The sequence below is a fragment of the Abrus precatorius genome, unplaced genomic scaffold (genome assembly GCF_003935025.1).
Source record: "Abrus precatorius isolate BTA unplaced genomic scaffold, Abrus_2018 Scaffold10, whole genome shotgun sequence".
Classification (NCBI taxonomy): domain Eukaryota; kingdom Viridiplantae; phylum Streptophyta; class Magnoliopsida; order Fabales; family Fabaceae; genus Abrus; species Abrus precatorius.
Window position 1 is genome coordinate 31,618,356 of NW_020874292.1, and position 144,179 is coordinate 31,762,534.

Genomic DNA, 144,179 nt, shown 5'->3' on the forward strand with positions numbered 1-144,179 from the left:
TGAACAATATTTTTTAACAAGACAACTGAACATTAAATTAAGGAGAGGTATAAGGGACATTTAAATCCAAATAATGTTCCAATAATTTCTGTATCCCCTTTTCTTTACCATTCACGAATGCATAAATGGATGCTCCCTGCAAGAATTTTGTAGAGCCACCTCAGCCAGGAATAACATTTGTGCCAGTAATATGAGCAATAACTGACTACTACTTTTATTAGAATGAAATAATACGCATACCGTTATAAGAATAATATCGAATAAATTACAACTTTAGTTTCTAATTTTGTAAACTATCTTTAGTTTAATTCTTAACTTATTATAAGTGTTATTTTAATTTTTAACTTATTTAAATATATTTCATGTTAATTTTTATAGTCAAGAAAAATTAATAACAAGTAACAAAATTGCTTATCAAACATGTTTATTTGAATAAAATTAAAGTAGTAATTTATTTGAATAATAATCAATCATTAAAAATGTGTAAATACCAAAAATTGAGTTATTTTGTCATGCTTAGCGTGATCTTTGAATCTTCGTAAACGATAGAGGAACTATAAATACATTAATTGGATCCTTGCTAGGTATCAGGCCTAAATGTGATCACCCAATCCATAAGATTTGAAACTTTGTTTGAATGACTTATTTTGGCACATGAAATCAGCAGGAGATACGTTGAATTTCGTCTAATTGTCAATTTTTATCATCGACGTATTTAATCTTGTCAGAGAATAGGGAAGAAAATAGATTGTATTACGTCAGATTTTCTAAAGCCTCCGTTTAATATATTTATATTAAAAATAATATAAAAAATAAAAAATATTTATATTGTTTTTACTTTTTTAAAAAGTATTTATTCATAAACTTACCTAAACAGGAGGCAAAGGCAACTTAAATCCTATTTTATAGTAAGAGTTTTTAAATTAATTTATATGTCTAAATTTATATAGGTTACTAAACTTAAACCCATGAATAAGTTAGTGAATAAAAATATAAGTTCAAATATTATTGTAAAAGTTTAATAATAATAATAATAATAATGTTATTATAAGATTATTTGTATTATTTAAAAAAAGTTAAATATGTTGAGCTTAAGAAAGAGTTTTAAATGAGTTAAAGTTATTTTTAATTGAATAAATTTGTATTGTCTAATATAGGTTGGGTTGTTATCCCTGATAAGAAGTTTGACTTACTTTGATTCATAAAAAAGAGCGAGAAAGAATTCATACAAGTGTTGCTTATTTTGCTTGAATTCCAGTGCAGTAACGTATTGACCAGAAAAATAAATAGTAATTTTTGTCATTTTGCGGTAAGTTTGGGCATAGCCAATGGATATGAATTTGGCAGTTTAAGAGACATAATTGAAAAAAGAACGTAGATTCAGTTAAAGAAATATTATTAGCTGCATTATTTTCGCTGGCGCCAACAAGTTCATGTCCTTTGGACATTGACGATGACTTAGAAGGCGACTGAATATTTATAGGTGATCAGTATTTCTGTCTATAAAAGTTACGTTGATTGAACTCTGAATCTTCTTAGGTTGGGTTGCTTCCTTCGGATATGTCACTATGCTCATTAAGTGGCTGCAGGGCTGATTCTATAGCTTGTACCATGTCCTCCTTTTTCTGAATTTTAGATTATATTAATTTCTAAATATTTTACACATTTATTATAAATAAAATAAAAATAAACAAATAAGCAGGCAAATAAAAAGAAAGGAAAGTAATAATATTAGTTACTCTCACTGGTTCAATGAATTTGATCTAGCTAGCTAGCTAGATATATGTTTAAGTCGTCATGAATAAATTTGGTTTACTACAATGTTAAACAAGGCAAGTAGATATGGTATTTTATTCAAATGATGTACATAACTCCTTGAACTATTTTTTATGCAAACTATGTACCAATTGTTTAATAGTTTTCTAAATGTTTCAGGTTCTTCGTAATCGTACATTTGTAGATGCATGCATTGAGTAATTCTGGCTGCAAGTTGCATCTTCCCAAATTGGAGTTCTTTTTTTTCCCCATTTAACTCTTGTTGATAAACTACAATGAGTCAGTGCTAAATTTATCAGACGAGTAAATAAATCATTTATTTTATCAGAACAAGGAGCATAACCAATTTGTTTGGAATGATTTAAATTTACTTTATGTTGCTTCACTGTTATGCTTCTGTAAACGCTTTTAAAACAAATGGTGCTATTCTGTTTAAAGAGGTGATCCTTTTGCAAAGAAAATTCATTTAATTTTGATGATATAATTTTTATATAAATTCTCTTCTATGGGAATTGGGATCTTATAAAAAGCAAACATATACACGCTTTTGATAAGTTAGTGTCACGTTTAGATCAATATATGTCATATTAGTTTGCAATGTACGTATTAAAGTTTTATAATCATTTTTAAAAAATAAATTACAATTTAATCTATTTTATATTTTTATTAAAATACTTTTTTTAATAAAATTTTACACTTTTTTTTATCAATATTTTAAGAACTCAAACTCAATATATTTTTTATAAAATAATAAATATTTATTGTTTTAAAAATTTCGAAGACTTATCAATAAAAAATAGTTATAGTTATTATATATTCAGAAACAAGTCATCGATGAAATATAAAGTAAAAGGAAATCAGAAAAAACGAAAAGAAAATTGTAAGAAATGAATATTTTTGTGTTCTTAGAAAATGAAGAATCGTAAATGTCAGATTGTGAGATATTAAGACGAAAAAAAAATGGCTCCATTAAAAAAGAGTCCTTTTCCATCTATTGGTGTGACAGAGATATGTTGGTCTGAATGGGTCATTGTAGTTAAGCATCCGACAAAGTTGTAATATTTATTATTATTTTTAAGTAAATAATTAAAGAGACTTAAGTGGTTGAAAATATCCCTTTCATCAGTCTATACTATTTAAGTATTTTAATTATCCGTCAAGTTTCTCAGAGGATCCGAATCTTTTATAGCAGAGGGGATGCACTTTAAATAAAGAATTTTTAGATTCACTGATTAAAACTTTATGATTGAAAATTATCATAAATTTAAGTATATATTTAATAAATTCTGAAATTAATTATATTTTTAATAATTATTATTTGTATACTTTATTTACTAAAATGTATATTTTTATTTTAGAAGAAGGAAACCTATTCCAAATATATGATAGTTAAAATGTTCTAAAATAATTAGATTCAATTTTATATTTTTATATTAAAATTAGTATTTTAATTTTAATTTTTAGCTTAAACTATAAGTACTTTTTATTAGAGGGAATTTTGTTCAAATCAGATAAAATTATTATAAATAATAAAATTCTTCATTGAATATTTAATATACATAAAAGTATTTATTAGAACTCAAACTGAATACTACATGTTAAGCAAGAATAAATTTTTATTAATTAATCTTTTGTGTTTAATAATTTTATTTTAATCTTTTAATTATTTTTAAGTTTGGTTCTCGAATTTATTTTATTATATTTTGACCATTAAATAATTAAAAAAAACAACCTTCTCGCACTCCTATACTCTAACTTATGAATAATTTTATTCTTTTTAATTTTAATTATTTATATTTAGTTTTTTTTATTTTTTCAATTATTTAAATTAAGTCTAAGACATCAAATTTTATTTAATAAAATGAGTAAAAATAAAACAAAGATATAATACATCATTACTTTATGTAAATTGCAAAGAAAATAGTGTATAATTTATTAATTAAATTAAATAAAAAATAAAAAAATAATTATATTTTATAAACTTTATTTACTAATTTTTATATAAATAATGTATAAATTAACATTTTATCTCATCTCTATTATATTTTTCTAACTATTAAATAAATTTCAAAGTAAAACATATTAAATCATTGAAAAAAAAATTTGAATAATATAAACAATTAAAAATATTAACAAAAATTCACACAAAATCACAGTTACCTTGACAACCAATATAGTGACCACAGTCCAACTTTTATTATTGTGTCTTTGTCTAAATTAATGGGACTTAATTGGCGTCATTGAAGAATCATCATGTCGTTGATGCGAAGCAAATAGAAACACACTCTAAAAAGAGATAGAGGAAGAAGAAAAGAAAAATGTTTATTGGATAAAAAGATTTAAATGAAAAAACAAACTAAGAAAATAAAAAAAATCAAAATATTAATTTTATCTTAAAATAAAGTTGATCTTTAAAATATATAACTACCTTTAAACTTAACTAATTGGAACTCGGATCCCAACGATTAAACTCCCTTTAAAATATGTTTGTTAATTTATTATTTAATTTTTGGGTGCAAATAAAAAATTTCAAAGGAGGAAATGGAAAAAAGTTATTAAGGAGATGATGTTGAATCTCAAAATTGGCTAATATCATAGGAAAATGTTGAATGCAGCATTAAAGCTATGGAAATTAAAGTAGAGGAAGCGAAGATAGATTGTAAGTAGATATTATGAGTTGATAATTTGAATAGAGAAATTAAGAGTTAATTAGTGTAGCAGTTGGTGACGCTATTTATGTGTCATATCGCCAAATAATATATAAATTGTTGGGTGCGGGAAATTGCGGGGAAGGTTGTGACGACGCCTCTACAAGTTTTGGTTTCCTTAATTAAATCATTCCCATGTCAAACTTTAATTAATAGAAAATTATTCCTCATCATATTATGCTCTTCACATCTTGTACATTTGCAAATTTCGTGTTAAGTTACATTAAATTTTAATATTAATATATTAGGCTATTTTTTCATTATTAATTAATTAAAAATCATCTTAAATATTTATATTTAAAGACAATATTTTAATTAAATTCCTTAAATTAAAGGGGTATCAAATTGTGATATTCATATGATTTACGGTCTGTTTATTTTAGTTTTAAAGCAAGTCTACGATCCTGTTTTTATCTACAGTTTCTTCAGAATCTTTTTAGTTTATGAAAACAAATGAAATAAAATAGTTTGCTTTTCGATACTTGTATATTTAGTACAAATTTTTGTAGACGTTCTTATTAGTTTTTTTCTTTAAATTAAATAAACGGGCCCTGTTTATATATGGCATAAAAATTCAACTAATTAATATGAATAGTTTAACACAAAATAAATGAAATTTATTAATCAATAATCTTAATCACAAGTAAACAGAGGATGTATGATTGGAAACAATAATGAAAATTAATCGATCGAGCAGCATATTCCTTCCCTTATTTTTCTTTTGACACTTTAACAATTTTATCTTGTTCATTTTTTATTATCATTTTTAAAAATAATTAACATTTTTATAATTTTACATGTAATTAATATTTTTTTAGTGAAAGATAATAAATAAGTAAAATATAATTAACACAATAGATGAAAGATACAATGCAAAGTTAAATAATAACAATTTATAAAATTTAAAATATCCATCAATATTTTTGTTTCTTGTGCAAAACTTTTACCGTCAAAAAGAAAATAAAATGAGCAATACAATTCAGGTAAAATTAGTCAAAATGGATTGATTTTGATATTTTTAAAGGTTTTACTAATCACTGCTTTAAAAATTAATAAAGTTACATTAACAAATATTAAAAATTTTGAGAAAAATAATATGAATACCATATTTCAGTAAAAATAATTTATTTTATTTCTTCAACAATTATGAGTACTTGGTTAACCTTTGTCATGTCTTAAAAGACAAAATAATCATTTAACACTGCAAATCCATTGATCTAAGCCAAATTGAATTAGGTTGTTCTTCCTGATTTGGTACAAAATAGTCTAGTAACCGATACGCGCTTTAAGTTATCGCCACCCCACATTCACCTAATCGGACAATGTGCTCTGAATGTTCCATGTTAATGTTAAAAGTCAATAATACACATCATGTGACAAAATCTGTGTTCATTTTACCCGCCATGTCCACGTATTGTTTTCCAGTTAATATAAGCCGACTCGATGAATCGAATTTTTACACTTCCACGCGAAATTAAGTTTCTAAGAGTCAATCCAATAAACCCGAACAGAAAACTAAAATCGCTTAAAGTAGTGACATGACACAATTTTCACATAAAGGTTGTCTATATATACATACACGTATGAAAGGCATAGAAATAACTGACCCTACCCAGTTAAAAAGTGTAAAAAAGAAAGATCAAAGTTAATTTTAATCACCAAACAGGACGTAACATGGAGGATGCACGTAAGGATCAAGACAAAGAAGTGAAGTACCGTGGTGTGAGGAGCAGGCCATGGGGTAAGTTTGGGGCAGAAATTAGAGACCCAACAAAACCTACGGGAAGACAATGGTTAGGGACATTTGATACCGCAGAAGAAGCTGCTAGAGCTTATGATCGTGCAGCTATTGGTTTGAGGGGTGCTCTTGCAATCCTTAATTTTCCCGATGAATACTATTCTCATCTTCCTCATGTATCCTCGTCGTCTTCTACTAATGTTGTTGGAACTTCTTCTTCTTCTTCTGCTCCCCAGAGGGAAGTTATTGAGTTTGAGTATTTGGATGACAAGGTGTTGGAAGACCTTCTTCAGTCAGAAGAAGAGAGGAGAAAGAATAAAGACTAAGAACTGGACTGTTTGTTTTCGTTTTCCTCTCACAACTATTTTTCTTATAACATGATTTTAAATTTTCTTCACTTCATTATATCCATTGATTTAATAATAGAAAACAAATGGATGAGATTTGACTTGTAGACACTTACAAGAGAAATTGTTAGATAGTTCGAGATCATTACGTGTTCATAGCTCTAATCAATCATCCTGTAATATGTGTAAGAGTACTGATGTTTTTTTTTGTTAATTCGGCAATATGATCACATGTTATGGTTCTAAACTACTCAATAATTTTTCCACTAATAGAAGGTAAACATGCAATATTATTTGAAATTTACAGTGTAGTCCATGGGAAAGTGAGAGTTGCTTGTTCTTCTTATCTCGAACCGGTTCTCCTTTCGGATTTCATCTACTCTTTGAAAGTGAGAGTGGTGCCCATGGACCTGCTTGTTCATCTTCTCAGATTAAGTGCAACACCCATGTTAAAAAAGTATATAAACTGAATACCTTTACTATAAAAAGAGAAAAGCTACATCTGTCATGCCAATTGCAGTATCACATGCATAATTATGGATAAAGGGATTCATGTCCATTTCAGCAATCATAATCTTATCATCCATTGCACGAGAGCCATTTAATGCTCCGAATTGGGTAAAACATCACATTATCGCTAAAAATAGAAATAAAAATGATAATTAACTAAATAATATATATAACTAAATCTCTTTCCTTATTTTTAAATTTTTAATCTCTTCCACCGAAAAATTCATATGCCATTTTATCGATTTTTTAATTTTAAAAATATTTTAATTTATTACATTATTTATTTTTGTTGACTTCATTTATTTCACTTTTATGTTTTTAACCTTTTATATTCGTAACTTCTAAAATTTTCTCTTATTATGTATATTTTAATAATTAAATTGATATCAAGTGTATTTTTAACGCTAAATAAATAGTTTAATATTTCTTTCTTTAAGTAAATTTTATTTAGAAATGATCTATAATAATTTAATAACCTTTTTTCTTTTCGGTCATGAATTACTTCGTAAACTTAGTTACAGCAAGTTAACAAAGAAAACCATATTTGTTTTCGAAAGTAAAGAAAGCTTTGGTTTGTTTTGGTCAATAAGAAAGCTTTATAATTTTTGGTCGAATCAGAAAGCCTTGCTAAACTTTTATTTTTATTGACAGCACTGTTTTTATTTGGGTCAAATGGACAACCTTTGTTACACTACTAAACTTCAACACTGAATGGATAATATTTGGTCAACACAACATCCAATGATATTAAATTTAAAACGCGAGAGCCCATCGGTGCATCTAAAATATAGGGGGGCACTCATGAAAGTTGCGATGAAGAGGTTCCTCTTTTTGGTCGTGGCCCAGAACAGGTTTTGAATTGGCATCCAAGTCCAATCTTCAACCTTGTTGGGTTCTTTCTCATGTGGGCCTGGATCGGTTATTTTCAGAGAAGTTGCTTTTTGCACTTTTATTTTATTTTATTTTATTTTCATATCTATTAATTTAAAAAAAATATTATTTATGATGAATTTCTGGAAGTTTGAAAACTAAAATTTTGAAATTTATTTGACCTCAAAAAAATATTTCCAGAACTATAATTTTATAAATTAATTTTTGGAAGTGTAGAACTCTAATTTTAAAAATTTATTTATAAAAATATTAATAATTTTACAAATTAATTTATAAAGTATAAAATCATAATTTTAAAAAATTATTCCCAAAAAGATGTAAGATCGACAATAGTCAACAAAGATATTATCTTTAACAATAAATCAAGTTTTTTTTTTTTTATACAATTGAAATATCTAAAGAATGGCAGGATTAAAATACACTTAAAAAATGGTGACGAAGAAACAACAAAGCTTAGAGAAATAAAAAGGAAGAACAAAGTGTAATAAAAACCAAGAGTGAAAGTAATAATAATAAAAAACTATTCCAAAATATGAAACAAAAATAGAGAAATTTAGAGGTTGTTTAATTTCAGAAAATATTTTTTATTTTTATTCTTATTTAATTATTTAAATTTTTGTTTGAGAAATTTTGAGAAAAAATTATTGTAGTGTAAAAAAAAAAAAAAAAAAAACAGAAAAGAGGTGCCAAAAGTATACATTGCATAAAACCATAAAAAAACACGAAAGGGAAGAGAATGAACCAGAAGCCACATTCCACTGGTTTTGTATACATAAATTAATAATTTTTCTCTACTTTGCACGACAATAGTCTTTTTAAAATAGATAATTTAAATATATTGCATTATTTTTTTCAAAATTTAATAAATTAAAATGGTAAATATTATAATTATTAATAATCAATATTTTATTATATTAAATTATATATATAACAGATAAGCATCATCTTCTAGGGTTCAACCGGAATGGAAAATCAACACCTTCAGTTTCCACAAGTGACAAACTTGTGGATCGGAGCACCTTAATTCAGAAGGAAGTTGTAGAATTCTAGTTTATTAAGGTTAGGTGACAAGTCTCTTTCTCAGACCAAAGCTTAAGGAAAAAGGACGACAATTTTCTCTGTCAAAGATCAAACAAGCATAGTCCCTTCTTTAATGAAATGGCTGACCAAGTAAATGCTGTTTCCAACTGGAAAATTTTGTTCACAATAGAACATTCGATTTTTACCCCAAAAGAAAAATAAATCAAAAGTTGCTTCCATTGACCATATAACTCACTCGTAGAGGTGGAAATTGACGAAGTTAAACTTTACAAAACTTAAGTCTGACTCATTTTTTGATTAAAATCCTAAACTAATTTGCTTATTTGATATAGATTTTGTTTAAAGTTTGACTTGAAATTTTTAAAAGTTTTAATTTAATTTGAATGCTTATTAAATAACGTTACAAATATATATTTGAACAAACAAATAAAATTACACTTATAGGTTAGCAAACAAATATATAATATCAAAATATTATAATAAGCATTTAATACAATGATAATATTATTATCAGTATATAATTTGTATTTGTGTAAATATACCAACTTAATAAACTTAAAAAGTTTTTTGAATTGTCCGAAATTTAACCTTTTCTCAATTAGTCAAGTATTTTAGAAAGACTTAACATGGCTTGTTTTGCAAATAATTTTAGCCCGAACATAAGATAATTATTATGAAGAACCTGACCTATTTTATTATTATTACTCCAGCTTTCCTCTAAGATAATTAAAGGCTCATTAAACTAATTAATGATCAGAAGAAAGACACAATTTGAATGAGAAATGGCATTTTGGACATGCAAAGTTGTTGTTACTGAACTTTTAAATTAAAGCATATGTGAATATCAGAACCTCCGGCATAACCTAATTAACGAGAGTTTCCATTTTGATGAATGCCATTTATGCTAACCCTTGTGATCTTTCACACTTGATTAATTAAAGACTCTTGGTCAACTTTATAACTAAGGTACAAGAATACTAGTGACGTATTTGACTATTAAGTAATATCTAGCTCGATCAATATATATATTTTTTCTTATGGTTGTTAAGACTGTTGTTCATATTACAAAAATTTAAGAGCAGTATAAGTACGATATGGGTTGTTTTCCAGATCCATTTCTACAATTATTGTTAGAACAATGGTTAATTTAGAAATTTAAAGTAATAAAAATATAACATTTAAAATTATTAATTTATTTTCATCATGACCAACTGAAATAAATAATTGATAATCTATTATTTTTAAAAATATTAAAAATTATATAACATCCTCTCCCAAAACTTTACAATGGATAACAATTTAATACATTTTAAGTTTTTTGCTAAAATATTCTCAAACACTTGTTTGATATTTTTTTTTACTTAAATACTTATTTTTAATAAATTTTACACATTCATTGTCAATATTTCAAGAAGCTGAGTAACGTCCATGTATTTTCTCTTTAATGATAATGGACAAGATATAAATAACTTTCAACTTTAATACATAAAAAAAAGTAGAGCGTGGAAAAATTTTAAAAATTAGGACATATATACAAATAAAAATTAGATTATAGATTTTTTTATATATAAAAATCAGATTATGGTTTTGTTTCTAACAATTCTTTAATAGAAAACTTAAAATAGATTAAACTGATGCATTTTATTTTTTAAAAGAAAAAAAAATTTAAAATAGAATAGAGGGTAGTGTATTATATGCATATTTTTTGATTAAAAAAAAACAAAAAAATTAACTCAATAAAAAGCTTTAGTGGAATAAAACTAAATTTTGTCATATTTATAAAAATTTTAAATATATTTTACATATTTCTTAACCACTACAATTAAGATATCGTCAATGCTCTTATTTCAATTTTTAATTCGTTCGCTCTCTTAATTTTATTTTCACAATTTTTGTTTGTAAAAGTAGTATCAAGAATAATGACTCCCAGAAGTGCCAGTCACGCAGCAAATAATGTCTAAAATTGCTTGTGAACTACGTTTTCAAATTCGTGATTGTTAATTTAATTGATTTAAAGTTGAGAATAAAAATTCTAATAAAGTTATTTTTGAATTATTAAATGTTATTAAAAAAATATACTTAATTGATTTGAATTACATATTTTTATTGAAACATGTTTTTATTAAATTGCACAAGAATTAATTTTATAAATGTAAAGTGAACAAGACCGTAATCTCAATGATAATTACGTAATATTAGTTCACGTAATTACTTGCCGATGTATATAAAGCTAAAGTCTTTTTTTTTTCTCTCGTAAAATTCGTTTTCGTATAATAAACTTATTCTATAAGTAATAGAGGTAACAAACCATTTAATTGTTAGGGTTAATATAAGCTTTGACCTGATTTTAACTCATAAGAATTTGTTTGGATAAACTTTAACTTAGGTATTCTGATTTACATTATTTTTTTTTGTTTTGACTTCAGGATTTTTTTTTAAAATAACAGTGTATTTATTTTAATATTTAGATAGTTTTAATTAACAGCGAAATAAAAACAAACGGTAATGAAATTTCCAAAATTTTCAATTCAGATACAGAACCGCAGAGTTTGCCTTTATTGTCCACGAAAAGTCTTAGAAAACGTTCATTGATTCAACAGTCAAATGCAGCTACTCACCCTTCAACATTAAACAAAGTCGTGTGACGATACGTTGGAAATGATTTTTCCACGAAAATTTCAGTGATTTGCAATATACAACCTAAAGAGAATAAGCACACGGCATGAATGAAGTATATCTGTTGCTTTCCCATTTAAACCCCTTTGCTTTTTTTCTCTTAATAAGTTCTCTGGCTTATAGAAAAACAAATATATTGCCTCCCAATTCACTGTCAATTTCATTTGAGTTTGTTTTCAATTACGTTGTGTGTGTCGACAATGGATGAATGGAAAACATCGTTTCCCTGTTAATTGCCATAAAAAATACTTGGAAAGTTCCTTCCTTGAATGTGGGTACTGGTTAGTCTTCAATTTTTTTATTATATACGTCAAGAGACCTTGGATGCAGTTAGATAAATAACTTAATTAAATATTTGTTAATAAATTATTATCACATAAGAATATAATATAGTTTTGTTCATAAAATTTATTAAAATAAATTAAAAATTTCTTTTAATAAATTATACTAACAATTTATTAATTATGTAAAAAAAATGAGAAAATTATGTTACTTTTATAAATTCTTTATAAACTATTCTAAACATCTTTATAATATAAAGTTACTTTAACCTTTTGAAATAATTAATTAATGACAAAGTATCAAGATTTTTTATGACCAAGTGATTTAGAGTTTGACTTTTACTGCTCCATCCTTTAGAAAAAAATAAAAGTCTAAATTGTAGTAAAAGGTATATATCTCTATGCATTCCTTTTGTTTCAAGATCAAAAGATTATTGAAATATAATTAGTTTATGACAATTAATAAATATAATTAGTGGTAATGGAAAAATATAGTTTCCTTTTTATGCTATCAAATTACTTGGTAAGTTACTTCTTCGAATGGCAATTAATAAATATAACTAGTAGTAATGGAAAAATGTAGTTTCTTTTTTATGCTATCAAATTACTTGGTAAGTTACTTCTTCGAATGTGCCCAAGGAGGCTTCAAATTTTCATTATAAATACCTTGGCATGGTATTGAAATTGTAGTATATATGCAAATTACACAACTGTAAAACAAATCGTTGCTTAGCAAACTTTAATTTTTTTTTTTCCAAATCCCCTTTGTAATCATAATGAACTCCAACTCTACCAACACTCAGACGACTCTTTGTCCTACGAGGCCTCCACCTCAGGGCAATAGCTCTTCAAACTCCGCCGGTAAGAAGGCACCAACTGCGAAGAATATATTTGGTCCCAAGAAAAATTGATTTCCAACAAAAGGTACTGTATCGGATAATCAAGAATAACGCCTTTTTTATTTGCTTTAATTCAAAATATACAAGCCATATAAATTGGTTCATGTACATATTTTTAAAGGGTCTTGCTTATTTTGTTTTGATCGATCTTCGCATGCAGGTTTAGAAAGAAGGGACCAATAATACTGGAAGCATTGATACTGAAGAGGAAGGAAGCATGGTGCTAGCCAGTTTAACGTAGTTTCTTTTTGTTACTTTATTTTATTATAATTGTTCCTTGCTCTTGTACTTAGAGGGTTCCCTTATTCATCTGCTTCCAATAATGGAGATTAAATGGCGTGAGTCATTTTTCTTTGGTTTGTGTTCTTTGTAATCATCAAATTAAAGTTCAAAACTAGTAATAAAGTTAACGAGTAGTTCTTTAATCCCTTGACCTTGTGCTATGGTGATTATTACAAGCTAAAACTCAACGTCATGGTTATACGTTGGATTCAAATATTTAATTAAAGTTCATCTTGTGAAGCATGATTTCTTGTAGTGAGTTCATAATCTTAATATATAAGTGATAAGTAAAAATACACATCCTCTTATATTTACTAATAATCTCTAGATCTTAGATATTTTAGAAGTCCTATCTGTTGTTGAATGAGATATCAGAATTGCGAAAAATATTTCAGACGAAAAACATAACCGATATGGAAGTGAAGAGAAGGGTTATGTCTTTCTTTATTTATAGTCGGTGAAAAGGATGGAAGATCATAATCCTCGAATCTGGGCAATTAAAATCCAAAAGCTAAGCTATTAGTACGAATGACAACGATGCATGCAGACTGTGACAGTCTCAAACACAGTTGCCTTCAGTTAATCCTGCGTATGGTATTGGAGTACATTAATGCATGTTAACCGTTAAATAAATAGAAAGAGATAGAGTAATTAACGTATTCTTTGAAAATAAATACCACCCGATAAAAGCTATAGTTTGATTAATACTCTTTGCATTTAATAGTTTCGATTGAATTTTTAATAACCATCGTATATAATATTATATATTAATATTAATTTAAATATAACTTGACATGTGATAATATTTAAACTAATCACCTCCTGATTAAAATAAACAAGAACTAAAATCAACATATGATATATTTTAACGAAATAGAAATAGATATTTAAAAATTATTAAGAAAAAAAGTGTTGATATTATATTCGAATATTTTTCTTAATTTTTCTTACCATTAAAATCTACTTTTGGTATTAAATTTTAGTTGAAATAAAAATAATTATAAGAACTTAAAATTTATTATATAAAATGAGTAAATTATCTTTTTATAACAAATATATTTTTAAATATTATTTGTATTCAAAATATATTTTCAAAATTATATCTTTTAAATGATTAACTTTTTTTATAACATATTGAAAATGGTACTAGGAATGAGGTAAAATAAAAAGAAAAAAAAAAATTCTATCCCATTAATTTCTAACTTATTTTCAGTTTTTAAATAAAAATTTAAACTATGAAAATATAATATGATACCAAAGAAGTTAGTTCAAGTAGCAAGTGACTTGATATCGCTCAAATAAAGTTTTAAATTTGAATATTTGTATATGAAAAAAGTTTTCAGTGATAGATTCACCTATCACATCTAGATGCACGATTTAGGTCAGATCTAGATTAAAGCAGATGAAAAAAAAAATGATAATTCATCAAAAACTAAAATGTAATAAATAGAATAATTTACCATATTTTTTTTCTTTTATTTTGACCTAAATAAGTCTGAAGAGTTATATTTATAATATAGATAGAAGTTGATTTTATAATACATAAGAAAATTTTGTAAAATCCATCTTACAAATATAAATTTATTTAATAAAGTAATATGAATTTGACTGACGAAATTTCCAATTAATTTAGGTTTTGACTTGACCGTAATCAGATCATAATGAATCTCCCGAATCAAATTATTACAAAGAGGGGTTTCTCCTCAATCGTCCACGAAAAAGAGTTAGCACGTAAAATAATAAATGTCTTTTTTTTGTTAAAAAAAAATTAGGTGAAAACAATAAATATCTGTTTAACATTGAAACCGTTTAGAGAATTCAAACATTAACTACCCTCCTCTTAACACAAATCAACGCCGCGTAAGGATACATTTGCAAGCGATGTTCCTCGAAAAATTGGGTATATTGCATTCTAAAACCCAAATGCACGACACCACGATCTATACTTATACCCTTTCAATATTTCATATTTATCTTACATTCCAATTACATAGGAAATTTTATTTGGTTTTTCGGAAAATATACTAATGAAAAATGAAATTTCCTATTCATTACCATCCAAGTGCATAGTAAGATCCTTTAAATTAATTTGAATGTGCCATGCACTTGTTGTTTGTTTTGAATCAATCAATATAAATAACTCTCTTGTTTAGAGCACTTAGTATCCAAGACACAACAATTCCTTAGCAAAATTTCTCTTTGAGTTGCCAAAAGTCCTTGTGTAAAATGAGCTCGAGCAACCCCAATGTTCAAAATGTTCTTCTTCCTACTAAGCCTCCACCTCAGGGAAGCACCTCATCTCCTTCAACATGGGGGGGGGGGGGTAAGAAGGCACCAACTGCAAAGGAGATTTTTTATCCCAAGAATAGACGTTCGTAAAAGGTACTTATGGTAATATTGAATCATCCGTAAATTAATTTCACCCTTTTATTTTCTTAGTTGGAAATAATTAATGAGGATCATGCCTAGGCTATATATAAATTGACTCGAATTTTTTTTCAATACAGGTTTACTTATATTGAAGGGACCAAGATTTGAAGCTTATATGAATGGGATATAGAAGCATGAATGTTGTCAGCAAGTCAAGTTTACCATGGTCTAGTTTGGTTATTTAATTTGTTTTTTGTTTAACCCGTATTTATTGTTCCACGTACTGTGTTGCTTTCCAGTAATGGAGATTATTAATTCATGTAAAGATTAAGAAGTCTTTGTTTTTGTTACAAGATTTTCTATTTATTAGCACGTTGTGATCGTATCTAACGTTCATCAGTGACTAATGAAGTTTACTGGTCAATGATTTGCTTCCAGCAACTGTGCTGCACGTAGAAGGCATTTCGTCTCTTAGATAACTCCATCAAACCATCAACAATTAAGACATTACGACTTCATTGAAATATTTACAATTAATAATGTTTACTACAACACGAGAGAGATCGTGTGTGTGGATAAATTTATGTATGACAAGGTTTTAGTCACTAATTTGAAAATGTTATTAAAAAATAAATTTATAAAACAGAAAGAAACATTCCCAAAGAAAATATATTAATGTATTTTGGTATACAAATTACTGTAAGAAGAAAATTTGTATGAACTAATCATTCATTCCTAACATTGTAGGGGTGATTATTGTTCGCTAAAGCCACACGTTCGTTGCCAACACAAGCATACGTTCGCGTATGCACAGTTTGAATTAAGTTGAAAGACAAAATAAAAAATAAAATAAAATAAAATATTTATAAATTAAAATTATATATATTTTATTTATCTATAAGTAAAAATTAATTTATACTTATTATATTTTTAAAAAGTTTTTAATAGTTTTTTTAACATATGATATATATAAATTAATCTTTATTTATGAGAAGAATTTCAATTATTTTATTTTGTTTTTAATTATAAGTACTTTTGATTAAACTTACAGAAACTAAGCTAAAAATGTTTTCTTCAATTCAACATGCTAGCGTTTAAAATGAAAAATATAAAAGGCAACAAATAATTGAAATCATTTAAATTTTAGATGTTAATTAATGTATTGAGAGATTATCACGAACTCAATTATATTATCTTTATATAATTTATTCCTAATCGTTAAAAGAAAAATTCATTGAAGCTCATACATAATTTTGACTTAAATAATTTATCCTCAAGTATTTAAGCATTCTCCTTTATTTGTCTCCATTTATTTATATGATAAACGCTTATGTGTTTCTTATTATTAGAATCATAAAATATTCATTTACAAGCATATCAAATCAATTAAATAGTTTAAAAATAAAAATAAATTAACTATATTTATAGAGAATAATATCCGAGTTCTTTTAAAAGGACGATGCATCAAAGGGTAAGAGTGGCAATAAAAAGCTCGAGCCTAACAAAGAAACATATGGGAGATAAGCGACGCCGTTTCACGCCATGCTGGACTTAGCCGTGTGAGAAGCGCGGATCTTAAATTTGTTGACGGTTTCTCTGATTCAACATACTAGCCGATCTGCGAAACGAGTCTACTTGTTGCTCAAGTTAACTTAATTAACAACCGTCAACGCTGTGTTTTCACAATGAAACGTTGTTGTAAATCACCATGCTTTGCTTCGAAACTCCCTTAATGTCTTCATGCTTTCTCTCATCACTCATTTCAGAAAGATGTTTTTCTAAGTCGCATCCCATATCCTATAGAATAAATCGTCTCATTTTAAGTATATTAATGAAATTTTATCAATTAAAATTTGTATAAATTTTAATATAATTACTTAATTTTATTAGACTAACCTTTTTACAAGAGCTAGATCGGATGTTTCTCTCGTAAAACAAGATTGTCAATATGTCAAAACTTAAACATTAAAAACCACTAGACATTATTCTTGGCAATTCCATGTTTAATAATTAGATCACCCTTCTATTGCCGAGTTTAAATGCTGATTGGAATTTTCTCATTTGATCATTTTCATTCACTAGCAGGCAAGCCAGTGAGACCATTATGGAAGACGTTATTTGTTAAAGGGTGAAGAAAACACGTTTGAATATACATAGGTCATATATATACCTATATAAGTTTATTCATTTTATTGATTTATTTTGTACACAATAAGAAATTTTTAAAGCTATATAGTTATAGTATTTTAATTTCAATAAGTTATTATTTTTTAACTAATGAGGAATTCCTTTTGAACAATGAGTTGGTGTTATTAGTTGGATGGAACGGTTACCCTTTTTCCATGTACACCTCAATTTTTTAAAATATGCATTATGAGCTGCAGAATGCTTGACGCTAGAGCATTGAATACAAAATATTATGTTTATTCATCCAAACGTTAAGGTATCAGCGAATAGTCTTTATTTATTTGGAAGCAGCTTTGAATCACTTAATTTGATGTACGTTGTTTGATTTTCTGTTAAAAAGATGGATCAATCATTGATTTGATAACATTTTTTTCCTAGCGAAATCAATTTTTTTTTTTTTTGTCTCTGTTTGTTAATTTACTTTGTAAATTATGAGCAGAAAAAAGAGAGAGGAAAAACTAGTACTATTTTTATGTCTATTTATTGTATTTATTAAGAAACGTGTAAAACAAATTGAAGACATTAAGCTCATCGTGTGCATATGTAAGAATTTTCCGAAGTGTCTGTGTTCGGGCTCCTCTCCTGTACATACATTTCGTTTTAAATATACAGAGAAACGAAAAATAAGCTTGTGAAAAAAATAAAAATTGACTAGCTCACTCATCGCACAACTCGATAATTAATTATAATTAAATGAAGCAACAATCAAGCTTTTTCAACAACAGAAATTGAAAAAGGTGCCCTAAATTTTATAACCACTTAATAAAACAATAATCAAGCTTTTTACAACAAGAGAAATTGAAAACCATGCCCTAAATTTTATAATCACTTAATAAATAAATAAATAAATAAAATGATAAGTAGATAAACATATCAGGGTAATGCAGGGAATATATCGTTTATGAAGATTGTTTCTCTGAAGTATTTTTCTCATACTTCCTTGAAAAGACTTTCTGAATGGTTGGCAATGTAGTCTTAGAGAATGAAGAGTTGGAACTACTGCTCCGAGGAGCAGGCCTTGTAGTATAGCAAAGATTATTTTGAATGGTAATGCTTTTAGTACTCATGGTGCTTGCTAGCTGCTCCGAAATGTGAGATCGACCTTCGAACAAATGTCGTATATGGAGAGAGTTTATGTGACTTGATGGTTGAGGACGCCAACGTATAGATGCTTGTTTAAAAATGAACTCTTCAAGATGTTATAACAATGCTTGGTTTTGTGCATCGAACTTGATATATGGCCATATTTATAGACAGAGAGAACGTAAAGATGTGTATTTTACAAGGAACATGCCATGCAATTGATATATGAAATTGCTTCCGGGGCAAGCTTATTTCCGCGGTTTCATTACCAACGTAGCAGAGGGTTACCTATGAGCCTTCGTGGCTTCTTTTAATTCGTGTTCATGTTTTGGTTTGAAATTTTCAAAGTTTTGAAAGAAAATAAAAGACTCGTAGGTTTTTCTTTTATTTCATAAGAGTGGTCGGTTCACGACCGTGTTTTGCATTCAAACCGCACCGAACATCTATTTAATATTAAATGCATTAATCTACGCATTTTCGCTAATCTCTACGCAGTCATTGGTTGGAAAAAAAAATTCATAAACTTATTACATGTAAATTAGGTGCACTAAATAATTTTAAAAATATACTTCTTATAATTTAAAATATTTAAAGTTAGAGGATAAAAATATGCATCTTTGCCTTTACAATGCTAAGAACTATGTAGTAAACAGTAGAAATCTTATATTAGTAAAATTGAAATTTCACCCCTGACAACAGTAATTGAATCAATAATTATTTTATTACTAATATGTAAAACTCTATAAACTGATTTTCCTAAAAAAACTTATTTAAATACAATTTAATATTACATTATCCTTTATTATTATAAATTTTTAAACATAAATTAAAAGTATTTTAAACTTATTCTAATAATATGATATATTATATCAACAAATTATTAAATTTATTAATAAAATATTAATACATCAAATATTAGAATAATGCATTATTTATTAATATAAATCTTCATAGTGTATATTAAGAATTTATTTTTTATGAGACAAAAATTACATTAACGAAATCTTTTCTAACACCGATATTTTGTGACTATTAAGAAAATGTCCAAAAACACACGAGTAGTTTGTGCATCCAATTTACTTCTTTTAGGATGTATAATTTCTACATATGCTGATTAACTCCAAACTTTAAAATAAATCAAATTCGGTTTGTGGCCTCTTCATCATTCATATATATATGAGGTTTTGTTAGAACTTCTATAGAATATTTTAAATACATCATTAGTTGATGAAATAGCTTCACTCTAAAATTAAAAAGCCACATTGAATAAGAATAGAATTAGTCAAAATAATTAAGATGAATAAGGTAGAATAATACTGTTTGGAAGGCAAGCGTACCCATGGATAAGTAATAAAAAATTCTAAAATAAATTTATGAGATATCGTTTATAAAGATTAATTTCTAATTACTAAAATTTTTTTAATTTAATTGTTTGAACTTAAAAGATGTGAAATTAAGTAAGAACTAGAAACACACTTTTTGGTTGAACTTATAGAAGAAGAACTTAGGGCATATAAATTTTCTCATTCGATCTTTTATGTTATTTTTTTGTTTAACTTTAAATTTGATTTCCTTGTGATTACCAATCATTCATACAAATATTATTAATATCCAATGATCATACAATACTAATATTCTTTTCTCTAAATCAATATCCTCAATAATCATGCAAAACATCAATTAAAGAAAGCATATAACACCTGTGAACTTGTTAATTTAATAACGATTGGGAAAAAAAGATTGGTTTAGTTCACCTAATCATTTGTCTCATTTTATCCTATAGATATATTAATTAATTGAGGTACGGTTACCTGATGATATAATTAATTAAGATTATAATTATGTGCAATAGAATAAAAGCTAATCACAAACGGAAATCAAATACAAATTCAAACTTCAAAATTTCATAAATTCATGAATAATAGTTTTCATAGTGCTAGCTATAAACTTAGTTACCTATATTAAAGAGAAAAACTAAAATAATTGTAAGGTCGCTTGAAGCTCTAAGTCCTACTAAAAGTATACCAATAATCCTGTGCAAGAGAGACAAGATGTAAGATGTATCAAAGAATGAAAGACAAAATGTCAAACTTGGTGTTTGAGGTCTCTATTTAATAGGGTTTAAAAACTCTAAAAATTCTTCATTAATTAGGCTTGAAATATTCTTGTGCTTGCTGAAAAAGCCTTGAAACCCTAATTTTCCATTAGTTTGGGCTCAAAACACACCCAAAATCTACTTGTGATATTTTTATACTAAACTGCATAATTAATATATAAATTAATATAAAATTCAAATAAAATAAAGACTAAACATAAATATATGAATCATAAAAAAGAATCTAATTACAAACTTATCAAACACCCTATCTTCTTATCTATTAAAATTTGTCCCTTCAAAATGCTGATATGGTTAATTAAGCCATTGATATTCTCACTCTTTGCTTAAACAATGAAATTATCCAATTTTTAGGGTTGAATAAATACCTTAAAATTATCATTCCAATTACAATAAGTAATAAAAAATATTTAAATATAAAAATAAATAAGAAATTATAATAAGCATAAAATAACAAATGACGCATTTATTAATTTCAAAGTGATTCGTGTCACACGACCTTCCTCTAACCATACAACAATCTTAGTTCATGGATTGTAAAGGTTCCTTTTGATGAATACGAATAAGATTGATAGTATGAGAATTATAATGCATTTAGAAGAGTTTATAAAAATATCATGTACTTTTTTTTTTCAGTTTATATATATAACTTATATAAACAAGCTTTACGACCAAATTTATGGTATAAAAGTCTTAAACAAAGAAATAAATTATATTAAAATGCTAAAATTTATTATTTTATCAAAATTTTATAATTTGTTTCTAATTTTATTTTTTAATTTTTTTATTAAATATGTATAAATATTAAAAATATAAAAAATTATAAAAATTTCAAATTATATTTTATAACATGAGTAAAATATTTTTTTTGTCAAAAATATACTTTTCAAAAATGTTCTTTATTAAAAATAATATTCATGTAATATTTTTTTATAAATAGTATTAAAATTATGTTTGGTAAATAATGTTCATATGATATATACTCCTTCCACAATGTGCTTTGAAGGCCAAACAAGTTATAGTTAGGTCCATGATTAGCTATGGATCTCGAGATAGCACTAAGGTGCTGCATGATCTTCTATTCTAAGTTGAGTAGGCTCGAGGGAATGCTGAAGATCCTGGATAGTATTATTCCAATAGCCAGCAGGTTTTCAGTGTCTTTGTACTATAAAAGTGGAAAGGGCATCTCCTGTTGATGTAGTCACAGTAGAAAAGGGTTGTAATAACTTTAGTGATAAATAATTTAATTTTCTTAAACTAAAGTTTTTTTGGTAATTTAAATGATTCCATTGACTATCAATCTTAAAGTCACTCTCAGACATAAAAGTTTCAAATAGGGAGAGAAAAAAAAGTGCTTGCAAAAATAAATCCTATACGAAATTAATGTTAAAAATAATGATTTGTAAAATTTTGAAGTCTACAATAAAATAATAAAAATTTATTATCTAACCACAGAAATGAAGGTTATATAAGTTTTTATACTGAGTGATGACAAAATTCTGATAAAATAATTAAACGTTAATAATCAAAATAACAAAAAAGTTATTTAAAAAATAATGAGTGCGTAACATTACACGACATAACGACGCCGTTTTGACTCCTCAGATTGCTCGCTCGGGTAAGGCACGAGTAGCGAGGTCGGTGGTGATGTTGCTGTTTGGTTCTTTCTGAGAAAATGGAGGGAAGCATGCATACCCCATTTGAAACCTTAACTCAAATTCTTGGTGTAGGGCCAACAATTCATGTGTCCTCACACATTAATTTTGTAGCAAATCACCATTCATCATTGCTTGGAAACACCCTGGTGTCAACTTCTATTACAAATAACACCACCGTATGTATAATATCTTCACATATATATGCTTCCTCATCACCCCCAGACTCATTCCAAATCTTTGACTAAGCTCAGCTCACACCCATAAAAATGGTCTTTACAAAGAGAAAGTAATTCGCCGTTAATTACCATGAAGGTATGTTTAATTATTTTCATTTATCGCCATTTTTAATAATTATCATGACACCCTTTTATTTATTACTGGTTTTACATACCTGTTGGATTTTGTTCATTTCATCGTTTTAATTTCGTTCTTTTGCAGAATTGCGTGGAACCGATGGGATCGTTATTGAATCCATTGTTAACTAAAGGGAGAAAGAAGACATGATTTATATATAGGCCAAACCTTTAAACTGAATCAACTCTATGCTTATTAGCTTTAATTACGACATTCGACTATTATAACAAACCATTAAATATAAGAACAAACTTACAGATAAATTTAGAATAATTAACATGTACTCCATAGAGTACCTACAGTATCTTATTTTTAAACCCTATAAGTCTAAACAAGATAGAAACAATCAAACAAACATTGAATCTTTAACCAAATAATTGTAGAATTTGCTGCTGTAATTTTCCTGCTGCGTAAGTTCAACTTGCGAATAAACCTACAAAAGAAAAAAGAAATGATAAATAGGAGAGGTTATTGGTCTAATTCAGCCTACCAAACCCAACATACAAAGCAAAAAATCTGGATTTTTTAAATTCAAAAGTGGTATTAAAAATAAAATATATTCTTTTATTCTTTTAAATAATTATTTTGCCTTTTTGTAAATTTTCATTTTAAAAAGTAGATTCACTCACAAATTTGATGTAAAATTCTTATCGTTTTAACTTAAACAAAAATTAATAAAATATTAGTTCATATTAATAATGTTTTCATAAAAATTCAAAAAATTGACTTTATTAATTAAAAGAATATGAAGTCTAATAATAACAAATTACTATGTAATCATGCAATTTGCAAAGTCTAAAAGAAAACTTGAAATAAAATTACAATAAATTTAATAAATTAGTTTATCTTTTAAGAAGGCTTTTATTTTAAAAATCACTTTTTTTTTATAATGGAGAGGGCTTAACGCCCAATTTTAAAAATCACTTTAAATCTATATATACGTTAGAATAAATATATTATTTTCTCTTTTCATTATCAATAGTATGTAATATTTTTCTCTCTCCCGTTTTTAACAGTGTGAAATGACCACTTTTGAAATTCGACACAACATGTTTTTTTTCTCTAGTGTTGAATTTTCTTTTCCTGCATTTATTTCTCAAATGACGAGTAGATACTAGGATATATATATATATATATGCATATGCTTGTGAGTATTTGCTATGTGATATTATCTAATTACTCTTACCAATTTAAATAAAATATAATTATTTAATCGTTAATACACAAATTTTATTTAATTTTTAATAATTTAAGAGCTATCACCAAAAGTATACATATATTCATCAATGTAGATGTATAGTTGATGTACCAATCCAAAAATCTATTTAGCATAAAAAATGGGGAAAACATTACAGTTATTAAATTAAACAAGCTTAAAATATCACGTTGTAAGACATTTTAGAATAGTTATATATTTATTAAATAATTTTTAATTTTGACTATTTATATATAATTATATAATCAACATTTAATCTTCCTCTTTCGTATAAAAAAAAAGTTATCACATAATATATATATATATATATATATATATATATATATATATATATATATATATATATCCATGCCAATATAAGGTGGGATTCCATTTTCCGGACCGAATAACTTTACATCCACTGCTGCTGCCATCTTGTGAACGAGGCTTTGTATGTTTAAGCTTCTAAAAAAATAATTTTAATGATGTATGATAAAAAAAAAAGTTGAAGATTTTTATTTTAGAAAGTAATTATAATTTAAGTTTCTTCCAAAAGCTGTCAAAAATAACTTGTAAAAAATAAATGGTTAAAATCAAACTATTTTTAATTAGTACCTAAGACTGACAATCTTACCTTTTTGTGATAAGGTTGTATTATGGGAAGATTGAGATGTTAATTTCTGCCTTGGCTTTTCTTAGAACCTTTTTTGTTTTCAGAATTTTGTTTGTCACCCAAATAATCGCTTGCGGGAGACTGCTTGCTCTGAACATTGCCTTGGCTTTTCTTAGAACCTTTTTTATCCTTTGAATCTTCCTTACCCCCCAAAGAATCGCTTGCGGAAGCATAAATTTTATGATTCCCAGATCTTGAACTCATTTTTTTCGACCAATAAAAATACTGAAAATGAGAGCAACAAATACAATGTGCTATTGTTACAAGAGTGTTTTTCTATGTGCTTTGGAGAGTTATGAACTAGGCGATTTATAGATGCTGGGTGCATGCACAGAACGCGTAACATGTAATTCATTTGTAAACTAAGCCTCATGCACAATGGTATTTCGTGATCACACGACTACAAACTAGCTAGTCCAGTTTGAAATCTTGAATGCTTGAGTTGTCTTCATTAATTCATGTGAAATTGCGAATGCTTTCCATTCTTTATTCATTTGTATAACCCACGCTAAATTTATTGTATATACGCAAGCAATTCTCTTATCTGTTGATTGGGAAACAGAAAATGAATCCATAATTTTAAATCCTTATATAAACTATAATCACTTGTCCAATTTCGAACTCGGAAGATTAAATAAACCCTAGCGAATTTATTGTGAAAAGCTGAATATATTAACTGTTGTGAAAAAGCTGAATTTATCTCCTTGTTTCAATTACTTTGTATTTTCAGTTATGAAATAAAACTGGTGAGTTTAATCTTAACCAGTGAACGCGTAGCGGATTCCATGTTCTGTGACTGATATGCTGGGAAATGAAGGGGCATTTTCGGTGTTTGAAGAAGCGAGTCAGAAGTTGTTAACGCGTCGCGCATTCATGTGTTGGTTTACGAATTCAAAGATCAAAGATAATAATATTTGGTTCTCTGATATATGATCCTTCTTATGCAAGGATACAGTAAATTGATGCTTTATTTCCCAGATGTGAAGACCGTAAATGCAACCGGCCTTCAGCTTCATTGCCTCCTGAGTCTACCGGTTCGTTATTCTGCGTTTCCATTTAAGAAATTTCTGAAAAAAATACTCTTATAAAAAATTAGTATTTACAATTTATATACGAAGGTTGATTGACAGTGAAAAAAGGGTTGCCATTAATTTTTTTATTCAAATAAAAAATAATTAGAAAAATTATTTAACAATAATATTAAGCTTTAAAATTTTCATTATGCATAGAAAATAGGGAAATTTGAAACTCTGTTGTATAACAAATATGGCCATTTAAAAAATAGTTAAGTTATAGTTTGTGGTGAAATTAATAATAACTATTAAAATTTTTATTTTGCCCCTAAAACAAAAAATAATATGATATAACTGAAGTTATTTTTAAAAAATATTTCCACAGAATTTTTCTACTTTAATATGTACCAGAGCAATAAATAACTCAAAAATATAATTCACTTTTAGTTAATCTAATTTAAGTTAATTTTAAGATGATTCAACAATTAAATCAATTAATTATAGATTTTTTTGAAAATTATTAAATTAATTATATAGCATTAAAGTTTGACATTTGATGTTAACAAACACTCTGACTTTTATTAACTAAATTAACTCTTTAAATTAAATTGAGAAGAAAATGTAAGACTGATATTATTGAAAAAAAAGGTCTATCAAGTTATCCCAATTAAAGTATTTCTTCTTCTTCTTCTAGGTTAAACAAGTTTTCTTAACTGAATTAACCTTATAATTTAAATTGAAAAGAAAATATAACAATGCATAAAAGTATATGAGAACATGGTCTATCAAACATCTCAACTAAAATATTACGTTTTTTCTTTTAAGGAAAGAGTTAACAAGTTCTCCAAATAATCAATTTCTTAATTTAAGACAAGTTACAAATAAAATGATAAGGAATGGTTCATCAACTTGTCTAAGGCAAAAATTTCCCTTTTAAAAAGGAGAATTTACGAACAATTTCAACCAAATCAAGGCCTTTATTTAAATTAAAAAATAAGTAGAAAAATTAATTTTATTTTATGAAAAATGTTACATCAAATTGTTCTAATTAAACTGAACCTTTTCAAAATGTGAGGGTTAACAAGTTGTCTAAACTAACTTCTCATTTTAAATTTAAAAATAGATATAAAATAGTAAATGAAAATCAATAAACCGAGGTTGACGGAGATGACAATAAACATTATGTAAAATATTCACACAATATTGTTTCCAAGCAAAAGAGAAAAAGAAAATATTGTTTTTTGGCGAAAAAAGTTCAAACTCTTACACATAGTTATATAATAAGTAAATAAAAAAAGACATGCTATTTAAAAAATTAAAAATCAATGATTATTATTTCTTATATTTAATATTTATTTTGGTATATTATATTTCATATTTTATTATGTATTTTAACAAGCCCAAATCATTAATGAAAGCTAAACTATAGAATCGAATACAAGTACCCAGAAGAAAACCCATCAAACTATATTCAGAACCTCGCTGGCCCAGACTGGCAGTGAATCAGCACAAATATTTACTTATAAATATTCCCGAAAATTAAACCCTCTAAAATTGTCGCTTTTAATTTATTACTTTTCTTTAGCTATTGAGTTGTCTCGATCCAAATGACATGTAAACCTTATCCCATTACGTGAAAGTGACAATTTTCTTAGATATGCATCCAATTCAGACTACGGTCTCTATGATGGTTTAGAATCTTGTCCTAATTCACTGCGATGGTGTAGGATTCACCCCAGACCAAGTGGAAACTTTAACAAAAAGAGAGAAAATTTTAATCCAAATAAAGGAATGCTTTGGTTGTTTTTTTTGTTTATAAAAAATAGAAAAAGAAAAAAGTTAAATGAAAATAAAAACATAAAAAATCAAGTGCATAAAAATAAATGAGTTATTTGTCAGAGTAATAAAATATAGAAGAAAATTGTAAGAGAAATTGCGTGCTTCAAAGTGAATCTTGCATGAACTTAAGGTTTGATTCCTATATATCATTATATTCCTTAAATTGAGCCATTCTCATTCTTTTTCTTAAATTGAAGTTTTTTCATTTTCAAAATTTTCCATTGCAGGAAAGACTCTTGTGCCTTGAAAGGATTGTATTCAATTCGGAGATGTGAGTATAATTTTTCTATTTTGACTCGTGTACATAACACAGTTGATTGATTGTTTGTTTGAGGATAGATTGTGTTTTAATTAGTTGTTACATTAAACTACATAAAAATAAAGAGGTTCTTTTTCGTAAGAAAAAGAAAAAAAATGAAGGAAAAGAGTAAGAGAATTTGCGAATTTCAAAGTGAATTTTGCATGGGCTTGAGGTTTAACTGCTGTATATTCTTTTATTCCATGACATTTTTACAATTTTCTTCCTCCCCTCAGCTTGTCCCCATTCCAACATAAATAAATTCCTTTGTGTTTTATGCTTTTATGCTTTTATGTGAATGATGTGATGCATTTTTTAAATTTTGGCAGGTATGGTACCGTGGTTCCATTTGGTGATGCTTGGTAATGTGGACAATTTTTAGACACTTGAGTTTGAGTGTAAACAACGATTTTTTTCGGAAAAGTTGATAATTTGGTTCATACTTTCTCATTTGCAATGACTGTAATCCGAGTCTTGAGGTTGGAAATAGGTATTTATGACTCTTGCAATGTTCACGTTTAGAAATTTTCCTAACTTCAAATTTGTCGTCTTGGAATTTCACCATTGCAAGAAAAAACACTCATGACTTGGAAGTATTGCATTTTGGAGCTCTCGAGATGTGATTATCATCATTTTCCTATTTTTACTCACATAGCTCGTTGATTAAATTTTCTTTTTTTAAATAGTTTGTGTTTGAAGTTTAATCGTTGTATTTTATTTAAGGACGGACACAGTTAAAGTTTGGGTGTGTGATAATTTTGAAATTTGATTATTATTTTACACTAAAAGAAGGAAAATTTCTTTAACTCTGCTCGAAACTTACCCTTCCTCGTACACTTTGTTACATTTTATAGTTCCACCAAAATAGAAAAATAATAGAAACACAAGAAAGGGATTTAAATTTGATTTTTCTTTATTAAATTTAAAAGGAAATTATGCTACTTCACTGAAAAACCCCCTTAGCAATATTTACTACCAACCATATTTCACAAAAAAATGTTTCACATTTTTTTATTACAACTTTAACTAATCATGATTAGGTTTTTAACCAAACGTTGTCGCCACATTTCCATCCACGTATAGCATTTTCTTACGAGGCTTAAATAGGGTCCTACGATAGCAGGTTGCTTTGATGATATCAAACCATAGAGAAAACTTCAGAACTATAAAGATGAGTATGGGTAAACACGCAAGTACTGAAATGGAACTAGGAATCCACTTGAAACCGTAGTTGTACGTTATGAAGAAGGCACTACCAAATGCCACCATCATGCTTGTTATGGAGATGAACAGCGTGAACAGTCCAAATATTAGCTTCAAGGGTAGTGACCTGTGAAAATCATACTCGGCATAGCGTGAGATGAGAATAGACAAGAATATTAATATTGCAGTTGCAGATGAGATGAGTGCCATTGCATCTGATATTGCAAACACTAGGAATGATGCTTTGTTCAAGTAGTTTGGTTTTTTTGTTTCATCGTCCATGCCACCTGGTACGCTAATCGCAGCAGAGAAAACTCCAGTAGCAATGACGGTTGAAATAAGCATACATGACTCTGCAGTGCGTTTCATCCAAGCTTCTGCTTCTCTAAGTAATTCTTTATGCTCCCTTGTGAATAATTCTTGAGCTGTTAAGCCTTCAGAATTTTTCATCCTTATGAATGATAGCGGTATTATGTGCTTCACCTCCTGTGATATGAAATGTTTCAGATGTTATATCGAGTAAGGGACTCTATTGTTTCTGAAAATATTTTTTATTATAATAAAACTTTCACGATTTTGTTTTCATTCTGTTTTGTGTTTTAAGTATTTTTATAAAAATAAAATATATTAAAATAATTTTTTACAAATATTTAAAAATAAGAAATAAAATGAAAGTATGATGAAAATTTTATAATTAATGTGAAATTAAAAAATAAAAATAGAAATTTTTTCTTAAAACTAAAAGACTCTTGATTTATTCACGGTTTACAACTACGTGCAAGAAAAAAATCCGTCGATACAAATAGCTGGAACATTTGTGATTTGTCATACATATATGATTATGTAATATGGCCGATTGCCATACACAAACGGAAATTCATGATACCCAACTCCCTATGTTTGGTATGACAATAAAGGAATTTTCAAAATATACATGATAAATATACGATTGGAATGTGTGAAAATGCAAACCTATAAAATTAATGGATCGTACCTCAAACCATGATATCTCAAGGCTCATTTGGAAAGCTGCTCCAGAAACTAATTCAAGTTGACTAGGTGGCGCTAATTTTGCAGCCAAATGCAGTAAAAGGTTCTTGTCTTCGTTTCCTTCATATGTCACTATAATATCTTTTACGAACCCTATTTCGTGTATGAGATTGTAGATGCTAGCATGGCGATGCAAAACAGCTGTGTGAATTATACTTCGATTCTTGCTGTCCACTTCCCATATCAAGCTTGGATAAGCGCTAATAAGCTCTGACAAGAACCCAAAATTACCAACTTGTGCAGCATCAAATAGTAGTTGAGAAGGTCTACTTATGATGTCAATTATCTTCCTTTTGGAGTCTGTGTTACTGATAATCGTCTTCCAGAGACAATTAACCAATTGAAAAAACACATGTTGCTTCATGGCTGCAACACAAAACAATCGGGGCATCTGTCACCTTCTTATAACAATAATTATAACATTAACATTAACCAATATTTTATTAATACTAATTAAAGAATTATATGTAAATTTTTATTAAAAATAATATATTTACACTTTATTTTGTAATTTTTAATATATCTTAACATGATTTTTAATTAAAAAAATGTGCTTTTTATTCTCTAGACAGTACTTACAAGTCCTAAATAAGAATAATAATAATTCAATCACCTCGTCTTAGTTTTCCAAATAAACGAAGTACAAGAAGGATTTACCAGGGTTGATCCTGATGAGCATTGGAGGTTCTGAACAATGGCAACAAGAATCCAAAGGCTTCTCATTTTGAGCCAGAAGATGCAAAGCTGTGAAGCCGTTGTACTCCGGATCCTCATCACGCGCAAAAGCTAGCATTTTATTATCTCTTACCATTTTCAAGGCCAAGCCTGCAATTCAATATATATTTCATGTACATTTTCATCAGGACAACAAAAATAATTAACATTTACAACTATCTCTAATAATAAGTTGAGGAGGCGTAAAAACCTTAGTAATACGTACGATAGTTGCAAGTTTTGATACAAGTGAAAAACAACAAATTCTGATTCTTATCAGCATCATCATTCTTGAACATATGTTTGGTCATGGGGTACAGCTTGCATGCCATTGGGCATCTTCCTTGCAAAGCAGCAAATTGAACTGGGTACATTCCCTCTCCACCAGGGATTGTTGGCAAGTTCGGATTTCTTGTGAGCATTAACTCAGCAATGCGCCAGTTGCCAGCTGCAGCAACAAAGCAGAAGGCAGTGTTGCTCTTTTGGTCTTGCAATGCTATTTCATCGTTGTCCAGCAATTTGAGGAGCTCCACCACAAAGGGATGATGATTAGTGCTTGCAGCAACATGTAACACTGTTGGCCACCCGCCTGCTATTGCAGCTCTCTTCAGTCTTGGGTTCTCATCTAGAATGGGCTTCGCTGCTTGCCAGTTACCATCTAATGCATGCTTGTAAAGTGGCACACATTCGGTGAAGAAAGTTCGCATACCCTCCTCTAAATTAAACCAACTCAATTTAACTTTAGAATTTCAGTAATATATATATATTGAGCAACTTCTTTACTTCTGAGATCTATGCGTATGTACATATATAAAATAAAAATAATTATATCTGATATTATATTAAGCGTCAACTTTTATTTCTTTAGGCAGAATTGTTTTCTAATTAATTTTTAGGAAGTTTTAAGGACTTATTGGTTTCAAAATATGATTTTATTATTATTTTTAATTAAAAAATTGTATAAAAAATAATAATTTTTTTTTCACTGCTTTTATATATAAATATTTAAAAACAAAAAATAGAACATAAACAATGCAATAATTTGTAATTAAAAGTAAAAAATAGAACATAGTTAAAATTTAAATTATTACTACAGTGATTTTATCCAATTCGAACAAGAGAATATTTATGTTATAAACAAATTAAAACTAACTGGCTTCTCGGATAGAGTTAGATTGATGTTGTGTATATGTTTTTCTTGTTAAACCTTTGTCCATATGAGTTGAGTTAGATTGATATCTTATAAAAAGAGAGAAAGAATAATAGAATAGAATACCTGTATCTTCTAGAAAATCTAAATCAGGACGACAATATCGAGCTGTGGCGATCCTTTGTAGCCGTGAGTTGGTAGTTGTTGGATCCCCATTGTGAACTGCTGTGAGCTGCACTGCACCATTTGCTTCTGTTGAGTCGTCAACGACTAATACAACCACTGGGGGCTCACCTGTTGCTGAGTCCATACTTTGTACCGCTCTAGATTCAATCTCAATTTCATTCATCTCTGTTTTCAACAAAATTTAAATAAAGGAAAACAAATTCCAAGTTAACATTTCACAAGATTAAAATTTTAATCTACATGCACAAAATGTAATTAAGTTTGACAACTTCAAATAATCAATTAACTTCGTCTTTATGACATAAATGTTATAATGATATTATACATCACTTCACACCTATAAATTTCCAATCCAGATTAATTCTATAATGGGAAAGGAATACGTTGGAATTGGTTGGAATCAAATATAATCACTTAAATTTGTAAAGAAAAAGATATGTTAAAACTATATATTAATTTAATTTTTTTAAATTGGACTAATTAAAAATACTTTAAGTTTATATTTTTTTTACTTTTTCTTTTATATTCAAAAAAATAATTGTTTTATAATTTTTTTAATAAAGTGTTACTCTCTGGTTGTAATTAGACAATAACATATTGATAATTTTTTTTATCAGCTTTTATAGTTTTCACATTAATTTTATATTTTAATAGTATTCTTGATATTTTTTATTTAAAAAAGTTTCTCAAGAAAAAAAAATGACATTATTTTACAATGAGATTAAAGCACCTTTGATTGAATGAGATATTACATTCTTTATATGTGGTGAGGTAACAACATTGTTTCATCTTTCACATCACAAAAAAGTGTAATAATGTGAAAGTACTATTTTAAAAATATTCTAACTAGGGAAAACTTTATTTTCTATTTTTTTTTCTTAAGAATGTCGTAATATAATTAAAATTAAACATTATATTGATACAAAATATATAATGATAACACATGATATTGGTTAATATTGATGTAAAATTAATAATAACTGTACATAAATATTAATTGAAATTATATAAGATATGTGATAATTCTCTTTTATATGAAGTATAATAGTTCTTTTAAACTATAATTGTAAGGGTAAAAAATAAAAGTGAAAATTATGTCTAATTTAGGTAAGGTGAAAATTATTAAAATTGGTTAAAGAAAAATATTGAAGGAGATCAATACTAATATTATTTTAAGTTATGTGTTTCAAGCAGTATTAGTTGAAAACACTTTAAACTTATGTATGATTTTTTTAATTTAATTTAATTTTATTTTATTTTATATTATATGTCTTAAAAAGTATTGTGAGGTGAGGATTAAAAATTTAATGTAAGTGGATATATTAATTTATTGATTTAATAGTGTTAATATTTTTAAAATAAAATATAAATATATGATATATAATTATTTTTATTGATTTTAATAAATTAAATATTTATCTTTTTCTAAATAAGACTAGAAATAGTATTATCTATCTTACCAAACATACTCAAACTATTTTATTTAATATCTAAACTATTTATTGATAGACAAAGTATGTGTTGATATTGACTGTGATTTGAGAAAGAAAGAAAACAAGATAAAAAATGCACCCTGATGTCTCCTTTGAAACTGGTGATGAGATATAATACCACGAAAGCGGACACGTGTGAGACTCACATACGATTAATATTCACATTTGCCCTTTATCCGTTATTTTCACAAATTCATCAAAATAAAAATAATGTGAATATATATATATACACACACTACACACACACAGAATTATCTTCTACGCTAAGTTCTATATATATATAAGAGTCAATCATATATATACAAATTTCTTTCTCTAAATTATTGAAGTTTTATGAGGTTTAAATTAAAGTCTTATTTTAGAAAGAGATGTACATATGTGTATCAAAATAATTCATCAAGCTTTAAATTGTGAATTTTATTATAAAAATTTGCAAATTTAACTAAATGTAATCAGTAATTAATAAATATATCAAACAGTGATTGATTACAATAAAATGAACTGTGATCTCAAGTCTTTATTTACCATATTAAAAGCTCTAATCATAATCTCATCGTTTTAGAAAAGGTCTTACTTAACCCTCAACTTAATGATTAATCTCATAGATTTATTCAGAAGGATTCCGAATAACAAGTAACACATATTTAGAGCTTGTGCAATTCAGCGGTCAAACTTTTGCTTGATGAAATTAGAATTTTTTAATATTTTAAAATTGTGTTACCTTTATTTTATAAATAAAACATCATCCACGCAACCTAGTTGTAAACGAACCCAAACAAACCATTAATTATTAATTAGTGACATTGTCTTAGTATCCTTAAAAAAGAAAAGAAAATAATACTTTGATACAACATTAATCTCCTTTGTTTTGGTCAAGTTTGGTGTTTTTGCAATTGATCATGAGCTAAGTACAGGTCAATTTTGGTTTCCTGCTAATAGGCTATTTTTGTGATTACACCAAGACTTCTTCTATTCTTATATTTTAGTACATTAGGATTCTTGATAACTTTTGTAAAGACAAAATAAAGAAGATATGCTTGGAATTTTTTATTAATTTAACTAGAGTTTTTTTTTTTTTTCTCATTTGACTTGTGCGCGTCTTTTTCCTTAATTCATTTTTCATGTTATTTTCATTTTTATGCATGTCGCGTAGTTCTTTTGGATCTTTGAAAAGGGTAGTAGCCCATTCGGCCATAAGTATTCTCCATTTTGTTTAATTTATCTAGTTGAATTGCATATACAAATGCTTATGATATAAATTTGATTACTAAATTTGTTGATGCAAATTTTAAAAAATTGATGTTATATTACAAATTTATTAAAATAAGATACAAAATTATTAAAATCATAAATTAATTTCATAAATTCTTTCAAATACTCTTTTTATGATTTTGTACTTTCTTTAGGTCAACATGACTCTCGTTACTTGCCTTGAAACTCAAGTCTTTTCATTTATATTTATTCCACTTGATTCACCTGTAAGTTAAATAAAATAAATAAATAATTGAACTAGCAAGTCAAAATGATAGTCGTTGAAGACTGACATGATTCAATTTGAGTTGACCCGAGGGTTTTTAAAACGATTAATATATAGCGTGCATGTTTTACAAGTTGGACGCAATTTCATCACTCACTTTATATTTAAATTACCTTTTTTTTTTTTTTCAAAATACCTTAGACCTTAGTTTTTTAACATATCGGAAAAGAAAGTCGTATGAGAATTATCAGTATGATGATCACGAATCATAGGGCCATGACGATTCTCTCCTGGGCAGGGTACGAAGAAAATAAGTGGAATTCAGAAATGGTAGTACTGAACCGAGTGAAACTTTGGAAATTAAATTAAAAACATGTTAGAAAAAATAATAAATTAAATTTAAGGTAAATTTTATAATTTATAATATTAAAAGAAATATAAATATATAATTATTTAAATATGAATATAAAGAGGCAATAAAAAGGGGAAGGACTTGGCGTTGACTTATGGGTGGCGACCATTTTGAGTATAAAAATCTCAGCACGAGCAAGGAAGTGTTAAGCCGTACCTGAAAAATACACGTAAATTTGAACGGAGATTTGATTCTGAATTTCCTCCTACAGTTAACACTTGCCTGCACAAAGATACGGAGGTAAATTCAAAGGGAGTTCATAACTGAAGAACGAAAGAAGAAAAGGAAATTGTTGAATCAAAGTGTAGGTTATAAAATTTAACGCCGCAGTTAAGAGCAGCTACGCATGAAGAAGAATACCGAAGCAGGAGTATATATATATAGCCATGGATAAAATAAAAATAAAAACAAAAATGTGATCAACTGAATATATTTAATGATTAATTTAAATTTAAAGTACTTATTTATAAAATAAAATAAAATATTAAGATTAAGACAGTTTTGTACTCTTGTCTCATGTATTTATTCAACTAAAAACGATTCCATTAGCTGAATAAAGAAAAAGATATATTTGTTAATATATATTTAATTATTATAATGTATTTACGATTGGATGACGATAGAGAAGGATTCCTCAACGCATGTCAATAGAAGAAATGGTGGGGAAAGTTCCTTTACATTGCTTCGTCTGTGGTTTCGCTATAATTTGGGATCCAAAGCCAAAGAGAGCTCAAACCCTAACACACGCCTCTCCAATCTCCACACTCATGCCTTTCACTGATGTATATCGTCAACGTGAAGCAATAACAGTAAAAGAGAATATTCTTTAATTTTAAATAACGACTGATGTCACAGATTTTAAATAAGTAATTAGTCCTTAAAAAAATATTTTTTAAAATTTAGTCCTATTAAATTTTTATTTTGATTTTAGTTTTGTAAAAAAAAAATTAAATAAATCTTACTGTTACCGCTTAAATTAACATTCATGATTAGATAACATCGTGTATCTCATCCATTTCTTAGGAATAATTGACGAATTAATATTATCTAAAATTAAAATATTATTTTTTGAGAAGAATTTTTAAAATGATTAGAAGCAGTTATATTATAAGTTAAAAAGACTTACTTTAAATTTATAATTCTATTTTTAAATAATGTAAAAGTTCTTTATTATGTGAGGTAAGAAAATTTACTTTAATTATTTTAAGTTTTATTTTAAATAATAGAAATACATACTCTTTTTTCATAATAAAAAAAAGTAACTAACAAACTTTGAAACGTTGTATGTTGAATATAATGATGAAAATTTATCTTATTTAAGGTTTATAAGACTAAAAAAAATAAAATCAAAAGGGACTAATTTCAGAAAGTATATTTTGGCAAAACTAAAATAAAACAATAATAGGAATTAATTCTAAAAAAATATTTTTTTATAGATTAATTACTTATTTAAGTTTTATTTTGTCTAAAGCTAACATTTCACATAGTTATGACGTGTAACATGTTTGCTTAGTCATCATTTGACAGCTCCAAGTGATAAAGACTATTTAAAAATAAAATTGCAAGATTAACTCTAACAAATTTTTTTTATAAGGACTAATTATAAAATAAGGTATATTTGTAGAGACTATTTATTTGTTTAAGTTTTTTTTTTTTTCTTTCCTCTTCTTCTTTCTTCTCTTAGACAATTTTTCTCCTCCTTTTTAAGTTTTGAATTTAGCATAATGACTCCACTAAATAAAACTAATGTGAGGGTAAAGTTCATGGAGACACAAATGAGGAATAAGGGAAAAGAAAATACAAGGATGATGAGTAAATAGAAGAAAAAAAAGAGGAAAGATAAGGAGAGGAAGAGGAGAAAAAGAAGGAAAAGCAAAGGGTGAAAAAAAGACAAAAAAGAGGAAAGAAGTCACGAGAGACAAAAAAAAGTCATAAGAAATAAGATGAATAATAATTTTTACGAAATTAATATTTTTTATAAAAAATGATATATTTAATATATTTTTAAAAATTATAAAATTAAATAAAAAAAATTAAAAAGTTAAGGGAGTAAAATCATAAAAAGTATATATATAGAAATTAGAGAATCAACCAAATATATAGTTTTACCAATAACTTGGTTATAGTGGTGGAGAAGAACAATCACATGATGATGGGGCTACAGGTGAAGCATATTAGCTTCTTCACGGTGTTCTAGGTCAGAGTTATGTGGAGGTCGCCAACCACTTTGCTGAACCATTTCACAATGCAAATTGAAGACGAAAAAGAGAGAGAGGAGAGAAAGACACAAATCTAAAGAGAGAAAAACTTAAGCAACGACAGTATTAAAAAAAAAAGTAAAAAAGTTAGGGTTTAGGAGAGTAATGAGATGTAGAAAGCAATTATCTGGCTCGGTAGGTATTGCTCTAAAAGGCACTATTGCCAAATCTCTATAGTGGCATAACAATTTGAAATAAGTTAATTAACGATTGGAAAAAGATAAATTTTATTTACTATATAAATTACTTGACGACTAAATCAGTGAACAAACAAAGGTGGCTGCTAATCAGTATAGTGACCACAATTTTGATCGGTTGCTAATTTAATTGTTCAATGGTAAGAAAATATTGGGGACAAATTGGTAAACTTTTGGTTGTAAATGATGGGTGCAAAAACCTGTTTGTCAATCGACTTTGTAACCGATTTTGTGTTCACAAGTTCATTAATTGAGGTTTCATTTAAATAAGCTCAAAACTTGTAACTAGTCTTAGTTTTTGGTTACAAGTTTTGTATTAAATCATTATGCTCAAAGATTGTCATATATATGTTTCACTTCAATATCAGAAACTACATGAAAATGTATATCATAGAACTCATTATGACTACTGATCTACATTTTCTTCGGGTTCAAGTCAGTAAACTCAAAAGATGATAAAATCGTATATTAGAATTGGGACAAGTTGTGATAAGCTAGCCATATATATATTGAATGACTGTACTTGATGATTTTTTTTTTCATTTCTATTATATTTTTAAATAAATAAAATATGTTCCAATTTTTTTTAGTATATTCTTTGTTTCCAAATGAGTAAAATGGTTAAGTAATCCACAGTGATATGCAAAAATTATTGTTCATTCTTTGTGGTTGAAATAAGTAAAACGAGAAAAAGACTTGGTTGCCCAATTTGAACCTCAGGTTGGGGATCTTTTTAAAGATATTTTGCAAACTATTGTACGTACGAAGTTGTCCACGATGACAGATATGGACGATTATCGAAAAATAATAATAATAAAATATTAAAGTAATTTGAATATATGTCCAAAAAAAAAAATACTTGAGTTACTAATAGAAAAATATTGATTGTATGATCCTTAACTATGTAAAAGTAGATAAAAAAAACTTTAAAAAATATGTTTAAAAAAGCACGATAAACAATATTGTTTTAAAATTTATTTTAAAAGCCCTGTAATATCTTGTAATCTATATAGTGAATCTAAAATAAGATTTTATTATCGACATTGTAAATTACATCGATTACACATAAACCAAACTTTTCTAGTGGAAGATTCTTAAATAAACGTGGTGTATAAGAAATATTTAATATTATCTAGTAGCATGTAAAATAAAATAATTATAATATTTTTTTTAATTTTGAAAAATTTTAAACTATTAAATAATAATTAAGTGCTAAAACCAAGCCTTTGTTGACGAAACTAGCTACCGAAGAAGTGACCCAACTCAAAAAGTAGGGGTCATTGTAGGGTGAACCAGGAAAGTTTTGGACCACCTCTGATCCACCTTATTTTAACATTTGCATCTTCCACTTTTTTAGATACGTGACACCCACAATTCATAATTGATTTGCATTTTAACCTCTACACATATTTTACTTGGAAGTGATTGTATACCTACATGCACTGTTCATAGAAATTCTGAGACCCAAATTAACTCTGAAAACAATATCTCCAACTGGAAGAGCCGAATCACTTGGTAGAAGAAGTAACCATTGAACCTAGCAGCAGCCACTGAACAAGTAACTATCAAAAGAGATCATGGGGTGGTGGAGTTGATGGGATCAAGTCTCATTCATGGTTGTAGGTAGTTTCTGACAAAAAGCATGACTATGGTGTCAAGTGCCGGCAAGAGGTCGTTCATGGTATATAGCTGGGTGTTTGAAGAAGATAATGTCTTTTACTGCAAATAAAATTCATTAATTGTTAAATTTTGAAAGCATCTTTTTAAGTCAATCCCAACCATTCATGTTTTAAAATGCCAAATAAAATGGATGAAATTTGATTGACCCCGATGGACCAATATTAGTTGGACCACCAAAGTCGATCCCAAAAAGTAGAACCATTAGCATTCTCCCAACTTCATTGGATCCAGCAATGCAGTTAAGTCATGTTTGTTCCGACATCAGGAAGTAATTGACGTGTGCTTTAAAAAGTAATTAGGAATAATATCCAAAACGGGCCTGCATGCTATTTTTACTGCCATCCAAACACGCACTTAGTCATGGACCCATATGTTTTGTTTGCACGTGAACAAAATGAGAAAGGAAAAGAAGACAAAAATAGAAATATGAAATATTATTTTAAAAGTTAATATTTAAATTATCTAATTTTATTAATTTAGTTTAATCTTTTATTTTTTTATTTTATTTCATATTAAGGACTTATTTGTTTTTCCATTTGAAACGAAGCTACGAAGAAGCAAATATTTTTGGCTTTATTGAAAAGCTGGACGTTATCGGAACTTTAGTGCACATGAAACCGAAACAAGCTCCGACTTCATAGTGCTATCTCAGGTGGAGCCAACGTCCGTAACTTCAACATCGACAATGCGAGTTGAAATGATGTTATTCTGTTGGTTGTCTGGAGTTGTCTCTTGGTAGCTTGCATCTTCTTTTTTCTCTCTCGGCGAGTTTCTTCTCTAAAAATAAGATGAAAAACATTTCGACAAATGAACCAAAAACTCAAGAATCGTCGAAGAGCCAAAAAGAAGATCCAGCAGTCCAAATTAAAAAGCCGATCACGTAGATCCTTAATCTATCTGACATTGTTAAATAAGAAATTAGACCACTAGTATTTTGTAAAGCATTTTCTACTATAATGTGTTATTCTACCTCCAATATGACATTGGGTCAGACTCGTGTATATCATGTCGATTAGTTGAGGGTGGTGGTGGTAGAGTTGCAAGCTTTATGAAGAGGGAAAGATTTTTAGGAGACACCTTGTTTGCGAACAAAACTTTATGGGAACTCATTTGTAAAATCAATCAAAAGGATCAAATAAAAATATGTGAAACTTGCTGTTATAGGTTTTTGATGCTTTGTGAAGGCACCTATTAACTGTCGAATGCAGATGATTTATGAGACATGAAAATTAATTGTTGTTTGTCTCTTCCAAGATCCTAGAACACACTGCCTCACACTCAAGATGGGAGAATTTGTGGGGCCAGCCATATATTTTTTTTAGTTCTAATAAGGTGAGGATTACTTTAACTTTTATAAGTTTTTATTTAGCTAGCCATATCTATATAGTTGGGACTTCAACAATTCACATATAAGAAGTAAATACACTCAGAAGAGAGGACTTAATGTGGTCACACATTTGTAAGGAAATCAAGAAAGAGGTTCTGCAAGACCTTAGAGAGTAGGTTGAACTGCCCTGCCTCTAAGAGGAGGCATTATGCAAGAGCTGCAAATTTAATAGAGCGGTTAAGAACCTTCCTCTACAGCGGTACTAGATCGCACTTGATCTTCAATATTATTTGTTAAGATGAAGTAATACATTACAAGTTACAACTTCAACAAATCAAAACCTTACTCTTGATTACCTCACCTCTCCTTCTCTTCTAAGTAAATCATGCTTTTACTTGGCTTAAATAGATTCCTACAATAGTAGGTTGAGTAGATGATATCTGACCATAGTGAAGATTGCAGTGCTACAAACAGAAGTATTGGCAAACCTGCAAGTACTGAAATCAAAATAGGAATCCACCTCGGACCATTGTTGTACATTATGAAGAAGGCACTGCCAAATGCCACCATCATGCTCGTTATGGAGATGAATAAAGTTATCATTCCAAATATTAACTTCAAGGGCAGTGACTTGTAAAAGTCATACTCCGCATAACGTGAGATGAGAATAGACAAGAATATTAATATAGCAGTTGCGGATGAGATGAGTGCCATTGCATCAGATATTGCAAATACTAGGAATGATGTTTGGTCCAAGTAGTTTGGTTTTTTTGTTTGATCATCAATGCCACCTGGTATGTTAATTGCAGCAGAGAAAACTCCTGTAGCAATAACGGTTGAAATGAGCATGCAGAACTCACCAGTGCGTTTCATCCATGCCTCTCCTTTTTGACGCAATCCTTCATGCTCCCTTGTGAATAATTCTTCAGCAGTTAAGCCTTCAGAATTTTTCAACTTTATGTACGATGGTGGCATTATCTTCTTCACCTCCTGTCACGTGAATTATTCATGTAATATTATTTTTATCTCTTACTTACCTTTTATTATTTTTCGTGTACACGTATTCAAAAAATACATTTAAAATATAAAAAAACGTCTACAGATGTCTACTTTTAGCGGTACAAAAAATATTTTCTTTTACCGTTTATGCTTTTTTGTTGTATCACTATAATCTCTATATATACTGTGTCACAAAACCTTCTTTATCCCCTATTTTTGCTTGATTTATGTATAATTTTAGGCTTATTAATAACCCTGGTTTTGACTTGATTTAGATTTTTTTTTTTTACTTCAAACTATATTTTGTGGAGGGTGTTGATAAAAAAATATAGGAGGTAACTTGAGAAAATGTAAAACTAGAAGTAAATAAAATGATGTCATGTTATGTTATAAGCAGGGGAGGGGAATTCATGGTTCCTATCTATGTTTGGAATGATTGTAGAATGCCGTGGGAGCATACAAGGAGTAGTACAATGGGAAAATGCAAAGCCAATAATATAAAGGAGTTACCTCAAACCATATTAACTCAAGGCACATTTGGAGGGCTGCTCCAGAAACTAATTCAAGTTGACTTGTTGGGGCCATTTGGGCAGCCAAATGTAATAAAGTGTTCCTATCTTCCACAAAATATGTCACAATAATTTCCTTTGTAGGCCCTATTTCGTGTATGATATTGAAGATGTTAGCATGGCGTTCTGAAACAGCTGTGTGAATTATGCTTCTGTCTCTGTTGTCAACTTCCCATATCAAGGTAGGATAAGCACTAATAAGCTCTGACAAAAACCAAATATTACCAACATCTGCAGCATCGAACAACACTGGAGATGGTTCCCTTATGATTCCCATTATCTCTTCTTTGGAGTTTTTTTTGCGGAGAATGGTAGTCCAGAGAAACTTAACCATTTGAAAAACCACATGTTGTTTCGCGCCTGCACTAACAAATTTTGTTACTTGCAATGAAACAAGGGTAAAATAACAGAGGAGTTTATTAGCTTCACCATCAATAAAATTTCAAGCCTGATGTATCAATTTTCCTAATAAATAGTGAATGAAAGAACTTACCAGGGTTGATCATAATGGGATCTTGATGCTCTGGGCAATGACAACAAGAGTCCAAAGGCTTATGAATTAGAGCCAAGAGATGCAAAGCTGTGTCCTCGTTCTCATCACGTGCATAAGCTAGCTCTTCCGTCTCTCTTGCCATTTTTAAGGCCAAGTCTATATCAATATTTTGTCCACTTCAATTAAAATAAATAAATAACCTTAAAAATGTTTTAAATCCCTATTTTTTAAAATTTATTTTATCCTCTCAATGTATTTATTTAATATGTTTTTAAATTTCGTACTACTTTTACTCTTTAATGATGGCATGGTAACATACAAAATTGACGTCAATTTCTTAGTCATGTTATCATTTAGGATTAAAAAAGTGTTAAATTTACAAAAAATAGATATTAGAATAAAATAAATAGAATGATCAAAATGAAAAGCTAGTAAAAAAATTAGGACTCTAAAGTTAAGCATATATAAATATATAAACATGCATGCTCATTTCTTGGGTTAAAACATATATTCAATATCTATGATTGACATTTGACACATTACACTTTAACCTTTGTCGTTTTAATGTTGTTAGAAAAATGTTGATGGGATAATTTAACCAGTAGTAACTACTTCTAACAATATTTAAACAATGAAGGTCAAAGTGTAACAAAATATAAATGTAGGAACTAAAATAAAATGTAGGTCTATGAGTATAGCTAGTAATTTATAAATGAATGCCAATTATTATAGCCATATATATACTGTGCTAATGTTATTTTAGTGATACGCACGGTAGTTGCCTGTTTTGATACAAGTGAAGAACAATAATTCCCGGTCTTCCACTTCGAATTTATGTTTGGTCAAGTCATATAGAAACCAAGTCATTTCGCATTTTCCTTGTAACGCAGCAAGCTGAATAGGGGTACGTCCATTTCTGCCCCTAATTACTGGCAAGAACGGATTTCTACCCAACAATAAACGAGCAATATCGAGGTTTCCAGATGCAGCAGCGAAGCAAAAGGCAGTGTTTCCCTTGTAATCTTGCAATGCAACGTGAGAGTCAGCGAGTCTTTGTAGTAGTTCCTTCACAAAGTGGAAATGGTTTGCACCTGTAGCAATATGAAGCACCGTGGACCAACCACTTGCTATTGCCGCGTGCCATAGTCTATCGTCTTTCTCCAAGATCAGTTTTGCTTCAAGCCAATTACCCATTACTGCAAGCTTGTGAAGAGGCACACAATACTCAAGAAAATTATCCATCGCTTCCCCTAAAACGAAGCAATGTTACATTTACATGGTATTCACTATCGATTATATATGCTTTAATAATAAAATGAATGAGTATTATTTTACTTACACACACTACGAAAAGTAGAAGGGTTGATTTTGTAACTTTAAAACAAAGAGTCCTACTTCTATTTTTTTTTTTAAGTAAATTATCATATTAGTTTTATTATTTCAAGGACTTACCAAAATAGTTTCTAAATTAAAAAAAAAAAAAATCCTACTAATCTCTAATATATAAAGATCAAGTGAATTTGTGCACACGTAGCTTGATGTTGGATGACATGGAATAATTGTTTATAAAATCTGTTAATTTAGTCCTTCAAATTCAAAATTCAAAAAATCCGGTATTTTAGTTCATATCGTCTTCATCCTTTTCCATTAACCTTCTTCCTCTTTCTTCATAGCTTCTCTCTTTCGGCGATCGTTTCGTCACCCTCCTATGATCCTACATCACCCTTGCTTGCAATACCAATCTTCATCAGCAGCGATCTTAATGTGGGTCTTCCGATCTACCGACCTCTCTTTATCATCGCTATCTCGCTCTTCTCCACCATGAACACCGTCGAGTTTCCCAACACGTTCCTCAGCGTCTCTGTACCCTAAATATCAACCCTAAACACCACATTGCAACTTTTCACCATGATCTCATGGATTTGTTGCTTTTGCACTTCTTGTCTAGACCATACATGTTGAATACTTCTCAGAGCTCTCTGTGTTTTAGATAGGGACTAAATTGACAGGTTTTAGAAATAATTACCCAACATTAAGCTAAGTGTACAAGTTCACCTGATATTTAATAATGTGTTACATTAGCCTTTTTGTTAGTCTAACAAACAGTTAGTAGTCCTAGAGGCCAACATAACTGATCTTGTATGAGTATTTCTTTTAACTTGGGGGGTCTTTAAAATGAGGGAGACTAACATATAATTTCCTTTTTATTTCCCGCAATTCTTTTGCACATCAGATTTTACATTTATAATGGAGATATGTATACAGTAAGAGGAGACAAAAAAAAGTGAAAAAATAAATTATGTAAGTTGGAAAGAGAAGGATAAAAAAAAAAAATTCCAAACAGTAAAAAATTAATGTTAGAATAATGTTACTCTTAACAAAAGCTTGAGAGGAGCGAGGGATAGAGTTGTACTTGTATCTGCTAGAAAGTCAAGGTTAGGAGAATTATCTTGATTCGATGCCACTGCTGTTAGGCTTCCTCGCGGAGTTGTAAAATTGACAATTACCCTTTCCCTGTCGAAGTTGGTGAATACTGTACAAATTTAGTTTGCTCATAATTTAATTTTATTAATTCATATTGTTGTCAATAATTTAATTGTTTTATTATGTTTCAATAATGTAAATATGTTTTGAAATCAACAAACACTACATGCACTAATTAAAAAGATAAAAAAGAATCATGCTTAGCATTCATATATCAAATTAAATTTCAAAATTTTAAATCTACGAAAAGACAATACCTGTCAAACTCCATGTCAAGCTCATCCCACATTTGTTTGGCTGTTTGGCACTCTGAAAGTTTTTCAAATGCATTTGGATCTATGGCACAGTATAAAATATTTTTTGCTTTTGCCTCCAATTTCATATTCTTCATGTCATCATCGTCGAATTCATCTTCGCATTTCTCTATTTCTTCATCATTTATTTGCTTTTTTGGAATTTTCGGTCCATTCTTTATCACAAGCCAAAGTTTGAAGTCTACAGATTGTATGAATACTTTGATATGCTCCTTCCAATGAATGTAATTTGTGCCATCAAAATATGGTGGCCTCAAAATAGATTTTCCTTCAGTGATAGTTGTGTTCATTGAGTTTTTCAACTGTTGAACCTACAAGAATATTTTTTTTTAAACTGGTCCGCTTAGGAATGTTAAATATGTGAATTGCATCGGTGCAAGAATTGTTCCCCTCGCTCACATTGTCACAAGTCATAACAACACACAGTAAAATTATTTAAATAGTTATATAATTAGCATTGAAATTGACCAACATAAAAGAAAATCATGGCTAAACTATTGGTAATTTTAACGACTCTTCTGTAGATAAACAGACGACGATTATGTCATTAATAATTTCTCAACAGTTTATTCATTGATACATTTACCAACAATTTGTTTTTAATAATGCATGTAACCTTACCCAATATTTTTTTATAATTTTTGTTAATTTAATTGACCATAATTTTCAACAATCATTGGATTATGATAAGATAAAGTATTTCAAAATTATTACCGTTCATATATTTAGATAGTATGAAAAAGTAATTTTAAAATAATAAAATACTACAGAATTTTAACTAGGTAATTTTACATCAAACAAAAAAATTTCAAATAACTTATTTTAAAGAGAATTTAAAAATATCTTTTTTATGATTATCATTCGTATCTCTTCTTATACGTTGACTCTCACTTTAAACATTTATAACATTCTTATTTTTTATTCTCATATATTTTAGATTTTTAAAATTTTCCACCCAAACATAACATTAAAGTTTATTGAAGAATATTATACTAAATTAGTATATTAGTCTCCTAACTTTTAATTTATTTTTTTTGTCAGTTTAGTTTGTTAACTTATAAAAGTATTTCATATAAGTCTTTTACTAATGGCCAAATGAGCATGAGTGAATGTCTTGGGTCCTTTTGTGGAACAATGATTGCCGTAAAGAAGAAAACAGTTGAAGCATTAACATTCTTCAAGCTCTGTGAAGGTGACAAGACAACGAATTGAACACACATCCTCAACACTTAATGACATGTACCAAAAGTTTAGTCTCCTAACTGTTGAATCAAATAATGAAACATGAATCAAAGTTAATATATTTTTATAACATGAGTACCGAGGGGTCGCGTGATCGTCATGAATTTACTCTCAATTTTTTTATGTACATGTTGTCGAGAAGTAGCTGTCAGTGTCAGTAATATTTCTTTTTAAAATTTAATGAATAAATAAAAATTTTGTTATAAATTAGTTTGTTTCACTTTCATATATATAGATATATATGCGCGCAAAAAAAAAAAAAACAGTAACGTGATAAAGTCAACGACTATGGGTATTGAATATAAAACAACTTAGTAGAATAGAAAAATCTTCCATTAAATTAATTAATTTTATAGCCAAATCATGTTTTGTATGAATATAAAAATATTGCAAACTTCCCGTAACTAATTACAGTTTTAAGTTTTTTTTTTTTAGGATTCTTTAATGACAGATCGAGAAAAAGGTCAGACAAAAATAACTGATACGAAGTTAAGCTGCGGATGATTTCATTGATTTTTTACTTATTAAGCCCATTTGCACTTAAATAAATGATATAACATTTTAGCATGGTTTTTGAAACTGATCGATCATTGTCTCATTTAACTAGTTAAAATACCGATCTAGAGTTTAAACAGTTGAACAGTAGCAATAATTGAATAACATTTTAAAAATAATTTATATAATATATAAAATAATATTAAATAAAAATCATATTAATCACAATTTTGTATCATAAAATAAAAATTATACACTATTTTAAATTCGTTATTTAGAAAAACAGCATCTATGAGAATGTGAAATTGTTACTGTAAATATCTTATGGACGTTAAAAATAAAGGGAAAAATGAGAAAGCTTTTGACAAAATAAAGGAATACCCCCCATAGTACACCAATTATAGTGCCTCTAACGCCGGAAAAGCTTTTATTACTATACCTATCAGTCACTGAAACTACTATGGGGTGTATGTTGGACGAAGACAGATAAAAGGAAAGGGCCATGTATTATCTTAGTAAGAAAATGACCTACTACAGAACTGGTATATCTATTTTGTTTAATTTGAAGTCATCTAAATTGGGAACAGATTTTTTTCTGCAGCCTACAATTTTAATTTTGTTTAAGCAAATCATTTAAATAAAAATAAAATTATAGACTGCAAGTTTTACTTTTTTCTCCATCTTTCCTCCTCATCTCAGTTGTCTCTCCTTCTTCTTTATCCTTTTTTCATCTCTTCCTATTTACTCTATCCCATCTCCTCTTCTTCACCTCTACCCAACCTTCCTCCCCTTCCTCATCTCTTCTTCCTTCACTTTCATCCAGTCTTCTTTTCCTTCTCTCTTTATCTAGCTCTCCTCTCCTCTCCTCTTCTCTTCTCCCTTCCCATTCACCCCCACTCATCCTCTCATCCAATTCTTTTCCTTTCCCTCTCTTAGCTTCATTCTCCTCTCCCTAACTTCCTCTCCCTTTCGCTCTTGCCTCATCTTTCTCTCAATTTCTTTTTCTCTTTTTCTTCTAGTTTTTTTTTGTCATTCTTTTTTTGTTATTCTTTTTTCCTTTTGCTTAAGTTATTATTTTGCTTAAGTAAATATAAATTGCATACTGCAATTCTTTTCAAAACTATAGAAGATCTGATCCATCTAAATTAATTTCAATTAGACAAATAGATAATTCTAGAGCACATTTCTTACTTGATGCATTCTAGAACTCCTATTACATTGTTTCCAATAATGCCATGAGGTCACCACATATATAGAACAGTACACAATCTATGTGAGGCACGGAGGCTACAGACAAAAAAATATGTTTGAATAATTATTTATTTAAGTATTTGTTTAATAATTTATATCATAAATTTAATGATAAAATTTATTGAATAAATTAAAAATTACTTATAAAAATAATAATTAATTTTTATAAGTTATTTATAAGGTTGAATTTGTATAGCTTCCTATCTGATAGTGGTGTACTCGACCAGAATGATTTTGGACAAACATATGTAAAAGCATATTTGTCTTATTATTGTTTTCTGTGAATTATTGTACGGCTTATTGAAATTTGAGCTGAACGAAGAAAATGGTGAGCACATACCTGAAAATGCAACTCTGCGAAGGAACTGCTCCTTCTGCTCAACACTTACCTGCTTGCCCATCAATGATCAACGTCAATAAGTAGTTTGGACAAATAAAATTAAGAAGGAAAGTTTGAAACTTAATTGTAAGGAAAATAGGTAGGTTCTTGAGCGAGTAGTAGAAGAGATTTGAAAATAGTGCAGATAATTAATGATGAAATGGAGAAGCAGAGAAACCTGAAGAGAAGAAGTTGGAAATTAAGATGTAAAGAATATTCTTTCCTTGCGCTGTGGCATTGGGATATAATCGCTTCTCCCAATAACAACGCAAATTCCTTCCATTTAAGCTTTTTTGGCAATTGCACGGTAACTGAGACTTGGGTCGTCAACGATAGTCAGCAATGTATATGAGAATGATAAGGAGATTACTGTTCCAAGTCAATTTAATTTATTGGGTCAATGCCCAATAATTTTGCATAATATCATATTTTAACAGTGTCCCATGTACACGGAAAAGACTACTCGAAATGGTTTACTTTTAAAATCATTAACTTGTCAACTACGTACTGTCAAATACTTTTTTTAAAGTTATACGTAAAATCTAATTATTAATTCATATAATTATATACTATTTTTTTAAAATTATCCTTTTCTTATATTTTTCTAAATCTTCCTCTATATTCAAAATATGTCATCGTGTCCATAAATTTAAAATAATATTTTATTTTTTTAAATTAACAGTTATAATTATTTTAATATTTTAAGATGAATTACTGACTTTCACTATAAAAAATATATAATACTTTCTTAATTTTTGAGGTATCATAAAAATTAATTTTAAATAGTATTTTTATTTTTATCAAGGCACGTGACTTATTTTGAAATGAATATTTACAATACAAAATTATTATTTAAATACATATTATTTAGTAATTTAGAATTATTTTATCCAAACATAACTTTAATCTAATTCATGTGCATTTTTTATCTTTCCATTTTAATTAATCAGATTGATTAACACCTCCTAATTTTTTACTTATTCAAATTAAAATTCTCACCTGAAAACTTTATATTATAATTATTATAAATATAATAAAAATATGATATATCATTATTTTGCATAAATTAGCAATAATGTATATATATATATATATTGTTTAAAAAATTATGGATAAAATATATAATTTTCTTATAACTTCATATAAGTCAATGATATATTTTATTTTTATTTTTTATTAGATAAAATAAATTAAAGTACGAGGATACTTGTATTAAATACTCGAAAAAAGAGTTATAATATGTAGAAGATAATTGTAGTCTAAAAATAAAAAGATATGAGAATCTAAGGTATAATTAAACCAATAAATTACTATATTATTTAATAAACTTGACATTTTATACATTATCAAACTTATTTATCCCTTCTAAAAACTAATTTAAATAACGTGATAATATGTATTAACATTAAATTATTTATGTTATTTTACTGAATTATGTTTAAAAGTTCAACATATAATATATAGAAGAGCCCATAGTATAGAAAAGAAAATATGTATATATATATATATATATATATATATATATATATATATATATATATATATGTATGTATGTATGTATAATCGGACGTTATGTATTTATGCATCCTACATAATATGTGATGTTTATAAACAAATAGGAGAAAACACGGAAAGATAAAGGAAAAAATATATATTGACCAGCTTTGCCTGTTATATGATGCCATACATTAGCTGAGCGTCGAAAGGGAATTTCAATCTAATAAGATTCACTAAATTTTTGGACTTAAAATTATGTACATTGGTCTTGGATTTGAGTTTTGCTATTGGTCATTAATTAGTAGGTTATCTACTTGCCTTCATTGCCCTTAAAATCTCAAGTCTTTTCTCAGTACTCATTAGTCTCTAAGGGCTCTAATCTAATGCAGTATAGTGTAATGCAAAATAAAATAGAGTCCAATAGAGTATTGTATGTTCCAACTAATTAAATGTCACTCCGTGAATCAAGTCACCTTGTTCTTCCCTTTCCAGTATCATCAATATCTCATTGTATTTTTTTTAATAATTGTTGAAATTGATTAAAGAGTGCATAAATGATATAGTATTATGACTAAAATTAATTAAAAAAATCCTTTAACTATGATTACTAAAATTGAATGCAGGCATTTGCAGAGATTTAATAATGGCAACCAAGTTGAAACGTGACACTCCACCGAGTTTGGTCTGGCCTAGGAAAGTGTTGTCTGTATAAAATAATTGAAGGGTGGCGCCAAAGTAAAACAAAATTAGAAAAAGATGGGATGATACAATTGACACAAAAAGTTTTGTAAGTTAATAATGGTGATTCCAACTTTTGGTGAATCCAGCTAATCGATCACGAAGAACCAGTAAAGTATCAAATCCATCGATCATTCAAAAACATTCTCCCTTGTCATATCCTATATTTACTCACTTTTATATGTTATTATTTTTCATCCTATATGTTTATTAAACGAGTTCTTTAAAGATAATTAAAAATTAATCTCTTTTAATAAAGTTCTATTTATAACGCATGAAAGAATTGATCAGTCGATGGGTTCCTCATCTTGTCTCCTCTTCAATTGATTAAGCTTTTCACTTTTGAGCGGTCAGCGCAAAAGTACAAGAAGCATTAACAGGAGAGGAAGAAAAGTTTAATCACTTGATTCATTAACAAATTCATTCATTGTGCCTTTTATAAGTAAAGGAAAGTAAGTAATAAAATATTACAATGCTTTAAGCTTAATAAATTTACAAAAAAATAATATTAATAGCTCTTTTGAGTATTATTTGGATAAGGTCATGTTCCACTGAGTGTTTATATGAGAGGGACAAGTCAAATATAGTTTATCATTAATATCTTTCTTATAATTTGTTGTATATGTTGAATATTGACTTTTATTTTTAATTAATTAAACGTAACATTTGATAATATTAAAAAATACAACTTCTCAAGTTAGGGACGCTAAAATACAGTAACCTCTAAATTAACCCAATCAAACCTACTAGTCTGGAAAAGCAGTGGGAACCCTTCAAGGAACACAACTATCTTCCCCTTTCTCTTCATTGGATACTTGAAGATAATCATCTATGGAAGACCCAAATTCGAAAGAAAGAGAATTTCAATAATAAGCATTCTATTGTATGAAATTAAATTAAATAAATTATATAAAATTCAAAATTTAAATTACTAATGAATTAACAAAACAATCACTCAATGATGAAATAATGACTTGAATGATAAAGAAAAGGGATAACCCTTAAAAGCTTCTCTGTTTTGTAAAGCTCCTAAACAATTTTAATTCAAGAATTAATATTCATAAATAATATATAAAGGTCAATAAATTTATTTTTTTTTAAAAAAAATTTATTTTTTTTAACAATAAACATTCTATTATATCAAAATAAAATTAAATAAAGAGATAAATTTTAAATTAAAAATACTTTTAAAAAATAAATTAATAAATTAAAATAGTATATACTTATGTTAAAACATTTCTTAAAATGAGACAAAACTAACTCTTAAAATGCTCTCATTTAATAATTAGTACCCACAATTTATACATAGAAGTTGACGTGATATTTCTATTTTTTAAGACTCCTATATTCTTCTCTTAATTTAGTATCATCTGTCTCTCTTTTTACTGACAAATCCATTGTTCATTTTCAAAATCACTCTTTTGATTAATGTTTTCTCTCGCTATTTTTTATTTTCTCAACAAACCCACTTTAATTTTTTTCCTTATCAAGTCACCAATTTTAAAAATAAATTTTATTCAAAAAATAAAAAAAGAATAATTTAAACTTAACTGCAAAAAATATATTTTTTTAGTTAATTTATTTTTTATATTACATTCAAACTAAAGTACTGTATATTATTTTTATGTTTTATTAAATTAAAATTCATGTAAAATAAATAAATAAAATATAAAAAAATCATATAAAAATCCATAAAAAATTGATTTAAACTTAACTGCAAAAAAACTACTTTTAGTTATTTAATTTTAATATTATATTCAAACTGTAAAACCATCATTTTGAGAAACAGTAACTCACAGATTACATGCAGACAAAAGAAAATTAGAATTTATTATTTAGCACAAGCTCAAATCATTTTAGCGAATCAGGCGTTTACTTGGTCTAAATAAAGAACTACAAATGTAGGCAGAATACACTACGTCAGACCAGAGAGGGAACTGCAGTATTATAAATAAGGGTATTGGTAAAAATGCTAGGGCAGAAATGAAGTTAGGAACCCACTTCAAACCATGGTAATATGTTATGAAGAAAGCACTGCTAAATGCTACCATCATGCTGATTATTGAGACAAATAATGCTACTAATCCAGATATCAACTTCAAGGGCAGTGATTTGAGAAAGTCATCCTCAGCATATCTTGAGATGAGGATGGACAAGAAAACTAGGATTGAGGTTGAAGATGAGATCAATGCCAAGGCGTCTGATAATGCAAATATCAAGAATGATGGTTTCTCCAAATAATTGGGTGATCCTGAATCGTCATTGCTACCACCTGGGATGCTGAAGGCAGCAGAAAACACACCAGTAGCAATAAGAGTTGAAACAACCATGCAAGAGTTTGCTGTTCTCTTCATCCAAGACTCCCCCTTTTTAAGCAATTCTTCATGTTCCTTGGTGAAGAGTGGTTCAGCAGCAATGCCTTCTAAATTTTTTATCTCTATCAATGATGGTAGCATTATTCTTTTTACCTCCTAAAGCATCAAGGGTATATACATAATGTCATGTGTGTATAACTATAAATTAACTTCATGAAATTATGTATGCATAAATTAAGGGGTAAAATAAGTTCATGACTCTCATTACGAGCGAGTTTTGTTAAATTAGAAGTGATAGTTAAACAATTTTGCGATTCTGTAATTTTCAATCAATAGTAAAAAAATATGTTTCTAACAATTTTCTTGTGTAAAAGTAAATAAATTAAAATATGAAAAAGTATAAGCTTAAAGAACATATATGGACTATACCTCAAACCATGACAGCTCAAGCATCATTTGAAGAGCTGCTCCAGATACTATATTAAGTCGATCTGGCGGGGCTAACTTTGCAACGCAGTGCAATAAAGTGTTCTCTTCATCATCCGTAAATGTTAATATGAAATCTTTGATTGGTCCTATTTCATGTATCAAACTGAAGATGCTAGCATGACGATACAAAGCAGCAACGTGAATTATACTTTGACCCATGGTATTCAATTCCCATATCAAATCAGGATAAGTGCTCATAACCACGGATAGAAACTCGAAATTTCCAACTTCAGCAGCAATAAATGTTACTTGAGAAGGTTCTCTTAAGACTTCCATCATCTCTGAATCATCCAGGGTAAGAAATATATCCCACATGTGTTTTATAAGTTTGAGGGCTGGTGGGTCCTTCATGCCTAGGCCACACAATATGACAAGTTAGTCATCTAATGAAAAAAGTAATGACTGTCAAAAACGATTCATCGAGGAAAAACAAAATACAATACACTACATTGAAAAATATATCCCTGCAATATTTTCATTATTCAATGATATATGGAATATAAATATAAATTGGAGATTATTGAACATCTTTGTCTTTTCAATATAAACCCAAATCTTAAAATTGTAGTGTTTACATGGTTAACATAATAATATTTAAAACATGTGATATTATTAATTAAATACAATTAAATAGTAGTGCTAATTTCTTTTTCAAAGTAAAAAGGTGGATAAAATAAAATAATGTGTAAATACCTTATAAACATAATGAAAAATGCTACTTGAACACTTCCTCAAGTATATACACGCAACAAAGATAAGAAGAGATGAATAATATATATATATATATATACTAAGCAATATAATGTGACAAAAAGAGTGAGAGAGACGAAAGATACTAAATAAGTGTTAATCTTATGTTAAAGTATTTTTATGCATTTCAAATTATAATTCAATAGCAAAAAGTTAACTCAGTTTAATAGATATCATAAACTAGTAAGAGTTAAAAAATTGAAGAGTTGACTTGAGGGTTGATGACCTTGATTTAGAGTGTAGATTTGAGAGCCGTTAAGATAACAAATATTTAAATAATATAACTACCAGCACAAATACATACCAAAAGCCAATATTTTCTTAATAGAAGTGATTATATGCTCTTACAGAAATGCAGGAGGTGTTTCCGATATCGTTGGCTTTGGCAACCACAAACTGAAGGCTTTCGAGCCAAGACATGCAAACCTGTCTCATAGTTATCACCCCTAGCAAAAGCTATTGACTCCTTCTGATTTAGCATTTCCAAGGCTAGATCTACAAGATGATCCAAATGAAGTTGATTACAAAATCTGATGACAGCATGCATCATTAATGAGGATACTTGTATATCTCCATGTTGGATTCTTCCCAAATTTCACTTAATTCAGTGTGGTCGTTGTTATATTTTTGTGATTCAAATGTTTAAAGAATTAAAATGTAGTCTTTCAAGAGTCGTTAATCAAACAATAAACTATTTGGCACTTTCATCATCATCTAGGAGGTTAAGTAATAAAATGGAGGGGAATGAAATTTATTTTCATTATTTAAATTTGTTAAATTAAAATGGAACAGAATGATATATAAAGAAATTGAAATAATTATATTTCATAAAAAATTTCAATTTTTATTCCCTCTCAATTTAAGTAGTTTCCATTTTATCATAATACCTTCAAATAATAGAGTGATAATTTATTCCATTCTATTATACTTTATTTTATTACTTTTGTTCTATTTCACTCTACTTAGTATGGAATATCTAAGCATAACCTCAAAGTCCTCCAAATTGTGAGAATTTTGAAATTTCTAAAAATTTATAAGATGTTAGGTATGCAACATGCTTACCGTATAGTCCAGAGTTTATACAAATGAGAAAGACTGCAGCCCAATCATCATCTTCTAGTATTTGTTTAGATTCATCAAACAGATACTTTGCCATTTCACTCCTTCCTTGCAACGCAGCCAAGTGAAGAGGAGTAACTCCTTCTCCACCCCTAATTCTTGGCAATGATTCATTCTTTTTGCGCATTATCTCAGCAATGTGCACATTCCCAACTGCAGCAGCAAAGCAGAAAGCAGTGTTTCCCTTGTCATCTTGTAATTCCAAATCATCACTTTGCATTAGTTTTACAAGCTCCTCAACAAAGTGAACATGGTTTGCTCCTACTGCAACATGGAGCACGGTGGCCCACCCCTTTGTTATGGCACTGTTCAGAAGTGTAGGATCTTCGTCTAATATTTTCTTAGCTTCTTTCCAATCACCTTTCAGTGCTGCTTTGTGAAGGGGAACACATTTGGTGAGGTATCTATGTCTGGCTTCTTCTGCAACAAGTCAATTGAAGTGCATCATATTGGGGTCTATCATTTGATTCAATCCTACCCTATTTCTATATAAATGAATTTTGGAGTGAATAATGCGGTTGATAAAACCACATAAGGGAGGGAATTAGCAGTAGTACTAGTATTCAAATTAACCATCGATCTGATGCATGAAAAAGTATTTACTACTCAATGCCATATGTATTTCTTCTATTAAAATCATGATGCTTAGCGCATATGGTTTATCTATTCCCTATTTGAGATTTTTTTTTTTTGATAAAAAATATGAGGAAATTCTAAAATAAGATTAGTAACTATCACAGGTATAATAGGAATATGGAAAAGTTGCCGAACATCCTTGACTTCACAAAGTAATGATTCTTTCAAGTTTTAAGAGAGACAATTGAGCTATGTATAAGTTCGCAACTTGAAGATGTCTATTAACCATTAAGTATCTCCTATTGTCTAGTTTTGATGAATCCAAGCTAATCCATCCAAGTTTAACAACATAATTCACAACAAAGTTAATGGAGCCACAGAAATTTGACCTATATTATTTTGCAACTTCAATTTGCTAGTTAAATTTATGAGTGTCAAAACCCAAAATTAAAAACAGAAAAAAGCATAACACGGGTACCTCTAATTATTAACCGCAATTATTTGTAACTAATTCACAAAAGTGAGGTGGGTTTTGTAATGATTTTTATTGGCCAAGTAGTATTGATAGTACTAGTTTGGTAGTTGGCCAGCTGGTCCTACATCTTTTTTTTTTTTTTTAATATTTTGCTTGGTCAATCTCAGATTACGTAGCCACAGAAAAAAAAATCCACATCTTATGAAAAGATAATTGGTAGCACTTTAAGAAGGAATAGAGAGCTTACGAGTGGACACTAGATGAAGGAGAGGCCTCCTAAACTGAGCTGAAGCAGCCCTCTGATACTGTCTTTGGAAAGATGTTGAGTCTGCTACGGCCATTTCTCTGTAAACATACCATACAAAATTACATCTTTTCAGTAATTAGTTGATTACTTGAATTTGCTTCACACCACAATCTTCTTATTTTATGATCTATTGGTGTTTTACAATACAAACTACTTTTTATTTTTAGAGCTTACGTAACATCAGAGGGAAAAGTGTATTGAGTGCCTACAAAATATAGCCCAATAATAATTAAAAAGTGATAATTTCATTAAAAGCGAACATTTGTATTTTTGAAGCCGTTAACATGTATACAACATGAGTAATTAAGTAATTTATGTTTAAATGTTTGAAAATATTTTAAATAGTCTTTATATAAAAAAAGGGTAATACTATTTTATACCTAGTGTAGGCGTATATGCCAGACACCCTATACAATTATAGTATAATTTTTTTTAATTTGTGTAAAATATTTGGTATAAACACACATATTAAGTATTAAAATAACATTACTCTAAAAAAAAAAAATTAAACAAACATAGGCTCAACCCATGTACAAACATAGGCTTCTATTAAGGCGAAGTCTTACAGACTAAAAGTATTTGTTCTTTTAATACCGATTTTGCAGGTTGTATAACCCATTCTTTTGAGAAGCGTATTCAATATATGTCAAAAGTGATTCTATAATTTAATTTTTAAACAATATAAAATCACTTTTTTTAAAAATAAAATTTGAAAGTGATATAATAATGATTTCTAAAATTTAATTTCTGAAAACATTAAATAGATTTTCAAAAATTAAATAATAAAAATAAAAAAGTGAAGCAATATAAGTAGCAAAATAAAGTTATACATAAAGCAATTTCCTAAAGTCAAATAGTTAGTGAGGGTTTGGACCAAAAGTTCAAAACTATGTTAGGTCGCAGCCAGATTTACCAAGAGAAAATATATTTTTATAATAAAGTTATATAATAATTCAAACAATACTTTTTTATTATTTATATTCATTATCTCTTTCTGACCTTTTCTTATAGTAAAAAATAGTTATATGTGTATGTGTAAGAATATAATATTTGATTAGGTAAATGTTGAGATTCCTAGTGCTGTAAAATTAAAATTTATAGATACAATTGTACTTACACTTACACGCTTGTCATTTCAAATCCGTAATTTTTATTGTCGAACTACTGTTCTTCTGCACGCCTCCGACAATGTTGTCTCCCTCTCAGATCAGTCTACCTAATATGTCGCAATCATTATTTACTGTTTCAAACAAATCTAACCGTTCATTTTTGCAAGGATCAAAATTTCAGCCAAGATTTAGCAGAAAAAAACATAATTTTAATCCTTTATAAAAAATTAAAACCACATCTTTTTTATATTTCTAAGAATTAAAATTTCACGTTAATAATATAAGTTTGCTTTTATGACATGTTCCCTTTTAACATAAAACTTTATTATATATACATAATTAAAGATATTTTTTACATTAATTAAATTTAAAATTTTTTATACTCAATTTAAGTCTTTTATTTATTTTATATTTATTCAATTAAATAATAAATTATATTATTAAATATAAATTAAATAATAAATTTAAATTAAATATAATAATTTTTAAACTTATATAAGATCATATTTTTATATATATTAGTGTAAAAATTTAAATTTTTACACTTAATTTTAATTTTTTATTTAATTTATATTTAATTATTAATAAAATAATAAATTAAAACTTATTAAATCTAAGTTTAATAAAAAAAATCGAATATAAAATTTTTTAGAATTAAGATAACCTGCATGTATATTAATTAAACGAAATAACAATATTACTGTACAGTTACCCAAGAACAACGGATAAGGAGATGCAGCAATGGCTAGTTAAGTGGCCTTCACCAGTTATGATTTTCCTTTTCCTCGGTACTTTCTTCTGCTATCTTAAATATACAAATTTTCTTCCTAAAGTAGTTGAAAATTATCGTCTCTCTCTCCATGCCTGAAAGCTCAAGATATTTTAAGAGATGAATAGATACCCACAGCAAAGCAAAATCTTTCAAAAACAGAGAAAATATTAGATCGACGGAAAAAGGTTTTAATTAAAAGGAAAATACTAATCTGATTCATCCTTGAAGCTCACTCTAAGTAAATATGAAGAAAAGAAAACATAATATAGAAAGAAGAGAGCTATTGGATCCATCTGCAGGAACATAAAAGGGGAAAGAGAAATAAGATTTGAATACCTGAATCAGAAAAGTTCAGAAGATTTCCATTTCCTCTTAGCTCTGCGTCGTGATTGGTTTTGCTTCCAAATTGCGAAATTCATGCGGACAGAGACACAACCGTAGTGAAAATCCTGTGCTTCGTCAAGAATAGTCCAAGTGAAAACAGGTGAATGCATAAACCGAAGACCCTCTTTAGGCTTTTTCTCAAGTCAATGATAAGGAAATTGATTGTTACTACGTCTCTGAAATAATTATTGGGTACCAAAGAATACAAAAAAGATTAAGTTGAGTTGTACCAATCACTGACCAATGGTACCTACGAACTACAATTTATTATTTAAGATGTACTATCACCACGAATTTTTAATCAATCAGCATTTTGAATCCTAACTTCATAAAATAAATGGTTAAATTATTTCATTAAACTAATGAGAATTAAAAATTAATTTCATTTGGAATTTATCTTTATAAAACATTATTTATCTGTAAATTACTTAATTACCTGCATTTGTTTTTAAAGGTTCAGAAACCGTACCTACAAATAGCTAAAACCTGCAAATTAGTGCTCTATTAAAAATTAGTATTTCGTAAGTTGTTTATTGGACTTGCACTACCTATAATTCTAAAAACAGGGTTGGTGAGAAAACTTGAATCCAAAAAGCAGTCATGCATGTCCCATTCATCTAATTTTTTGTGTTTTATATAATTTTAAAAATTAGAACATTTTAAAAAATTCAAAGTAACTAATTTTCACAATTATCCCTAGCTTGTTTTAAAAAATAGAAACAGTTTTAAGGAAACCACTTAATCTAATATATTAATTATACAATTTTATTAAAAGAAATATTACAATGTAGTAACTAAAAAAACTAGTACTTAAATTACATTATTATCTACTTTAACGTTAAATATTACAGTTTTTTTTTTCTCTTTTAAAAAATTATACATATCATATTATAGTTCATCTTAATATAAACGAATATAGTTAAAATATTAAGCAATTAAAAATAAGCCTTTTAGCAACATCGTTCTTCTTTCTACAACTTTTAGTTTGTTCAATAATAAAAATAAGATGAAATGGAAGGTTTTGAACTTTCCAAATATCAATTTAAAAGTTTTACTCAATTTTATTTTAAATTCTGAAGTCCTAAATTAGATAATGAAATTTAAAAATTGGTAATTGATAATGTTGAGAGTCCCAATTTTTTTTAAAAAAGAACTCTCTAAAGAACTTATTTAGAAGAAAGGGACATTTAAAATGAGCATCTATTAAAAAAATATTATTATTTATTCAAAACAAAATATAAAATTAGACTTTTAAATATTACGGTATTACCATGTTAATCTTAAAAAAAAAGTGTTTGATTGATTTTTCAAAATTTAAAATGTTAAAGTGTTTAGTTGTATTAAAAATGTAAAATTAAAATATTAAAATGATGATCTTAATATATAGTAAAATATTAGTTTAATAAAAAAAACTAGTCTAGTAAATATATTTTTCATTATACATACAGAAAAAAATACCTCATTGAAGAGTTTAAATTTAAATATGCCTCAGAAGAAATAGTATATAATAATTATTATATGATGGTTACTTTTAATTTGAGCAAGGAAAGCATATATTCTCTACTGACGTAGAATTGAAGTTAAAAAAAGGGTCAAAATGCTTATTTTTAGCTACTATCCATGTCTTCCCTATCCTGTTAACATTTCCGGCTTAAAAGGTCAAACAATGGATAGAAAGCTATTGGGTAGTCTTTGTTCGACACTATGATTATTTATTTTAATAAATTAAAGTATTTTGAATTTATTTTTTGCTAAAATATATATTAATATTTTTAAAATAATAAATAATTTTATATTTTTATCAAGTAAATAATTTAATATTATGATCTTACTTAATGTATTTTTAAAATGACTCTAATTAAATATTAATATTCAAATAATATAATAAATTGAGAATAGAGTGTAAATAAATCAATGATTAAATTTCACATATCATGAATATAAAATATTAAATTTTTAATAAAATGTAAGATTCATGTATATAATTCTTGTATTATCTTATGTGATATCAATAATATGCATATAAATTTTTATATAATTTGAATATTTATAGGCATATAATCTAATTTTTAATTTTTTTATATTTTAAAAATATATTACATGTTAAATTAAAATAATTCAATAAAATATTTATTTATTTATTTTTTGTATAAAATTTTGCAAAGTTGATTTATTAGATAAGAATCTTCAAATTAATAATCTGATTAATTAATCTCATATTTTATAAAAATCATTAAGTATTGTAAATTTATAAAATTAACATCTAATGTCAATAAGTTTTAAGTCTTTATTAAAAAATCAGTCATCCAAATTTTGAAGAACTTAAATATGACAAGAATATAAAATTTACATAAATAAAAAAATTATTAAGAGTGTTAAAGAATTTTTTTTTTAAGGGGATAAAATTGTTTCTACAACTTGTGGCAAGTTATTTGCATCGTTAACTGATATCATATTCTTTAATTCATTAGAAATAAGTATTTCTCTTAACTTGATAAACTCTATTATTTTTAATATAACATATTCTTACTATAGATATAGTTATAAAAAATAAAAACTACTTTAAAAAAATTAGTAATAGAGGTACGGACGTGGCAACCGACATACCCATTTTAAGATATCAAATTCATGCATGTTTTTTTATCTCTATTTTTTATCATATGATGTAAGATGAGTGGTGACGTTAAACAAAATCGTCACAAAGTTATTCATCAGTCAAGAATGGTAGGCTCCAAACACTATGTTGTTTCACTCATGCCGTGGGCCATTTTTACTAGAGTTATTATATATAAGAGTGTAATCAGTTTATATTTTAATAGAAATTTGTGGATATTAATGATAAAATGTTGGTCTAAAAAATAGTTAATGTGCTAGAATAATATTTTTAAAAAATTATAAAATTAATTTTGTGTGCATGATTTAGAAAACTCAGTTATAAGAATCATTTTGATTTAGAGCTTAATCGATTATTTATTACAATTGGCTCTTTCGAAAGGAAAATATTATCATTATCGTTTGACGGGTCTCGATCTTTGTAGAAATCAAGTGATAATCGACAACAAAATTGATTCCACACTTTCTAACGAAAAAGCAAACGATGGCTTATGGTAGGGTTCAGTGGGCAAATAATGATTGGCGCAAGTAATGTGCTGCGAAACTTCGTCAAGGCGTAGTAGGGGCCTGAGGGGCACTGCAACTAGCATTTGTTTTTTGTGTTTCTAGTTTAAGCCCTTAAGGTGGATAAATAGTATAGCAGATGCAAATTTTATATGACAAGATAAAACTTCCACCAACCCATCCACTGAGTACCTCAATACTAAATTAACAAACAATTTAGAGTTAAATATGTTCATCTGTCGTTCAAAAAGGCTGTAGTTTGATGGATCTCCTTTTTTTATTTAATCCTAAAATCTTGCAAAAATTAATGGCGAATGTGATTTTTATAATTGTGCATAGACACTTAATTGATTTTATTTTAAAAACCTTAGTCAAGTATTATCTCAAGGGCACCAATAAAAATAAGATTTAATTTTTATATTATTGAGAAGCATAATATGATAATATTAAAGAAAAAATATTTTTTTAATAAATTTGACTAATAAGTCCTATAACCAATTGTGGTGAATCCTTATTTAATAAAATCATATATTTTTTATCTTCAACATAATTATATCATGTTACTTAACATAAATGTATTCAAATTCTAAAATATTATTTAATATACCCTATTAATTATTTTTTCAAAATTAATACTTAATAAATTATACATTTTTAATTTAATAAGTAATTTTATTTTCATTTCCTTAATTAGCATTTAAAAAATTATCGTTAACATTGGGTTTGGATGGTTCAAGATTGCAGAGACCCAATCCACACACTTCCTAACACTTGAACAATTTTATCTTCTTTTTTCATTAAAACATGACACTATTCTACTCCCAAAAAAGCTTCGAAGAAGCAAGTTACGCTTCTATACCAATTAATCGATCATGGAGTAGTTCTTTTTATCGACTCATGAAGGCATGCTCAGTTATCAAACTTTCACACTTTCTTGTCAGGTGAAAAATTCAAGTTCACATCTTTTATGGAAATTAAACAAGTGGGGTCATGAATTTATAATGTACATCGAGTGTGAGCTTGTATGGATAACAGCAGTACAGGCCTACAACGTTGTACCCCCACCATCAGACATTAGAGATGCAGCAGCTGCAGCAGCAGTAGGAACAACACCAGTTGAAATGCCTGGTTTGGACAGGTGGAGAAGCCTGAGAAATTCACACCAAAGAATTGCATGGGTCAACGATCTATGCGAAGGACAATAATGAAAGCATGATATTCTTCTGCAAATTCAAATAGGGATTGCTAGTCCATCCGAATTATTAACTGGTAACTAATTCTAATATGATGGTAAGACCTTTGACAATCATGACTGAGCAATATAAAACAAACATAAGAAAGTTTATAAATCTAAGACCCATTGGCCGAATACAGATAAAATAAACAATATGGCCTGTAGGTGAGTAAAAGATTTGAATCAAGTACAGAAAAATGTATAATTGAGAAAACAGTAAACGATTCCTTACGGTGCAAGGTATTCACAAAAGGATGACACAGCAGCAGCAACTTCAGTATAGGTTTCAGCTGCTGCAGGCGCTGTTACTTCAACCATCTGTATACCAGGTGTTACTGGCACAGCCTCGTCAGTTGCATGCAGCTTTAGCATTTTATTGATTGATGAAACCGTTACAGTGATTTGTGCACCCCTGTAGAAATGGAAGGAAAATCCCACCCTCAGCAGCTCATGGTCTAATTTGTACCCCAGTGTACAAAACATACGAAGTGCATTCTTGCTCGTTTTGCTTTCCACCATTGACCTAACCAGAACTGAAATTTGCTCGGCACCAGCACCCCTCATTGCACCACCTACATGCCTAACAGTCCTGAACAAGTCATCAAGCACATGTTAAATGTGTACATGGTTATGCAAAAAGGTTCAAACAAGTTATTGACAGTTAAGTTGTATGGTTACCATGATGGTTCAGCTTGCTCTAGATCACACAAGAGTCGTACTTCTGAGGCTACAGTGCCTAGAAACAAAAGCCATAAAATCATGATTAATTGGTATACTCAAGAAAACTGGACATATACACAATTATTCTATAACCAGACAAAAATGTTGAGAGAATCGTTACAAATTTCATCCATCTGGGAACATACAATGCAGAATAAAGGGGCATCTTGGACGTGCATAAATTTCATCCAAGTTGAAGAACAGAAAGTGCAAAGCAAGACCATAACATGTAAAACTGTGAAAGGCAATACGAAAATACATCATGGGTCAAAAGAGGAGCATAAAGCATGCCATTTAGATGCCAGTCAACAGCAGATACTTAAGGATGTGCTTAATGCACATTGACGAAACAGCACAGTACAAGAAGCCAATTGACATCAAAACATTTTGTTTTGTCTGCTGTTTGGTGGTCAACACATAAGCAGTTGAGGAAATGGAGTAAGGGTTTGCACTGGGGATAGAACCAGTTGGGCTTGCTGGCTGTTCTCCATTGGCATTTATGAGGTTTAGCCAAATTGATGGATATTTATAATTTTTTGGTGCTGTGCATGGACAAGAACTTGTATCCTATTTTTTTAAAGTAAAAAGCACATCTTTTGTGAAGACACACTCTAACATACTATTTCTAACATACTCTTAGTCATTAGCTAAAATTTATTAAAAACAAAAAAATGTGGTCTCACTCTTAATTTAATAATTCCTACTTATACTTCTGTAATTTACAATAAATTTTAGTCAATGATTACAAGTGTGTCAAAGAGTGTAATGTTAGCAGTCCTCTTCACATAATCATTTTTAAAGGAAAATATGGATTTTGGTATTGTCTAGTCCTTCAATTTTTTTAAAAATCAAATCCACTCAATAAATAAGTCACTGCAAACTCAGGCTAGCACTTAATGTGCAAAAAGCATTCTGAAAATGTTAACTTGTTTAATCTTACAGAGGCCTGCTGCTAATCATATTTGGTATCTGGACCACTCTTTTTGGAGCCTCCAAATATCCTGGGTATTTCCTCCCAATTGGAAGCAATTTTCCAATCTTGCATTTGGAGGCTCAGGAGAAAGTAAATTTTGGGCAAGGTTCTGGGGTGAAGAGCTCCTTTTCTGCTTTGATGCAGTGAGGTGAAGGATGACACTTGTATGCTGCTGTTATGAAATAGAATTGTTTCTCTCTTTTTTGCCCTGTTCATCTCATGAATATTCTCAGCCTCTAAAGGGATTGCTCTTTAAAGTCTTTGTTGTATTAACATCTGTTTCCCTGGTTCCTAATGTAAGTTGTTTTATGTTTGTTTTCCCCAGGAAAATGATATTCTTTCCCTTTTCCTTAGTAATACAAATACTTTTAAACAACAAAAGAAAAATGGAAATGTTGTTGGCCATAAAATGCTTAATATTGGAATGAAACACTCACCCAGATGTGGAGCACTCTTTAGACATATTTCATGGATCCTCAATCGTTCTCTCTGAACACCACATAGTCCTTGAAGAAGAATCTCAAGGGCCTCAACATGCTGCAGAAGATAACAAAATACCACCTGTCAAGATTTTCTCATACACAGTCTTTACACATGAAGGTTACCTTCTGAAAACAATTGTAATTCTTGTTATCATTTAGTAATTAAATTCGCTTCGTCTATGCACTTAAGCTTTCTTGTTTGAATTTTGTTTGAGAAAGGGGTATAGTCCAGCAGCTGCTCAATCTTGTTCCTTAACTTTAACACCTAGGGCACTTGGGTTACCGGAATCTTAAGCCAGTAGAACTCAAATACTAAATGCAATCAAGTAAGCAACTCGATAGCAACCACGTTAAATATTATCACAGCTACATGAAGCATGTTGAACTACAATAGCAGCAAGTAAAATTTCTGACAGCAGGACACCAACACAATGGCTAAGCGGAATCTAATTAACTCAAGAACTTCTCCTATATACTTCAAAGAAAACGCAATTAAAACTCTGCAGAAAATATAAACCCACCTGTGTCTCTATAATACCCTGAACCACACATTCCATATCGGCTTTGCTCTACAAGACATGTTATGAAAATATTTATGTAATTAAACATTGAAATAAATAAATCGAATATTTATAAGCAAGACTGAGAGTTGAAGGATTGATGTTGTGTGATGCGCACACAGAACAAAAGACACTAACCTGAGGTTGCGATTCAGAGGGTAAAACGGAACGGAGTGATGGACGGAGTTAACAATAGCAGAGGTGAGCTGCGATCTGCGAACAACGTCTTGCGACCAGCTTCTCAGGCGTTAAGGTGCCACGCTCGACGACGGTGCTCGCTTGCGACGATGCTATTGCTATGCTCCACACTCAATCGAGTCTTATTTTAAACGAAAGTGATTTTAGTATATATTCTCTTTTTAATTACGATCTTCCTCTATCTATTTTTTTTTATATTTTAATTTCAATTTTTAATTTTATGATGCATTTTTAGAAGAATTAATTGTTCATATTTTAATTTTAACAATTTTAAATAATTTTTAATATAATAAATATTTATTACTAATAATAAGAATACATTCTTTTATAAAATTATTATTTTTTAAAAATATGTAACATATTTTTAATAATTTAAAAATTATATTAATTTCCTATAGTGCATAAGAAATTTACTAGTTATTTTAAATTATTTATTTTGGAAAATAACTATCTCTTAAACAGTAATGGTTAATTTATGTTTTATTGGGTACATAATATTTCAAATATTATATTTATTTTTAATTTTTTGTAATATATTTTGATTTACAACTATTATTATTATTATGGTAGTATTTATCAATTTATTATAACTATGTACATTTTAAACTATTGCATTAAACTAAACAAATGATATTAAACATGATCGATTTGAGGAAATAATATTTTTAAAACTATAAAATATATATAAAAAATTTAAACATACGATTAAATTAAAATTTTATTTTTATTAACATAGTATGTCAAAATAAAAACTAAATTCAAATTAAGATTATATTAAATTTAAAATTTAGTTTCTCTATTTTTCAATATATATATATATATATATATATATATTTCAATATTTAAAATTTAAATTAAATTAAAATTCGAAAATAAATGATATTTGAGAAGAATGAGAAAATGGAATCTGAGTTTCTAAAGTCATCTAATATGTCGGATTGCTCTTCCTTTGTGCCTCTTCAACACGCAGCCCTCGATGATAAAAACAGAAATCCTCTTCATCCATCAAGTCTTAGAAATCAAGTTCCACTCCTTTGCCAAAAAATAGCTTCCACAATTTGAAGGAGATTGGTTATTTTTTTCTTTTACACCTCCCTTAACAATTTTTAAAAAATTTTCCTCTGCTCAAGTATTTTTCATCAATTGTTTGCTGGAGCATATATATGCAGATGACACATTGCTGTCTGTTGTAAGAGATTCTTTCTCAATAGTGTTTGCTGCAGCCACGAATTGGACTGTGTTCCATTATTAGTTTGCATTTTTAAAGAGTTTTTCTTTTACTTGTAATCTCTGTGAATCCATTATTCAAGACAAATATAATGGTTGTAAGAGTTCTGTTTTATTTTTTAAAATTTTTTTATGACAATTATATGTAATATGGATGCACAAGCAAACAATTGTCTTAAATTACAATAGGAATGGATGATAAGAAGAAAAAGCATGGATGTAGCTAAAATTTCCTCAGTAATCGGAATTTGCTAGAATTACAACTTACGAAGAGGGATAAGTACTTAATTAACACATTATAAAATCAATATTTACAATGTCTCTACTTTTCTAGTAAAGAAAGTGTTTATTTGGCCGAAATAGAGACCTGCAAGAATAGGTTGAGTGAACAATGTCCGACCATAATGGAAACAAAAGATATGTGAATAAGGCAATTGGTATAAAAGCAAATATGGAAATAAAAATGGGTACCCATTTTAAACCACGGTAATATGTTATGTTGAAGGCGCTACTAAATGCCACCATCATGCTTGCTATGGAGATGAATAGTGTTACCAGTCCACACATTAGCTTCAAGGGCAGTGACTTGAAAAAATCATCCTCAGTGTAACGTGCTATAGCAAGGATAGACAAGAAAATTAGAATTGACATTGAAGATGATATAAGTGCAGTTGCATCTGATATTGCAAATATTAAGAATGCTGATTTGTTCAAATAGTTGGGGGTGCCATTTTCATTATTATCACCACCCGGTATGCTGAATGCAGCTGTAAACACTTCTGTAGCAATGAGTGTTGAAACTAGCATACAAGAATTTGCCGTGCTCTTCATCCATGACTCTGCTTTAGTTAGTAACTCTGTATGCTCTTCTGTGAATAATTCTCGAGGGGTTTTACCGTTGGAATTTCTCTTCTCTATGAAACAAGGTTGCATGATTTTCTTTACCTCCTGTAACATAAAATCTCTGTCATTTCCTGTTTTTATAAAATCTTGCTATAGCCTAATGATGCATGGAATTGGCAAATAGAGACATAAAATAGAAATTGGTATGTGATCCATACTGATGCAAGAAACAGACTCCCAAAAGCTAAATTATGAATTATCACGAGTACATGTACAATTTCGTTCCTAAAATAGACAACATGGGTTGATTGGTTCCTGTGTACATGATTTATAGCTTTTAAATGCAAATTTACTTTAATACTCCTTACTTGAAACTTTTGTGTTAGATTCATATTTATACATCTTTTAACAAGAATTTAAACACACACTTAGTGAAAACACATAAGAAAGATACATAAAGGTAGATGTTAAAACCCCACAGCATGTAGCATTAAAGTAAACATAGATTTATAATCATTTAAATGTGAATTTAAATATACATTTATTTCTAAATTTATGAAGTTAATAAACAATTAGTGGCCAAATTTGTAAATTTTATGAAAAATTTAGTTTTTAATTTTAATCAGTTTCATGTTTAGAGGGCCAATCAGTCAAGAATTTGATAATGAAGATTAAATTACTTACTTATACACAAACTTTCAAGTATCAAATCAATATAATTTGTTATTTTCAAGACAAAATACCATGTTTACTTAATCATGGTCCACTTTGATTTTAAAACAATACTAATAACATTTTTTTTAACACGTTTTGAAATAATACTATTTGTGATTAGTCAATTTTAAAAAAAAATTAAAGTGCATGTATCATAATTTGATTATTGTTTAAGCAATTGTTTTGACTTTTTTAAAAATTTATCAATTATAAAGAATGAGTTGAAGAATTTATTTTAAAAATATGTTATCAGAATTCTTCTTTGAAAATAGAGGAAAATAAGAAAAATATAGAATAGATTCAAAGGAAATAAACATTGAGCTGTGGAAAATAAGAAGAGATACCTCATACCACCGTAGCTCATGCATCATTTGAAAAGCAGCTCCTGATACCAAGTTAAGTCGGGCAGGTGGTGCTAATTTTGCAGCACAATGGAGTAAATTGTTTTGTTCTTCATCCTCAAAAGTTGCTACAAAATTCCTGATAGAGCTAATTTCATGTATTAGATTGAATATGGATGCATGGCGGTGTAAAACAGCAATGTGAATGATGCTTCGATTTCTGGTATCCACTTCCCATGTGAGATCGGGGTAAGATCTAACCAGCTCAGCCAAAATCTCAAAATTTCCAACTTCTGCAGCAATGAATATTACTTGACACGGTTCACTTATCACTTTTTTCATCTGTGTCTCTGTGCAATCAAGAGAAAGAAGTGTTTCCCAGAGACACCTAACTAGTTGGAGAGCCGAAGTTGGACTCTTGTTACCTATCACACATAATTTCAAGAGTTCATTATACGATGATAAACTATAAACCATCAAATCAATTATTTTTTATATATATAATAGCTTATGATATAAATTTAACCATCTTTTGAATAGGAGTGAGTTTGTGGAGTTTGTGCAACTTACAGTTGATAAGCTGATTTGGGTACCTATGACCATGACAACTAAAAGCTGAAGGCTTTCGCGCCAAAACATGCAGCCCCGTTTCCTTGTTCTCATTTCGAGCCAATGCTAACCCTGGGTTCGTTTGTAACATTTTTAAAGCTAAATCTGCAAAAATTCCAAGTTGCCATAATTTAAAATACACATACCACCACCATAATAGCAGCTACTATTATTATTATGTCCTTTTTCTTCTCTTTTACCATCGTTAATCTTTAATTAAATAAATTTAATTTCTTTAAGGTAGGGATACGTTAAAATAAAAAAACTAAAGATATATTATTATTATTGATTTAGATTAAAGTATCTTATTATTTCAACTTGATTTAATTAAATTAATGATAAATAAATTCCTACGCTGCCACAAGACTTCCTTTTATGCAAAAACAGGGGAAAAAGAGAAATTCAAATTAAGTCAAAATATCATTAATAAAAAACGTTTTAAAACATATTATTTCCCATTACTCACTTCTATCACAAGTGAAAAGAGTCGTTATGTTAATATTTTTTTATTTTAAAAATAATGTTACATATAAAGAAAAAGGCGACAGTGTAAAATAAGTATAGTAAAACAGTGTGTAAAATTATCATTGTTCTATGCTATATGATGTTGGAAGTCTACTGTGAATTAACTTCTTTTAACTATTGATTGACAATTCATTTTGAAAATCTTGAGCTAGTAAAAACCCTACACCTAAAATCCATAGCTAACTTGTAGCAAATATATGATTTGATAAAAACAAATTCTCATATCAGAAGTCGATAGCTGTCGTTTTGCCCAAACATACGTATGATTATATATGTATGATATCCACGAATAATCACATGACATGTCACTAAACTTCCCAATTCAGGATAGGAATATATTATAATGTGGCCACATGTTATGCAACAATTTGTCAAACCATTAATACTGACACATAAGAGAAAGATTCATAATTTCGAGAGCATACAAAAAAATGATCAAATAGGAGGGGGTATTATGCATACCATAAATAGCAGTGTTGATACAAGTGAAGAACAGCAAACTCCAATCTGCGTCATTGAAAATGTGGACTGTGGCAGGGTAGAGATACCTTGCCATGTCAGATTTTCCTTGCAAAGCAGCCATGTGAAGTGGGGTGAGTTCTTCTCCACCCCTTATAGTTGGCAACTTCCTATTCTTTCTGGCCATGGCTTCAGCAATTCTCACATTTCCAACCGCAGCAGCGAAGCAAAACGCAGTGTTTCCTTTGCAGTCTTGTGTTTCTAACTCTTCTTCGCTTAGTAGTTTAACTAGCTCCTCTACGAAGTGCAAGTGATTTGCTTCAGCTGCAACATGCAACAGTGTTGCCCATCCCTGTGAAATGGCAGCGTTCATCAACCTCCTATCTGCAATTAACATGGTTCTCGCTTCTTTCCAATCCCCTCTAATTGCAAGGTTGTAAAGGGGAGCACATTTGTTCACGTAATCCCCTAATTCAATTTAAAGAAGGAAAGAACACATACAAAGGGTTTAATTACACATTTTGAAAATGAATTTCCAATTTTGAAAGAAGAAGGTGGGGGCAAAAAATAATTAAGGCTTAGTTTTTTTTTTTTTTTATAAATTGTGTTTCAATTTTACTTTTTCAAATAACTCTTGTAAATATTTCTTTTCTCATTCTTATATAATTTTATTCGTTAATTTTCTTTGCTATAACTCATGTTACATTAACATAACTTGTGATATGATATAGAGTTAAATAAACGTGATATTAATATATTTTTTTTTTATATTTTTAATTTTAAAAATTTAAATTTTATAATTTAAAAATATAATACTGTTAATACTACGTTATTCCTGTAAGCAAATAACTATATCACTAATAATGGATCAATTTTGAGAGAGTAAATTAAAAAAAAAAATTAAAGAAAGGAGATTAAATAAAAAAAATTATAAATTTTTAAATGATCAAAATTTTATTTAAATCAATAACTAATTAAAAAAGAGACTAACAATTCATTATGATTTAATTCTTGCTCGAGCTGGTACAATTTCTATTGTTTTCAGCTTTTCTCGTGAAAATCAGTTTTACCTTTATTTTTAAAAAAAAAATCACAATTTAATGAAACAAATTTCTGATCATTTAAGTAGTTTCTAAGTAAATGAAAATTTAAATAACACTTAAAATAAAAAAAAATATATTTTATAAATGGAATTAAGCAATTTTTTTAAATATAAATAATTTTTTATACATTTTTTAAAATTTTAAACAAGCATGCTAATAATTAATCCAAAGTTCAACAAGTGTTAAAATAATAATAAAATTGTGTTACAATTATTTTAATATTTTTGTTAACTTTGATTAATTGTATTTATTTTTTATACTCAATTGTTTTAATTCCTTTAATCATCATTTTAAACAAGCATAAAAAAGGTAAATTTTTAATTGTAATTAAGAGTATATTTGAGTAATAAATTTAATTAAATATTTATTTAATAAATTTTATCATACAAAATTTAAATTTAATTAAACATTTGAAAAACTAAAGAGATTGCATGTAAACAATTAAAATTAGAGAGACCAAAATTATACTTATATTAAGCTATAAAGATAAAAAAATATAATTAAATCTAAAAATTATAATATAAATTTAAGAATTAATTTATTAAAATAAATTTAAAAATAATTTTATTAAACTATACTAAAAATATAACTTAAGAGAATAATAAACAAATTATGGAATATATATAATGTTTTTTATATAAAAAATATTGCTAATTTTTTTATATGACTTTCATTGTTATCCCTCCTATTTATTATAAGTGCGTAATTAATATTATCTTAAATTTTTTTACTGTACAGATAAAATAAAACAATTTTTATTAAATAAAGCAGGGGAGTAAAATTTGCGCAAGAGAATTGATAATTAAAATTTGCTTAGTAAATCATTATACAAAGAGAAATATAAGTAATATACTTATTTTTTTTTAAAGTTAAAATATTTACATTATAGTTTTAGTGTTTTTTAAAAATATATTAAATTATTAAAAAAATATTTAAAAGAAATGTAGAACATGGGCATTCCTCTTATGTAAACACAATAAAGAATAGGGAAAAAACAGAAAGTACTTGTATTCTGCACCAGATCACATAAAGGACTTCTGAATTGAACTGAAGCAACTTTATGGATCACTATCTCTATTTCTTCCTCTGTATTTGCTGCATTACCAGCTGTCATAGCCATTTCTCTGTAAATTAAAAAAGAAAAAGATAAATTCAATCACTAGATAGGGATTATTATTTTCATTTTACTACTAAATTTATTTTAATTTTATTATCATTTATTAATTTTACTTTTACTACTTCTGAAGTTTTATCGTGCTAATATTTGCAAAATATGCATGTGTGTGAAATAAATTAATAATGTAAAAAAGCTCGATCGGTATAATAATACTACAAAATAAAACACATTAATAAAATACAATTATAAAATTTACAAACAAAGTAAAATTATTATTCAAAATGAAAATTAAACAACAATATAATTGTAAAAAAAAAAACAATTAAAAACCAACTAGTGAAATATAGAAGTAGAAAATTAATACACTAGTTAGAAGAATATGGTCAAATAAAAGTAAAGATTAAACTAAAACCGTAAAAAAATAATTTTTATCATTAATTGTTTGAATGTATTATATAAAAAAATAATTTTTATTAAAAATGTTAAAAATGAATAAATAATGAATTTCACTTCCTTTATTTTCAAATATTTCATTTTCTTAAGTTTTTCATAAATATTTTATATTCTTAAATTCTTGAATTTTTTTTTCTCTTTTTCTATGATTTTGGTCGTGCGGAATCAGCAATTTTATGTACAGATTTGTTGGTCCCACGGTGACAAGAAAGCCATTATTACACAACGATCGAAAAGAGACTAAAGCAATTCAAGCTTACGTCTAGTTCAGCTGTAAAATTTAAAATTGGATTATTTTTTATGAACTTCTATTTTCTGCAAAAAGAAAAATTGTTTTTAGTATTTAAATGTACTTATGGCTAAGAATGTCAAGCAGACTGAACAAGGATGGATAATAACGATTCATTACATTTATGAAAAGATAAATCGCTTGAATTATAAAAATAGTATAATATTTTATTACAATAACAAAAATATAACACAAACATATGAAATTAAAGAAATATCAAAATTATTATAAAATAATAATGCTAAAAACATATTTATTTAAATATATAATAATATTTTAATAAATTTTATCGATACAGATGCTTACAAATACAGATATCTTAATACTCACACATATTTTGTTAATAAACGGGTTAAAAAAATCATTCAATTCAACCCATGCACAAATATTTATGGGTGCGAATGTTTTTATCTACAAATATTTTCTTTAAGAATAATTTTATCATCCTTACTCACTGGTATAATATTCAAGAAAATTTTTAATTAATTTTTTTAAAAGGTATATTATTTGAAAAGTAGAAGATTCAATGTTGAAAGAAACATAACAAGATTAGAGGATTGTTATAATTGTAATACTTTAGTTTTGTTTTTATAAAAAAGTTGTCCAGACATATTGTTGTTGGCGGACCAGGGGTGTTGACTATTGTGGTGAGTTGTCGTCGTTAAGCAAGGATTTTTATTAAAATAATTTTAATTTATAAATATTTTTATTAATATTAAAATTGTTAATACATTCTTTTTTTTTCTTTTTTTTTTTATCAAACCACATAATCTATTATATTATTCTTATTTTATACTTCTATTCCCCTCAAGATATAAACACCCGTTGAATGTTTAATAAACATTATTCCTTATTAAAATTTTACCCAGTTATAGTGAACTTAGTGTTGAGAATTAATTAATTCATTTATTGTTGTATCGGTAATTTACTACCATTAATTACTGTGATTATATATATATATATATATAGATAGAGAGAGAGAGAGAGAGAGAGTTTGTGCGTGGCAATTATTTAGAGGAGCCAAAACCCTCCAATATATTGGAGGCATGAATAAAGCCAGCTGTTTTCTACACGTATGTCGTTTTGCCCTTACCCCATGCAAACAACATTAAAAGCAAAAAAATGATATCGTAGATTTTGGATTCCCTAGCATGTTGAAATTTTTTTGATCGTTAATTTGTCATATATAAAAGTAAATCATCACAAGACACTATTTTCTGCAAAGCAGCTAGATAACACGCTTTCATGAAAGAAAGATAAATAATCGTTGTTATATTTGCACCTGAAATTTTCACTATTAGCTATTCCGTACCTGACTTCCCAGTTTTCACAGAATCCTTTTGATCTCCTCTGCTAATTATCTGTCACAAAGACGAAACTACATCCATTATCAGGAAAACAAAACACTGACTCCCCAGATACAATGAAAGCAAAAAAATTATAATTTTTTAAGGTCCATTTGAATATTTATTTAAGATGTGTATAAACACTTCAAACAGACCTTAGTACAAAAATATTTCTCTAAAGTAACACAAATTATACATAACATTGATAAAACTAAACTGAAACAGAAACCACACTAGGTTAAAACATAAAAAGGCATTCAATGAAAGAAAATTGTCATTTAGTATATCCATTATAAGTTTCTTTTGTAACATTTAGCATTTTTGAAAGCTAAAGGACATATAACCTGTATATATATAAGAAGAAAACATAAATAAGATTTAATTATTAGATGAAATTATATCTGCTTATGTGATTAATTTTATACAACATATGTGAGAGCTAGCATATATTTAATAGCGCGCGGTTGCCGAAGACATCTTTAAACCTTTTGTAAATAACAAAGTAAACAAGATCGGGGAAGTATATAATATTAATAGACAACAATAAGGTTATGAAAGGAACAAAAGATTGAAGATTAAGAAAGAGGATTGTTGGGAAACCCCAAATGAAGTAAAAACAGTACAATTAAGTAAAAGGTGAAGAAGAAAGGAGGAAGAAAATAGAGAGAGAAGAAAAGTTTATTGGTTGCATAACAGCTTACACTTACCTCAAGAAGAAGTTCAGTCGAATAAGGGAGATCGATGGAACCCCCAAAACAGTTTATATAATATCAAATAGGAAATGTTCAGGAAATTGAATTCCCTTGTCCCCTTGTCCACGTATGCTGTGGGATTGTTTTTCATAGACACTACAAACCCCAATACCACTTTATTATTTAAGATTCAGAATTCGATCACACTAAATTACTAAATGCAAAAACTTACTTTAATAAATTTTTATAATATAAGGTTAATTAATTTAATAATTGATTAAAATATTCTTATTATATGAATTTTATAAAATTTATACAAAAATAAATTTAATATATCATTACATTTATTTTATTTAATGTATTTTTAAAATATAAGCAAATATCAAATTTTGTATAATATATTTACAAATATTTAAATTATTTAAAATTTGATAGAAATAATCATAAAGATAATGTGTGTGTCGGGTTGGAGTGGCCTATTTTTAAACCTGAACAAGAAAGTTTAGCACCCCGTTTAGAGGTGGACTGCAGGTTGGCCCGTCAACTCATTTAAAAATTAATTTTCAGATACAATAATTAAAGAAAAATTATTATCTATATGTATAAAAATCAAACACGTAAGAGAAGAAGAAAATATCAAATTTTAGGTCATTTTTCTTGCATTAGGAAAGGTCTTATAGCCGTATCCTTCAATCTAAAAGCGATGAGTGGCAGAGGGATGAGCGAGGCAAAGGTGAGTGACATGGGGAGGCTAGTGACAACAAAGGAAGGGGTAGTGGTGAGCGACTACCAACACGAGGCGCATGGGCGAGCAACACAGGGAGGCTGGTGTGTGGTGGAAGGCTATAGGCTTACAACAGTGATCTAAGCTTGAGGAGGGTGAAGGAGGGAAGCAAGTTAAGAACTTGAGAAAAGGAAAATAAAGAACTCTATCGGAGATAGTTGGATAGGGATTAGGTTTCTTGTAATGGGTCAAAGTTGAATTCAACCCAAGTTCAATCCAGAAAATTCTCTATTTATTTTTCAAAGAGCAACCTGATGGACTATCTCGCCCCGAATATGCCAAACTCATTTTCAGATGAGTTATGGTGTCGAGTTAAACAGTTTGGGTTGATGTGTCATATGATATGTGTATAATAATTATATAAGATTCAAACTTTTGAAGGAGCTAAGATGCACATAATGTGGATTCGTATTACAGTTGAGTAAAACTCAACAACCTCTAGGCTTCTTCCATTACAAAATCTTAATGATTATTTTTATTAATTCTCACTTAACTCTAACATTTGGTCAACATGGCAAATGGAAAACAACCCAAGGTTATGTACATCAGTCACAGTTTCTAAATGATCAAATTAAGGCCAGAAATGTTACCTTGTAGCAATAAAAGAAATCTTCAATGCTCTAACAATTATCCTTTGTGAATCCACAGACATAAGTTGGGGAGGAATGTGTTTTCAAATTTGAAAATTAGTAAATTAACTTTTATATTATATATATGAGGATACTTCCGTTGGAAATGAGATGTTTAGGAGAACTATTTTCTTTTAAAGTTAGGGAATTAAAATTAATTGAAAATTATGAGTCAACTGCATTTTTTTTTTGTTACAACTGATTTAGCTTTTACCTTTTTTTTTTTTGTTAATTCTATTATAAATTTTAAAGATAAAAACTATTACTTAATTTTTTTATTATACTATATAATTATTTTAAAAAACTTAAAAAATCATTTTTAATAATTATAATATATATATATATATATATATATATATATATATAGATAGATAGATATATATAAAATACACGTGCATTGCAAATGTTACTAAATAGTTAATAAATAAAAAATGAAGCAAATACTATTCACAAATGCACATATCCTAGTACTAAGTCATATCAATAAGAGTCAACAAATAAAATAATAAAATTATACTAATATTAAACGAATACAAACGCATACTTGTTTAGAAAATCGAACAAACGCATAAGGATGATGATTGATTCAATTAAGGAAGGAGTGTACTAAATTACTCATACATAAGTTAGAAAATTAAATTTTGTAATGAAATTATTACTCCCAATTAAGAATTTAATAAGAATACATAGAAAGTTTTTTATTAAAAAAAACATATACGAAGATTTTATACGACTTTTAGTTAGAATTGAGCTAAAGTCTTCTCTTTAATTTGATGATTTTGAGAAAATACTTTATCGCTGATTTCAACAACCTATCCATGTAATTTTGGTTGTGACAATTCAAATGTTTTGTTACATGAAATTATTTTGAGCAGCACTCTTAACCAATCTTTGATTAAGAAAAATATATATGAATAAAATAGTGCAAAGAGCATCTTATTTTTAATTGAATTGGGACAATTAGAAAACCTATTTATATAATATAATGACATTTTAGTATCTATTTTTTCAAAATGCAAACTCAGTCTTTATATCTAATTATAACTAAATTTAAGCATTTAATAATAATAATTTTGGTGGGTAAGATTTCGTATGTAAGAATACATGAGAATTTATATCTCTCTAAATTATTAAAAGCGAGAAACACATTAAAATATAACAAAGAAGAAGAATAAATTTTAACCTAAAACATAAACATAACTTTGTAAAAGAGAAAGGAGTTTCACACATGACTTCACTTTCTAAAAAATGCAGATTAAAAAAATACAATAAATGTTGATTAGACTTGGGTTAATACTAATTAAGAAAAAAAAAAATTGTGTCGCCTCAGAACTTTCGAGGCAATTAAAGTTTGGAATGTGAATGAGAAAAGGAAAGTGCTCTCGTTCTTAGACGTAAGTGAGGTCAATGAAATAATAGTTGAAACCAGCATGCATATAGTGAGTGCATCATATGATATAGGAACAGAGTCATTTCTGGGAACCAATGGTATCTCCATACATGTCCTTTTCTTCCAAGTTCATGCGTGTCCTTTTGAGTCCCTTAACTAAGCTTTTCCCAAGTGTCAACAAAATAACAGTACGAATACATACTTTTTCAATTTTTTATTAAAATTAATAAAAATTAATTTGGAAATTGTGTTATGCGTAGAAGACATAGTGCACACGCCGGTGGGTTCCACTTAATCTTTGATTTGTTTGGTCATGGAATCTTAAAGAGATATTCAATTATGGTTTCCAATTCTGCGTGGATCAGTTTATGAAGAACTTAATAGACTCATTTCGGTTCAAATAATTTAGTTAAAATTTGAATTGATTTAGATTTTTTTAATTTTATTTATTTAGACTTTCTTTAAATTGAGTTTGAGTTAGTGTAATCTATTAACTCATAAAACATGGGATTAAGTTGAATTGAAATTTCTTTATAAAGTTTGAATAAGAGTTGTGTTTTCTTTAACTCGGCTCAATACAAAGTTTGAAGTTTAAATTAAACTTACTAAGGTAGAATTAATAATTTATTTTACCAATTATAGAGTTTTGAAACTATTTAAAGGAGTGCTGGACTATAAAGTAGAGTATAATTAAATAGAGAGATTTTAAATTTATTTATTTTTAAATAATATAATGATATCATTAATATAATAAAAATAATTTTATATGATATTAAGTAAATGAATTGATTACTAAGATTTTAAATAATATTACTTTTAATGTGCCCTTATTCAAGATTTAATTAGTTATCCCCTGCACCCTTTAATTCCATTATTTCTCTCGTTCCTATTGCCTTACATCCACTGCGTAGCTACTTTACTAATTTCGGTTCAATTAAATGTCGTCAATAAAATAAAGGATCTTGTTAAGAACATTAATTAAAGAATAAATAAATAATTTTTATTACAAATTATGTGAAGAATGTTTTAAACATCAAGTGAGAAGTGTATTATTATATTTTTCAATGAAATATATTTACTTTTGATTCTTCAACATAAATAAATCATGTTGTGAGTTCACAGGTAAGCATTTGCCAAAAAGGAACTGCGTAATTCTTAACACATTTAATCATTACTTGGAGATTATGGAATTTACAAGGCCTCCAGTGAAGCATTTATTTTCTTGGCCAAAATAGAGACATACAAAAGTAAGATGAGTGGATAATATCTGACCAAAGTGGAAATAGAAGAAAATGGAACAAGGGTATTGGCAGAAAAGAAAGTACAGAAATAAAATTTGGAACCCACGTTAAACCATGGGAATAAGCTATGAAAAAGGCAACACTAAATGCTACCATCATGCTTGTGATGGAGATGATTTGTGCTACCAATCCAAATAGCAATTTGAAGGGCAATGACTTGAAACACTCCTCTGCATAACTTGACATGAGGATAGACAAGAAAATTAGTATGGAGGCTGAAGAAAATATTAGCGCAATTGCATCTGCCACTGCAAATATCAAGAATGCAGGTTTATTCAAATAATTAGGAGTTCCTGTATTTTTATTGTTGCCACCAGGTATCATAAATGTAGCAGTGAACACTCCAGTGGTTATGAGGGTTGAAACAAGGATACAACACTTAGCTGTGTTCTTTGTCCAAGACTCTGCCTTTGTCAATAATTCTTTATGCTCCTCAGCAAATAGTTCACCCGGAGTTTTTCCATTGGAATTTTTCTTCTCTATATCTGATAGTAGCATCATTTTCTTCACCTCCTGCCATATCAAAATATAATGAACGTAATACTAATGTATATAAAGGCTTTCACGTCATGGAATGATGCTTATGTTTCAGTTTGGATATACTTCTTCACAAGCACTTTTAAAGAGGAGAAAAAAATAGGGAAGTAAAATGAATTAAAATTATCTTATAAATAAAACTCAAGTTATGCACTTCGAGAAAAGTTAAATGGCAGTGTTTCTAAAAATTTAATGCTCATAAGTTGATTTTTAATTTAATCCTATAAGTATTTATTGAAAATTTTATCTGAATTGGATTTAAATACAAATCACCATAATCCAAATTTATACAGAATGCAATCATGTTGAGCATGTAGGTTTGAAACTGAAAGAAAGGAAAGAAAAAGATGAATACATTGTACATGACATATATGTATTGTGGAGTTGTGGGAAATATACCTCGAACCATAGCAAATCATGTGTCATTTGAAGAGCTTCTCCTGAAATTATGCTAAGCTGATTTGGAGGTGTCAATTTAGCAGCATAATGCAATATATTGTTTCCTTCATCATCCTGAAAAGTTGCTATGAAATCTGTGAAGGATCTTAGTTCATGTATTAGACTGAAGATGCTTGAATGGCGATGCAGAACAGCCATGTGAATTATGCTTCTGTTTTTACCATCCACTTCCCATATTAAATCAGGGTAAGACCTCATAAGCGCGGCTACAAAGTGAAAATTTCCAATTTCTGTAGCATCAAATATTATTTGTGATGGTTTACTTATGAATATCCTCATCTCTGTTTCAGTGTGATCTTCATTCAGAAGCATGCTCCAAAGACGCTCAACAAGTTCAAGGAAGGGAGTTGGCTTCATTTCTATCACGGATAATTTAGTTTGTCATGTGATGAGGAAGAGAAACTAATGATCAAAAAGTGAAATTGCCAGTTGAAGTGATCAATAATATGAATTTTTTTTGTTTTTGGAATTCTACATCTATAAGGTTTTTGTCCCCTGTATATAAAATCTAAACCAATATGAGTTGGGTCATTTTAGTGTCTCTGGAATACATCACACAGAAAAATAGCAAGTATGGTCAATTTCAAAGATCTTCAAAATTTAGAAATTAAGAAATAAGGAAGGAAGGTTAACGGACACGTAAAGAGTAAAGACCCTACTAATAGTACATAAAATTCCCTGGAAGTTATATCAGTAAGATTATCCACATTTAAACATTATATTATAAAAGTGGATCTAGGTAATGAGTCAGGTTGAAGCACTGATTAAAGAATCAATAAATAATTTTCATATTAATAATTACAGTCTTACAGAGGAGATGCATTACATTTATAATTTCGGGAAAAGAATTTGCACTGGCCAAGTGATTATAAAGACTTACTAGAATTGATGACCGGGTTTTGAAGATACCAATGACATCGACAACTAAAACCATGAGACTTTCGGGCCAAGACATGCAAGGCTGTCTCTTTGTGCTCATTCCGGTCAAATGCCAGCTTTGGGTGTTTTTGTAACATTTCCAAAGCTATATCTGCAAAATTTTGCAAAATTGCTAGAAATGCAATTGCTGTTAACTAAGTGACGACAGCATATATGCTCTATTTCTGCTTTTCCTCTATGAAATTTGATTCATTTTGTCTCGTTATTTTCTTCAAGTAATTGCTTATTCAACAAACTTTTTTATACCCAATGACTTATGCTAAAAATTTAATCACGAAATAAACTAAAAACAACTCATTTTAATAAGCTATATAAAAAAACTTGCTGAAATAAACTGAAAAAAAGGCTTGTGAGAGTCGTAGGTTATTTTTATAAGCTATATATAATATAAGGTCTTCTAAACAAGTTTGAAAACTAAATCATGAATCAAGAAGAAAGCCAGGAAAATTCACTCACCATATAAGCCATTGTGGATACAACGAAAGAAGAGTAAGTCCCAATCCTCTCCTTCAGAAGTGTTCATAGTGAGGGCATAGAGATGCCTTGTCATGTCACTTCTTCCCTGTAATGCAGCCATATAAAGAGGAGTCACTTCTTCTCCACCCCTGATTTTTGGTAAGCTTTCATTTTTCTGAATCATTATATCAGCAATTCGAAGGTTTCCAGAGGCAGCAACAAAGCAAAATGCTGTGTTTCCATTGGAATCTTGCAGTTCAAGGTCTTTTGGGTCCAATAATTCCACCAACTCTTCCACAAAGGCGACATGGTTTGTTCCAGCCACGACATGAAGTAGTGTCTTCATTTCCTTAGTTATAGCAGCGTTTAGCAACCTTTTGTCTGCATCAATCATGCGCTTCGCTTCTTTCCAGTCACCCCTCAGTGCTAGCTTGTAAATGGGTACACATTTCTCTAAGTACTCCCCTGCAGAAAATGAAGTCCAAAATTTCATTTAGCTGAACTTTGCCACTATATTTACTATTTACTATTTACATATAAAATAGTTCGTGTTTGTCTTGTATTATGATAGTGTTGGCTTTGCAAAATAGCACAAGTTTGTTCAGGGAAATTGTTAGATAGACATCTCTTGATGATATATATTTAGAGAGATAAAAAGAGATGAAATAAATGATAAATAATAAGATATAAAAATAGAGAGATATCAAATATTAAAGTATTTACATTGTTGAGTTGTTTATAAATCAGAAGTTTTTATTAAAGCAACGAAGATCAACCATTTGGATACTCTAACGTTGCAAATTGCAACTATATAATGTCTGAGAACCGTATTTTTGGTCATTGAAAAGTTGATTTTGGTGAGTTTTGGCGGCATTTGTGTCTAGTGGGCTGAATAATTATTTTGAAAGAAATGTTACATATCTTTAATATAGTAAACAACAACACTCTTTTCTTGAAGAAAGAAACACTTTTTGCACTCCATTTCACCCAGTAACTCTTTTTATTTTGGTCAACCTGAATCACTTATATATTACTTTTTTGAGGTACATTCAGTGAAACACTTTTTTTAAATGTCTATGTTAGTGTGCTGTAGGATGTAGCATACTTAAAAAAGATGTGCATGAGAAGAATTATAGGAGTATTAGAGTTCTTTTGGGGCTTGAGATCTTTTGAATGATGATATTTTTCACATTCAATAGAGGGATATGTGATCCAGGTAGGAGCAAGGAAGAGAAAAAAATATTATAAATGAAATATAAAAACAATCTGAGAAAATATGATGAGGTACAGTACAGGTTGATCTTTATCGTGTCATGGTGTGGGGCAAATTTATGCTTCGGATTGGTTTGGTTCTGCCGTCCTGCCCAACTTTAGAAGCTTCGTTGACGTGAAACTTAAACGTCACCAATTTAGCATTGCTATAGTCATATAGATGACGTAATAAATTTATTTTTATAGCATCAGTTCCACGTCAACGACGTAATTTTCTTTTTTTTAAAAACGTATGAATAAACAACAAAACGTATAATTAAATAAAATAAATATTATCGTGACAAGTGTTGCATTAATAAATCAACGGTGTACGCATTGATTGATGTAATTGGAGAACAACTAAACTTTATTATTTTGCTTAAAAATATAGTAGACGCAATTAGGGTAGAATAATAAACTCATCCGTACTCAAAATTAAAATAAACAAATTGGATTGGATATATGAGTTGAATCTAATCGAGGCAAATAGAACTTAATAGGTTTGGACTAGGACTACATTAATAAATTTTGAACCCACAAGCTTTTTTATTTTATTTTTTGTAATGAATATATTTGGAAAAAGTTAATTTATTTATGACCTATGTATATAATATTTAACCTAAGCTAACTTGAATTATATACATTTGATCAAATTGGCTATATTTGAATTGAATAAAAAAATTATAATTAATTTGAGTAATATTTTCTCACTAATTCAACCCAACCCATTTCTACATGTATATGCATTTAGTCATTCACTTTTAATAGATTACCAAATAAGAATAATTATAATAATATCCCTTAAAATAAACATTGATGCATGAAAATAAGAGTAATACAGGCTACCTGAACCTGCTAGGGCTGGCTAGCTTGCAACAAGCCCACATAGGTAGTAAGATTCATCGAGTTAGGCTAATAAAATTCTAATTTATTTGAGCTTTCATAGTTAATGTTTTTATTTTTTGTTAAAGGATAATATAATAAAATTACTCAGCGATACCAACAAAGAAAGTTGACAACAGCAAGCATTACAACAACGTAAAACGGGTAAAACAAACGAAGTCAAAACACGCACGCTCAAAATCAATCAGGGTATAGTAATCCTATCTAATAAAATCAAATCTTAAAATGACCCTTCTCGTACACAAAAGAAAAACCGTTATAAATAGAAAAGGACTTTTGTTTACTTTTTCTTTTTCTCTCCTTCTTAGTTAGTGTATAGTCCAAAAACAATTTAGGGCACAAGACCCTGAACAATAGCCTAAATATGCAATTTGAATAATCATCGACATGTGTAAGGTGTCACTGCAACTGGTTGAATTGTAGAGCGCAGTAAGGCAGAGAGTTGCAACAAAACCAGTGACAAATTTATTAATGGTGTTGTGTAGCAAAGCTCCTATGACATGAGTTGATTGCAAGGAGGGGTTGGAACAAGTTCTGTCGTATGGAAAAAATGTGAAGGAAGAAATAGTGATGAGATAATGAGATAGAGAAGACGGTACTGAAGTAATGACGATGAGTTAGCTAAAGGAGAGAGTAATGATTGTGTGTGCATAGTGAAGAAATAAAAAGAAGAAAATGATGTCTCACACACAGTGAAGTAACGAATATCCACCGGATATCAGCAGAGCACCTTCACCAAAGGAAATAAAGAAATCCACAAAGGCAAAGGGACCCCACAAAGAGAAAGAGGAGTTCCTCGAGAGCAACAATTATTTTGTTCTTATAGGGTTTTAACAATAATCATAATTTTTTTAATATATTTTATCTAACTTATTGGACTGACCCATTTTGTCAATCTTATTTGATATACACAGTTTAATTAAGTGAAAAAATTAGATACAAAATTTCTATGATTTGAAATATGCAATGTTTACACTTAAAATTACTCGACAAAAGCAAAAATATACTTTTTATTTTTTATAGACTTAACATATTTTGAAAAAAAAAAATATGTTTAAAATAAATTATACTTTTACTTTATATATTTTAATTACTCATATTTAGTTTTCACAGTTTTTTATTTTATAATTAACAAAAATACAGCAGTGACGTTTAAGTTATATATTATATTATATTATATTTTTTATTGATATGAATCAATGATATGTCAGACATCTATAATATGTCTATTAATTATTACACGGAATTTAAAAATATAGATTGAACTTGAGTAATTCAATAACTATGAAATTGTAATTAATTAAAATTAAGAAGATTAAAATTATATATCTAAAATATGAAGACGACAGTTATAATTAAGTATTGGAATTAATTTATGATTTTAGTTTTCTGATAATTTTCCAGTTAATTGGTCTCTTAGTTTTTTAAGTTTTTACAATTAAATATTTTCATCACTTCTACTTTATAAAAAGTTGTTTAAATGTCTATTTTACGCTCAAGTAAACAGAGGTTTAAAATAAATTTAAAATAGAAAATCATTTAAGGAGATTCTAAAAGTAAAAAGTAGGATTACATTTGAAAAAAAAAAAGAGTAAGGTGGTGTTAGATTAGGAATCTGAAGAGAAAATTTTTGGATTATTTAATTTAATATATACAAAATGATATTTTGATTAATATATTTTGAGTTGAAGAGTTTTGAAATGATTTAGTGAGTGTACTTAAAAATTTTAAGAAAAAGAATGAGAGTCTTCAAAATTTATGTAGAGAAAATTTGATCCAATAGATAATTATAGCAATTTTAAAAATTAAATGAGTTGATTACAATAATAAAAAAATTAAATAACTAAAATTTATCAGATAAATAAAGTTACACATTAATTATAAGAGAAAATAAAAAGTATAATAAATGATATATTAACAAGTGAGATTTAAAAATAGAACAGAATTAATATTTTTAACCAATATTATCTATTTTTAAAATAAAAATAATAAATTAAGATACATTTAATAATTTATTTATTTTATAATAATGTCTTTTTAAAAAAAATTAAAGATATCCTCATCAATTTTTTCCTACCAAAACTTGGCTTTGAATCATATCCTAATTAGTCTGATGATAATATTATAACCCAAAGTCTCTTATATTAATATTAAATACGCAAATCATTAGTCGGTTGAAAATTCCTATTGAAATGAAAATTTTCTTTTAATAATAAAGGACGGAGAGAGAGAGAGTACTTCTGTCTTGTATTAGGTGAAGGGAAGGACGTGGAGATTGAGAAGCATTCTGAACCACATGTGCTTGTGCTGCCACTGCTGTCATTTCTACATTAGGGATTCCGATTTGAATCGAAGCCATCTGAAACTCCTGTGTTTGTGTTGTTGATGTTTCTGTAAAGCAAAAACATAATCTTTTCACTTGTTGATAAAATATATTTTAAGGAAAAATTACTTATATTATTAACCTCTTGTTTACTATATATATATTTTTAACGTTTCTCATTGATTTTTTAGACCTCTCCACATCCTTTGTCTTCCGATGATTAGTGGTCCCCAAAGATGTATTCCTTCTCTACGTTCAACAATATCGCACAAAGTAATTAGTATTTTCACTCTCCTATTAAATCATAAATTAAAGAACAACTTTATTGTTCCTTTTATTTTTAGTTTTTATAAGATACGTGTGTATATGTACGGTGAAATTTTTTTAAACAAATACGTATAATATCACATACAATATTATTATTTAATTTTATTCTAATAACATTATATTTTATAAATGAAAAACACATGCAATCAAATAACAATGATTCAAAAGATATATGATTAGAAGAAAAGCCTTGGAATTATATTTGTACGTCGGCGATAAATTGGAGTGTGGTGGGGTGGGGCATCCTTTTCAGGAAACAGGTCAGGGTGATGAGGGCGGCTATCATTGTATAAATTTTGCCATAGAGTGAGTCTACGTGTGTGAAGCTAATTAGCCATCGTACCCTTTCAAAGCTTTCATGAAACATAAGAATAATATATAGCTATCCTATTCCACCTTTAAACTTTTTGCCAATTGACTTGTACGAACTTCCAAGTCTTTGCCATACACACCTCAAAATTCTATCCTCATTCAGCTATTCCATACCTGCAGGGATTTCAAGTAGCACAGGATCTTTCTCTACGTTTGCGCCTGTTCACCAAAACTGGTTAACTAAAAGTCAGAGCCTGTTGGCTTCAATTCTGGATCTGATTAAAATAGTAGAATAAAATGAATATTGATATAATTTAAGTGTATTTTTATATTATTTTTTTTAATTAAAGTGAGATTTTTATTTTAGTAAAAGCAAAATATTTATATTCTTATAAATTATCATAACACTAAATATTTTTAGAATTGCGCCTAGTTAAATTTTGTCATATATATTATAACCTAATATGACTTAAGAAATTAAGATTGGCAGAAATGGAGGAATCAGCGATTCATGTGACAGTTATGTCTGAAGAGTATGTATGGAATAAAAGAGATGGATAATAGAAGAAGCAGAAAGTAAGAGAAAAGAACGCATGGGAAGAAAGATTTTGAAATTCTGTATGTGCAACGAGAGTACATGTTAGTATATGTCCTGTTGCACTGTCTCTAGAGAAAAAGAAAAGGGAGGGTAAGTGGAAAGCACGAGGCTAGGGATTCCAAATAAAAGAAGAATAAAATATATAGTCACAAAATAGTTGGTTATTGTGTGGAAGATTCAAGGAATATTAAAAGAGAAAGGACGACATACCCGCAATTAATGCAGTTGGAAGACTCGTTTTGTGTATATAGAGGTGGTGGGAGGGAGAAGAACTAGGTGAGAGATCCACCACCCCAAAAAAATATATTCGAAGGAATGATTTAACTTAAAACTCTATATGTTTAGAACATATATTTTCAAATGGTTGTTGTTGATGAGTTGTTTCAAAGAGCATTAAAAGGAAAGAAAAGAGATTGGATATTAATTAGGTGGGTGAACTATGAACACATACAGCAGGGAAGAAAAATAACATAGCAAGCAAGACCATATGGGATCAATAAGAAAGACCGAAAGAGAGAGAAGATTCATGTGATTTTACCTGAAGAAGTCTTGGAACAGAGATGAACCAGTTTATATATCTTTATAACTCTCTGGGGTGCAGTGATAGTGATGAGGTTGGTTCCACATAGCCGGCGAAAACCCAATATGCATTTGGTTGGAAGGGGAATATATATCTGCGGAGAAAGCTCTTGCAATTCAGGTCTTGTGTGGCTGTCAACATACGTGGATTTCAACATACTATGAATCAAATACATATTCCTGCTTTTAGTCAATTGCAAAAGATTAATTAAATTTATAAGTTTGTAACATTATAGTTTTGAAAAAATAATGTTACATGCACACCCTAATTTTAAGTGAAGGATGAGAGAAATAGGAAGAAAAAATTGTTAAACCATTTAATAATAGAAATTATCCTTTTTTTTTGTTAATTTGTTAAAGAATGAAATTAGATGCGTAAATTTATTAATTAAATTATCAGAATCTTCCATTATTTCTTAAGAAACTGACGTGTAGATAATAGAAAATAGTTTTTTAATGAGTAATATATATATATATATATATATATATAATTGATTAGTATATATGTATTTTAAATAATAATCTACAATAAGATTTAATATTAATAATATGAAAAAATTATAATAGAAAATAATAAATAATATAATATAATATAATCCTGAACAAATATTGAAGGTTATTATAGATCGAAACATAATTGTGATGGTCCTATGGCCGCAACTCCACGGTATAGGCGCGTTGTGTGGGCCTTGCCCTTCAACAATGGTAGACAGTCCATTGACTAAATAATAACAGACAAAGAAAAAGGTGAAAAGGATTAGTCTTCCCTTGGAGCCAATGTGTGTTTTCGTAGTACTCTTTAGTGCTTTTATTATATTTGAAACTTAGTCTCCCCAAACTTAGTATTTAATTTGTATATACCTGATTCCCTAAACGGTACGTTTTGATTTCCCTCCACAGCAAGACAACTATGTTATTTTCTAAATTTTATTCAATGTGTTTTCAATGAATTAGGTTTAAATATTTAGATTTCAAGTAAATAAGCGCATGCGAGTAGTACATTTTACTTAGTATGCATAATTAAGGTTTTCAAACAAAATCTAAATGTTTCATTATTATCCTAGCAATCAATGCCTTAGTAATATAGAAGAGAAAATGTAATTTTAAACTCTTTAAATAGGTTAATTGAGAAATGCAGATATTAAATGGTCTTTAAAAAAAACTATAAAATTAAACCAATAAAGGAAACTAAGTCATACTTGACCTAATTTTTATTATATGAACAATTATCTCGTGCAATGTATGAATATTTTAAATTTAAATATGATTTAAAAATATAAGTAATTACATTTTTAAAATTATATGACATAATTTTATAATTACTTTAAAGGAATAAGTTGAAATTATAAGTGACTTAGATTATAAAGGAAAAGAATAAACGTAGAAAAGAAAATAAGTAAGTGATCAAGATTTTAGAAGAAAGTTAAAATTTTGATATAAATATTAAAAATAAATTAAACTAATATTTGGTCAAAAATCTTAAAACATTTTTTAAACAATTAATAATTTAAAAATTTTAAATATATATATATATATATATATATATATATATAAAATAATAATAAAATCATGTCCATTAAAAATAATACTACAAGAAATATTTTATATTAAAGCATATAATTTTTTTTATAAATATATTTAATTGCCAATAGAAAAGAATGTTTTTAATTGTTAACATAATAAGGCTCCTGTTATTCTCTTTAATCTACGAGCACTAACTTTTGAGAAGGATTTACTTACTTTAGCAGTGAATCTTAATAATTAACTTATTTTACTTATTAAATTTTAATAAATATTAGAGCTTATTGATTTAATTGTTTATTTAAACATTTTTAATAAAAAAATTAGTATAAAATTTATTTAATATTTTATTAAATAATTTTATTTTAATGTATAATATATTTTTAAAATGTAAATAAATGTTAAATATAAAATTACATACCTATAGATATTTAATTTTTGTAGATTTTAACAGACCATAACAATATTATTATATTATTCTGTAGTTAAATTAATAAAATTTAATATTTACAAAATGTTACTTTTATTTTAATTTAAAATTATTTGAATATTATATGAAAATTTTGCTTGTTTATTTTATTTATGATGTGTTTAAAAATAATAGATAAATTAACTAAAAGCTTAAAAGTTATTTAAATATTTGATTGAATTTAAAATATTTGTTAAATATATATGTTGAACTAGTTGACAAGTACAAAATAATATAAAAAGGAGATATTTGATCACTTGACCTTTTATATATAATTGAAATTATATATATATATATATATATATATATATAGTTTTAAATAACTATTTATTTTTAATGATTTATTATCTTTAGAATTAGGAAAATAATTTTTAAAATTTGTATTAAATAAAAATGAAATAATAGATTTATATTATATATATATATATAGTTTAATTTTATATATTTTATAAAGAGAAGAATGTTTATTTATAAGTTTGTTAGATGCAAAAGGATACGAAAGGAATTATAATAAGATATTGATGAATAATGCTTGAATTAACGTAGTCGTCTAAGGCCAATAAGTACGTTAAAATATTAGATAAAAGGTAAAAAGAATAATTATAAGTCATAACAAAAATTTATTTCTGTAATCTTTAATAAAAAATATTAATTTTATTGAGATCAGTAAAAGAAATGTATATATATAAAAAAACAGATTTGGGTTTATAAATAAAGCGTAGGAAGCAGCCGCAATTTTGGTCACACTTAACTAGGATTATGTTGGTTGCTTGTTTCCATAAATTGCGTCTATGTATACAGAATATTAATTAGTTTACTAAATGGCTGCTGCTTCCTTCAGTACAGGCATTGTGTTGGTTTTCTGGACATCATAAGTCACAGTATCTGTTACATGGACAAAGTTAAAAAGTTTAAAATAATGAAAAAAAAATCTTGTTAGCAAGTGTCTTTATTTAAGAAATTCACAAATAAAAAAATATTAAAAATTACGGATAATTTGTATGGAAAATTACCATTAAATTACGCTAATGATACTTTTTGTTTCTGGGTCACGCAAAAATTGGCTGTATCATTTGTATTTATTGTGTCCCTTTCTTGACAGTTGAGTGATAAACTAGATGAACATGAAATATAGAGAGTAAGGTGCAGATTGTATCACCTGCAAAAACCACATTCCTCTACCCCTTTTCCAGTTCCTACTCCCTCTCCTGAAAATAAATATGTATTTCAGAGTCGTTAAAGAAAGAAGAAAAGTGTGCATCATCATTGGAATCTAATAGAGAAAAAGCCTTTGTGCTAAATTGAAACCACTTGACATGGACGCACTCAGTTATTCCAATTCCAGTATGTACCCCTTGGCTAATTATATGGGACAAGCGAAGCAACCACGAAGTTGCTCAGCAAAGGCAGAGCCTTAGTGCTTCTTTCACTTGGAAAGGTAGAATGATCTGTTCCACACCCGAAGATCCATAGAAATTTAAAAATTATCATTCAACTGTCCCCACGAGAATATTACAATATCGTAAATCTTTTCTTATGGTATTTGATCATGGATTAAAATAAGTTAAATTTAATTAACATTTGTTTATTATATTTTAAAGTCAATTGTTAATTAGTATCTTATCAGCTTTGGTTAAAGACAATTCCACTGACAATATGGAATTTTCTAATATGCGACACAATTCCAAACTATTGCATCAATTGGTTGGGGACTTGGAAAGATTTCGCATATTTATTTGTTGGCTAGAACCATGCAACGTGATTCGTCAGCCTAAAAATTACTCCCCTCTTGCACCTCTATATTCCTTACACTTCTTTCTCTTTGCCTTCGTGTATGTACAATTTAACTGTCTTAAAACTTTGTTCGAATGTTTTGAGTGAGAGGGAAAAAGAAATGTTGAAAAGGTAAGGAAAGATAGGAGTTCTTTTTCTCTTTCTGTCACGGGGAAAGATACTGGTTATGGTGGAGTTCAAATGGTAGAACCCATGAATACTAAAGATGTCAATTATTGGCCCCATTTTGTTCTTTTGTGCTAACGAGTATTTCTATATATATTTTTTGATCGACAGCTAATGAGTATTTCGGTTTGTGATTAGATCAGCATGTCATGGACAGTTTTGAAGGATTTAGACCTATTATTGGATCAGTCTTATGTTTTTGAGCCTGATCAAAATTTAGTTAATTTCAATATTTTTGTATGTAAATAGTATTGGGCCTTTTGTGGCCCATTATGATATACCTTCAACAAATTTTTGATGCAGTTAGACCATTTAACGTAAATTTAAAATATTTAGAGTTATCAAAGTTTCCAGTGTTACCAGAGTTATTGACACCAAAACATGTACAGAGGCTATAAATAAAGCTCATATTTAGATATATAGTTAGCAACTTCTCTCTCCACCATTCTCTCTCTCCCTGGCAACATTGGGTTGAAGAACGCGCACTTATGAGGAATTAATTGCCATCTTCATCATTCATGTTATATCTAGATATGGTGATAAATATATTTAGGTATGATGTTGAGTTCTTATAATTCTGTTTAAAGCTTTCTGTGCTGGAATTCTTTATATACAATGTATTCTTATTATTTGTTTGTTTTTTTGAGACCAGTAAAAGAAATACATGACACCCAATTATGTAAAATTGCAATTCTTATTATATTGTGTCAATATTTTTAAATTTGCATAAAATGGTCAAGTCCATCACATGTATGCATATGTAATAAAAGAACAGAAATAAAAATAGCAATAAAACCACTACTATGCACGTCTTTTTTAAATAAACTTAATAGCAAGAACAATGAACATACATACTATTTAAAAGAAGTTTGGGCAACTATCGGCATAGCTACATCCACATGGTTTCTATAATTTTCTGCTCGTGAGAGATGCACATATTTCTAACACATTTCTGACAGAGTCAGAATAACTATCTTCACTTATTTGGATAAAAAAATAGTCTTGTATTCACATATAAAATTAAGATCCATTTCAAGTTGTTATAGATTATTAATATGTAAGTTTATATTTTGACATATTTTTTTAAACTTATTTTTATGTAATTATCCTTATTTAAATAAGGATAGCATTGATTATTTTATTAATTATTACACTTCAGCATGTTAAAAATTCTTAGAAATTATTAAGGTATTTTAGACAAATTGATAAAAAATAGGTCAAGTAAACCCGTTCTTTAGTAGTTAACATGCTTATGTTTCGGAGCATATATTCATGCAAATTGGTATGCACGGTTGTCGTACTTCTTGTCTAGATGTTTAAATTTGAAAAAATATTAAAATTTTAAAACCCTATTTATTAAAGAACTTTGAAGGTTGCTACTTAGTCATCTTTTTACAAGCCAATCTTTGATGACTTTAGGAGCTTGGGAGCACAGCTTGAGATTAAGAACTATTTTTATCTATTTTTTTATTAATTTTTTTTAATTTGTATTTACTTTTTAAATAATTATAATTTATTTTGTTATTGTTCTTATTTTTTATTTCATTATGCCTAACTAAATCTATAGTTAAAACTATAGTAAATTTTTTGTATAACTCTATATAATTGTTGTTATTGATAATAATTATAGTTTCTTTTCTTTATTGATGTTTATCTTATTATACTATAATTTGTATGTTTGAAATTGACAATTAATATAACATAATTAATTATACTGTATGCGACTGTATCATATATAATTAATATATTTATAAAGTAAAATGAGATAAAAAAATTAGATGAATCAAATTTAATTCTTATCTTTCAAAGTTCCTAAAGATTTTATATTTTCTTTTTTTTTTTTATTTTGCATAACTATTCACAATAGGTTAAGAAAAAAAATTTGTTAATATGATATGACCATTAAATCTTAATAGAGTTATCATGAGTTATTGACAATTGAAAGTATAAAGACATAAAAGAACTGTAAATAATCATAGTTATTTAGATAAATATATTGACGGAATACACTAAGAGCCAAGAAAAAGAACAGGTCTTATTTAGAATATGCTTGAAGACTATAAGTTTAGCATGGGCGTGCACATACATCACGTACAGCTATTATAGTCACTGACCCATAAACACAAAATTAAACGATAGAAATTAAGCATACAGTTGGGCAAGGGTTTTGGATTTGATAATCAATCCTCAGATTTGGTGAGGAGTTGCTGTGCCTTTATCTCAACGTAGTAAGGTTCTTCAAGGACCTTGGAGTCATTAGCATCCCAAACAAATATGCCAGGGAGTGAATCACTTCGAAGGAGAATTTCGCAACCCTCAAAGAAGACCTTCTGTGATATTTTACCGGCATCTTCAGGATCAGTGCTATACCCTGCCAAGAGTTTTTTAACACTGAAGAAATCAGAAAGGCTTCTATAGAGATTTACAAAAGCATGAGTTGTGGACACAGTCTGATCATAAAACTGGTAGTCAACCCAGTCAATATGTTCTTTGTTGTCTTTGTACAAATTCTTGTAGTTGGTTAGAACAGGATTAGCTGGATCAGTTGAATCAGATGGAGCAATGGACACCATCATTCCTTTCCTCTTCAGGTATTCTATAATTTCTCCGATGCACTCAACAAAGCCATCAGACTCAATATGCTCATAGTTGATATCAACGCCATCAATTACGGTTTTTGTAACGCAACCGCAATCGTCCTTGTAGTCGACTTCAAGGATTTCCTTGAGTGACTTCTTGGCATTGTGAATCCATTGTAGTTTGTCTTCAGGATTGAATGGATATTTGGTGCCACGGCCTCCAATGCTTATTACCACCTTCACATTCCTATATTGTGCTTTCATTTCTTTGATTTTGACAGCACTGAAGTCACTGACATTCCAAGATGGTCTGAAATTCCCTTTGCCTCTTCCCGTAGTAGGGTCGTAGTCGTCTGTGGCAAAGGCCAAAATGAAGTGAAATTCTGAAATTTTTGGATTGATGATCTCAACTGGGAATTTTCTCAATTTCGGGGAAGGCTTGGCGCCAATATATTCTCGAAAAATCTCACCCTGCACAAAGGCTGCTGGTTCGACAGACATTGTGGGTGCTTAGTTGTAGAAACTGAAAGAGATATATGGAACTGGTTTTCTTAGTTTTGTGGGTTAATTGGGATGAGGCTGGTGGGAATGGCCAACTCTTGGCGCCCTTTTATAGAGCAAGCTGGTGAATGATGAGGTTCAAGCAGCTTCTTCACTTTGTTTCTTTCTATATTCTATTTAGTATTTGTAGCATCTACATGTATGTGACGCAAAGCATCACATAATCTGCTTGCGTGGCCTTGTTTTTGTCACACAATAAAAAAACAGTTTACCATAAAACGTAGCCCCGAGACACGTGATGAAGGCCATTATAATATTGTAATTGTAATTTTCTTTGATGCTTCGCTGCACTGTTTGCATTAATTGTATATTCATTCTGCATCTACCTGCAACGCAATGACAAATATTATACGAGATTGACCGAATATCTACACTTTGTGAACAAAGTTATAAAATTATCGTTGCCTTGCAAGATGTTAGTTAAGTTCATGCAATGGTTGTTACGTAATTTAAAATCATTACATCGCTGTTTTTCATTAATAGATTGTAAAGTACCCGTTCTGCATGTCGGTTTGCACATGCTATACCTACGTATGATGATAAATAAATCAAGTTAAGATGTTCATTTCTTAAAAATCAGTTTAGCTTTTGTTATATACAATGTATTGTTTTTATTGTTGTTACAGAGACCAGTAAACATTAAAAATAGCATTAAAACCAATACTATGCACCTCTCCTGTAAATAAACTTAATTAATTTTATGCATTTTATTTAAAAGAAATTTGGATGTGAAGCTATGGGCTTTGCTACCCACCTGGATTTTCAAATTTTTTTTTTCACACGAGGGAGATACTTTGACACCTTCTCATATTACTCCTTCTAAGAAATAACAATCCATCAACATAGTAAATTTATAAAGAAAGAAAATTCTTCTTAACTTAACATTCTTTTCAATCGCATGATATACTAAATATAATATAAAATGAGGTGAAGCATATTTTTATTCTCTATAAATATTCTTAAAATTTATTTTTGTCTTCTAAATCTTTTATACAAGTTTTAGATAGAGAAAATTACAGTTAAAGTTTTTGAAGAATAAAATCTATAAATAAAATGTTTTATTAATTGGTAATAGATCATGACGGAACTTTTATCATGCATTTCAATTCAATTTTTTAATTCACTTATATATATATATATATATATATATATATATTTGTTCGTGAATTTTCAGAAATGAGTTCGGATCATTTTGTGATGAGCTCTTTAGTATTGTGATGCAAGGCATGACATAACTTGCTTACAACACGTAGGATTGTTTTTGTCATGCATTGGAAACTAAATTTAATTAAGAAATTGCATTCATTTAATAAACGGGTAGTGAAGTTATATATATTCTGTCAAGAAATTTAGTTACTTTTGCAAATCAATCCTGTGGCTCAGATCTGCAGCAAGCGCTAGCTGCTTAGATTCCTAACAATACTTTTTCCCTTTTAATTTCGGCATGTGTTACATTTTTAATGAATCTTTACACCGATAGTAAATACGCATGCAACCTAGTTTTTTTTTTCATATTTTTTTCTAAGGTTTTATGAATTTTCCAACTAATTTTCACAGTTAGATGATTTAAAGACTTTGTTTAATTTAACTAAAATAAAATTAAAGATACAAATATAAATAAAGAAAAGAAAAAGTTATCATATTCTAATGATTTTCAACTCATCAACAGATAATAAAATGATATAGCAAGATAAGTTATTATGTCAACACACCCAAACTAGAATAAAATAAGATAAGTTATCATAATTTTTGGTGATAAATTGAAGCAGAACAATTTACCGTGAAAATAAAAATTTTAGTCGACGTGCTTGAAAATAGCAGCATCCTTGTCACCTTATTTTTATTGAAGTTGTACGTTAATGATCATGTTTTAGGTTCGAAATTTAACTCACTCTTCATTTAATGCTTCCCTTGAGTTTTATCCTTGAGTGACATTTTTGACGAAAGGGGTGTGAACATGCATGGTGGAAATTCGCAAGGTATCACTCAAAACGCGACAATACAAGACAACCAAGAAATCATACTTAGACAAGTAAGCCACACTGGTTGGGTCTTATTAAGAATAAGTAGCAGACTAATCAATCTGTAAGCAAGCATAGCACGGCGTGTTATAGCCTGTGACCCGTACGTAAAATGAAAGAAATTAAACATAGAGATGGGATAAGAGTTTTTAATTTACTCCTTATCACACTTAGTGAGGAGCTCTTGAGCCAACTTTTCAAAGTAGAAAGGAGGGTTATTAGAAATTGATACAAATTTCTAGAATAGTCTAAAAAAATATTAGGAACAATCTAGGAAAAACTATTTGGATCTTCTAGTTTCAAGACATCAATTCTCCATCTCTTGTGTCTCTTCTAAAACTTCTTCAACTATCATTTTTAACTATTCCTACAAACATTTCAACTATCTTACTTATCTTACCTACACTAAAAATTATCAGTGACATCAAAGCTACGTTCGGTCATCTCCTGGGCGTAGAAATATTACCATACTAATCTAAAATTAAAATAAACCACTTAAAAAATTTTCTATCCCATGACTAGCACTACTCAACCATCATCTCTTTCCGTTCCCATTTTCAATAGTGAAAATTATGATTTTTGGAGTACAAAAATGAAGACATTTCACTTTTCAAGATTTGTGGGATATTATGGAAGAAGAACTCACTACTCCCACAGACATATTATCCCTTACTACAACTCAAAGAAAAGAACTAAAGGAGAATAAACAAAAGGACTTAAAGGCCTTTTTTACTCTATAACAAGCTGTGACTAACGCAATTTTTTCAAGAATAATAGGTGTTACAACAGTCAAAGAAGCATGGAGTATACTGTAGGAGGAGTTTGAATGAATGAAATGGTACGCACTGTAAAACTTCAAACTCTACGATGAGAGTTTGAATTATTAAAAATGAAAGAGTTTAAGATCGTTAAGGATTACAATTCCAAAATAAAAGAAATGATTAACCAAATGTGAGCTTACGGGAAAAATATTCTTAAAAAAAAAGTTGTTGAAAAATTACTAATCACAACTCCCTGTAAATAAGATCCAATTGTCACCACTATTGAGTAAACAAAGGATCTATCTACTTTATCAGTGACAAGTTGGTAGGGTCCCTTGAAGCCTATAAGTAAAGGTTGAACAGGCATGATGATGATTCAATAAAAAATGCCTTTCAATCAAAGCTCAAATTACGGTCTCAAAATAAAGGGAATAAAGGAAGAAAGAATAATGGAGAAACTTTTAGAAACAAAGAGAATTCTGAAAATTTCTCTAGAAACAATCAAGATAAATATCCTCCATGCGGCATCTATAAAAAGACAAATCATGTTGAAGGAGAATGTCGGTATCGTAGAAAACCACAATGTCGATATGCAAGAAATTTGGACATGTGGAAAAGTATTGTCGCAACAAAAACAAGTATCAAGCAAATCTCGCTGAAGAGTATGATCAAGAACCACATCTTTTCTATGCTACCCAAGATTCTAGCACTGAAACGAGTGGAAATTGGTACTTGGATAGCGCTGCAGCAATTACATGGCTAAAGACATAAACATCTTCAAGGATATTGACGAATCCATCAAAGTGAAAGTTTGAATGGAAACGGTATTATCGCTGAGTCAAAAGGCAAAGGCATTGTTATGGTGGAGACAAAGAAACTTAATATTGATGTCTTACTAGTCCCCAACCTCAAGGAAAATCTCTTCAGTATTGGCAAAATGATGGAGAAAGGTTATTCTCTTCACTTCAAAGGAGACACATGTAAGATATATGACAGTAAAAAGCAAGAGATTGGCCATGTAAAGATGGAGAAAAGAAATCAAAGTTTTTTAATATGCTTTCAACAAGGCACTAACATTGCCATGAAAGCAGAAGTTAATACTTCACGACTTTGACATCGAAGATTTGGCTACTTCAATATTCATACCTTAAAAGTGCTACATCAAAAGAATATGATGAAGGATCTTCCATGTCTTGAAGAAAATAATGAAGCTTGTGAAGGATGTCGCCTTGGCAAGCAACATCGACTGTCATTTTCTACTGGGAAAGCTTGAAAAGCAAAAAACTTATTGGAGCTTGTTTATACAGATATTTGCAAACCAATGCGGACATCATCACTTCATAATAACATGTATTTTATCCTTTTCATCGATAATTTTTCTAGAATGACTTAGGTCTACTTCATAGCATGGCGTGTTATAGCCTGTGACCTGTACGTAAAATGAAAGAAATTAAACATAGAGATGGGATAACAGTTTTTAATTTACTCGTTATCACACTTAGTGAGGAGCTCTTGAGCCAACTTTTCAAAGTAGAAAGGAGGGTGATCATCTGCGGAGTAATTAGCATTTCAAACAAAAATGCCAGGGAGGAATTGGCATTTGATGAGGTCTTCGCAGGCCTTAAGAAAGTCCTCTGGTGATATTTGATTATCCTTGTCATTTGGATCAGTGCTGTATCCTGCTAAGAGTTTATCTTTGAAGACATCGGATAGGTCATGGTACAACTTTTCAAACTCACACTTTGAGGACAAACACTGATCATAGAACTGGTAATCGACCCAGTTAATGTAGCCTTTTTGTTCCTTGTACAATGTCTTGTATTGCAATAGCACGGGAGCTGATGGAGCAATGGACACCACATTGATTAGTACATCCTTCTTCAGGTATTCTATAACTTCACCAATGCACTCAACAAAGTCATCATCAGACTCAAAATGCTCATATTTTATATCGACGCCATCAATTACGGTTTTGTAACGCAACCGCAATCGTCCTTGTAGTCGATTTCAAGGATTTTTGAGTGACTTCTTGGCATTGTCAATCCATTGTAGTTTTCCTTGAGGATTGATGGATATTTGGTGCCACGACCTCCAATGCCTATTACCACCTTTGCATTCTTATGCTCTTTCTTCAGCTCCTTGATTTTTTCAGTACTAAACTCTTGCACGTTCGCCTGAACTTTCCAGTGCCTCTTCCTTCGCACCCATACTCCTCTGTGGCAAAGGCAAGAATGAAGTGGAATTTTGTGATGAGTCACTAACTCATCTAGAAAATTAAAGGTTTTTGGCATATTTCATTGAATTTAAACTATAAGTTAATGCAACTAATTAAAAAATTCAATGGAATGTTGTATTGCTGGAAATTGAGAAATCATGCATATTTTGATTGCTGGCATTTGAATTTTGAAGGAATTAAAAGAAGAAAATCGGTAAATGGACTAAAGAGCAGAAGTTAAGTGCTACAGGACTCAATTATGGAGACACAAATTTTTTATTGTAAGGACATTATGCTGACTGAGCATATAAAAGCGAAAAAATTCTGAAAAAAAAATATCTTTTATTTTTTTTGTCTTTTACAATTCCAGAGTGTAGAAATTTAGGTTTTAGATACAACTTACGTAGAATATAGTAGTTAGGGTATTTTCTTTAGATCTTTGCTAGATGATTCTTATGAGAACTTGAATTTCATCTCATTTTCTCTAGTTTATGTAATGGAAATAACTTTCTCATTTCATCTATTTGTTGAAAGCGTTTCTGTAAACATGAATTCTGTTTTTGCAATAAATTTTAGTATTTTCTTTCATTATGTTTAGCTAAATATCTTTGGGTTGAGTGAGGATGAATCTATGCCTTTGCTTTTTGCAATGAACTAACACTGGATATAGCTCAAGATACATATTTTAACCAACATATTGATTCTGAACTTAATGCTTTTCTGTTCTACGTGACATGGATTGATGAAAAGGAGTTTATTGCTGGAAAATAGTAAACTTCTTGGAAAGGGATTAATTTGCTCATTATGAATTGTCTAGGAATAGAAATTTTTGATGATGTGGTCAATGGATTTAATTCTTAATGCTGAATGTTTTTAGTTGTATCTAAGGAATTAAGACACTAATTTCATTTTAGAATCAATTACCAAGGAATTGGGGTTGGGTACTTTAGAAAATCCGACCATTAGATGAAGTTGTATTTTGAGTTATACATATATTTGCGTGCAAAGGGAAAGGGATAAAGGATTCCAAACTCAACCACTTTTTAATTGTGTTTGGGCTCATCTCCAGTAATTTAGACATTTATATTCTGCAATTATTTTAATTCGTACTTCATTTTTAGTCTCGCAGTTTCTGTTCATTTATAAATATTAAATTTGGCACTTTTAATTCTATTTTTACGATTCTGCATTGAGTTAAATTTTGTTCTATTTCTACTCTCTTTTTTGTGACCTAGCTAGTGTTGTTCTTGTGATTTGATATTTGGCATTAATCCCTGTGGATGATAATCTTTTGTTACTTTAAAGATTTGGTACACTTGCCAAAAAGTTTATCAAGTTTCTGGCGCTGTTGCCGGGGATTAATTGTTAATATTAATTGTAGTGAGAATTTGTTAGCTTGGGTTAATAATTTCTACTGTGTTTTAAGTGTTTATAGAAAAATCTAAGTGCAACAGCTGAATTAGTTGATGCGAGGCAAGGAGAAGATAAAAAAGAGTAATTCATCTCCAGAACTTGATTAGCCAATTATTAATTTCAATAAAAAGAACCAAAAAAATAAGGACAAACTTCAGAAAAGGAAAAAGAAAAGGACACGCAAGAACATAATTCTGTAGAAATGGCAGGAAATTTCAATGAAGAACGGAGGATCTTGGATGATTATACACGTGCAAGATCGAAAGGAAACTCCACCTCCATTGTTCGACCTCCCATTCAAGCAAACAACTTTGAAATCAGACATGACCTTATGAGAGTGGTCCAGCAAGAACAATTTGTTGGGTATCCTTCCGAAGATCCCCACTTGCACATTCATAATTTTTTGACTATTTGTGGAATGATTAGAATGAATGGTGTGGGTGATGAGGCTATTCGATTGTCTCTTTTTCCATTTTCTTTAAGGGATAAGGTAAAGAGTTAGCTGTTATCCCAATCGAAAGGAAGCATCACTACTTGGGATGATTTAGAGAGCAAATTTCTGACAAAGTATTTTTCATCCTCTAGAATAACCAAGCTGAGGCAAGAAATTCTAGCTTTTTTTCAAATGGAAGATGAAACATTGCAAGAGGCATGTGATAGATTTAAAGAACTTTTGAGAAGATGTCCTTATCATGAGCTACCTGAATGGCTTTAATTGAGAACTTTTGATGATGGGCTGAATGTAGCAACAAAGACAATGGTAGATGCAGTAGCTGGAGGTTCATTTGCTCAAAAGACTTTAGAAGAAGCACGCCAACTTATTGAAGTCATGGCATCTAACAATTACAATCACAGGGAAAGGAATTCTTTAAAAAGGAGTGTGTTGGAACTGAATACCTTGGATGCATTGCTGGCTCAAAACAAATTAATGTCATAGCAACTGAATTTCCTCAATGCCAAACTTGAAAACATGAAATTTGAAAGGAATAAACTAGTACACTATGTAACTTCCACCAGCTAAGAGGAATATCATGAGGAAACTAGTGAAAACAAAGAAGAGTTTGTTCAGTAGCCTTTTTCTGAACAAGTGAGTTACATGAACAACTTACCAAGGCAGCAACAGAATTTTCCTTAGAGGACACCTTGGCAACAACAGCAGAATTTTCAGCAGAGGCCTACATATCCAGCCTCAAATTAGTAGAATTTCAGGCCAAATATGAATTTTGTTGCAAGATAATCAACTCCACCTCAATTCCCACAGTCCAACAACAAGCAATTCCAACAAAGTGGGCAGTATCAACAACAAAATTTTCAAAATTTTGGAGCCATCCAACAGCCCCCACAGCCCCAAGTTCCAGATCAGGTATCTACCCTTGAGAAGGCACTTTTGCAATTAACACAGACCACCAACTTGTTTATGCAAGACACGAGCACTAGGATGGCCAACCAAGAAGCTTCCATGAAAAATTTGGAAAACCAAATGGGGCAGATTATTAAAAAAAATCAGTGAACTAGCTCAAGACACATTCTCTGAGAATACAGTAGAAAATTCAAGAGAATATTGCAAAGCCATCACCACCAGAAGTGGCAAGATAGTGGAACCACAACTTAAAAAAACAAGATGAGAAGGAGGACAACTGAAGTTTTAGACAGGCCAGGGATACTGCAGAAAATAGAAATGGGGAGAGTGAGCCTGAACAAGAAAAACCAGAAGAGGAAGTTAGGGCTAAGCAGAAGTTGGAGGTGGATGAGGCATACTAAAACAGAACCAAGAAATAGATCTTGAAAGACTCGTACAAGCCTCAAATTCTCCCTCCCTATGTTAAGTTGCCATATCCACACATTCCCAAGAACAAAGAAAAAGAAGAGCAAATTTTCAAATTCTTGGACATTTTCAGAAAGTTGCACATAAATATACCATTTGCAGAAGCATTAGAGCAAAAATCTTTGTATGCCAAGTTCATGAAGGACTTGCTTTCAAATAAGAGGAAATTGAAGGAGGATGCTACAATCGTTCTTACTGAGGAATGTAGTGCCATATTGTAGTAAAAGTTGCCTCCATAGTTGAAAGATCTAGGAAGTTTCACAATCTCTTGCACTATAAAGAATGTGACAATTGGAAAGGCTTTAAGTGACTTGAGGGCTAGCATCAACTTAATGCCACTCTCTATTTTGAAGAAATTGGGAGTGGGTGAAGTTAAAAGTACAAGAATGACTCTTCAATTAGCTGACCGATCCATATATGGTGTAATGAAGGATGTGTTGGTGAAGGTAGACAAGCTAATTTTCCCAGTAAATTTTGTTATCTTGGATATGGATGAAGATTCTGAAGTGCCTGTGATCTTAGGAAGACTTTTTTTAGCCATCGGAAGAGCACTAATTGATGTGCAACAAGGGCAATTAATTTTGCGACTACATGATGAGAAAGTTACATTCAAGGTATTCGAGGCAATGCAACACCCGAATGACAAGGATACTTGAATAGATACATTGGATTCACTTATTGCAGCAACAACTTTGAAGCAGAACACTTCTGCATATCCATTAGAGAAGGTGGTAGCCAATGCAATTATGAAAATTGATGAGGAGAGTGATGAAGAAATGCAAGAGTGCATGCAAAAGCTAGAAGCTCAACCAATTTTGCAGAAAAGTTCAAAAGGAGAATCATGGAAAGGAGAAAGAGTGGAAGAATCACCATGAGTTGAAGCCTCTTCCCCCACACTTAAAATATGCTTTTATGAGGGAGAAGGAAATACTTCATGCAATAAGAAACAACATCCTATCACAATTAGATGAAGAGGAGTTATTGAGAGTGCTGAGGGAGCAAGTAATAACAAAAAAGGAGTTTCCTAAGTTGTATAAGTTGGAGTTTGGGGCAGGACTCAACCCAATCATTCAACAACCATTATTTATTTATTGTTATAATGTTTTGCAGGCAAGAGAAGTGCTGCCCTTTTGTTGTAGCAATTACAATTTGGGAAGCAGGCACACTTCATGTCCATGGCTGCCTCAATACGGTATTTCGTCTTCACAATTCTACCCTTGCTCTGTTTTATTCTCCCTTGCTGAATAGTTTAAGTGCCCATAAAAAAAGAACATGATCCAACAAGTTTAATATTTAGTTATTTGTCATAATAACTTTTTATTAGTAATAAAAAAATCTAATATATATATATATATATTAAACAAAAAAATTAAAAAAATATTATTATAATAATATTATATTTTTATAATAAAAATTAAAAAATTTATAATAATAATAATAATATTTTTAAAATTTAGTTTTATATTTTAAAAAGAGGAAGGAAGCCCAGTAGTTTACGGTAACATAACTCAGACTACGTCTCTACAGTTCCTCTTGACGCTTCCATCACTAATCAAGCACACATACTCACCTCACTTTATGTTTTTCTAACCCTCTCCATCTCCGCTATCTCCCTGTGCCCCCCAATTCCTCTTCCGAACCCTAAAATCAATTGTTTAGAGTTTCACAAGATACATTCTTTTCTTTTATGCTTTCAACTCTGTTTTGGGGTGTGATTCTTCTTCTCCTTTCTTCTACATTTATGAATCTGTGTGTTTGTGTTCTCTGTTCCCTTACTGTTTCACTTGCTTCTACATTTTGTTTTATTTTATTTTATGTTTATGAGTTTTCTATAGCATGGGTGTTTGATTTTGTTCCTTCACTTGGTCTGAAATGTTGGATCCTTGTCCCAAGAACGAAGTTGGCTACTGTTGAAAGTGATTTTTCCATTTTAGGGCACAAACTCTAGCTATGTTATTTCTTGAAAAAAATTTTGTGGGTTTATTTTGTGATTTCCTTGCAATTTTTGTGTACATCTCTGTCTTTGTTTACTGTAATTTCTTTTAAAAAAAATTTAAACAACAATTGCTTCTTTTGTCGCTGCTCAGTTTTCAAATTTTACACAGTTTGAATCTCAGTGTTAATTTTCTAATTTTTCTGAACTTTTGATTCTTTTGGGTGCGAGCTTTGCCATGTTTTGAAAATTTTTGGAACTCTTTGCACTTTGGTCACTGTAAATCTGTTCTTGCAAGCTTGCATAATGCATGCTATTTTTCTTTTCATTCATCAGGGTGTTGCAGTTATGCTATGTTTTTTTTTTTTTTTTTAAATTTAGATGTCCAATGTTTTAAGATATTGAGTGCTATAAGTTGTAAGTACGTGTGCTATCACCATAGTCCATAATATTAATTTTAGTTTTTGCACAAATTTTGTGATAAATTGAAATTTTTATGTGCTTATATGATCTCTTTTTCTGAGAAATTTCAATTTTTATGGGCATTGGTTGCATTTTCTGTTTGAAAAATTACACAGCACTTTGGGATATAAGTAATTCACTGTCTCGTTAGTTGGCTGTTATGTTAACTTCATGGTTGTAGACTTCATTGAGTGACCCAATTGTTATTTTGAAACTTCATGATCCCTTGGTTTTTGTTGTTCGGTACCCTTTCATTGCAAAACTCATTAAATGCCAATTTTTCTGTCACACGCAATTGTCATATATGATGTTTTTTTTTTTTATATACAATTCCCCTTGTGTGAATTTCTGAAAATTAGTCTTACTCGATGTTTATACAGTATGCATAAATTCTTGATAGCTTTCTTCTCTTTTGGTGCATTTTTTATTTTACCTAAGGTTCATTAATGTTCTCAACTTTAAACAATTTTTGAGGCATATTATTTTAATTCACTGGATGTTGTAGATGCTAAAAAATTTCAATGATATATGATAAATTGACAGGATACCAATGGCAACACCAAACCAGTGCATGGTTTGTCACTTTTAGAGTTATGCCTTTCATATCTTATGAATTTTTGCACAACAATGTTTTGAATCTATTCTGAAAATTTTTGTGTGCAGTCCTCTAAGTTTTGTTCATTGTCACTAATTCTTGAACATGATTTTAATAGTGATATAATTTATTTTACGTAGATTATTTACTTTGCTGTGAATTTCTCCCTTGTACAAATTTTATTTGAATTTTTAAATTGGTTATTGTCAAATTTTTGGGAATGTATGTTACCTATGCATGTTAATTTTCTGGGAATGAGAGTGCAATTTTATTTTATTTTTGTAATGAGCAGTGTATGCACAACATACTGTAATAAGCAGTGTATGCAAGTTAACAAGGGCGATCTATGGACTAAACTAGGCTCCAAGAGCCTAGTATGAAAGCTTCAAAATTGCTTTACTTAGTTGGAGATTTTATAATACCAAAAGTGATTCATCACTATTTGGTCTTAGAGAGAAAAATGATATCACCTACTTGCTTTTCTATGTTGATGATATTATAGTGACATGGAGCAATTCTAGTATCATAATGAGCGTTGTCAAGCAAATGAACCTATTGTTTATCTTAAAAGATCTTAGCAAATTGCACTATATCCTTGTAGTAGAAGTGAGTAGAGACTCAAGTGGCATATACTTCAGACAAACTAAGTACATCACCAATTTGTTAAAGAAATTTAATATAAAAAATGCCTCTTCTTGTCCAACACCTATTGTTATAGGAAAACAGTTTACAACACAGGGGAGAGAGTTAATGAAAAATTTATCCTTATTTTAAAAGGCAATTGGAGCACCTAAATATTTAATAAATGTTAGACCAGTGATTGTCTTTTAAGCTAATAAGTTAAGTCAAAACATAAGTTCCTAAATGGTCCAACATTGGCAAGGCATAAAAAGGATCTTTAGATATCTTCAAGGAACAATCTCACTATTCCTACTCATCAAACCATCAACTGATCTAAACTTAATTGGATTCTCTAATGCTGATTGGGCCATTATTATGGATGATTTGAAGTCACTCACCGGTGATTGTGTTTTCTTGTGTGAAACTCTCATTAGTTGGTCTTCAAAGAAGCAAAAAGTGGTATCCAGATCAAGCACATAATCAAAAGATAGAACATGTTTACAAAAGTTACTTAGATCAAGGCCTTTTTATAAGAAATTCAGCTGCCTTTACCTAGAACACCAGTCTTATGGTGTGACAATTTGAGCCCTAAAGCCTTAGCTTCCAATTTAGTACTTCATGCAAGATCAAAACATATAGAGATTGATGTTCACTGCATTAGAGACCAAGTACTACATAGTCAAGTTTCCATAGCTTATATCCCCTATGCTAATCAAGTTGTTGATTGTCTTATTAAGGTCCTTCGCACACTAGGTTTGCCCAACTTAGGGACAAACTCAGGACGGTGTAACCACCCACTCATTTGAGAAAGGCAGTTAAAAAATGAGTCTATAAGCTGAAATGTTATTTAATAGCCTAATAAATAGTCTAGATTGTACCCAATTATAACATCATCAAATCATTCTATTTATTTTAATATCCCTTAATGCTAAAAATTATGATCAATAATTTAATATTATTCCCCTCAATTTCTATCATAGACTAATAGAAATACTAATCATCTTCAGAAGTCATATCTAAATCATTAATTGAACACAGACGGGTTGTTAATTTTGTCTAATCCCTCTTTCTACCGTAATTTCAAGAGTTTACCTGTGTTGAAGGATAAGCCTTAATTGGTGTATTCCTGTGATTTGAGAATTAATTTGTTCAATATGAAACCTATCAAGTGTTTAACGAAATTGAAGCTTTATTAACTATAAGTTATAACTTGCTATAATCCTCTATCATCGATGTCAAGATATAATTAGGAAAACATTCAACTAAAAAATTCGAGATGCGTCACAAAATTATGAAACAAGAAAAGTAGAAAAAATGACAAAAAAGTAAATGACAAGAGAATTGCACCAAACGTATAAAGACAGAAAAGAAACATAAATAGTGGTAGTTATTTAGATAAAGAAATAGACGGCATACACTCAGGTCTTATTTAGAATATGCTTGAAGACTATAAGTTTAGCATGAGCGTACGTGCACATACATCACGTACAGCTATTATAGTCAGTGACCCATAAACACAGAATTAAACGATAGAAATTAAGCATACAGTTGGGCAAGGGTTTTGGATTTGATAATCAATCCTCAGATTTGGTGAGGAGTTGCTGTGCCTTTATCTCAACGTAGTAAGGTTCTTCAAGGACCTTGGAGTCATTAGCATCCCAAACAAAGATGCCAGGGAGTGAATCACTTCGAAGGAGAATTTCGCAACCCTCAAAGAAGACCTTCTGTGATATCTTACCGGCATCGTCAGGATCAGTGCTATACCCTGCCAAGAGTTTTTTAACACTAAAGAAATCAGAAAGGCTTCTGTAGAGATTTACAAAAGCAGGAGTTGTGGACACAGTCTGATCATAAAACTGGTAGTCAACCCAGTCAATATGTTCTTTGTTGTCTTTGTACAAATTCTTGTAGTTGGTTAGAACAGGATTAGCTGGATCAGTTGAATCAGATGGAGCAATGGACACCATCATTCCTTTCCTCTTCAGGTATTCTATAATTTCTCCGATGCACTCAACAAAGCCATCAGACTCAATATGCTCATAGTTGATATCGACGCCATCAATTACGGTTTTTGTAACGCAACCGCAATCGTCCTTGTAGTCGACTTCAAGGATTTCCTTGAGTGACTTCTTGGCATTGTGAATCCATTGTAGTTTGTCTTCAGGATTGAATGGATATTTGGTGCCACGGCCTCCAATGCTTATTACCACCTTCACATTCTTATATTGTGCCTTCATTTCTTTGATTTTGACAGCACTGAAGTCACTGACATTCCAAGATGGTCTGAAATTCCCTTTGCCTCTTCCCGTAGTAGGGTCGTAGTCGTCTGTGGCAAAGGCCAAAATGAAGTGAAATTCTGAAATTTTTGGATTGATGATCTCAACTGGGAATTTTCTCAATTTCGGGGAAGGCTTGGCGCCAATATATTCTCGAAAAATCTCTCCCTGCACAAAGGCTGCTGGTTCGACAGACATTGTGGGTGCTTAGTTGTAGAAACTGAAAGAGATATATGGAGCTGGTTTTCTTAGTTTTGTGGGTTAATTGGGATGAGGCTGGTGGGAATGGCCAACTCTTGGCGCCCTTTTATAGAGCAAGCTGGTGAATGATGAGGTTCAAGCAGCTTCTTCACTTTGTTTCTTTCTATATTCTATTTAGTATTTGTAGCATCCACATGTATGTGACGCAAAGCATCACATAATCTGCTTGCGTGGCCTTGCTTTTGTCACACAATAAAAAAACAGTTTACTGTAAAACGTAGCCCTGAGACACTTGATGAAGGCCATTATAATATTGTAATTGTAATTTTCTTTGATGCTTCGCTGCACTGTTTGCATTAATTGTATATTCATTCTGCATCTACTTGCTATGTAATGACAAATATTATACGAGATTGACTGAATATCTACACTTTGTGAACAAAGTTATAAAATTATCGTTGCCTTGCAAGATGTTAGTTAAGTTCATGCAATGGTTGTTACGTAATTTAAAATCATTACATCGCTGTTTTTCATTAATAGATTGTAAAGTACCCGTTCTGCATGTCGGTTTGCACATGCTATACCTACGTATGGTGATAAATAAATCAAGTTAAGATGTTCATTTCTCAAAAATCAGTTTAGCTTTTGTTATATACAATGTATTGTTTTTATTGTTGTTACAAAGACCAGTAAACATTACAAATAGCATTAAAACCAATACTATGCACCTCTCCTGTAAATAAACTTAATTAATTTCATGCATTTTATTTAAAAGAAGTTTGGATGTGAAGCTATGGGCTTTGCTACCCACCTGGATTTTCAATTTTTCTTTTCACATGAGGGAGATGCTTTGACACATTCTCATATTACTCCTTCTAAGAAATAACAATTCATCAAAATAGTAAATTGATAAAGAAAAAAATTCTTCTTGACTTAACATGCTTTTCAATTGCATGATATACTAAATTAATTTAAAATGAGGTAAAGCATATTATTATTTTCTATAAATATTCTTAAATTATTATTTTTTTGTGTTCTAAATTTTTTGTACAAGTTTTAGTTAGAAAAAATTACAGTTGAAGTTTATGAGAAATAAAACCTATAAATAAAATGTTTTACCAACTGGTAACAGATTATGATAGAACTTCTTATCATGCATTTTAATTCAATTTGTTAATTCACTCCTCTATATATATATGTATATTTGTTCGTGAATTTCAGAAATGACTTCCGATCATTTTGTATATGAACTCCTTAGTACTGTGACACAAGGCATGACATAACTTGCTTACAACATGCAGGATTGTTTTTGTCATGCATTGGAAACCAAATTTAATTAAGAAATTGCATTCATTTAATAAACGGGTAGTGAAGTTATATATATTCTGTCAAGAAATTTAATTACTTTTGCAAATCAATCCTGTGGCTCAGATCTGCGGTAAGCGCTAGCTGTTTAGATTCCTAATAATACTTTTTCCCTTTTAATTTCGGCATGTGTTACATTTATGTGATAAGTTTGCAATAATAGATATTATGTAAGGATGACTAATTATAATGCTGGTCTGCCATTTTATATCTGACAGTAAATATAAAGTAAGGTAATTAAGAATAATACGTAATATTTGAAATCAAAACAAGAATTTATTGGTGTAAGATCCTAAATACGAGTGTAAATTAACTTAAGAAGTTCCTGAGCATAAGAGACAGAAGAGTTGGAAGATAAAAGATGTGATTTTCCAAATTCACAAGCCTCACAAAATATAAATTATCACTCTTAAAAACTTTTACGCGACGGCTGTTCAAGATGTCATCTAGAACTTTTTTTATGTCCAAGTCTCTTTCTTTAACTAAAATGTAGGCACACAAGCTACTACTAGGTTGAAAACTGATACATGCTTACACAACTCATTATTAATTTTTTTAGTAGAATTTGAACTTTTCACTTATCTTTCACAAAACAATCATTGGCATTAAATTCAATTGCAATATCATTATCAGGAATAAGTTTGGAGACACTCAATAAATAAATTCTTGTAATTTTAAGTACATAAAGGACATCTTGCAAATCTGGTAATTTTTGTTAAGTCTCTAAAATTGCACTACTATAGGTTTGTATCTTTAGTTTCTCATTGTTACAAAAGTCTTACTATATTCTAAAATTTTTTCAAATTGATTAAGATCATTGAAAACATGATTACTAGCTCCATTATCAAATTAACATTGCTACGAAGGCGTTATATATTTTTTGCTTTTCTTCAAAAGTTTGACATTTATAAAACCCATAGAAACAATCGCAACATGACCAATCTTACCACATACTTGACATATTAGTTTATTTTTGACATCCTTCTTTATCCTCTATCATCTCGTTTGAACCTGATAATTTTCTCTCCACCTCCCACGAGAAAAGTGACTTACTTTTTATCTGTCTAACCATTAGATTTGCAGTTGGATTAAGTATCAGGTTCCAGAAGTTACTCAGTTGCTCAAGTTTTTCTTTATGTTAGACGTTATTGAGAGATTTCATCAATTGTGAAAATTGGGCTTGATTGTCTACTATTTCATTTGAATCAAGTAATTCTCCTCCTTCATCATGGTATTGGGCCTTATGTGGCCCATGATTGTGATAGCTAGAACATCTAATGCAAATTTAAAATATCTAGGGTTATCAAAGTTTCCAGTGTTATCAGATGCTATAAACTCGTAATAGCTCATATTAAACAGTTAGCAACTTCTCTCTCCACCATTCTCTCTGCAACATTGGGTTGAAGAACTCACACTTATGAGGAACTAATTGCCATCTTCATCATTCATGTTATATCTAGATATGGTGATAAATATATTAAGGTATGATGTTGATTTCTTATAAATCAATTTAGTGTTTTATGTTGGAATTCTTTATATACAATGTATTCTTGTTATTGTGGTTGTTTTTATGGAGACCAGTAAAAGAAATACATGACACACAATTATGTAAAATTGCAATTCTTATGCATAACCGGCGAACAATTAGTTTAACAATCTCATTAAAATTTATAACATTTACCCACTCTAAACGTGTTTGAAGTTTTGAACTAAAAATAGCATTAAAACCAATACTATGCTCGTCTTCAATAAATAAACTTAATTAATTTCATAAACAAGTTACGTGCATTTTATTTAAAACAAGTTTGGAAAGCTGTGGGCTTAGCTACCCACCTGGTTTTTTAAATTTTCTGCACATGAAGGAGATGCTTTGGACACATTCTCATATTACACCTTCGAAGAAATAACAATTCATAAATATAATAAATTTAGAAATAAATAATATAAAATGAGGTAAAGTATGTCATTATTCTTCATAATTATCCTTAAAATTATTTTTGTATTCTAAATCTTTTGTACAAAGTTTAGTTTAAAAAAATTACTGTTAAAATTTATGAGGAATAAAACCTATAAAAAATGTTTTACTCGTAATATATCATGATAAAACTTCTTATCATGCATTTCAATATATTTGTTAGAATTAATCAACAGCTTAATTAAGATCTTCATCTGCGGGAAAATGCTAAAAATGTCTTATTTCCAAAATCTATTCCGTTAATAATTTGTGGTTCTTTACGGATCCGTTAATTGAAGCACATTATATTATATCTAAATTATTCGTAGAATAAGAAAGTAAGCTAAATTACCATGCGTATCTGTTCAACAAAAGTTAGAGAAGTTTTCTTATTTTTAAATTTTTTTTATAACTAGACATTTTTACCCTCGTTTAGTAATACTGTTAAACTTAACCCTCACTGTGAACATTTACCCTTCTTAATTAGTTAGAATTTAGGTTTCGACCAACTCAATTCAATAAAAACAAATAAAAAAATGCTTCGTAAAAATTATAAAATGCTTATTAAAAGCTTCAAAAAATACTTTATAAAAAGATCACGGTGAGTATAATACTAGATAAAAGCATACAATTTTCACTACAAAAAAATCGTTTGTTTGTGGCGGTTAAATTTTATGATTACCGATAATTTTAACCACCTCTAAATAATTTTTCGGCGGTTACAAAACCAACGTTAAAATTGGCGACGCAAAACCAATTTTGTGGCAGTTTTGAACCGCCGCTAAATTTTTAAATTTGAGACAATTATTTAGCATCAGTTTAAAATCGTCACTAAAATTTGAAGTTCAAATTTTAGCATGTGCGTGGCATTGTTTTGTTTTTGGCAGGACAATGTTATATTTTTTTTGCCAGCAATGCTCTATTTTTGCTTCCACACTTATTTTTCTTTTTTTATCTTCTACTCAGTTTTTTTTTTACTATTTAGGTTCACATTTCATTTATTTGTTAACATTACAACACATATTATATAATTTATAATGTAGAATCGTTGGGGAAGAGCCATTTTTGGAGGAAGTGAAAATGATAATAGAAGATTACCAAGATTATCACGGTTGGAGAAAACATTTTGACAGTGATGGCAGTGGCAGAGAGAATGGTGGAATTCATGAGACAAAGGTGGAGATGAATGATAGCTTTGAGTGGATGATGGAGAATGAGAGAGGAGTGATGTTTCTTGTATTCTATTATCGTAAACTGACGCTAAATCTCACACTTTTTTGCAGTAGTTATGCAAAACTACCGCTAAATTCTGCCTTTTTTGCAGTGATTTTGCAGAACCGCCGCTAAATACCTCATTTTTTGGGGTGGTTTTGCAAAACAATGTTAAATGTTATTTTCAAAACAGTTTACTGGCGATTATTATTAACCGTTACTAATAAACTGCTGCTAAATGACATATTTTTTTACAGTGTTTGTAATAACATTTAAGGATAAAATGAACATTTCTACCAATTTTAAAGTTTTTTAATTTTTAATTCAATATTAAAATCAGTAATAAATTTGCAGTTGCCAAAATATAAATTAACACAAAATTCTTGAAATAAATATGTGCTAATTAATTGATTTATATAAACATAGTTATATATATAGAAGAAACAAAAAACTTCATAGAAAAAAATTGAAGGTCTCGTAGACAGTTAAATGAAATGACTTAAAGGACAAAATTTTACTTTTATTTATGTCTAACCAATTCAATTCAAATAATTATAGTTTAAATAAATATTTTAGCACATCTAGCATGAAAATTGCCACACATTGTAGTTACCCTTTCCAGTTTCGTTATCCTTGAAACATTTTTAATGAATCTTTACACCGATAGTAAATACACATGCAACCTAGTTTTTTTTTTCATATTTTTTTCTAAGGTTTTATGAATTTTCCAACTAATTTTCACAGTTAGATGATTTAAAGACTTGGTTTAATTTAACTCAAATAAAATTAAAGATACAAATATAGATAAAGAAAAGAAAGTGTAATCATGTTCTAATAAATTTCAACTCATCAATAGATGATAAAGTGATATAATAAGATATTATGTCGCGTGTTATCAAAACACCAAAAATAGAATAAAATTAGATAAGTTATCATAATTTTAGGTGATAAATTGAAGTAAAACAAGTTACCGTGGAAATAAAAATTTTAGTCGACGTGCTTGAAAATAGCTTGCATCCTTGTCACCCCTGTTTTATTTTTATTGAAGTTGTACGTTAACGATCATGTGTTAGGTTCGAAATTTAACTCACTCGTCATTTAATGCTTCCCTTGAGTTTTATCCTTGAGTGACATTTTTGACGAAAGGGGTGTGAACATGCATGGTGGAAATTCGCAAGGTATCACTCAAAACGCGACAATACAAGACAACCAAGAAATCATACTTAGACAAGTAAGCCACACAGGTTGGGTCTTATTAAGAATAAGTAGCAGACTAATCAATCTGTAAGCAGGCATAGCACGGCGTGTTATAGCCTGTGACCCGTACGTAAAATGAAAGAAATTAAACATAGTGATGGGATAGGAGTTTTTAATTTACTCCTTATCACACTTAGTGAGGAGCTCTTGAGCCAACTTTTCAAAGTAGAAAGGAGGGTGATCATCTGCGGAGTAATTAGCATTCCAAACAAAAATGCCAGGGAGGAATTGGCATTTGATGAGGTCTTCGCAGGCCTTAAGAAAGTCCTCTGGTGATATCTGATTATCCTTGTCATTTGGATCAGTGCTGTATCCTGCTAAGAGTTTATCTTTGAAGACATCGGATAGGTCACGGTACAACTTTTCAAACTCACACTTTGAGGACAAACACTGATCATAGAACTGGTAATCGACCCAGTTAATGTAGCATTTTTGTTCCTTGTACAATGTCTTGTATTGCGATAGCACGGGAGCTGATGGAGCAATGGACACCACATTGATTAGTACATCCTTCTTCAGGTATTCTATAACTTCACCAATGCACTCAACAAAGTCATCAGACTTAATATGCTCATAATTAATATCAATTCCATCAATTACAGTAATGCAGCTGCATGGGTCCTTGTAGTCTTGGATGATGATTTTGAGCGAAAACTTGGCATTGTCAATCCATTTTTGTTTCTCAATAGGATTAAATGGACATTCGACGCCACGACCTCCGATACTTATTACCACCTTTGCATTCTTATGCTCTTTCTTCAGCTCCTTGATTTTTTCAGTACTAAAGTCTTGCACGTTCCAAGTCGCCTGAAACTTTCCAGTGCCTCTTCCATCGCACCCATAATCCTCTGTGGCAAAGGCCAGAATGAAGTGGAATTCAGATATTTCTGGATTGATTATGTCAGGGAAATTATGTAATCCCGGGCATGACATGGGACCAATGTATTCCCGAAAAATAGTTGGCTTCACAACGGTGTTCAAAGACATTGTGATGATTGGAGAATTTAAAGGATATATGCTCAGCTAGTTTAGCTCTTGTTTTGTGGGTTTGGATCGACGAGGGTGGTCGGAATGCTCATCTCCTGACACCCTTTTATAGAGCTTAATTAGGGCACGGGGCCAGCTTCTTAATTTTGTTGTATTGTGCTGTATAATTAATAATAATTCTGCATATGCAATCACTTTAAATTTCGTGAGCATCTTCGTAAGATGCAAAACATGACATAATATGCATACGTAAGCCGGGTTTTGTCATACAGTAAAAAATATTCATTTATGAAATAAAGGAGTACTGTAATGAAGTTGTTTTATTCTGTCTATAAATTTATTTATTTTTTCACATCAATCATGTGGCTGGGATCTACACATAGTTGTTTAGATTCATTGTACATACATTTATTCAAAAAGAATATAGATCTTACATCTTAATTTCTGCGTAACGTTTGGTACATCAAACGTGCCACAAATGGATATTGTATAACCGATGACTAAACGTTATCGTTGGCAGCGATTAAATACGCATGTGAAATTGTTTTAATGACTGGCGATAGATCACGGTGGAACTTGGTATCATGCATTTCGATTCCTTAATTCTTGCCATCTAGATTTCCAGATATATATTTATTCGTGAATTTTTAGAAATGACTTCGGATCGTTTTGTCTATGAACTCCAGAGTAATATGACGCAAGGCATGACATAACTTGCTTACGTAATATTGGTTTTGCATGTCATGCAATGGAAACCCAATTTAATAAAGAAATTTCATTCATTTAATAAATGTTTAGGGATCAAGAAAGTTAATTACTTTTGCAAATCAATCATGTGCCTCAGATCTGCAGCAAGCTGCTTAGATTCCTAACAATAGTTTTTCTCTTTTTATTTCGGCATGTGTTACCATTGTTGGTTGTTATGGCACCAAAAAACTAAAGAGATTAAAATGTAGAAAATTGTGAAGAGAATGAATGGGAAAAGTTCAACTTTAATTAATAGCACCACTGTATTTATAATAACTTAAAAAAACAGAAACTAACTATATAACTAAAAGATTGATAAAAAAATTTGAATAAAAAATTAACACACTTCTTTACTTTTTTAACTGCAAACTCTATTTTTCTATAATTTAAATTTACTTACAAAAAATTGATTTGTTGTCATTAAAAGTCTTGTGTTTTGTTTTTATTTCAAATTAGAATTAAATAATTTTTTTTCCACAGAACATGATTCATAGAAACCGATACTAAGAAATTTTTCACACCATTAACTGAGTTAATCCGATTATTGCTAGAAAAATCAATTAATTTGAATTTTTCACACCTCATGAAATTGATGTCTAAGTTGCAAGTGCCTTTGAAATATTTAATCACTTTCTTTGCGACCATGAGATATCTTTTGTTTGCACTACACATTAAACTACAAAACTTACTTTCAGCATTCAAGATATCACAATGAAATGTTGTGATATTTTCTTTGGACAAGAAATTTATTTGCTCATCCTCCAACTTATTTAGAGTAATATTTTTCTTTTTTATTTTTATTTTAAAAATATCTTAACCAACTTCATCTTTAATAAACAATGTTTATCTTTAAAAATAACTTTGGTCAATTTTAGGAACCAAAAGAACATCACGAATTAATTTTGTGCCTAAATAGCTTGTTATTACAATTGTCTCTTTTTCCTTGACTGAAATAAAATCATCATTACCTATTCTGACTTTGGTGATGTTAGTATACTTAAAATCTCTAAAGAGTTTTTTGTTATTAGTAACATAGTTAGTATAATCACTATCAATTAATCAATCTTTATTTGATTTAAAGCTTGAGAAGCAAGTAAAAACAAATAAATAATCTTTCTTTTGATCAACAATTTCAGTTTCTTCATCTTAGTGTTGATTTTTATTTTTGCATATCACTTCTTCATATTCTATTTGGTTGCATTTATTGCATTGTGCATAAGATCACCTCCAACATTTGAAAAGAGGATGACCAATTTTTTCTCTAACAACACCTTTTTGTCTCATTGCATGTCTTTGCTCTTATGCTTGTAAGACATTTAATAGTTTTACCAGTATAATTTTAGACAAGTACTTAGTATTATCTAAGGTGGTGACTGTAGTCTCAAATCTTTAAACATTGTTACAAAAAATTTTTTTTACTTCTAAAATAAAAAAATTCAGTATCTAATAATCTTACATTGTTAGTCATATTAAGTAACCTGTTTGAATATACTTTAATTGTTGTGGACTCTTACATTCTTTGGAGTTTAAATTTTTTCATAAAATTCAACACTTGCATGTATTAAATTCCTTAAGAGAACATAATTATATATATATATATATATATAAGAAAAAAAAAACTTCCTAAAAAAAAAAACTGGTATCATAGAGAGTCAAATAACATGCTTAAAAGACAAAAAATTTATTTTTATTTATGCCTAACAAATTGAATTCAAATAATTAGTGTTTAAATAAAAATTTTAAGCACATCTAGTATGAAAATTGCAATACATCGTAGTTACCCTCTATCGTTTCATTATCATTGAAACATATTTAATAACTTTTTACATTGACGATAAATACGCAATTAGATGATTTAAAGATTTTTTTTTTTTTTTACATATAGTATAAACGTATTTTTTTCTAGGGTTTTATAGATTTTCCAACTAATTTCAGCAATTAGATGATTTAAAGACTTTTTAAATTTAAGTCAAATAAAATTAACGGTACAAATATGAGTAAAAACTTAAAAAAGTATATCATGTTCTAATAATTTTTAACTCATCAATTTTGTTAAGATAGCAAATTAAACCACAATATCATAAAATTACAGAGTGATACAATAAGATAAATTACCACTTTTACTGCTCTTGTTACTTATTATTATTATTATTATTATTATTATTATTATTATTATTATTATGTGTTTAAATATTCAACAACAATAAAGTAAGATTATTCTCCTCAATTTTATCATAGATTAATAGCAACAGTAATATTTCCACAAGTCAATTACAGTTGCTCCTATCTCAATCATTAATAGAACATAGAGGGGTTTTTTATTTGGTCTAACCCCTCGTTCTATTGAAACTTTAAAGCTTAATACATATCGATGATTCTGTTTGTACAAGGCTGGATCGAGCTACTTGTGGTTATATCATCTGAAACACTTCAAAAGATTTCAATCAAAGTTTATTCTGTAATCTCGAGTTTTCTTCTGTTGAAAGATGAGCCTTAATTGGTGTCTTCCTCACGGTTTGGGAATTAATTTGACCAATATGAAACCTAATGAAGCGTTTAATGAAATGGACTCTTTGCTAACTTGCTCCGATCTTCAATAATTATCGATGTCAGGATATAATTAATAGTAAATTAAATTAAAATATACTAAATACTTCACAAAATTTTGAAACAAGAGAAATAGAAAAAATGACAAAATAGGCAAATTTGAAAAAGTAAAGGACAAGAGAATTACACCAAAAGTATAAAGACAGAAAAGAAACATAAATAATCGTAGTTATTTAGATAAAGAAATAGACGGCATACACTCAGGTCTTATTTAGAATAGCTTGAAGACTATAAGTTTAGCATGGGCGTGCACATACATCACGTACAGCTATTATAGTCAGTGACCCATAAACACAGAATTAAACGATAGAAATTAAGCATACAGTTGGGCAAGGGTTTTGGATTTGATAATCAATCCTCAGATTTGGTGAGGAGTTGCTGTGCCTTTATCTCAACGTAGTAAGGTTCTTCAAGGACCTTGGAGTCATTAGCATCCCAAACAAATATGCCAGGGAGTGAATCACTTCGAAGGAGAATTTCGCAACCCTCAAAGAAGACCTTCTGTGATATTTTACCGGCATCGTCAGGATCAGTGCTATACCCTGCCAAGAGTTTTTTAACACTGAAGAAATCAGAAAGGCTTCTATAGAGATTTACAAAAGCATGAGTTGTGGACACAGTCTGATCATAAAACTGGTAGTCAACCCAGTCAATATGTTCTTTGTTGTCTTTGTACAAATTCTTGTAGTTGGTTAGAACAGGATTAGCTGGATCAGTTGAATCAGATGGAGCAATGGACACCATCATTCCTTTCCTCTTCAGGTATTCTATAATTTCTCCGATGCACTCAACAAAGCCATCAGACTCAATATGCTCATAGTTGATATCAACGCCATCAATTACGGTTTTTGTAACGCAACCGCAATCGTCCTTTTAGTCGACTTCAAGAATTTCCTTGAGTGACTTCTTGGCATTGTGAGTCCATTGTAGTTTGTCTTCAGGATTGAATGGATATTTGGTGCCACGGCCTCCAATGCTTATTACCACCTTCACATTCTTATATTGTGCCTTCATTTCTTTGATTTTGACAGCACTGAAGTCACTGACATTCCAAGATGGTCTGAAATTCCCTTTGCCTCTTCCCGTAGTAGGGTCGTAGTCGTCTGTGGCAAAGGCCAAAATGAAGTGAAATTCTGAAATTTTTGGATTGATGATCTCAACTGGGAATTTTCTCAATTTCGGGGAAGGCTTGGCGCCAATATATTCTCGAAAAATCTCTCCCTGCACAAAGGCTGCTGGTTCGACAGACATTGTGGGTGCTTAGTTGTAGAAACTGAGAGAGATATATGGAACTGGTTTTCTTAGTTTTGTGGGTTAATTGGGATGAGGCTGGTGGGAATGGCCAACTCTTGGCGCCCTTTTATAGAGCAAGCTGGTGAATGTCGAGGTTCAAGCAGCTTCTTCACTTTGTTTCTTTCTATATTCTATTTAGTATTTGTAGCATCCACATGTATGTGACGCAGAGCATCACATAATCTGCTTGCGTGGCCTTGCTTTTGTCACACAATAAAAAAACAGTTTACTATAAAACGTAGCCCTGAGACGCTTGATGAAGGCCATTATAATATTGTAATTGTAATTTTCTTTGATGCTTCGCTGCACTGTTTGCATTAATTGTATATTCATTCTGCATCTACTTGCTATGTAATGACAAATATTATACGAGATTGACTGAATATCTACACTTTGTGAACAAAGTTGTAAAATTATCGTTGACTTGCAAGATGTTAGTTAAGTTCATGCAATGGTTGTTACGTAATTTAAAATCATTACATGCTGTTTTTCATTAATAGATTGTAACGTGCACGTTCTGCATGTCGGTTTGAACATGCTATACCTACATATGGTGATAAATATACCTACAGTTGATGTTTATAGTTGATGTTTATGAGGAGTAAAACCTATAAATACAACTGATAACAGATCATGATGATATATATATATATATATATATACTTGTTCGTGAATTTTCATAAATGACTTCGGATCATTTTATATATGAATTCCTTAGTATTGTGGCACAAGACATGACATAACTTGCTTACAAGACGCAGGGTTGTTCTTGTCATGCATTGGAAACCAAATTTAATTAAGAAATTGCATTCATTTAATAAATGGGTAGTGAAGTTATATATATTCTGTCAAGAAATTTAATTACTTTAGTAAATCAATCATGTGGCTCAGATCTGCAGTAACCGCTACTTAGATTCCTAACAACACTTTTCCCTTTTAATTTCGGCATGTGTTACATTTATGTGGTAAATTTGCAATAATAGATATTATGTAAGGATGACTAATTATAATGTTGGTCTGGCATTTTATATTTGACAGTAAATATAAAATAAGGTAATTAAGATACACTTTTATTCTCCGTGATCAAAATGTTAAGATTAATGTTAACTGTTTGATTAGAATTAATCAACAGCTTAATTAAGATCTTCTTCTGCGGTAAAATGCTAAAAATGTGTTATTTCCAAAGTCTATTCCGTTAATAATTTGTGGTTCTTTATGGATCCGTTGATTAAAGCGCATTAAATTATATCCAAATTATTCTTAAAATAAGGGAGTAAGTTAAATTACCATGCGTATCTGTTTAACAAAAGTTAGAGAATTTTTCTTGATTTTTAAAATTCTTTTCTAACAAGACATTGTCACACTCGTTTAATAATACTGTTAAACTTAACCCTTACTATCAACATTTACCCATCTTAATTAGTTAGAATTTAGGTTTCCACCAACTCAATTCGTTAAATGCGTCGTAGAAATTATAAAATGCTTATTAAAAGCTTCAAAAAATAGTTCATAAAAAGATCACAGTGAGTATATCACTAGATGAAAGCACAAAGTTTTGTAATAACATTTAAGCATAAAATGAACATTTCTACCAATTTTAAAGTTTTTTATTTTTGAATTGAACATTAAAATCAGTAATAAATTTGTAGTTGCCAGAATATAAAATTAACACAAAATTCTTGAAACAAATATGTGCTATTTAGTATTTGTAGCATCCACATGTATGTGACGCAAAGCATCACATAATCTGCTTGCGTGGCCGTGCTTTTGTCACACAATAAAAAAACAGTTTACTATAAAACGTAGCCCTGAGACGCTTGATGAAGGCCATTATAATATTGTAATTGTAATTTTCTTTGATGCTTCGCTGCACTGTTTGCATTAATTGTATATTCATTCTGCATCTACTTGCTATGTAATGACAAATATTATACGAGATTGACTGAATATCTACACTTTGTGAACAAAGTTATAAAATTATCGTTGTCTTGCAAGATGTTAGTTAAGTTCATGCAATGGTTGTTACGTAATTTAAAATCATTACATCGCTGTTTTTCATTAATAGATTGTAACGTGCACGTTCTGCATGTCGGTTTGAACATGCTATACCTACATATGGTGATAAATATATCAAGTTATGATGTTCATTTCTTAAAAATCAGTTTAGCGCTTTCGTTATATACAATGTATTATTTTTATTGTTGTTAGAGAGACCAGTAAACACTAAAAATAGCATTAAAGCCAATACTATGCACCTCTTCAGTAAATAAACTTAATTAATTTCATGCATTTTATTTAAAAGAAGTTTGGATGTGAAGCTATGGGCTTTGCTACCCACCTGGATTTTCAATTTTTCTTTTCACATGAGGGAGATGCTTTGACACATTCTCATATTACTCCTTCTAAGAAATAACAATCCATCAACATAGTAAATTTATAAAGAAAGAAAATTCTTCTTGACTTAACATTTTTTTTAATCGTATGATATACTAAATTAATATAAAATGAGATGAAACATCTTATTATTCTCTATAAATATTCTTAAAAAAAAATTTATCTTCTAAATCTTTTGTACAAGTTTTAGTTAGAGAAAATTACAGTTGAAGTTTATGAAGAATAAAACCTATAAATAAAATATTTTACCAACGGGTAACAGATCATGATAGAACTTCTTATTATGCATTTCAATTTGTTAATTCTCTTTCATGCGTATCTGTTTAACAAAGGTTAGAGAATTTTTCTTGATTTTTAAAATTTTTAATAACAAGACATTTTTACCCTCATTATGAACAATTACCCTTTTTAATTAGTTAGAATTCAGGTTTCGATCAACTCAATTCATTAAAAACAATACAAAGATGCTTCATAAAAATTACAAAAATGTTCATTAAAAGCTTCAGAAAAGGACTTTATAAAAATTTGTATAATATAAAATAAAAAATGTTCATATAATATTGTATGTTTATATCATATTTGATTAAGGTATTTAAGGTAAAGGTAAGAATAGTATTACTTAGCGTCCTACTCGTAGCAACACTCTCTAATCAACCATTCTATCTTCCACTTCTACATCCACATTAGTTGCAGTGCAAGCCTCCCAAATTAGGGGATAAGAGCAGTTCATCATGGTGCTCAATCCTGGATATGTGTCTCCTCTCCTTTCAGTGTAACAAGCTTCATAATATGCATCACTGACTACATCTGCCTCATTATCCCCCTCCACACAACGCACAGGTGAAGGATCCACTACTTTTGCATCTTTTGGGCAATAGTACAGACCCAAACACCATCACGATCGCTTTCAAGTTTGAGATGGGATGAATTGACTTGGTAAGTACAAAATATGCTGCAAAACTTTATTTGATGTGAACATTATCATGATTGTGTTATTTTATTATGTTTTTAGTTGGTATCCATCATAGAAAGATATCCACTGGGTAATCTATACTATTAAAAAGATGTACGATGCGCCTTACACCAATTTTGCTAAGGTTCCTAAGGATATAAAGGTAGAGTGATTGAAAGATTGAAAAGTAATAAAAGTCAATTAATTTATTTTAAGTCTTATTAGATCTCTATTTTTTGTACTTGTATTAATTAATTTCTATTTATATAAAGTAACTTCTTTATTTTCCTAAGACGAGAAGATGATTTTCAAAACTTGAAAGAGTCACACTTCAAAGCGACTAAGATAGATATATTAGGGCTCGTTAGGACCCATCATCTGCAAATTGAATAGTACTCCACTTCTTCCATGTCTTGCAGGAGTATTTGTGTACAAATGAGTTTAAAAATCTTTCTGTAAAAAATAAGACAAATAGGGCATCCAATAAAGGGAGATCACTACATATTCATGGCTTTACGACTTTGGCCGGCACTAAGGCTAACTTGGTTAGTGATTTCTAATTTTATTTTAAATTTTATATTATTTAATTTATCAATTGAATTTAACATGTTAATTAATTGGAATTACAGGAGAAGTAGTTGAACATATCACCTATGCATGGAGAAGTATTAAAGGAGACACACACTCGTAAGGAAGACAAAATCAAGTAACCTTAGGCTACATATGTAAGTATATTTACTAACATTATATTGTTTATTAAATATTTAAATAATATTTCTCAAGGCTAATATATAATTATCTACACTAAATTGTAGGATGACTATGCTCAAAGGCTAGAGGCTACATCTACTGAAAACCCAGAATTCATTGATTAAGATACAATGTGGTCAGAGATAGTGAGTGGCTTTATGGCATGAGGAGCTGCTTTGCAGACTCGATGTCGCCTGCATCTGTCACCAGGTATGCTCTTTCTCTTGTGCCTAAAGTGGTGGAAGACATGATTCACACTCAAGTCAATACTCTTAATGAAGAGCTCCAGAAGCAAAATGAGAATATGTGGAAGATTAAGGAGAATACATGGAAGAAAAAGTGGGCTAAGAAAATGGAGAAGAAGATAGAGAAAAATACAATATTAAGGATGTAGAAAGATGTGCAGCAACAGATAAAACATACATAGATGCAACAAATGTGTGCATACTTCAAACTAATAAGAGTAACTAGCTTCACACCTCTTTCTCTTTCACCACTAGCTCCAACACTGCCAGTATGTGGCGACATTCATCTTTCTCCTTTATTGATGATGATGACATTGCAATCGATAATGATCACACCGAGTATTTGTGATAGACATTATTATTTTATTTTTCACATTATTACTTTAGATGTTTACTTCTTTAATTATATAAACATTTTAATTTAATGATTTTGAAATAATTTTTTGAATTTTGATTTTATATTTTTCGTTATGCTTACAAATTATTATGATAATTAAGAATAATAAGTAATAATTATACAAGTAAATAAAAGAAAAGATAAAATTAATTAACAGATAAATTTTTTTATTTATAATGTTAGAGACAAATTTTTTTCATTTTTAATTTACAGACAGATTTAAAAATTTATTTGTATTAATTTACTGATGAAGGAATTATAAACAAATCGATTTTGTTTGTAAATCTATTTATATTTATAAAATTCATATGCAAACTTTGAAAAATTCATTTGTATTTTGCATGTTTTTAGTAATGGAAATTATGGAGATTAATACTTGTTCCGATTAAGGATTTATGAGGAAATAGAATTTTTAATTTAGAGGAAAGTTTGTTGAGTTAAGGAATTGACTCTCAATTACATTAGCAAATTTGACTTTCAATTAAACTTTTAGATCTTGAATTAAAATAAAGATTTAGGTTACTTGGGTGAAAGTTTAGTAAACTGATGCTCTAACAGTTTTGATACATTAATTTTTCATAAGTGTTGTGTTTAATAATTATAAATTAAAAAAATCTCATTATCTCAATATGAATTTTACAATAGAATTTAGTGTAAGCTTCATACTTGTTTTAAAAAAATATCATTTCATTTAAATTGCTAGCCAAATAATAAAAAAAAATAAAAATTAATAATTGAGTTACGGTCTTCGTAAGAATAATATTTAACTTATCTATGCTATAAAAATATCAATTAACTTATCTATACTATAAAAATGATCAACAAACTTATCGTGATTTACACTCAACAGACTCTTGAAAACGTGATTTATTCTGCAATCTCGAGAGTTGTCTGCGTTAAAAGATGAACCGTAATTAGTCTTCTTTATTGTTTGGGAATTAAATTATCCAATATAAAACCTAATCAAGTGTTTAATGACATAGACTCTTTGGTAATTGTAAATTAACTTGCTCTAATCTTCTATCATCGATATAATTAAAAATACATTCAATTAAAATATAAAAATACGTTCCAAAAATATGATGTTGTCAAGAGTAAGAAGAAAAAAAAAAAAAAAGCAAATGACAAAAATGGATAAATTTGAAAATGTAATTAACAAGAGAGTTTCGTTGTAGTATAAAGAAATAAAACAATCATAAACAATCATTTATATAAGTTTAGCATTTAGACGGCAAACGCTAAGAGCCAAGAACAAGAACAGGTCTTATTTAGAATATGCTTGAAGACTATAAGTTTAGCATGGGCGTGCACATACATCACGTACACAGCTATTATAGTCAGCGACCCATAAACATAGAATTAAATGATAGAAATTAAGCATACAGTTGCACAAGGCTTTTGGATTTGATAATCAATCATCAGAGTTGGTGAGGAGTTGCTGTGCCTTTATCTCGACATAGTAAGGTTCTTCAAGGACCTTGGAGTCATTAGCATCCCAAACAAATATGCCAGGGAGTGAAGCCCTTTGGAGGAGAATTTTGCAACCCTCAAGGAAGACCTTTTGTGATATGTTACCAGCATCGTTAGGATCAGTGCTATACCCTGCCAAGAGTTTTTTAACACTAAAGAAATCAGAAAGGCTTCTGTAGAGATTTACAAAAGCATCAATTTTGGACACAGTCTGATCATAAAACTGGTAGTCAACCCAGTCAATATGTTCTTTGTTATCGTTGTACAAATTCTTGTAGTTGGTTAGAACAGGATTAGCTGGATCAGTTGAATCAGATGGAGCAATGGACACCTTCATTCCTTTCTTCTTTAGGTATTCTATAACTTCTCCGATGCACTCAACAAAGTCATCAGACTCAATATGCTCATAGTTGATATCAACGCCATCAATTACGGTTTTTGTAGTGCAACTGCAACCATCCTTGTAGTCGACTTCAAGGATTTCTTTGAGTGACTTCTTGGCATTGTGAATCCATTGTAGTTTGTCTTCAGGATTGAATGGATATGTGGTGCCACGGCCTCCAATGCTTATTACCACCTTCACATTGTTATATTGTGCCTTCATTTCTTTGATTTTTTCAGCACTGAAGTCAGTGACATTCCAAGATGGACTGAAATTCCCTTTGCCTCTTCCCGTAGTAGGGTCGTAGTCCTCTGTGGCAAAGGCCAAAATGAAGTGAAATTCTAAAATTTCTGAATTGATAATATCAACTGGGAATTTTTTCAATTTCGGGTGAGACTTGGCGCCAATATATTCTCGAAAAATAGTTCCTTGCACAAAGGCTGGTTTGATAGACATCTTAGTGGCTAGTTGTGACTATTGGAGAAATATAGTGGTTTTGTGGGTTAGTTGGGATAAGGCTTGTGAAGTTGGCCAAATCTTGGCGCCCTTTTATAGTGCAAGCTCGCCAATGAGGTGCTGAATATTATATTTGGTAATCATCTATTCTTCCGCGGTTATATGTTACAATTTGTATCTTTTTCAGCATCTACATATATATGAACCAAAGCATGACATAATATGCTTGCGTTGCCTTGCTTTTGTCTCACAATTAAAAAAAAAGAAGAAAAAACACAGTTTACTAAAAAGTATCACATGAAGGCCAGTTTGCAAGCAAGTAGATATAATTTTACTCATTGACTTAGTAATGCCATTATAATATTGTAATTGTAATTTCGCTAGATGCTTCGGTGCACTGTTTGCATTATTGTATAAGTAAATACACTTATTTCTAAACATAATTATTCATTTAAGCGACTACTTGGCATGCAATGACAAATATTATACATACGAGATTGACGAAATATCTCCACTTGGTAAACAAAGTTATAAAATTATCATTGCTTCGCTGGGTGTTGGTTTTAAGTTTATGGAATGGTAGTCACGGAATTTAAAATCATTTCATCACTTTTTTTGGTCAATAGATTGTAAAGTAATCATTTGCATATCGGCTTATTCCTATTCATTCTATATCTAGGTATGGTGATAAATATATTTAGGTATGATGTTGATTTCCTATAAATAAGTTTAGTGCTTTGGTGCTGGGTATGTTGGAATTCTTTATATACAATGTATTCTTATTATTGTGGTTGTTGTTATGGAGACCAGTAAAAGAAATAAATAACACCCAATTATGTAAAATTGCAATTCTTATGCATAACCGGCGAACAATTAGTTTAACAATCTCATTAAAATTTATAACATTTACCCACTCTAAACGTGTTTGAAGTTTCGAACTAAAAATGGCATTGAAACCAATACTATGCAGGTCTTCAATAAATAAACAACTAATTCTCTGCACATGAAGGAGATGCTTTGACACATTCTCATATTACACCTACGAAGAAATAACAATTCATAAATATAATAAATTTAGAAAAAAAAAACTTCTTAACGTAACCTTCTTTTCAATCACATGAAATACTAAAATAATATAAAATGACGTAAAACATGTCATTAATCTCTACAAATATTCTTAAAATTATTTTTTGTACAAGTTTTAGTTTAAAAAGATCACTGTTAAAATTAATTAGGAATAAAACCTATAAAAAATGTTTCACTAACTCGTAATAGATCATGCATCTTCATTTGTTAATTCTTTCCATCTGGATATGCAGATATACATTTGTTTGAGAATTTTTATAAATGACTTTGGATGAACTCCAGTGTACAGAGTGCTGACCGCAAGGCATGACTTAATTTCCTTACACTACAAAAGGATTGTTTTTGCATTGCAATGGAAACCCAATTTAATAAATGGGTATTGAAGTTATATATTATTCAGTCAAGAAATTTTATTACTTTTGTAAATATAATGTTGATCTGCCATTTTATATTTTACATTAGTTAAACGCCATTCAAAACATGTGTAAGCTTTCTCATCTATTCATAAATGTTAAATCTAATTTTATTTTTAATAAGTAAGCTGTCATTGCATTATGTGAATAATTTCAAGTTTACATAAAATTTAAAAATAACAGTATATCTGTATTTGAAATTGCTTTATTAGAAAAGTTAATAGATTCCTTTTGTTTATATTAATTCCAATTCATAGGCAGAGCAGTAGATGTAACTTTTGTTTTAAATGAAGTTTTAATGTGTTTAAATTATTCATGGATAATTAAATATTTTAAAGTTAAAGCATGGTATCATATATTGTCTATATGTTATAAGTTGAAGTTATCCTTTTTTATCTATTTAACAATTTTAAACTCTTAATTTTATTTCTATCTTGTAAGTTGTCATTATATTGTGTCAATATTTTCAAATATGCATAAAATGGTCAAGTCCATCATACAGAAATAAAATAAGCAATAAAACTACTACTATGCACGTCTGATTAAGGTATACTTTTACTCTCTACGATAAAAATACTTAGATTGATCTTAACCGTTTGATTAGAATTAATCAACAACTAAATTAATATCTTAATCTGTGGTAAAATGCTTAAAAATGTCTTATTTCCAAAAGCTATCCGTTAATAATTTGTGGTTCTCTATGGATCCGTTAATTAAAGAGCATTAAACAATATACAAAATGTTCTTAAAATAAGAAACTAAGTTAAATTACCATACGTATCTGTTTAGAAAAATTTAGTGGATTTTTCTTGATTTTTAATTTTTTTATAAGTAAATTTTTTTACCCTCATTTAATACTCTTAAACTTAACTCCCACCGTTAACGTTTACTCATTTTATTTAGAATTTAGATTCCCACCAACTCAATTCATTAAGAACAAATGAAAAAAAAAACTTCGTAAAAATTATAAAGTGCTTTATAAAAAAAGGGACTATTAAAAGCTTCTAGAAAGTAACTTATAAAAAGGATCACATAAAACATATAATAACATTTAAGGATAATGAACGTTACTACCAATTTTAAAGTTTTCTAATTTAAAATTAATATTAAAATCAATAATATATTTGCAGTAGCCAAAAAATAAAATTAACTCAAAATTCTTGAAACAAATATATGCTAATTAATTGATTGATTTAAATAAACGTAATTATGTTTATATATATACAGAACATAAAATATCAAAAAAACTTCATAGAAAAAACTGAATGTCTTGTATAGAGTCAAATGACTTGAAGGACGAAATCAATCTTTATTTATGTTTGAGAAATTTAAGTACAAGTAATTATAGTTTAAATAAAAATTTTAAGGCGCACCTAGCATGAAAGTGCCATATATCGTAGTTACCATCTACAGTTTCATTATCATTGAAATTGTACCATAATGGACGTGTACTTTTCATTTGACATTTTTCGTGAAATTTTACACCGACAATTAATGCTCATGCATTTTTAGTTTTTTTTTCATATTTTTTCTAAGGTTCAATGGATTTTTCAACTAATTTAAACAATTGGATGTGTTAAAGACTTTTTCAATTTATCACAAATAAAATTAAAGTATGAGTAAGACAAAAAAGATAAAAAAAATTATAATGTTTTAATAATTTTTAACTCAACACTCTCCTTAAGATAAGAGTTTAAACTATTAAAAGATGATAAAATAACACAACAAAATAAATTATCACTCATATATTCTTTAACAAACCTGAAACTAAACTACTATGAAATAAGTAAGTTGTCATAATTTGAACTCTTATTTTGACCATACTATATATAACAAATTTGAGCAAAACCAGATACGGTTAAAATGAAAATTTTAGTCCACGTAATTAAAAAAAAAAAAAACTAAAGATGAATTTGAAATAAAGATGGTTGAAGAGATTGATTTTTATTAACCGTATGTGAGACTTAATTATACATTTAAGTTTCTACAGGTTACTAATCTTCTATAATTATGTTATTAAATTACTATACTTACATAGCAATTAATCATATAGAATATGCTATAATAATACAATAAATATATTACAATAATAAGACAAATTATGCTCCTCAATATTATTAATATGTTGAGATCATTAAATTTGTCAAATTTATTATTCTTTAACACTTTACTTCAAACGAGTGATCACACCAAGTTTGTTTCTATGCGTGAATCTTGAATAGCTTACTGCCTTTGCCTTGGATAAATAATATGTTGTCTAATATAGATAATGCTAACTTGGTATTCTTAAACTTGATCTTGAACAAAGTGGATGTCATCTAGCATGCATGATAAAATTGGAAGCAAGTGCCGTTGTATTCAAATTGTCACGTCATAGAATTGGTTTCATTAACATAGGTAAATTTATTTTTTCTAGTAATGATCTAACCAATATCACTTTAGTTGCTAAGTCAGCAAGGTCCTATGGCCAGATTATATAAGTTTTTCTTCTTTGACAACCAAGTAACGAGGGATTTTCCAAAATAAACACAGTGACCAATTGTTCATTTTCTGTCATATGAAGTGGTCCTGCGTCAGAAAATCCTACCAGATTGATATCAGTTGATGGTTTTATGTGCATAGAGTGGTTTGTTGTTCCACGAAGATACTAGAGCTTCATGTATTGTCTCTAGTTCTTTCTCAATTTTTTTGCTTCTCAATTGTTCAGGGAAGTTTGGGCTTGTGAACTTCTGCCATGCTTCTAGTGCACATTTTGTGAGTATTTGGAATTGCAATTGGATTGACATCTATTGTTTCATGTTGTGTGTTGGCTCCTGTAGTGCTTGTTCCTTATGTAGTATATTTAGCTTTTGTCCTAATTGATATGTCTGTTAATTTTGCTTCAATTTGTTGATCATTGACTGAGTTTGAGCTCTCAGTATGGCCTTTGAGTTGCTGCTTGATTGCTAGTGATCATGTTTTGTGTTTTGGTTTGAATTATCTGAAATGATTGTTCCATGGCTATCTGGTTAATGTTATTAATTAAGGGTTTCCTGCAGAGACAAAAGGCTAGAAAATGAAATGAGGTTTAGTAGATGTTTCTACTAATTTTCTTGTATTGAGGAACCTATCATGGAAGGAAAAGTTCTGCTCATTAAAAATCACACGACTTGAGATAGATATTCTTCAATGTGAGTTTATGCACTTAAATACCCTATGTGAGAGTTGTTATAATTAAGAAAGACACATTTTGTGGTATGAAGTCCAACTTATATCTATTGTATGGCTTAAGGCATGGATAGCAAGAACACTCAAAGGACTTTACATTGTTGTAGCCCTGTTTCCTTGTTAAATAGAAGAGAATAGGGATTTTTGTTCTCAATTATTGATGTAGGCAAGGGCTTTCTACCAAAATTGCAGTGGCATCCTAGCAAAGTCAAGTCGAATTCGACAATATGTCTATACTTCCTCTTGACCCCACCATCTTGTTGTAAAGTATAAAGCCAAGACAATTTCAGTTGAAAACCTGATTCAAGAAAATTCACTTCCGTCACATTGAACAGCTTTGATCTTTCTATTAAATTGATTTTTAGATAGCCTTTTGAAATAAGTAAAAGCTTGTACAGTTTTAGATTTTTGTTTTAAAGGATACAATTAAGTGAAGTGACTAAAATCATCAATAAATAATACGTAATATTTGAAATCAAAACAAGAATTTATTGGTGTAAGATCCTAAATACGAGTGTAAATTAACTCAAGAAGTTCCTGAGCATGAGAGACAGAAGAGTTGGAAGATAAAAGATGTGATTTTCCAAATTGACAAGCCTCACAAAATATAAATTATCATTCTTAAAAACTTTTACACGACGGCTGTTCAAGATGTCATCTAGAACTTTTTTTATGTCCAAGTCTCTTTCTTTAACTAAAATGTAGGCACACAAGCTACTACTAGGTTGAAAACTGACACATGTTTACACAACTCATTATTAATTTTTTTAGTAGAATTTGAACTGTTCACTTATCTTTCACAAAACAATCATTGGCATTAAATTCAATTGCAATATCATTATCAGGAATAAGTTTGGAGACACTCAATAAATAAATTCTTGTAATTTTAAGTACATAAAGGACATCTTGCAAATCAGGTAATTTTTGTTAAGTGTCTAAAATTGCACTACTATAGGTATGTATCTTTAATTTCTCATTGTTACAAAAGTCTTACTATATTCTAAATTTTTTTCAAATTGATTAAGATCATTGAAAACATGATTACTAGCTCCATTATCAAATTAACATTGCTACGAAGGCGTTATATATTTTTTGCTTTTCTTCAAAAGTTTGACATTTATAAAACCCATAGAAACAATCGCAACATGACCAATCTTACCACATACTTGAAATATTAGTTTATTTTTGACATCCTTCTTTATCCTCTATCATCTCTTTTGAACCTGATAATTTTCTCTCCACCTCCCACGAGAAAAGTGACTTACTTTTTATCTGTCTAACTATTAGATTTGCAGTTGGATTAAGTATCAGGTTCCAGAAGTTACTTAGTTGCTCAAGTTTTTCTTTATGTTAGAAGTTATTGAGAGATTTCATCAATTGTGAAAATTGGGCTTGATTGTCTACTATTTCATTTTAATCAAGCAATTCTCCTCCTTCATCATGGTATTGGGCCTTATGTGGCCCATGATTGTGATAGTTAGAACATCTAATGCAAATTTAAAATATCTAGGGTTATCAAAGTTTCCAGTGTTATCAGATGCTATAAACTCGTAATAGCTCATATTAAACAGTTAGCAACTTCTCTCTCCACCATTCTCTCTGCAACATTGGGTTGAAGAACTCACACTTATGAGGAACTAATTGCCATCTTCATCATTCATGTTATATCTAGATATGGTGATAAATATATTTAGGTATGATGTTGATTTCTTATAAATCAATTTAGTGTTTTGGTGCTGGGTATGTTGGAATTCTTTATATACAATGTATTCTTATTATTGTGGTTGTTTTTATGGAGACCAGTAAAAGAAATACATGACACACAATTATGTAAAATTGCAATTCTTATGCATAACCGGCGAACAATTAGTTTAACAATCTCATTAAAATTTATAACATTTACCCATTCTAAACGTGTTTGAAGTTTTGAACTAAAAATAGCATTAAAACCAATACTATGCTCGTCTTCAATAAATAAACTTAATTAATTTCTGTTTACGGTGAAAAATGACAATTGTAAACAAATAATCCAAAGATCAATCTGGGGATTGGATTTAAGTCCTCTTTGGGTTCTTTTAAATGTGTTGTTAACGTAACGGTGAAATGGATGCGTAAATTCAACAATTTAGCAAGAATAGTGAATATTAAACGTGCAGGATTGACTCAAAACGTAGAGGTTCATCACAGAAAGTATGAAATAAGAAATGAATTACATAAACAAGAACAAAAGCAAACAAACGAAGGAACTTGAATTAAAATGCAGAAAATAAAGGCATAGAAATGTAAATATGCTGAAATGTAAACGTACGACTCCTCACAACGGCGAACAACGGCCACCGTGGGTCTCCTTGTAGCTGGTGTCTGGCGCGGTGCAGGATTTCAGCGTCTCAGAGAGTTTAGGTGCAGTGTCTGGGTGCAAAAAGTCGTCCTTTGTGAAATAATGCTTTGTAGTATTTATAGACATGAAGATCACCACAATCTCCTTTGCGTAGTGGTGAATGTTGATAACTACTGGTAACCGCTTTTGGATTTTTCAATGCTCCTATCTTTCGAGTATTTCTGAGAGAAACCTAGGAAACTCTTTTAATGTTATGGCCTTGGAATAGTTTCTTCTTGACTTCTCTTTTCGAGCCATTTTGGAGTTTTGAGAGTCTGTCTTGGTCTTGTGGACTTAGAACATTTTCTTTACTCATTTCTATTTTCGAGCAATTCTGGAGGAAATCTGGAGCTCAGCCATGTTTGTGGACTTAGAATATTTTCTTACCACTTCCTGCTTTTCGAGCAGTTTTGGGTGTCGGGTACTTGGAAACTCTTCAAAATATTTCTCGAAAAGCCATCAGTTTTTTGTGGACTTAGAATATTTTCCTGTTAGTCCTATTTTTTCGAGCAGTTTTAGGTGTCAGGGACTTGAGAACTCCTCAAAACTCCTCGAAAAACCATCAGTTTTGTGGACTTGGAATATTTTCTTACCAGCTCTATTTTTCGAGTAGTTTTGGGTGTCAGGGACTTGAAAACTCCTCAAAAACTCCTCGAAAAACCATCAGTTTTGTGGATTTGGAATATTTTCTTGCCAGCTCTATTTTTCGAGTAGTTTTGGGTGTTAGTGGCTTAAAAACTCCTCAAAAACTTCTCGAAAAAGCCTTTAGTTTTGTGGTCTTAGAATATTTTCTTGTCTTTCAAACGGTTTAGAGAAAAATCAACAATATGACAAAAATCTCCTAAAATAGCTCGAAATGTGTTCCTTTTAATTACCACCAAAGATCTTTCAATATTCTCTTATGTTCAGGTTTATCTTTACCTCGTTCTTGACCCTCAAAACATGTTTGAAATGTAGTTTCCTTCAAGATGATTTTTAACTTAGAAAATTTTCTTTATCCCAAACAATTTCATAAACAAGTTACGTGCATTTTATTTAAAACAAGTTTGGAAAGCTGTGGGCTTAGCTACCCACCTGGTTTTTAAAATTTTCTGCACATGAAGGAGATGCTTTGGACACATTCTCATATTACACCTTCGTAGAAATAACAATTCATAAATACAATAAATTTAGAAATAAAAGTAGTCTTAACATATATTTTTTCAATCACATGATATACTAAAATAATATAAAATGAGGTAAAACATGTCATTATTCTTCATAATTATCCTTAAAATTATTTTTGTATTCTAAATCTTTTGTACAAAGTTTTAGTTTAAAAAAATTACTGTTAAAATTTATGAGGAATAAAACCTATAAAAAATGTTTTACTCGTAATATATCATGATAAAACTTCTTATCATGAATTTCAATTTATTAATTCTTTCCGTCTACATATGCAGATATATATTTGTTCGTAAACTTTTAAAAATGATAACGGATAATTTATATATGAACTCCAGGGTACAGAGTAATATAATCGCATGGCATGACATAATTTGCATACAATAGGAGATTAAATGTGAATAATTAAAATGAAATGTCCGAACTAAAAGTGCCATTAAGTCTTAATTTTTTTTTAAAGGTCTAAGCTTGATAAATTCAAACTGCCTTAAACGATTAGAAGAGTGCATTTGCTAAATATAACAACACATAAATCATGAAGTCTCCTACAGAGATATCCACATTTATAATCATGTTTTTGCATCTGTGTCCACCAGCACGGCAGAATTAGGAGTAGGAGAGTCACGAAATGGGAGAACCAAAGCATCTCTGAAGATATCACTGAACCTTTTGCTCTCCAACGACTTAAATGCATCAGCAAATCCACAAATTGTCTGTATGAAGGTGAAATAAAGGGCCAAGAGAGCACCAACGGTTGAGATTCCCACAGCCCAGCTGGTCAAATAGTTTCGCACTATTGAAGCTCTTGTTTTTGCATATGCGGTATCAAAGTACTTATTAGCCTCATTCACCACTTTGTACAAGTATGACTCATTCACATCAGCAAGTATTTCTTTAGCAATATCGTTTATTAGATCAGCCACCCTTTCATCGTTGCCTAAAGAGTGATGAAGAACCCCTTTGTAATGAAGAAGAGCCACATCTTCTTCTGAGTTGATGAGTCTGTTGAAGAAAAACAAGTAGGTTGTTACATCAGGGTTGCATCTTTTGTGGCACTTTTCAAATGCTACTATGTTACGAAACACTGTCCCTCTATGATCGCTTATGTGCAAACGAGGGATTGTTAGTTCCCTCGTTAATACTCCCCACTTCCTTCCAAAGGTTATATCAAGCAATTCGCGGTCCTCATCAACTTTGATTTTCACACCAGCATCCTTCAGTTCTGTAGCAGAATGAATCATTTGCTTCTGAATTCCTCTTGACACTTCTTCCCCTTTAACATTGGGGGGTCTAATGTTGTACCTAAGAAGATCAAGCACGTGCTCTATTTCAAACTTGTAAGCTTGGTAACATTCTGGAATATGGCTCGAGTCTGATTGAAGCAAACGGTAGAAGAATCTAAAGGCAAGATCATTCAGATTCGTGGATGGTTGATCAGGACTAGAGTCATTTGTGAGCTCAAACAATTTGTTCAAAACAAAGAGTGGAAGCTGGTTTTCAAGCATTATCAATTCGCGGCGAATGGTAGGTAGCATCCATCTACTGAGGGAAGGGACTTGTTTGAATTGGTTGTGTGATAAATCCCTCAAGAGCTGAATGATGAAAGAGGCATCAATTAGCATCATATGGAGAAACTCATCACTGTTGTGTTTGATTTCACCCATGTAACATTTTCGAATGTTGGCTTCTTGCTCCTCAAGAAACTTGAAAGCCTCGTCTAATTTGGCTCCATTTAGACCATTTGGATTGAAGAGGCGATTAAAAAACCTCTTTTTCAGGATTTCCATGTCTTGCAAGTGCGGTGCTCCGTGATGGTAAGGGCCTATTGAGATGTTGTTGGGTATGTAGGCTTTGGAATCGACCCTCAACATGTTTGGTGGAACCCTGTATATGCAAACTGACTCATTTTCTTTAGGGATTATTCCACTTTCTAATTCTTTCTCAATAAGACCCCTCCAATTTGATCTTCTTTCAGCAGTGCCATGAAAGTTTCTTCTGCTGAAATTCTGGAAAGTCAATCTAATGAACTTCATTCTCCCAATTGTTTGGTGACGAAACAGAGGAAAACAAGTTATCTGGTGCAGAACATACCAATCATCCTTCTTTTAACTTACAGTAGGTCAATATTTTATATTCAAGTCAATTTTTGTGAAACAAAGCATGAATTTTACTAGGATGTGCAAGATTTCTACAGGCCCTGATGCTTCCTAGGATTCTTATTTTTGTTTTATTTCAACCTGCTCCTCTTTTTCTACAAGTTTTCTTGGGCAATTAATGTATCGCAAGTCAATTTCAAATTTGCAATAATATATTGAAGGATGAATTCATGGATGTGGAGTTAGTCGTAGGGGATTAAATTATTGGGCCAAGAAATATAATCAATTTCGCTAAGGCTAAAAAGGATACAACTTGTCAGTATTTTAAGACCATTGAAACATGACTTTTGTTCGTCTCATGTTTTCATATATGGTAAGTGTGCCTAATCTTTACCACGAAATGTGAATACATAGAGAAGAATAAGATTATATCACGGTTGTTAGGGCAATTAGGAATTGTTCTTTCTTATTTTCTTTTCCTTATATAATTATAAACTCGGAATGATCCATTCTAAGGATAAGCCCAACAATGATATATATATATATTCTAAATTATGACCCTGTTTCTTTTCATCAACAAATCCCTTTTTAAAAATAATAATTATTTTTCAACTTTTTCAATTCTTTAGTTAAGATTATGAAAAAAATCAGAACTTGAAAATCATCTAATTGAGGCTTTTCTTGTGAAGTTGTTTTGAAAAATTTTAAAATAAAACTGAAATTATAATTACTTATTAAGATAAAAAAATTTTATAAAATCGCTAAATATAAATCAATTTTTAAATATTCTAAAAATTACTAGCTTGTTTATAAAAGGTGAAATAAAAATTGCACATTTTATACTAGAAATAAAAATATACAATTTGAAGTAGAATAACTAATGAGCGACATAGACGTCTTGTTTCGATAAATCTTTTTAAAAACGATAAATCTTTTTTAAAAAAATTTAAAAATAGTATAAAAATAATTTTTTTATAAATTATAAACAATTTACATTTGTTTATTTTTTTTAGGAGTTATGAGAATCATTCATATTTAACTTTTTTTAAATTTGAAAAGATAAATTATTTTTAACTTATAAAAAAAAATTGATTCACTCTTATATATTAATTTCTTTATATAAAAATTTCTTTACCAGTTCATGCAAATAAGACTATAGTCGCATTTACAAAATACCTATCAATAAAAAATAAATAGAAATCAAATACTAGACTTTCTGTAATCAAATACTTAAGTGTAGCGATTCTTATCCAAAGGTGTTAAAGACCCATATCAACATAAGCTAATTTAAGGTTAATTTGTAGCTTCGTTTGTATGAGAACAAAAGTATTTTTTGAAGCTAACCTAAATATTGGTTAAATAATTAACAGTAGATGGTTTTTTTAAATATATATATATATATATATATATATATATATACCAGATAACCCAATACAGGTAGAATAAACGACTGAAAGGAAAGTAGGCAGTAGCAGGACTACTAAATGAGATGCAGAAATTTAAAAGTGCAGTATGTAAAACAGTTATAACATAAAGAAACTAGAACGGTGGTATAACCAACACAGATCTAGTGGAGGGAGAAGAGAAGAAAGCCGGAGCGACGGTAGTCCGAACAGGACCGGCTAAGAGGGAGAAGAGAGGAAAATAATTTGAAACAGCAAATTTTATTTGAAAGATCTCAAAGAAGAAGAAGGCTTACAAGAAGTTTTTTCTCTCAGAGCTTCTCTCTCTTAAATCTCTCTTATGTTGCTAAATGAAAGGGTACCTCACAATATAGACGAGGCCTCCTTATATAGAAATTTTTAAAGTACTATTTCTACAGTTCCGGTTGGTGACTGGAACTATTCACTATAGTACCGGTTATTAAAGATCTTGGATATCAATACCGAAACAATCATCTTCATTCTGATTATCTTCAATATTGGCATCTTGGTTAGAAGTTTCTCCTTCTTCTTGGCTTTGCAATAACAGGAGAACATCTTGAAGATTTTTCTTCATTTTTTCTTTGGTGTCGCATCCTGATAAGAATGCTGCAATTTTGGATTTCTGATTAAGGAATTGAAATGTTGCTGGGTCAGCAAGATTTAATAATTTGGGATTTTTCCCAAAATATTCAGCAACTCCTTCTGGTCCGGCATGATCTGCATTGAATTGATTCCACCATTTTACAAAGGAATACCTATGCAATAGAGGGAGAGTGTCTTCATTCTCTGTCTTACCATATCTGTATTGCCATGAGAATACCCATGCCAGGGCAAAGTCAGAGAAGTATTTAAGATCTGCTGGAATTCTTGATTCTCGCAGATATCTACCTTTGTAGATTTTGTATCCTTCCTTGACAGAGGTGGGAAGGATTTCTTCTATTGGCCCAAAATAATCCCACCATTGGAGGAACCAATTTGGAAAGTCATAATTCTGATTCTTTTTAAAATATATTAACCAAGAATGTCGGTTAAGTTTATTCTGGAACCAGAAAGTTCTTGTCCAAGCGTCAATGTAATCCCAATAATTGTATCCTGCTGGATCAAATGGTTGGGAAAACTTTTTATAAGAATTTAAATTTTTTCCAAAAGCCTTTGGAGTTAAGGCTTTCAGGATCTGGATTGTCGAATGGGTTGTGACTGATGGGTCTTTGTGGTCTTTGTAGTGTTTGATGGAAACAGAATCTGAATCCACTAAGATAAACTCATAAAACTGTCTAGTTTTATTAGCCTGATATGGCCTGAAATGAAACCCTGGTGGGAAAACTTTGGTAATTGCCTTGTATGGGTTTTTGTCCCAAAATTCAGGTTCCATTTGTATAACTGAGGAGAATTTTCCTTTGGCTATATAATGGTTTGGACTTGAAGTTTTTTGTTTTCCTTTTTGAGGGTCAAGGGTCCCTTCTGGTCTATTGGTTATTGTTTTCTGGGTTTGGTTGAAGGACTGGATTATAGTATTTAGGCTGGCTAAATCTAATTCCATTTCTTCTTCAGAGGCAATGTCTGCCCAAGATTTATTTGGTAGGCTATTCAAGCTTCCTTGTTGGACAGCTAAAAGCGTACTAATTGGGATAGCATAGTCTGCTTTGGTTTGTTTGGTGGCTTTTACAACAGAATCAGTCTTTTTAGAGGATTCTTTTGGAGTTCCAGATTGCTGAGTTGATGACTCAACAATTTGGATTGCTTTTTGAGTCGATGACTCAATGGGAGTAGATGACCCAGAAGAAGAGGTATTTGGGTCTGCCGAAGCAGATTGTGATTTTGATTTGTTTAAAGTCAGAGCTAATCTGACTTTGCCGCCTCTAGTGGTTCCTCCCCTAGAAGGGGTAACTGCCTTTCTAGGCATCTTACTTATCCTGTAAATATTCACGGGTAAGATAATCAGGAAGGGAGTTTGAAGTGCCTTTGAGATATTCTATATCAAAATCAAAAACACTTAAAATTGCTTGCCATCTCGCAAAGATTTGTTTTGAGGCAAGATTTTTAACATCCTTTTGTAAAATTTCTTTGGCAGACTTGCAGTCTACCCTAATTAAAAATTTTTGATTTAATAAATCAGATTGAAATTTTGAGACGCATAAAACAATTGCCAAAACTTCCTTTTTTACAGTAGAATAATTCTGTTGTGCAGAATTCCAATGTTTTGAAGTATATGCAATGATATGCTCATGAGACTCAATTTTTTGTTTAAGAATGCCTCCATAACCTATGTCTGAAGCATCAGTTTCAACGATTTTGAAGGCTTGAGGGATGGGAAGATATAAGCAATTTATCTTCCTGACTTTGGTTTTGATTTCTTTAACGACATTAGTGTGATCGTCAGTCCAAGAGGGAGGATTCTTTTTAAGCCTATCATGTAAAGGCTTGATAATGTTATTTAGGTGGGGGATAAAATCTCCTACATAATTGAGGCAACCTAAAAACCTTTGCAATTGGGTTTTATCAAGAATCCTGTCAGGAAATTTATCAGCAAATTCAATGGATCTGCTGATAGGAATAATAGTACCTTGGTGAATATTATGTCCAAGGAATCTGATATTAGTTTGAAAAAGACTAATTTTTGATTTTGAAACGGCGAGGCCGTTTTGTTTAATAACATTGATAAAAACATTTATATGTTTAAAATGCTGATCAATGGATTGAGAAAAAATTAAAACATCGTCAATATAAACGATGACAAATTTTGAATAAGGATTAAAAATGTCATTCATGATTTTTTGAAATTCAGAAGGGGCGTTTTTTAGGCCAAAGGGCATAACATTCCATTCGTAATGCCCAAAGGGAACAGTAAAGGCAGTTTTGTACCTATCACTTTCGCAAATTTGGATTTGCCAAAATCCAGATTT

The 144,179-nt window shown here is 29.4% G+C and overlaps 15 protein-coding genes, 1 non-coding gene and 1 pseudogene across 22 annotated transcripts; 1 reads left to right on the forward strand and 16 right to left on the reverse strand.

Moving 5' to 3' along the window:
* The first annotated feature begins 6,158 nt into the window (after positions 1-6,158).
* LOC113853146 (ethylene-responsive transcription factor ERF098-like) lies at positions 6,159-6,548 on the forward strand. Its single transcript, XM_027483620.1, has one exon. It carries the CDS (start codon positions 6,159-6,161, stop codon positions 6,546-6,548), a length of 390 nt encoding a protein of 129 aa, XP_027339421.1.
* A 22,279-nt stretch (positions 6,549-28,827) lies between these two features.
* Positions 28,828-35,968, reverse strand: LOC113853184. Its single transcript, XM_027483682.1, has 6 exons — positions 35,777-35,968; positions 32,179-32,403; positions 31,129-31,617; positions 30,846-31,013; positions 30,133-30,554; positions 28,828-29,624 (listed from the first exon to the last, which is right to left on the reverse strand). The coding sequence occupies exons 2-6, from the start codon at positions 32,399-32,401 to the stop codon at positions 28,980-28,982; spliced, it is 1,947 nt and encodes a 648-aa protein (XP_027339483.1). The 5' UTR covers positions 32,402-32,403; positions 35,777-35,968; the 3' UTR covers positions 28,828-28,979.
* A 5,471-nt stretch (positions 35,969-41,439) lies between these two features.
* LOC113852284 lies at positions 41,440-43,205 on the reverse strand. Its single transcript, XM_027482520.1, has 3 exons — positions 43,144-43,205; positions 42,592-43,010; positions 41,440-42,072 (listed from the first exon to the last, which is right to left on the reverse strand). Exons 1-3 carry the CDS (start codon positions 43,154-43,156, stop codon positions 41,440-41,442), a joined length of 1,065 nt encoding a protein of 354 aa, XP_027338321.1. The 5' UTR covers positions 43,157-43,205.
* A 697-nt stretch (positions 43,206-43,902) lies between these two features.
* On the reverse strand, positions 43,903-44,385 carry LOC113852285 (target of rapamycin complex 2 subunit AVO2-like). Its single transcript, XM_027482521.1, has one exon. It carries the CDS (start codon positions 44,383-44,385, stop codon positions 43,903-43,905), a length of 483 nt encoding a protein of 160 aa, XP_027338322.1.
* An 8,908-nt stretch (positions 44,386-53,293) lies between these two features.
* On the reverse strand, positions 53,294-66,633 carry LOC113871749 (ankyrin repeat-containing protein NPR4-like). 7 transcript variants are annotated; one of them, XM_027508852.1, is made up of 8 exons: positions 59,792-59,997; positions 59,396-59,547; positions 58,698-58,790; positions 57,515-57,612; positions 56,160-56,636; positions 55,446-55,592; positions 54,288-54,700; positions 53,294-54,014 (listed from the first exon to the last, which is right to left on the reverse strand). In XM_027508852.1, exons 3-8 carry the CDS (start codon positions 58,706-58,708, stop codon positions 53,400-53,402), a joined length of 1,761 nt encoding a protein of 586 aa, XP_027364653.1. In that variant the 5' UTR covers positions 58,709-58,790; positions 59,396-59,547; positions 59,792-59,997; the 3' UTR covers positions 53,294-53,399. The 7 variants fall into 7 exon arrangements, with proteins under 7 accessions (XP_027364653.1, XP_027364671.1, XP_027364656.1 ...); XM_027508870.1 differs by having other exon boundaries at positions 53,347-54,014; positions 58,692-58,790; XM_027508891.1 differs by having other exon boundaries at positions 53,358-54,014; positions 56,181-56,636.
* Positions 63,733-67,240, reverse strand: LOC113871792 (mediator of RNA polymerase II transcription subunit 18). The gene is made up of 6 exons (XM_027508900.1): positions 67,064-67,240; positions 66,887-66,934; positions 66,321-66,420; positions 64,869-64,926; positions 64,423-64,779; positions 63,733-64,104 (listed from the first exon to the last, which is right to left on the reverse strand). The coding sequence occupies exons 2-6, from the start codon at positions 66,920-66,922 to the stop codon at positions 64,002-64,004; spliced, it is 654 nt and encodes a 217-aa protein (XP_027364701.1). The 5' UTR covers positions 66,923-66,934; positions 67,064-67,240; the 3' UTR covers positions 63,733-64,001.
* Positions 67,241-68,680: 1,440 nt separating this feature from the next.
* On the reverse strand, positions 68,681-74,064 carry LOC113852286 (annotated as a pseudogene).
* Positions 74,065-80,839: 6,775 nt separating this feature from the next.
* LOC113849721 (ankyrin repeat-containing protein NPR4-like) lies at positions 80,840-89,744 on the reverse strand. Its single transcript, XM_027479830.1, has 7 exons — positions 89,589-89,744; positions 88,537-88,727; positions 87,729-87,881; positions 83,337-83,801; positions 82,822-82,992; positions 81,882-82,300; positions 80,840-81,458 (listed from the first exon to the last, which is right to left on the reverse strand). Exons 3-7 carry the CDS (start codon positions 87,847-87,849, stop codon positions 80,859-80,861), a joined length of 1,776 nt encoding a protein of 591 aa, XP_027335631.1. The 5' UTR covers positions 87,850-87,881; positions 88,537-88,727; positions 89,589-89,744; the 3' UTR covers positions 80,840-80,858.
* Positions 89,745-95,758: 6,014 nt separating this feature from the next.
* LOC113852287 (chitinase 2-like) lies at positions 95,759-96,658 on the reverse strand. The gene has a single exon (XM_027482522.1). It carries the CDS (start codon positions 96,656-96,658, stop codon positions 95,759-95,761), a length of 900 nt encoding a protein of 299 aa, XP_027338323.1.
* Positions 96,659-101,069: 4,411 nt separating this feature from the next.
* LOC113852288 lies at positions 101,070-101,791 on the reverse strand. The gene is made up of 2 exons (XM_027482523.1): positions 101,485-101,791; positions 101,070-101,395 (listed from the first exon to the last, which is right to left on the reverse strand). The coding sequence occupies exons 1-2, from the start codon at positions 101,789-101,791 to the stop codon at positions 101,070-101,072; spliced, it is 633 nt and encodes a 210-aa protein (XP_027338324.1).
* Positions 101,792-103,720: 1,929 nt separating this feature from the next.
* LOC113853394 lies at positions 103,721-103,827 on the reverse strand. The gene has a single exon (XR_003502566.1). It is a non-coding gene; the product is annotated as a small nucleolar RNA R71 (small nucleolar RNA).
* A 6,311-nt stretch (positions 103,828-110,138) lies between these two features.
* On the reverse strand, positions 110,139-111,038 carry LOC113852289 (chitinase 2-like). The gene has a single exon (XM_027482524.1). The coding sequence runs from the start codon at positions 111,036-111,038 to the stop codon at positions 110,139-110,141; it is 900 nt and encodes a 299-aa protein (XP_027338325.1).
* A 5,908-nt stretch (positions 111,039-116,946) lies between these two features.
* Positions 116,947-117,816, reverse strand: LOC113852290 (chitinase 2-like). Its single transcript, XM_027482525.1, has one exon. It carries the CDS (start codon positions 117,814-117,816, stop codon positions 116,947-116,949), a length of 870 nt encoding a protein of 289 aa, XP_027338326.1.
* Positions 117,817-121,521: 3,705 nt separating this feature from the next.
* Positions 121,522-121,914, reverse strand: LOC113852291 (chitinase 1-like). Its single transcript, XM_027482526.1, has one exon. The coding sequence runs from the start codon at positions 121,912-121,914 to the stop codon at positions 121,522-121,524; it is 393 nt and encodes a 130-aa protein (XP_027338327.1).
* Positions 121,915-122,043: 129 nt separating this feature from the next.
* Positions 122,044-122,421, reverse strand: LOC113852292 (chitinase 2-like). Its single transcript, XM_027482527.1, has one exon. It carries the CDS (start codon positions 122,419-122,421, stop codon positions 122,044-122,046), a length of 378 nt encoding a protein of 125 aa, XP_027338328.1.
* Positions 122,422-128,612: 6,191 nt separating this feature from the next.
* On the reverse strand, positions 128,613-129,509 carry LOC113852293 (chitinase 2-like). The gene has a single exon (XM_027482528.1). The coding sequence runs from the start codon at positions 129,507-129,509 to the stop codon at positions 128,613-128,615; it is 897 nt and encodes a 298-aa protein (XP_027338329.1).
* Positions 129,510-138,325: 8,816 nt separating this feature from the next.
* On the reverse strand, positions 138,326-139,381 carry LOC113853187 (UPF0481 protein At3g47200-like). Its single transcript, XM_027483685.1, has one exon. The coding sequence runs from the start codon at positions 139,379-139,381 to the stop codon at positions 138,326-138,328; it is 1,056 nt and encodes a 351-aa protein (XP_027339486.1).
* Positions 139,382-144,179: the final 4,798 nt, after the last annotated feature.

Excerpts from the sequence above, each read along its gene's own strand:
- LOC113853146 (XM_027483620.1), top strand. The coding sequence starts at position 6,159 with ATGGAGGATGCACGTAAGGATCAAGACAAAGAAGTGAAGTACCGTGGT.
- LOC113853184 (XM_027483682.1), bottom strand. The coding sequence starts at position 32,401 with ATGAATGAAATTGAGATTGAATCTAGAGCGGTACAAAGTATGGACTCA. Across the intron at positions 30,555-30,845 it reads GCTCATCAGGATCAACCCTG|CCATGAAGCAACATGTGTTT; the intron begins GTAAATCCTTCT and ends TTTGTGTTGCAG. Across the intron at positions 29,625-30,132 it reads TTGAGATATCATGGTTTGAG|GAGGTGAAGCACATAATACC; the intron begins GTACGATCCATT and ends TTCATATCACAG.
- LOC113852284 (XM_027482520.1), bottom strand. Across the intron at positions 42,073-42,591 it reads TTGAGTTAATATGGTTTGAG|GAGGTGAAGAAGATAATGCC; the intron begins GTAACTCCTTTA and ends TTCACGTGACAG.
- LOC113852285 (XM_027482521.1), bottom strand. The coding sequence starts at position 44,385 with ATGGATAATTTTCTTGAGTATTGTGTGCCTCTTCACAAGCTTGCAGTA.
- LOC113871749 (XM_027508852.1), bottom strand. Across the intron at positions 56,637-57,514 it reads CCTTCATCTAGTGTCCACTC|AAGAAGCCAGACATAGATAC; the intron begins GTAAGCTCTCTA and ends GACTTGTTGCAG. Across the intron at positions 55,593-56,159 it reads TATAAACTCTGGACTATACG|ATCTAGCCTTGGAAATGCTA; the intron begins GTAAGCATGTTG and ends ATCATCTTGTAG.
- LOC113871792 (XM_027508900.1), bottom strand. The coding sequence starts at position 66,922 with ATGGAATGTGTGGTTCAGGGTATTATAGAGACACAG. Across the intron at positions 66,421-66,886 it reads AGGGTATTATAGAGACACAG|CATGTTGAGGCCCTTGAGAT; the intron begins GTGGGTTTATAT and ends TATCTTCTGCAG. Across the intron at positions 64,780-64,868 it reads GAGCAAGCTGAACCATCATG|GACTGTTAGGCATGTAGGTG; the intron begins GTAACCATACAA and ends TGACTTGTTCAG.
- LOC113849721 (XM_027479830.1), bottom strand. The coding sequence starts at position 87,849 with ATGGCTTCGATTCAAATCGGAATCCCTAATGTAGAAATGACAGCAGTG. Across the intron at positions 82,993-83,336 it reads TATCCACAATGGCTTATATG|CAATTTTGCAAAATTTTGCA; the intron begins GTGAGTGAATTT and ends TTGCATTTCTAG. Across the intron at positions 81,459-81,881 it reads ATGATTTGCTATGGTTCGAG|GAGGTGAAGAAAATGATGCT; the intron begins GTATATTTCCCA and ends TTGATATGGCAG.
- LOC113852287 (XM_027482522.1), bottom strand. The coding sequence starts at position 96,658 with ATGTCTGTCGAACCAGCAGCCTTTGTGCAGGGTGAGATTTTTCGAGAA.
- LOC113852288 (XM_027482523.1), bottom strand. The coding sequence starts at position 101,791 with ATGCCAAAAACCTTTAATTTTCTAGATGAGTTAGTGACTCATCACAAA. Across the intron at positions 101,396-101,484 it reads CGACTACAAGGACGATTGCG|TTATAGAATACCTGAAGAAG; the intron begins GTTGCGTTACAA and ends GCATTGGTGAAG.
- LOC113852289 (XM_027482524.1), bottom strand. The coding sequence starts at position 111,038 with ATGTCTGTCGAACCAGCAGCCTTTGTGCAGGGAGAGATTTTTCGAGAA.
- LOC113852290 (XM_027482525.1), bottom strand. The coding sequence starts at position 117,816 with ATGTCTTTGAACACCGTTGTGAAGCCAACTATTTTTCGGGAATACATT.
- LOC113852291 (XM_027482526.1), bottom strand. The coding sequence starts at position 121,914 with ATGGTGTCCATTGCTCCATCTGATTCAACTGATCCAGCTAATCCTGTT.
- LOC113852292 (XM_027482527.1), bottom strand. The coding sequence starts at position 122,421 with ATGTCTGTCGAACCAGCAGCCTTTGTGCAGGGAGAGATTTTTCGAGAA.
- LOC113852293 (XM_027482528.1), bottom strand. The coding sequence starts at position 129,509 with ATGTCTATCAAACCAGCCTTTGTGCAAGGAACTATTTTTCGAGAATAT.
- LOC113853187 (XM_027483685.1), bottom strand. The coding sequence starts at position 139,381 with ATGATGCTAATTGATGCCTCTTTCATCATTCAGCTCTTGAGGGATTTA.